Below are 139,622 nucleotides of genomic sequence, written 5' to 3'. Positions count from 1 at the left end.
AGTATTTTCCACATTTCTCACTCCTGTTAGGTACTCGATCTATTGCTTTAATCTCTAACTTTTTCTCTTCAAAGCAACACCATCTCTGCAATTTCTATTCCTGGGCAGAAAGCAACCCAGCTCAGCTCCTCTCAGACTCTCTGCTTCCAGGCCACCACACACAAAAAAACCAAATGACATCATTACATCAGAAACTACAAAGCCCCTCATAACCTAGTAATATTTTCCACATTTCTCACTCCCGTTACATACTCAGTCTATTGCTTTACATCTCTAATTTTTTCTCTTCAAAGCGACACTATCTCCGCAATTTCTATTCCTGGGCAGAAAGCGACCCACCTCAGCTCCTCTCAGACTCTCTGCTTCCAGGCCTCCACACAAAAAAAAAATCAATCATCATCATTACATCAGAAACTACAAAGCCCCTCATAACAACTTACAATCCTACCAATACACAATACAGCTAAGCCCACCTGGTTCACAAGCTGGCCCTCTTCAACACTATCTACCTATTCCAATTCCACACACCCTTCAGCTGCAAGATTGTCAATAATCTTCCCATCACCACTAGCTAGATGACATACCTCTTGGCAATACCAGACAAACATCACATTGCAGGACAGTGCTCCCCAGGAATGCCGTTACCAGGGGCCTCAAAAATCACCGTCCTTGCAAAAATCCCTGCCCAAGCCTGACCTCTGCCCAAACATTGGCGATGACCATCGCCTCGCAGAGCGGCCAGGACTCGGGAAAAAGAAACAGCCAGGGGAGAAAAAAAATCCCCCAGCTGGGGTTTTTTCATTATAGTTTCTTGAAAATGCCTGCAAAACTAATTCACAACTCCACATGCAACATGCCAACAAACAATAATAAAACCCCAGCACACAAGCATACAAGGTTAGATAAGATTCTAAACACACCACTCACCTAGAGCACCAACCGGCCCTCGCTCTCATCACATGCACTCCACCACCGGCCTGCAGTGCTGCCCAGGAACGCCATTCCTGGGGGCCTCGCAAATCGTCCTCCCTGCAAAAACCCCAGCCCGAGCCTGACCTCCGCCCAAACATTGGCGATGACCATCGCCTCGCAGAGCGGCCGGGACCGGGGAAAAAAAAAAACCCAGCCGGGGGAGAAAAAAAAAATCCCCCGGCTGGGGTTTTTTTTATTATCATTTCTTGTATTTGCCTGCAAAAAAAAAGTCACAACTCCACATGCAACCTGCAAACAAACAATAATAAAACCCCACCACACAACCACACAACGTTAGGTACATTTTAAACACACCACTCAGCTACCACACCAACTAACCCTCCCTCTCAACACATGCAACTCTACCACTGGCCTGCAGTGCTCCCCAGGAGTGCCGTTCCTGGGGGCCTCAAAAATCACCCTCCCTGCTAAAACCCCATCCCGAGCCCAACCTCCGCCCAAACATTGGAAATAACCATCACCTCAGAGAGCACGCAGGACCTCAGGGGAAAAAAAAAAAACACAGCCAGGGGACAAAAGACAAAAATCCCCCACCTGAGTTTTTTTCATTAGTAACTTCAAAAAATTACTCTCAACATTAAATGCAACCTGCAATAAACTGCTTCACACATGCAACATTATACACTTTCAGAAACTAACGCTCCTTCAACAACCGCTCACTCCACCTCTTACTCAAAATACATTTGTTTCACAACCCACCTGCCACAATGTCAGAGCACCCCAGTTCTAAAGGCCATCCCCGGAACCATCTCACCATGCACCTTCTTCACAACACGTTCCGGTCCTGCTCCTTCTTCGCCTCAATTTGTACGCTCTGGTAACACACGCTTCAGGATTTCCTCTGGGGATCCAAATTGCCCGGGGGCACATGCAAAACACAACAAAAGCGACTGCACGCCCTTGCTTGCCGATACCTACTGGCTATCCAAAAACCCAGCCTGGACAGCCTCCACCCAAACAAGCCATGCTAATTGAACCATGTAAATCAAGTCACCTGAATGCTGACAGCTTAACAAGACTAAAAGTCTGTCTTACTTTTGCATACATCTTCTCAACACAGCTAACAATAAACAAACCCCACACCCAGATATTTAGCCCTGCATATACATGAATCAAAATTCAACCCACTCAGCTACTGGGAAAACTGCCACTCCCCACAGTCCAGACTCCTACCTTGAGCTCCCACAAAACACAATGGAAGTAAACTGGGGCAGCTGACAGCAGCTACTGACCCATAAATGGACTGTACAGCCTTTGCCTGAAGACTATTGACATATCAACATGTAACCTTATCGCCTTAAAGCTATTCTACCAGGCAGGGCGGCTCTGACCCCAGCACGCAGACACATAACACACAGACACCACCACCAACGTGACCGTGATACGCAACACTAAAGAAAGCATGGTGCCCGTAGGAAATAAGACTCCAGCAGAGAAGTCCCATGGCGCTGTGATGCAACAAATGGTCTATAGCATCCCTGGAAAAGAAAGGCAACGGCCCCAGCCCATGACATAAAGCTAGTATCAAATCCAGACCACTAGATACAGGAGATGGCAGCCAAGAGCTACGACCGTTAGGGATGCAGCCAAGAGCTACGACCGTTAGGGATGCAAGGACAGAACCCCTAAAGACAACTGTGGAAAGAGAACTCTCAAGAGCAGAGCTACAGGCACCACCCGGCTTGCCACCGCAATAGATGAGCGCTCACAACCATCTATGATGGAATGCTTGCCAGACTTGTCCACACTTTAATGGCAAGGTAAGAAGCACTCAACTGGTGCTACCCTGATGAGTTGATCCATTTGAGACGCATGGAAGTGCTACGGAGGTGCCTACTGATCAAAGACCCACAGACATCAATACCCAACAAAGCTATGGTATAAGACACACAAAACAGACTTACAGAACATACACAACAGGACAGACACAGGCTGCAACCGCCCTGCCTGCCACACGCAAGCATCGTGCTGACTCATAACCTGTGCCAATTACCTGCCCAAAGGGGACTATTCCTGGACGGCCCCTTCTCCTACACTAACTTTAGAACCGCTCCCTGCAATTCCCAACCTTGTTCCCTGGCCTGGTCCCTCAGTTTATCTTACAGAAGGCCAGAGCTCTGAATCCATCCACAAACAAAAAAACCAAGCCACACTTATGCAACAGCCCCATGCTCTTCTGCAGTGTGACCCAGATCACCTGAACTGCTCATCCAATTGTAAAGGCAGCCAGCACAGCTCCCAAAATACTAAAAGGGAAATTCCTAACCAAGATGCCACATAATATTTTGCTATTACGTGGTGACCCAGTCAACAACCGCCTCACCACCTCCTACTGCTCCTTACCTGCTGGTACACCCCTCTGATGCTGTCTGCTGCACATGGAAAAAACCAAAGCGACAAGCACATGCCGAGATACTTCACAAAACCACGGCCTGCCTGCAGCAATTCCCATCTCCCACTCCTTTACCTCGTCTGGTTGCGCACCTGGCCTCTGTTGTTCACAGCAGCCGCGTCGAAGCTCAGGTACCATGTGTCAAACCGTAACAACAGGTGACGCTTAGAACTTCTGACAATACAACATCTGAAAAATAACTGCTACTTCAGCCTGCTAATCATTACTCAACCTTGTCTGGGTCAGTTCCCATGTCCATGGTACAAATACACATTTATGAATCCTGATAATTATGTGACTTTATCTAGAATGAGTAACATCACACACTGATATAGTAACAGATGAGATTTTAACTGTAGCACATGGCAATATTTGATTGGAATGTCTTAATAGCACTCAGTCATCAGTGATTAACAAAGCAATTAGACAAAATTGATCAAAACAGGGACTTAGTTACAGAGTCAAAGACGGCAAGGTTCACTCTATTACTAGATGTAAGAATTGCATAAAGGCAAATTAAGTTACACAGAGTTTTAATGATTCACAGAGGGACTGCAGGGGTAGGCAATAAGGAGGACCCTCCCATTGAGTCACGAGGTTCAGAATACACCCCCTTGCTTTCTAAACTCCTCTTCAGAGAGGAGTCTAGGTGCGGCTAAGTCCAATCTTAGTCTCAGACTTAGTCAACGGTTTACAAGAATAAGGATAATATATATACATGTATATCTAATACATGGAATAAGTGCATAAAAGACAGGTAACACCAGAGTGAGAGACATTGTGTCTGCAGGGAATAAGGAGGACCCTCCCATTGAGTCACAAGGTTCAGAATAGACCCCCTTGCTTTCTAAACTCCTCCTCAGAGAGGAGTCTAGGGGTGGCTAGGTCCAATCTTTGTCTCAGACTGGGTCAACGGTTTACAAGAATAAGGATAATATATATACATGTATATCTAATACATGGAATAAGTGCATACAAGACAATTAGGTAACACCAGAGTGAGAGACATTGTGTCTGCAGGGAATAAGGAGGACCCTCCCATTGAGTCACAAGGTTCAGAATAGACCCCCTTGCTTTCTAAACTCCTACTCAGAGAGGAGTCTAGGGGTGGCTAGGTCCAGTCTTAGTCTCAGACTTGGTCAACGGTTTATAGCAATAAGGATAAGGCAGCAGTATGGAAATCCCTTTGTAATTAAATCATACATCTACAGACAACTTAAACTGATTCACACATGCATACACATAGACATGAATACATGTATATATACACATACATATACGTATAAGCTATACCTGTTAAAAATTCCCCTCAAGTTCAGTAAAGTATTCACATCAAATGTCTTGACATTTCTCAATGGGCGAGTGTTGAGCCTCAAGGAGCAAAAGGGTTTCAATCCAGGCTCCGCCAGCGGTCTTCGACGATACACTTCCGATGGTAGCAAACTCTTAGCTTGCTGGTGCTGAGAGGCATCCCGCTCAGAGGGAATGCTGGTGAGGGACGCTACAGTCCAGGACAGCTCAAAGGAACTCACCTAGGACTGCTGTTTTACAGGAGCTTGAGATGATTGGCTTTAGTCTTTCTAAGTCTCCATCTGACCCTCCATCCAGGTCAGTCATTACTAGAATTCCAGTAATCAGGATATTGCACTGCTTTAAGTCTGTTAGGGGGAACTGATTGTTCTCACTCCCCTCATGAACCATAATACACAGTTTCTGATAAGGACAGGGCCGGTCTCTGCATCAGCCACATCGAAGTTTCTGATACAATTAAGGGACACTCAACTGAACAACTCGCTACACAAGGCCATGGTCAGGCAGTAATATATGAGGTGATAAAGCATTCAAAGAGAAAAAAATCTGAGGGGCACACACCACCACAGTCCATACCCCGCTTTGCTCATTGCTTCGCAGACTCAAAAAACACCCCACCCAAAAAAACACTCCCATGCACCAACCTTCACGTGGTCACCTATGGACAAGACTCCTCTTCCCTCCGACGCTGCAGTATGACCTACCTTAATTGTAGAATACCAGCTGGTGAAGCATGTCAAGGATCATCTGGTACTGCCTTTCTTTGCAAAACAAACTCTAGACAGGATGGCCCAGCACCCTGTCTGGCCAAATCTTAACTGTCCAGTGTTGGGAAATCCACCACTTCCCTATGGAGATGATTCCAATGGCCAATTGTACTCACTGTGAAAATTGAGGAGGCGGCCATGGAAAACGTATCAAAAACCACAGAGAAATCAAGGTACACAACAGCCGCTGCTGGCCGCAAATCAAGCGAGTGGGTTACTTGGAGAAAGCCATCAGCTTTGTGAAGAAATATTTGCAATTGGTGAATCTGTGCTACCTTTTCCATTCATGTACTTCATTTGACTCGCAATAGCCCCCAGGAGCATTCATTCCAGAGTTCCAAGTGACTAAAACACAACTGATGAGCCTGTAATTTCCTGGATCCTGCTTAAGGCCCTTCATATAGATAGCAGCAACAATAGCCATCTTCAGACCTTCTAGGATATCAGCAAATCCCAACAACTGGTCAAAACTTCTGAAGAGCAGCCTCAAAACAATATTAAGTGACTCTGCTCACCTCCACTGTCACTCACCGGTACGTGACTCATGCCTCTGCAAAAATAAAAACATCAGATGAATCACCCAGATGCAGAGCAATACCTTGACAATTCCAGAGGTCTCATTCCCATTTACAAATACAATCTACAGCCCAACCACATCCTGCCAGTATAAAAAAAGAAAAAAACACACCCCCAAAAAAAATTTAAGCACCACATGAAAACTATGCCATAACACCTTTGAGATTGAATCAGCTTCACTACCCCTGAAGTGCCCCTCCCACATAACTCAGCCCAGGCCCAAGAAACACTATTCAGAGAGCTGACCACCCAAGCTTCTGACAGCTACTCCATCCGAGATGACCATACAACTTCTGCCTCAACAGCCTAGGGATAATGGCATATTAACCCTGCACTCTTACAGCTATTCCACCTGCCCCTGATGCCACACCCCCAGGCAGGGCAGCTCCAAGCCAAAGACACACATACTGACATTCCAAAGAACACTACAAGCGATGGTCCTCAAGGGCAAGAGAAAACTCTCAGACAGAAGGATGACACCTGAACAGAAGACGCCAACACTCAAGATGACCTGACGGACCATGACATAGGGAATATATATGGCAACTTCAAAAAAAGACTACATCATCACATTCCTTAAAAAGAGGTTACTCGCACAAGTACCGAGAAGACGGACACACAAGAAGCCTGGCATCAAGACCTAAGAACGTAACAACGCAGGGAACAAATCCCACCCCACAGAAACGGGTGCCTGCGGAGCAGAACTGCTCACACAGCCAGGAACGATGCCGCAGAAGAGGACCATCTGGAAACTTCCGAGATGCAAGAGCAACCCACATTTTAACCTCGTAGCACACTAAAAGAAGCACCACATCAACACTATGGCAATGACTGCAGGGGTTCAAGACCCTAGGGGTGGCTTCGGAGGGGTGTGCCACACCCCTCGAGCGCAAACAGGATGCCAGGAGGCAAGGCAAGTCTAAGACACAGAAGACAGACCACACAAGTGACACAGACAGGCTGGAACCGCCCTGCCCAGCACACCCTAACATCATGCTGACAGGTAAGCTGCTGCTCCCTTGACCTGCCTAAAAGGGACCATCCTTGGACATCCCCCTCCCCTACACTGTCTTTGAAACCCCTCCCCTGCAATTGCCAACCTCACCACCTCCCCCCACTGACCCCTCTTCTCCAGCCCCAGTGCCTCAACTTAGCTTTCAGACGGCCGGGAGTCCGCATCCATCCTCAACAGCAACAGCCACAGTCAGCCCACTGGATTAATCCTCCCGTCGCCAGGCTCCTCTCCATCTTCTGCAAGACAAAACCAAGCCACACACACAAACGGTGCCAGTCAGCCAGCGTCGCATCGGTCAACGCGGACCTTTCCCACAACATCCCCCAACTTGGACGCACCGCAGCGTTCCGCTCCCGTGCTCCACGCCCATTCCAGAGTCGAAGGCTCCCACTGTCATCGCTTGAGGCACCTAGGATACACCAGACAGATACCATTATGCTTGTGAGAAGTCACTGGCCCTGGGCTCCTCCTCTCTACTACTCAGCTCACCTCAAATGCTCCTCCAGTCCAAAGGCAGCCCCCACAGAACCTGCAAGATGAAAAACAAAAACACTTCAACCAACTTGCCATATAATAACACCACACTATCAGAGTCCACCCCGGCCCACGACCACCTCACCTTCTCAGACCGCTCGTCAGCACGCGGTGGCACCCCTCCGAGCCTGCGTGCTGCACCTGCAAAAAAGCCAAGCAAAAAGGAACATGCTGAGACACCGCTGGCAACGTGAGCCCGCCCGCACCGATCCCCGTCTCAGCCTCCTTTCCCTCCACAGCTCGCCCAGCCTCCGTCAGGTTGGGTGGCCGCATCAAGGCTTGTGCGCCACCTGCGAGACCCAACAACAGGGGTTGCTGAGAACTTCACCAGTAACACAGCACCTGGAAAAAGAGCCGCCAATTCACACCACCAACTGCCGCTCACCTCGCCCGAGTCTGCTCCGGTGCCCTCATCGCACCTCACTTTGGACCTGCAAGTAAAAAAAATATCCATCCTGTAGTCCCATAGCCAGCAGTCACCTCCGCCCTCTCACACCATGCACTGACCCACCTTCTTACAGCACATCACTCGGCTCTCCTCCATCGCCCCTTGGTGCACACCTCATCGCTCTGCATCTGCAAAGCCAAGAATATATGAAACGAGTCACCCAGATGCAGAGCAATACCTTGACCATTCCAGAGGTCTTGTTCCCATTTCAAAATGCCATCTAGAGCCTGCCATTAAACAAACCAAAAGAAAACCCTCGTTGATGCACAACACAGAAAAATGCCTTACCACCTTTGAGGTGGCACCTACTTCACTAGCCCCAAACAGCCCCTCCCCACATGGCTCTCTAGAGAGCTGTCTGCACAAGCTGCTAATGGCTACTCGTTCCTAGATGACCGTACACCCTTTGCCTCAACAGGCTTGGCAAAGTGACATACTAATCCTCGACTCTCACAGCTATTCCACCTGCCCCCAACTCTGCACCCCCAGGCAGGGCGGCTCCAAGCCAAACACACACACACACACCCCCGACTGACACTCCACGGAACACTACAAGCAACGCGGCAAGGGCGAGAGAAAACTCTCAGCGAGAAGGATGACAACCAAACGGAAGACGCTGTCAGGCAAGGTGAACTGCGGGACCTTGATGTGAGGGGGCTCTACGGCGAGCCCCCACAGAGAGCAGAACGTCACGGCCCGTGACAATAACTTACTCCCACAAGTACTGAGAAGATGGATATGCAAGAAGCCTGGCATCAAGACCTAAGAACGTAACGACACAGGGAAGAAATCCCGCTCCACAGAAACGGGTGCCTGCGGAGCAGAACTGCTCACGCAGCCGGGAACGATGCCGCAGAAGAGGACCATCCGGAAACTTCCAAGATGCAAGACCGATCCACGCTTTAAGCTCATTGTGCAAGAAAAGAAGCACCGGATGGGTGCTATGCCAATGACTGCAGGGGTTCAAAACCCCTCTAATGCAGGGGTTCAAGACCCTAGGGGTGGCTTCGGAGGGGTGTGCCACACCCCTCGAGCGCAAACAGGATGCCAGGAGGCAAGGCAAGTCTAAGACACAGAAGACAGACCACACAAATGACACAGACAGGCTGGAACCGCCCTGCCCGGCACACCCTAACATCATGCTGACAGGTAAGCCGCTGCTCCCTTGACCTACCCAAAGGGGACCATCCTTGGACATCCCCCTCCCCTACACTGTCTTTGAAACCCCTCCCCTGCAATTGCCAACCTCGCCACCTCCCCCCACTGACCCCTCTTCTCCAGCCCCGGTGCCTCAACTTAGCTTTCAGACGGCCGGGAGTCCGCATCCATCCTCAACAGCAACAGCCACAGTCAGCCCACTGGATTAATCCTCCCGTCGCCAGGCTCCTCTCCATCTTCTGCAAGACAAAACCAAGCCACGCACACAAACGGTGCCGGTCAGCCAGCGTCGCATCGGTGAACATGGACCTTTCCCACAACATCCCCCAACTCAGACACACCTTGGATCTCCGCTCCAATTCCAGAGTTGGACACTGTCGCTGTTGTCGCTTGAGGTGCCTAGGATACCAAGAGACAAAATTAACATTGTGCTTGCAATAAGTCACCGGCCCCCTGCTCCTTGTTGCTACTACACAACTCACCTCACAGGCTCACCCGTTTCCAAAGGCAGCTCCCAAAGAACCTGCAAAACCAGAGATTAACTCTTCAACCAAAAGCCCTAATTACCTACAAAGCCCCTTATGGAATTACCGAGCCTGTCATCTAACAGAAAAATCACCATGGCATGACATGCGGGCTCAAATATCTAAGATAGACACCTTACAACTACAAAAACTGACAATAAAAACACAATAGAGGAACAAGGACCATAGAACATAACTGCCATTACTGACACTAGAGCAGACCTCATGGGGTACTTGGAGAGAAAAGAATGTCAGGGTAATAGAAAAAGCTCACATGCCCAGGACTGTAATAAGAGATGAACCCCTGGGTGGAGCCTGTTACCAGGGCACTTAAGATGCATCTTCTTAGAGAAATACCAGGTAAGACAGTGACACAAGCCTGCACAGAAAAAATATGCCTAGTCAATGCCTGTAAGTAGCAATGACCATGACACAGGGACCAACAGTGAAGGGATGGACAGGAAAATTAAATCAGAAAATGAAATAGCCAAGAGGCAGAGAAACATAGACCTCAGTTCTGGAGAATATATCTTAACATACCTTAATGCAGCTAATGCTTTCCGAGATGAGCCTCATCCAACACTCAGAGCCACGTGAAGCTACGCAGTGGCCCAGGCAGTTCACACCGTGTCTCACGTGAATGCAGTCACACCTCCCATCGGCTGTGGCAAGACTGAAATAGAACAGGCCTCACTGACACCCAAAACTAACTGTGAAACTCATCTGAGAAATGCTGATGAACCCACCTCCCTTTCCCAACTGTCCCCTGGTCCCAAAACTTTAGAAGCCCCTTCTCCTCTCCTGAACTGTCAAGGAAGGAAGGCCGCTCCTGCCTGACAACTCCCGCCCTGTATTTGCACCCCTAAACCCCCTTTATCAGCTGCTCCTTAGGACCTGTTCTTCAAATCCCTATCCTGCATGCTGTGACCACCTCCCATCTTATATCTTCCCATAGACTCTGGGCTCTGTCACAAGCCTGCAAAATAAGCAAAGTCCCAACACCTACAATATAAGTAAAATCTACTATGAACCATAAAGATTCCAACAGTCAATTAGTACTCTGTGGACAATTGGGAAAGATAGTAAGCTGTTCCCTATGCTGAAAAGTGTTATGGCTTACATCCCTGCCGCTTTCCTGAGAAACGCTTGAACTCTATATAAAGATATGTATAAGAGGCTCATCTGAACCCATAACTAAGTCATTTCACTAACAGTCCTATTAAGACATAATATCAGTAACTTACATGGTATACAGCAAAACCAACTAATTAACAAAGTTATGCCTTGAACAAAGTCAGGAAGTCCAGCAAAACACAAAGTACTTACAATTAGAAAAAAAATAGTTACTGTTAAGCCAACTAGCCACCCCTAAAAACCGATACAAAATTATCAAACTGAGAAAGAAAAAAAAGACAGATGTAAACATACTTTCTATTATATATGAAGCTGAACATCAACAGGCCCTGAATTCATTACCTCAAACACCTCTGCTTCTTTAAACCTCAAAACATACCTGCCCAAACACATAAAAAAGCCCAAAAATCCTATTAACTGAAAAAACAGGGGAACACTGATACTGCAGAAGCCCAAGAACAGAATGAGCTCCCTGAGCCGAGGCTGTGGCTTAAATACCCCAGGCCCCGCCCACCACCCCACCCACAATCACCTGGGAGAGGGGAGGGGCAAAACACCAGAAGGCATAAAGGCTGTCGGAGGAGTGACAGGGCTTGCCTTACCTGCCACAAGATAACAGCGTGCAAAGCGCTGAAGAGAGGAAGTAGCCCTTGCCAGAAATGACAATATCTGCTGTTTTACCACATCTACGGCATCAGCAATGTGACCGGGTAGGACATTAAACTTCATTTATCTAGAGTATAAATAGAAAAAGATAGATGCTATACTAAGCTATGTAGGAAAGCAGCTTCTTACACGCAATAACAATGTTGCTATTGAAAATTATGTGCTTTAGCATCCTATCAAAAAAGACCAAAATGCTATAGGGTTGGGCTTCATTTCTAGCAATACCACAGGTGCTACCTAACTGTCCTGGTTTCACTAGTATAGCAAAATCTACTACTTAAAGGCAACATTTCCCCCCTTTAGAAGTTTCAAAATCTTCTTTTGAGACTTCTACCTCTCCTACAAAACCCAACTACACATTGAATAACAACATAAATGCACACTAACAAAATCACTACAACTATTATTAATCCAATTATTTTCCTAATTAACAAAGATAAATCCAGAATCCAGGAAGTTAACCATTTCCAAACTTACCCAAACCCTAAGGACGTGTCGTCTTTCTGAATTTCATGAAAAACCCGAGTTTGTTCCCAAATCTTATTCAAATCTGTGGTTATCCTTCCCGATTGGTCAATATAGGTACAACAACTGCTGTTAATTATGGTACATGCTTCTCCTTGAGAGGCTAATATCATATCTAGTACCGTTCTATTCTGTATCATAATAGTAGCTAGGCCTAAGGTAACCCAAGTTTGTTTACAGTCTGGTTCAAGGTAAAATACCCACAAACTCCACGTTCGATTCATGAATTGTTCTTTTTAAATGTTAACCGCAGAGAGCTTTCACTTGGTTTTTCCACAGTCCACTTATCTGGCGTAAGTCCCTTCTTAATCTGGGTGTAATGAATCCACGATCCTATTCTATCAGGCTTGACTGCAGTATACGTAGTCAGGAGCACTTGAAAGGGTCCTTTCCAATGTTCTTTTAAAGGTTCATGATTCCAGGTTCTCAGATAGACACGGTCTCTTGGTTGAATCTTATGGACTGTGGTATCTAAGTTCAAAGTTGTTCTCGACTGTAGGTACCTGTAGAGAGAAGGCAAAACCTTTCCTAGAGAGATCAAATATTCCTTAAGGTACTATTTTCCCATTAATTCTATAGATCCTGGCTCATGGTTTATACTTTGGTAAGGTTTCCCATATAATATTTCAAAAGGGCTAACCTTTTCTCTAGATCTCGGTGTAATCCTTGCTCTCAACAATGCCAATGGGAGAGCATCTGGCCACTTCAATTGTGCCTCCTGACAAATTTTATTGAGTTGTCTTTTAATTGTTTGATTCATTTTTTTCTACCTGTCCGCTAGACTGCAGCCTCCACGGTGGATGTAAATCCCATTTTATTTCGAATATTTTTGCTAATGTTTGAAGTACCTTTGCTACAAAAAGTGGTCCTCGATCCGAGGACGTTCCAATTGGAATCCCAAAATGAGGTATCATTTCTTTCAATAATACCTTAACTACCTCTCTAACCTGGTTGGTGGGACAGGGAAAAGCTTCTGGCCACCTGGAAAATGTATCCACCGATACCAATAGATGCTGATACCAATAGATGCCGATACACGCTTTGCCTGGGAAGTTCTGAGAAATCTATTTGCCAATACTTGCCTGGTGTATTTCCCTTTTTAGTTTTCCCAGGCGGAGGTCTAAGTTGTGTTTGCGGATTGTTTCGCTGACAGATTTCTCACTTCTGAATGATGCTCTTGGCTACATTTCCCATCCCTATGCTTAGAACATAAAGTTTAACGTTGTCCATAACAGCTTCTATTCCCCAATGTGTTTTCTTATGCTCTTCTTCCATGAATCCTCTCATAACAGTTGGGGTTGCTACCGCTCAGTCATCGTTTGTAATCCCCAATCCGTCTCGATTCTTTTCTGCATTAAGCAATTTAGCTAACTGATTGTCCTCCTTATTATAGTTCGGTGATCCCTTCAGGTTTTCATATTTTTCAGGCCATATCCCAAGGACCTGTTCTGCTGCTGCTCTCTTAGCTGCCAAATCCGCTTGTCGATTTCCAACTACTTCAGGAGCATTCCCAAATTGATGAGCTTTACAATGCGTAACTGCCACTCGCTTGGGCAGTTTGATAACTGGCAACAGTTTTCCTATTAAGTATCCATAATTAACGGGTGTACCTTGTGATGAAAGGAGACCTCTCTCTTTCCATATGGCCCCGTGTGCATGAACAACCCCAAATGCATACTTAGAGTCTGTCCATATATTCACAATCTTTCCTTCAGCAAGTTCTAGGGCTCTTATTAGGGCTACTAGCTCCGCCTTCTGGGCTGATGTATTAGCCGGGAGAGCTTTAGCTTCTAATTCTTGTATTTCCTTTCCTCCAATCGCGACAGCATATCCTGCTCTCCGAACTCCATCAATAGCTTGACTGCTTCCATCTATGAACAGATTTAGTTCGGCCTGTTCCAGCGGGGTATCTTTCAAGTCCACCCTGCTGGAATAGACCCGTTCGACTGTTTGTAGGCAATCGTGTTCTAATTCTGTTTCTCCAGGCAGCGGTATCAGGGTGGCTGGATTCAGAGTTGCAGTCACTTTTAGTTCCACATCGTCTCGTTCTAGCAGCACGGGCTGATATTTTATCATCCGGCTAGGGGACAGCCAATGTCCCCCCCTTTTGTTCCAAAGTGGTCGTAACTGCATGCGGTACCTGTACTGTTATCTCTTGTCCCAAAGTCAGTTTCCTAGCCTCTTGAATAAGTAGCACTGTCGCAGCAACACCTCGTAGACATGAAGGCCGCCCCTTACTCGCTCGATCCAGTCACTTAGAAAAATATCCCACAGGGCGTTTCCAGGATCCAGCTTTTTGAACCAAAACACCCAACGCGACACACTGCCTCTCACCTACAAACAGCTCGAATGGCTTCTCCAAATTTGGAAGTCCCAAGGCCGGTGCTGACATCAAATCTCATTTTAGCTGACGGAAGGCTTTGCAGCACTCGGGTGTCCATTCCGGGATTTCTCCCGTTCCTTTCGCTGCTTCATAGAAAGGTTTAGCAGTCAGTCCAAAATTCATAATCCATGATCGACACCCCCCCCCTCCCCCCCGCCATTCCAAGAAAGGCCCTCACTTCTCGTTTTGATCTGGGTTCTGGTATCTGACAAATCGCTTCTTTCCTCTCAGGCCCCAAACTCTGCTGTCCTTTGGTAATGGTAAAACCCACACAGGTGACCGTGTGTTGGGCAATTGGTGCCTTCCATTTTAACACTCTGTATCCCATTGTTCCTGAGAAGTTCAAAAAGATCAATAGTGTATCGTACAGATTCCTCCCATGTTTGAGTTCCCAGGAGGATGTCATCTACGTATCGCAGTAAAGTCACTCCCTTATTGTCCTTCTGCCAGCTTTCCAATTCCTTAGCCAATTGATTCCCAAAGATTGTCAGGCTAGTCTTGAACCCTTGAGGGAGGACAGTCCAGCATAATTGAGTTTTTCGACCCATTTTAGGGTTTTCCCACTCAAAGGCAAATAATTTTTGACTCTCAAATTCCAAGGGTATACAAAAGAAGGCATCTTTTAGATCCAATACTGTGACCCACTGATCAGTCTCTTTAATGGCAGTCAGTAAGGTATATGGATTTGCTACCACCGGGTGGACGTCTTGTACTATTTGATTAATTGCCCTCAATTCCCGTACTAACCGGTACTCATCTGCGTGTGGCTTTTTCACTGGTAAAATTGGGGTATTATATTCCAACTGACATTCCCGTAATAATCCATGGGTTACAAATGTCTCTAATAGAGGTTCCAAACCTTTTCTACTTTCCAATTTTACAGGATACTGTTTTCGCCTTACCGGTCGTGCCCCTGGCTTTCATATGACGTTCACCGGTTCTGCAGCACGGGATTGTCCTTGTATCCCGGAGGCCCGTACCGAGGGGGTTAGTGCATTCAGTAGTTCTTCCGGAACAGTGTCGGGTTCCGAGTTCTCTCGTATTTCTTCCTGTAACAGAAACACTTGCGCCCCCAAGGCTTTTTCTTCAGGTATTTGTACTTGTATATTATCCCCTTGAAACACAATCTGGGCATTCAATTTACTAAGTATGTCTCTTCCCAGCAAAGGCATCAGGCAATCGGGAATATACAAGAATTTGTGAGTAAAAATTCGATTACCAATTCCACACTTAATTGCTTGAAAGAAAGGCCTTACTTCCCTTTTTCCTGTTGCCCCAATAATAGGCATACTTTGCTTACTTATTTTACCTTTACAGGTGTTTAACGGTGAGTATGCAGCCCCCGTGTCAACTAAGAAATTTATTTTATCATTCCCCAACTTCAGGGTAACCAGGGGTTCTGTTGGGAGTACTTTTGAGTCATCTCCTGGTCCCCTTCAGTCGGAATCTTGACCTAAAGTAAGCAATTCCTCTACCCGAGGAGTCTCTTTCTGGAAGGGGTTTCGATTTTGATTTAGAGGGCACTCCCTTTTCCAGTGCCCCCTCTGCCTGCAGAGAGCATGCTCATCTCTACCTAAAAATTGGCATTCCCTCAGCCCCCTGGGAAGTTTTGTATTTCCTGTTAAGGGGGGGCCTCTTGATCCCTGCCCATTATTTCTCCAATTACCATTCTGATTGCCTTTTGTTATTGCAGCAGCTAGCGATTGAGCCTTGCGACTCTCCCTTCTCACTTGATCTTTCTCCTGTCTTTTCCTTTCCTCCTCATCCCTATTATTGTATACCTTCCAGGCCACTTCCAATAACCTGTCTATAGATCTAGCAGCTGCTCCTTCTACCTTCTGCAACTTCCTTCTAATATCCGGGTTTGACTGACCCACAAAAAAAGTAACAAACGTCAAAGCATCAGTTTCCTTTTCTGGATCTAAATCGGTCCATTTTCTAGCCATCTCACATAATCACTCAAAAAAGACTGATGGAGTCTCATCTTTCCCTTGCGCTACCTGATACAGTTTTGACACATTCTTTGGTTTTGGAATAGCATTCCTCATTCCAAACAATATTAACCTTTGGTATTCGGTTAGTAGCAGTCTTTGTGCCCGATTATTAGGATCCCAATTTGGGTCGGTGGCTGGGAAGCGATCCTCCAATCTCCCTGCCTGAGCATCCCGGGCATGCACCTTTTCTGCTTGTTCCCTAGCTTTGACCAACACGGTCCTCCATTCTTCATATGTCAGTATAGTACTTAACAATACCCGAACATCTCTCCAATCTGGATTATGATTTTCCACAATAGTTTCCAATACTTTTGCCACCTTTTCCAGATCTTCTCTATAAGTTCCAGCCATCTCCTTCCAAGCCATTAGATCAGCTACTGAGAAGGGTACTTGGACACAAACGGGTTCTCCCTCCAGACCCACTGCCTGTCTTAAGGGTGCTTGCAAAGCCGCTCCCCTCCTTCTAGTTCGCCCTGCTACCGGGCTGAAATTCTCTCCTCTGTTTTCTTTCTCACTTAGATTTCTACTCAAATTCCCTTGCCCTGGTGCCATCAATAACCACAGCTCATCATCCTCCTCGCTTTCCGATTCCTTATACTTCTTATTATACCGCTTTTGGATGCTACGTGCTGAGCAGCATCATTTTGGTCCCTTATTTTTCACTTGCTCTAAAGCGAGACTATTAGAGTCCTTAACAACTAACCCACATTCCTTCCGACTTTTCCATTCATTTCTTAGGGTAAAGAACAAATCCACATATGGCACTTCATCCCATTTTCCTTCTCATCTACAAAACAGCATCAACTCTAATACAGTATTATATTTCAAAGTTCCATTCTTTGGCCACTTTTCCTGATCCTCTAACGCATAGACAGGCCACCGCTGATTACAATATTCTATCAATTTCTTTCGTGTCAGCGGATCCCCTCCAAACTTTTTCCATTTCTTTAAAATACAACCCAATGGGGAAGCCTTAGGTATTCCCCCTTCCTGGGAGGATAGCACATTTCCCATTCTTACAAACAGTATAATACAACTTTAACCAAAATTACACAAAGTTACACAAAAGAGCTCTTACTTATTTAAACAATTATATACGATAATACAACCAATACCGATGCCACTGCGCACAGTAATACAACCAATACCAGCGCCGCTCGCTCCGGTCGTCACCGTATTAACGCAAATAGCCTTATGCAGCTGCAATACCAATAAAACCAATACCAATATTCCACCAACACGTGCTCTGATCGTCACAATTTACTTGGGGAACTTTTCAATATTAAGCAATATCTCTTAATTTCAGCTACGGCGTATTACTCACCGCTCCAGGGAATCGCTCGGGGAAGTCCCTGGATAAATAGTTCCGGTGCATGCCGGAGTTCCCGCCGCAATCCCTGGTCGTGGGTGCGAGCCGCAGAAGTCGAAAACTCAGGGTCCCATCTGGGTCGCCAAAACCGTTACCTGGAAATAAAGCTCCCGAAACCAAAAATGGTTTTGCAAGGAGATATTGCTTTATTCTGCACAGGGTGCAAGGTGGAAGAATTCCACAAATCAAGCACACCAAGTTTGGATTCTATGCCCTTACTTATACATTGAATATACAATCTCCACACCTTTCTAATACATAATCATTAACCTGTCTTTGTGCACTCATCTTCATTGGTTAACAGTTTACTCACATAGTCTTTAAAGCTATAGTGTCTTTTTAATTCACTGCGCTTGCGCAGGAGGAGTGTGTGTGGGGGTACTTGCTTCAGTCCTTAATTGGGTCTGTGGTCACGATCTCTCCCCTGCCCGAATTACCTCTTAGCCAGTTTCTCCTATTTTGTGCATGCCCGTTTGTTTTACTGTCCCCTTATCTTTGAAGGTCAGCAACCAGCTGCTTAGCCATCCTCCCTTCCTCCTTCAGTGTAGCAAAATATGTATTACTTCACTGCTACTGTGGTGGTACATCCCCCCCGTCTATTCTGTTCTGTTTTTCCTCCTCACTTCGGCCGCTTTACAATCTCAGGAACTCCAGACCGCAGCTTTTGTGTAGCGAGTTGGTCAGTTAATTGTACCAGAAACTCCTACATGGCTGAAGCAGAGAGCGTCCCTGTCTCTATCAAGATCTTCATATTATGGCTAATGAGGGGAACGAGAACAGCTATCCCAGACAACCTTGAAACAGAGTGGTATCATTGCTGCTGGAATTCCAACAACAAGCTGACCTGAATTGTGGCTCGGGTGGAAATTTACTGGTGATTAAAGTCAATCATCTCACAATCCTATAAACAGCAGTCCTAAGCGAGGCCCTTTGAGGTGTCCTGGACTGCTGCGGGCTGCACCAGCATCTCCCTCCGATCGAAACGTCTCTCAGAGTCAGCGAAAACTAGCAGACTCCGAAAGTCTGCTGCAACCAGAACTCCATTGCCGAAGGTCAACAACGGAGCCTGGGTTGCTGAAATCCTTCACTCATCGAGGCTCTACTCTCGCCCATTGAGAAATGCCAAGGCATTAGACGTGAGTATTTCACTAAACTCAAGGGGAATTTTGAACAGGTATACCATTTTCATATATACATTCATATTTGTGAGTGTGCATGCGTGAATCAATTTAAGTAGTCTGTAGATGTATGATTTAATTTTAAAGGGAGTTGTATACTGCTGCATTATCTTATAGCATTACTGTCATAAACCGTTGACCAAGTCTGAGACTAAGAGTGGGCCCAACCACACCTAGACTCCTCTCTGAGAAGGAGTTTAGAAAGCAAGGGGGTCTATTCTGAACCTTGGGACTCAGCGGGAGGGTTTCTGTATCCCCTACATATGATTTCTCCCCCCCTCTCTCTCTTGTGTAACCCAATTTCCTTTATACACTTTCCCTATGTACTACATATACATATATGTATTATCCTCATTCCTATAAACCATTGACCAAGTCTGAGACTAAGATTAGACCTAGCCGCATCTAGACTCCTCTCTGAGAAGGAGAACAGAAAGCAAGGGGGTCTATTCTGAACCTTGTGACTCAACGGGAGGGTCTTCCTTATTCCCTATATACACATTCCCTTTATGAATCATTCTAACTCAGCGTGATTTAATTTTCTTTTATGCGCTTCCGTGTAGTAATAGAGTGAACCTTGCCATCTTCGAATCTGTAACTAAGTCACTGTTTTGATCAATTTTGTCTAGTCACTTTATGAATCATTGATGATTGAGTGCTATTAAAAATCTTATAATCAAATTCTGCAATTTGCTACAAGTAAATACTAACTGTTACTAAATCAAACCAGATTTTTTGGGGTGCCATAGAGACTAAACAAGTCTCTGGGATGCAATGAGCTCAAAAGGGAATTGAACAAAGCACAGATGTCCTCAGGGCACCGGGGACCAAACAGAGGTGCACTGAATGGGTGAGAGGACAGAAAGACCAACTGGGGTGACAGATGCGGACTCAGGAAGGGTTCTGAGGGGAAAAGAGGACTGCAAAGTGAGCTGAGCTCCTGAGGTAGAACAGGGCTCTGAGGCATAGGGGGTGTCTCGTGAGAGCTCGGCAAGGGGAGCGCACAAGTTCTGAGGGGGCCCGAGAGACTAAAGAAGCCTCAGGGATAACAATGAGGAACTCCAAACGGGATTTCAACAATGTACAGGTATGGTCAGGGGGCCGGGGGCTGAATGAAACTTTAAAAGTAACAGTGATTAAAGAAATAATGAAAAAAATTAAAAAGTAGTGATGGTGAACTAAAACAAATATGTAGAAAGAAAATTTTATAAGCAAAGGCATTAAGAACAGAGAGGAAAAAAGTTACAATGAGGGTCACCAAACTAAATAAATGAAGACATTGAAACAAAATTTAAAAAGGGATGAAGTAGAGGACAGGGAGGATAAAACCATGGAACTGGATAAATGGAGACACAGAGAGAAAATTTAGAAAGCAATGGGGTACTGGCCATACGGGTAAGAAGTTATCTCTCAGGAGAGGGAGACTGATAGACAGCCACAGGCAAAGGACATTGGAAGAGCAACGGGTGCAGAGCAGAGAGAGTAACCGAAAAGAGAGACAAGTCACTGGGTAGAGGGAGACCTAGAAATACAATTTTCACAAGCAACAGGGACAACGGCAGTACGGGAAGAATGAAATAACAGAGGATGGGGAGCTGGAAAGAGAGAGGCACAGAAAGGAAACGTAGGAGGTGACTGTGTACAGGGCAATGCTAGCAGAAGAGCAAAAAGCTTTGGGGAGCTGGACAGCCTGAAAGGGAAATGGAAGCAGGAGGAGATCTGAAGAAGCACGGCAGGATGGGCGCGGACACACGACTCACCGCAGCTCCTGGCACCATTGGAAGACCTTCGCTGCCCCAAGGCTTCTCTCTCTGCCTCCGTCCCTTGCTCCTCCGCAGTGCCAGCTGTCGGACCCTCGCCTGCTCAGGAGCGGGCGGCGGGTGCCTCGATGCTCATCTCCCAGCGAGGCTTCCCGGATGCATGGAGGCTCACGTGTGCGGCCAACTGAGGCATTGGGACTCCCGGTGCCATGTGCTGGTGGCGCGCTCTGTCTGGGATGGCGGGAGGGTTCCTTCCTCACTGTGGGGACCAGCCATTCCTTGCTGGAGGCAGCGGCCTGTGGAAGTTCCTTTGTTTCACACCTCAGCCAGCTCCAGCAGGCAGGCAGGCTCAGGCAGCCCCCTCCCCAGCAGGTGCAGCAGGGCAATCTTCATCCTCAACAGCTGCACCTGGGGCTGCCCAGACCTGCAGCCTTTTTAAAGCCTTGTCCCAGCCCCATCCTGACCTCATGAGTCCCACCTGGGCTGCCCCAGCCCACAGCTGCAGCCCACTGGGAACAGAGGGCCATAACCCCAGCCCCACATCAACATCACTCCCTCCCCTGGACCCAACCACAGCTGCTTCCTCAAACCCCACAGCTGGAAACACATCCAGGATCACAAAGGTGGCAACCAGGATCGCAAAGGTGGCAACGAAGGACTGTTCCTTCAAGTGCATCGGAAATCCCAGCAGCGAGTCGGCTATGAGGCTCGGCGCCCAAAGGCAGCAGGACAAAGGGAAAAGAGGGAAGAGGGAAGCAGGAGGAAGGATAGAGGGAGGCAGAGAAGAGGTGTGGGACAGGGAGCCAGAAAACGGGATACTGTGAACAAGAGAGGGACGGGGAACCGCACAAGGGTGTTGAGAGATAAATGGAGGGCAACGAGGAGGAGATGGAGTAGAGGGCCACAGGAACAGAGAGATGGACCAATAAATAAGAGCGTGGAGGCAGGGGAGAGAGATGGAAGGGACCGAGCAGGACAACGGGAACAGCAGAGAGGGACAAGGAGAATGAGACACGCAGGCAGGACACAGGAGATGGAGACACAGGGGCTTTAAAACAATCGGGAACCGGATAGAGGGAGCCAGAGAGAAAGCTACAAAAGGAGAACAAAGCAGAAAATTAAAAAAAAAGGACAGGAAGCTGGATAGAGGCAGTCATACAAAGAGAAATTAAAAAGCGACAAACACAGCAAAGAATTAAAATAGAGAACGTAAGATGGATAGAGCAAGAAATAGAAAGGGAACAGGACAGAGGCAGGCAATTTTAAAAATTGTTAAAGGGACCTATGTATATGGAGATTCAAAAGAGAAAATAAAAAGCGATGGGCTACAGGAAACACGAGAAAGAAAAAACGGGACAGGGAACTAGGTAAATGGAGACACAGAAATAAAATTTTAAAAGCAGCATGGTACATGACAGGAAACTATTAAAAATGAGGGAAAGGGAACTAGATAAATGGAGACATAAAAAGAAAATTTAAAAAGTGACAGAGTAAGGAAAACAGGAAAAAAATAAAAATAGGGAGAGCAAACTGAATAAAAGATGAGAGAAAAAATCAAAAGCAATGGGACAGGAAAGAATTAAAAAATAGGGATGGGAGCTTGACAAAAGTAGACATAGAAGGAAACTAGAAAACGCAAAGAGGCGTAGGACAGTCAGCAGAGAACTAAAAATAGGAACAGCAAACTAGATTACCGCTACATATAGAAACAAAATTTTAAAAGCCAAGGGATTAGGAGAGGAAAAAATAGAGATAGCGATCTAAATAAATGGAGGCATATGAAGAAAACGTACAAAGTGAAATGCAGGCTGCAGGACAGAAGGAATTAAAAATAAACACACTGGATAGGATAATATTAGACATAGGGGGGGAAAAAAGTCAAATCTATTAGGAAACACAAGAAAAAAAACTACAAAATAAAGAAAGGGTGACAAAGAGAGACACATACAAAGTAAATGTAAAAAGCAACAGGGTACGTGACAGACTGAAAACTATTAAAAAATAAGGATAGGGAACTTGACTAAAGTAGACATAGAAAGAAAATTTCAAAAGCAACTGGGTAGAGGACAAACAGGAAAAAAAAAAACACACACAGAGGCAGCAAACGAGGTAAAAGTAGACATAGAAACAAAATTTTTAAAGCCAAGGGACTAAGGAGAGAATTAAAGAATAACAACAGCGAACTAAACAAATGAAGACAAACAGAGATTGTAAAAATGACCACGCTAAGGAAAGATGAGCAATAATTAAAAAATAAAGATAGTGAACCAGATAAAGGTCGACAGAAAAATTTTAAAAGCAAAAGGGTTTAGGGAAATAGAGGAAAAAATTAAAAAATAGGGACAGCGGGAACAAAATTTAAAAGGCAAGGGCATTAAGGAAAGGAAAGAAATAATTAAAAATGAAGACATTGAAGGGAAAAAAGTAGACACTGAAAGAACATTTAAAAAGCAACAGGGATTAGGGAAATAAAGGGAAAAATTTTAAAAGTAGTGACAGCAAACTCAAAGAGATGGAGAAAGACAATTTAGAAAGAGGGCACTAAGGAAAGAAGAAATTATTAAAAGAAAAAACAGCAAAATAAAGACAACAAATAGGATAAAAGTAGACAAAATTTTAGAAGCAAATAGGATTAAGGAAATTTAAAAAATTACATAATAGGGACACTAAACTACAACAGAGAAGTAGAAAGAAACGGAAAACCTAAAAAGCAATGGCAAAGAAGCAAGAGAAGAAATAATTTTAAGACGACAGCAAAGGGAAAGAAAGTAGGCATAGAAAGAACTTGTTAAAAGCGAAGAGGATTCAGGAAATAAAGGGAAAAAACTAAGAAATAGGGACAGCACACTAAAACAGAGATGGAGAAAGAAAATTTTAAAAGTGACAGCACTAAGGAAAAGCAAGAAATACTTGAAAAATAAAGGTTGACAAATAAAGACTGTGAATGGGATAAAAGTAGACAAAACAGCAAAGGTGAATAAGGAAATAAGGAAAACATTAAAAAAATAGCAGTGGCAAACTAAAGAAACATAAAAAGAAAATTTTAAAAGCGATGGCACTAAAGAAAAAAGAAAAAATAATTAAAAAATAAAGGCAGCGAACGAGATTAAAGTAGAAAATATTAACAGGCAAGGGATTAAGAGAGGAAAAAATAGCAAGAGCAAAATAAAATGCCAACATAGCTAGAAAATTTTAAAAGCGATGGCACTAACAAAACGGAAGAAATCATTAAAAAGTAAAGGTACTGAAGGTACTAAAAGTAGGTGTAGAAAGAACATCTGAAAGGGGGGAATTAGGGAAATAAAGAGAAAAAAATATAGGGACAGCAAGGTAAAACAGATAAAGAAAGAAAATCTAAAAAGCAAAGGCACTAAAGAAAGGCAAGAAGCAATTTAAAGAAAAGACTATGTAACAAAGACTGGCAAAGGGATGAAAGTAGATGTCAAAAAGTGAGAGAGATTAGGGAAATAAATGGAAAAAAATTAAGAAGTGACAAAAAACTAAAAGGGAGACCTAGAAAGAAAATCTAAAATGTTATGGCACAGAAGAAAGAGAAGAAATAGCTAAAAAATAAAGACAGCGAACAGGATAACAGTAGGCATAGAAAGAAAACTTAAAAAGCGATGATCATTAGGGAACTAAAGGAAAAAAATTCTGAAATAGAGAAAGCAAACTAAACCAGAGAAGCAGAAAGACAATTTGAAAAGCGACAGCACTAAGGAAAGACAAGAAATAATTTAAAAAATAAAGACAGCAAAAGAAAGACAGCAAGTGGGGGGAAAAGGCGAGAGAAAATTTTAAAAGCAACAGTGATTAAGGAAATAAGGCAAAAAATTTTAAAAGCATCGGTGAACTAAAATGGAGATGCAGAAAGAAAATTTAAAAAGCGAGGTCACTAAGGAAAGAGAAGAAATAGTTAAAAAAAATAAAGACAGTAAAATAAACACAGGGAATAGGATAAAAGTAGAAAACTTAAATAGTCACGGGGAGTAGGGCAATAAAGACAAAAAAATTAAAAACAGGGACAGCAAACTAAAACAGAGATGTAGAAAGAAAATTGAAAAAACAAAGGTACTAATGTAGACAAGAAATAATAAAATAAAATCAGCGAACACAATAAAAGTAAACAGAAAATTTTAGGAGCAAATAGGATTAAGGAAATAAGGAAAAAATAATAAATAGCAACGGCAAACTAAAACAGAGACGTAGAAAAAAATTTTAAAAGCGAGGGCACTAAAGAAAGACAAGAAAGGATTAAAAATAAATACATCAAGGGGAAAAAGTAGACATAGAAAGAAAATTTAAAAAGCAATGGGTATTAGGGAAATAAGAGGAAAAATTAAAAAATAGGGACAGCAAACTAAAAGAGATGGAGAAAGAAAATTAGGAATTTTTTTAAATTTAAAACACATGGGAATATAAAGTGACAGGGTACACAAGACAGGAATTAAAAAATAAGGATAGGGACCTTGATAAAAGTAGACACAATGAAAACTGAAAAAGCAACGGGGTTCAGGACAGACAGGAAAAAAATTTAAAAATAAAGACAGTGAATTGGTTAAAGTAGACAGAAAATTTTAAAAGCAACTGGGTAAAGGACAAGCAGGAAAAAGATTTTTAAATGGGGACAGAAAACTAGATAAAAGTTGACATAGAAAGAATATTTAGAAAGCAAAAGCATTAAAGGAAAGACGAGAAAAACATTTAATAATAAGGGTAGGGTGATAGAGACATAGGAAGAAAATTATAAAAGCGGAGGCATTAAGGAGAGACAAGAGGAAGTTACAAAACAAGAATAGGGAGAAAAATAGAGACACATAGGAAGAAAATGTTAAAAGCAAGGAGGTACAGGACAGACGAGAAACAAAAAAGACAGACAGTGAACTGGTTAAAGTAGACATGGAAAGAAAATTTCAATAGTGACAGGCTACAAGAAACACAGGCAAGAATTAAAAAATCAGAACAGGAATGAGAATAGAAGGAAACATTAGAAGAAAATTTAAAAAGTGTGAGAGAGTATACGGAAGAAAGGGAGGAATTAAAATTTAGGAAAAGGGAGCCAGAGAAAAGGAATTATTGGAAGATAAATTAAACAGCAATGGGGCACAAGAAATATAGGGAAGAATTAAAAAAAAAAAAAAAAAATCGAGAAAGGGAGCTGGATAGACAGAGACATAGAAGGAATTTTATAAAGCAACTGAGTACAAGAATTATAGACAAAAATTAAAACATTGGACAGGGAGATGGATAGAGGACAACGTAGATAGAAAATTTAACTATGATCAGTTACAACACACACAGAGGAATATTAAAAAAACAGGGACAGGGAGATGGATAGAAGGAACCATAGAAAGAAAATATTTAAAGCAATGGGGTACAGGACAGAGGGAGGAAGTAAAAAATAGGGACAGGGCACCAGAGAAAGGGAAATGTAGAACTAGAAATTCAAATGCGATGGGGTACAGAAAACACAGAAAATCGTTAAAAAATAGGGATTGGGACCCACAAAGAGGGATACATAGGAAAAAAATGAATAGGTGAAGTGGTACAGGGCAGAGCTGGCAGAAGCGTAACAAGTTTTTGGGAGCCAGACCAGTAGGTGGGCTGGCAGAGAGGGAGACAGAGGCGGGTACGGGCAGGGAGGCGTGCAGAGATCTGGGGAAGGGGGGCACAGACAGACCGGGACGCACACGAGAGAACACGCGACTCACCGTGGCTCCTGGCACCGGCAGGAGGCTTTCATGGCCCCAAAGCTTTTCTCTCCGCCTCAGGGGCGGATGCTGCCGCCTCCACCACGAGGCTTCCCGGCGGCTCGCACGTGCGGCTGATGGAGGCGCCGAGCTCCCGGCAGCGCATGCTGGCGGTGCGCTCCAGCGGGGATGGCTCGGAGGGGCCCTTCCTTGCTGCAGGCACTGGCTGTGCCTTGCTGCAGGCACCTAGCCCGCAGGGCCCCCTTGGATTGCCTCCTTGGACGGTTCCCCTTCATCAGCTCCCTCGGGCAGGTGCGCCTGGACAGACCCTGCCCTGGCTAAGGGGAAGCATTAAAAAACAGGGACAGTGAGACGGATAGAGGGAGACAGAAAATTTAAAAAGCAACAGGGTACAGGATGGATAGGAAAATATTAAGAAATAATGACAGGGAGACGGATAGGGGGATACATAGAAACTAGAAAGCAGCGGGGTACAAGACAGACTTTTAAAATAGGGACAGGTGGAAGACAGAGGGAGAAACAGAGAATTCAAAAGGTGACAGGGTACAACTCACATAGGCAAAAATTAAAAAATAAGGCCAGGGAGCTGGCAAGAGAGAGAAATATGTATAAAGAAAATTTTAAAACCTACAGGGTAAAGGAAAGACTGAGAAAAAAATTAAAAATAGGAAGAGGGAGGCATAGAAAGAAAGTTTGAAAAGCAAATGGGGTACAGAGCAAAGTGAGGTGTTAAAGAATAGGCTTACGGAGCCAGATGGGGGAGATAGAGAAATGAAATTTTAAAAGTAATGGGGTACAAGGTAGTGCAGAAAAACTAAAACAATAGGGAGCGGGAGCCAGTTAGAGACACACGTAGAAAAAAATTAAAAGGCAATGGGGTACTGGGCAGAGTTGGCAGAAGAATAACAAGTTTTGGGGAGCCATACAGGTAAGTAGATGGGCAGCGAGGGAGACAGAGGAAGGGAGGCAGACATCTGGAGAAGAGTAGCAGAAATGGGCCAGGATGCAGAGGAGAGGACGTGTGACTCACCGCAGCTCCTGGTGCCGGCAGGAGACCTTCTTCGGTCTCCGAGACCCAGAGAGAAGTCCCGATGCTTCTCTCTCTGCCTCTGCCCTTTCCTCCTCTGCAGGGCCGCCTGCCTGACCCTCACCCATTCAATAGCACGCAGCGAACACCTCGATGCTCCTCATCCGCAAGACTTCCTCGATACGTGGCAGCTTAGATCAACGGAGGCACCGAGCTCCCAGCACTGCGTGCTGGCATCTGCTCTGTTGGGAATGGCTCAGAGGGATCCTTCCTCACCGCAGGGACTGGCTGTTCCTTGCTCGAGGCACCTGCCTGTGGGATTCCCTCCTCAGCCCCTTCCCCTTCATCAGCTTCCTCCAGCAGGTGTGCCCAGGCAGCCCCCTTTATAGCCAGAGCCCCTTCGCACAGAGGGGTGGGCCACATCCTCAGCCTCACTGGCTGCACCTGGGGCAGCCCCAGGTACGGCCCCACCTGGAGGACATTGGAAACAGGTGCTGTTGCCAAAGCCTGTGCACTCCAGCCCCTCCCCTGCATCTGTCCGCAGCTCCCTGCCCAGGGACAGAGAGAAGGTAGGAAAAGTTTATTCATTAATGCACCTCAGAAATCCCAGAAGTGAGTTGGCTGCAATGCTCAGTGCCCAAACACAGCAAGAAAGATGACCATGATCTTTACCATAGCCTGCCCCTCCTTCTCTGCTGACCTTGGTGTCTGCAGGGCTGTTTCACACATGTTTTCTGTATCACAGCTTCTGTGCAGCGCTTTTTACCCCTTCTTATATATTCATTACAGGGGCGTGAGCAGCATTGCTGAGGAACTCGGCTTAGACCAGCCACAGACCCATCTTGCAGCTGGAACTGGCTGTGCCCAACACAGGAGCAACTAGTGGTATGTTCTCACAGAACCCACCCCTGCAGACCTTACGCACACCCCCACCCCATCTAACAAAACCTTGCCATTAAACCCAATACAACAGCCATGGGCTACAGGGCAAAGAATGAGGATGGAAAAAGAGGGACAGGGAACCACAGAGAGAGGGGCATGGGGGCGGGGGAGTAGCAATGGGCTACAGGCCAGAGAAAGAGATGAAGAAAAACAAAGAATAGGCAGAGAGATGATTTTAAAAAGACAACACTGGGGTGGACAGAGAGAAACTGAGAAATCCCAAAAAACATTGATGAGTTGAAGGGGGTGACAGGGAAAGGAATTAAAGACTCAGCCTGGGTAGCCAGACAGAGAGAGAACAGTAAATGCAAAAATGGGCTAAGGGACAGAGAGGGAAGAAATTAAAACATAGGGACAGGGACCTGGAACAAGATAACCTAAGAAAGAAAAACTATATCTAGAGCACTTGGCAGAGTGTCATGGTTTAGCCCCAGCCAGCAGCTCAGCACCACGCAGCCGCTCGCTCACTCCCCCTACCCCGATGGGATGGGGGAGAGAATCGGAGGAGTAAGAGTGAGAAACACTCCTGGGGTGAGATAAGAACAGTTTAATAATTGAAATAAAGTAAAATAGTAATGATAATATCCAAAGCAAGTGATGCACAATGCTATTGCTCACCGCTCACCGACCGATACCCAGCCAGTTCCCAAGCAGCGATCGCTGCCCCCCAGCCAACCCCCCCCCCCCAGTTTCTATACTGAGCATGACGTCATATGGTATGGAATAGCCCTTTGGTCAGCTTGGATCAACTGTCCTGGCTGTGCCCCCTCCCAGTTTTCTTGTGCGCCTGGCAGAGCATGGAAAGCTGAAAAGTCCTTGACCGGCATAAGCAGTACTTAGCAACAACTAAAAACATCAGTGTGTTATCAACATTCTTCTCCTACTAAATCCAAACCACAGCACTATGCCTGCTACTAGGAAGAAAATTAACTCTATCCCAGCCGAAACCAGGACACAGAGAGAGAGGAATTTAAATATAGGAACACAGAGCCAGACAAAAAGACTGGGCATGGGGGGTAATTGTAAGAGGCTAAAGGTCAGACGGGGAGTAATTTTAAAAATTGGCAGAGGAAGACAGATAAACAGAGAAACACAAAAATAGCGATAGGCTGCAAGACAGAGGATGAAAAAAAAGGAAGACAGGGAACAGGGCAGAAGCACATAGAGAAAAAGAAAACAGAACACCAGAGAAACAGGGGGACTCAGAGAACAAGAGAAAGAGGTAGAGGGAAGGGGGGGTGGGGGGTGGGGGGTGAAACAGAAACACAGCAGCACTTAGAGAAAAACAAGGGGAAGACAGGGAAGGACCGGGATGCAGAACAGGAATGACACAGTCTCAAGGATCCAGGACTCACCACAGCTCCCGCTCTCAAAGCTGGTGGAAGAATTTGACAGTTCGGACACATGTCTATCTCTGTCTCTCTCAATCTCCCTCAATCTGCCTCTCTCCTGCCCCATGCAGCTCCTGACACTTGACTGTCATCCACTTAAGATAATAGATTGCTGCCTTATAACTCTTACAATATGAGACTTCCCAAATCCATAGTGTAACATGCACCCTTGCTAAAGGGCTGCATTGTGCTTTCCAGTTACACATACAGACCCTGTGGTGCTCACTGGACATCAGATCTGCTAGATGACTACACAGAGGGATCCTTCCTCGCCCGCAGAGGCAGGCTCTCTCTGCCCTGCAGTGGCAGGCAGCTGCTGGCTGGTTCCTCTTTATTTTATTCTTCAGCTGCTTTACCTGTCTCTGGCCACAGCACCTCCTGTCCACAGCCAGGAAGTGCTCCATCTCGCCCTTTTAGCCCCATGCCACGAGGAGACTATGCCACACTGCATGCACTCCAGGGCAATTCGGCTGCCCTGCAGCAGTGTCTGCAAAAACTACACCACCCAGCATGCACTGGTAAACGCATCATGGCCACCCGGCAGCCGAGTGCAGGAACAGTACACCTCCCGGCATCCTCCAGGGACCTAACATGGATGGCCAGAAGCCCCACACCACAGAACTACAGCTGCTGGCATGCTCTGGGAAACAAACATAGATGACTGGAAGCCCTATGCCGGAGAACTACAGCACCCAGCATGCTCCAAGGGACCAACACGGATGCCTGGAAGCTCCTTGCCACAGGACTACCACTCCCAGCATGCTCTGGGGAACGAACATGGACGACCAGAAGCCCTGTGCTGCAGGACTACCGCTCCCTGTGTGCTCCGAGGAACCAACACGGACGACCGGAAGCCCTGTGCCGCGGGACTACGGCTCCCGGCATACTACGAGAGGCAGCCTTCCCCGTTTTCTCATCTTGCAGGAACACCGTTCCCCGCAACCGCCGACACGCATGGAAGCCCTGCAGAGACCCCAGCACAGCCCCGTGCTCCCCAGGCCCCTCCGCCGCCTGGCTGCACCTCCGGTCAGCCCCCGCCGCCAGCTCTGACATGGCACAGCACCCTCCCAAACCCACCGCTCCATGCCTGCAACCTGCACCCTGCTGGCCTGGCCGCCCCCCCGCAGGCACCGCAGCCCTCCTCGGGCTTTGCCAGAGACCCAGCAGTCGATCGCCTGGCCCCGACTCACCTTCTCCCTTGGTGCACTCCGCTCCTCCCTTGGCTCACACCAGACCCTTGGGGCACGGCAGCACCAGCCCCTCCACCGGCAGCCACCCCTTTACAGGGAGGGGCCCTGGCCATAAGCCTCACTGCCTGCACCTGGGGCTCCTCCAGCCCCGGCCCACAGCTGGAGCCCAGCAGGAACAGGGGGCCATCACCTGACCCCCACAGCGTGTCACCTCCTACCCTGGGCCCTGTCACAGCCCCTTGCGTGGTGCAAAGGGAGCGCAGTCGCAGCCATGAGGGCGAAGAAGATGGCAAGTGTTTATTCAGTCACACACACGTAACAGGTCCCGGGAGCAAGTCTGCTCTGCAGCTCGGGACCCCCAACGCTCACCCTGCCCCTGGGACACCTCAACAGTTGTTCCTGGAGCCACGCTTGCTGGTTCGGCGGGGAACAGACGGACAATTGACTGGCTCCCAGAGCAATGGGCTGCTGGGCAGAGGTGTACACTGACAAAAATGAGAAGCAGGACACAGGACACTAAAAGAGAAGCAAAAAGTGGCAGCTGGGGACAGCACAAGGCAGGGAATGGGGCAGCGAGAGAACGACGGGGGGGGGGGGGGGCCATCACCTGACCCCCACAGCGTGTCACCTCCTACCTTGGGCCCCGTCACAGCCCCTTGCCCAGTGCAAAGGGAGCGCAAATGCAGCCAGCGAGTGTTTATTCAGCACTCTTCGGCGATTCCCGCCGCCCTTCGGCACTCCCTGATTCCCTTCGGCAATTCCCGGCGCCCTTCGACACTCCCCGACTCCCTTCGGCGATTCCCGGCACTCCGCGCCGCCCTTCGGCGATCCCCGCCGCCCTTCGGCACTTCCATCCTGCCTTCGGCACTCGCCGGCGCCCTTCGTTAATTCCCGGCACTCTTCGACACTCGCCGCCGCCCTTCGGCGATTCCCGGCACTCTTCGCCCATTCCCGCCGCCCTTCGGCGATTCCCGGCACTCTTCGCCCATTCCCGCCGCCCTTCGGCGATTCCCGGCACTCTTCGCCCATTCCCGGCACTCTTCGGCTCTCGCCGCCGCCCTTCGGCGATTCCCGGCACCCTTCGGCACTCGCCGCCGCCCTTCGGCGATTCCCACCGCCCTTCGGCACTCGCCGCCGCCCTTCGGCGATTCCCGCCGCCCTTCGGCACTCGCCGCCGCCCTTCGGCGACTCCCGGCACTCTTCGGCGATCGAACGGGGCTGGGGCTGCAGTACCAAATTTTGGTCACCGGGTGGCAGCATCGAGCCACGGGAACGAGCCCCAACTGCGCATGCGCAGAGCCGGAGCTCCACGACCCCATTTCGCGCACCACGTGGCAGGGCAGAGCGCGGCAAAGCGCATGCGCCGGGCTGCCGCTGGAGGACCCGGATGCGAATGAGCAACACGCTGGGGTTGCCTGGGCTCCGCTGTTCTCTTTGCATCTGTCCTCACCTCTGTGCTATCGGAACTCTGCTCTCCTCATCCCGCCTACACACGAGGAAGGCTTCCTGTGCAGGGCTTGTCCATTAGCTAAGAACACGACGTCGTGTAGTCCGGGACGGCCCTTTAGTCAGCTGGGGTCAGCTGTCCCGCCCGTGTCCCCTCCCAACCCCCCGTGCCCCCCAGCCCGCTCGGCAGCGGGGCGGTACGAGGAGCCGGAAAAGCCTCGACTCTGTGCAAATGCTGCTCGGCAGTCGCTAAAACACCAGCGTGTCATCAACGCTGTTCCCAGCACAAATCCAAAACAGCGGAGGAGGGAGATGGGGCTGGGAGTGGGGTGCAGGGAAGCGTCTGGGGGGCCGCAAGCAGCGCCCTGAGGGCCCAGAAGCAGAGGGGTTCTGGGGGGCGGTGCCCAATATGGTGGGGCAGAGGCGGGGGCACATCCCCGGGAAAAAATAACTCACCTGGGGGAAAGCCTCGTGCAGGGGGACGCTCGGGTGGAAAGCGTTCGGGAGGGCAGGGAGACACAGAGAGGGGGACGGGGAGGAGGACACGGACGGACAGAGGGGCACATGCGGGTGAAAAGGTGCACGGGGGGACACGCGTGGGGATGACCTACGCCAGGGGGTCCGCCCGGGGTAATCCACAGCAGATAACTCCCCTGGGACAACCTGCAGCAGGCGATCCGTGCCACATAAGTGACCCACACCAGATCCTTGCTGGATAACGCTCAGCGGTGCTCCTCAAACTGCCAGCGTTTCACCCCACATTTAGCCCAAATTAGGGGCTGGGGTGTCGTGGTTTAGCCCCAGCCAGCAACTAAGCACCACACAGCCGCTCGCTCACTCCCCCTACCCCGATGGGATGGGGGAGGGAATCGGAGGAGTAAGAGTGAGAAACACTCCTGGGGTGAGATAAGAACAGTTTAATAATTGAAATAAAGTAAAATAGTAATGATAATAATAACAATATCATAATAATAGTAATAATAATATCCAAAGCAAGTGATGCACAATGCAATTGCTCGCCACCCGCCAACCGATACCCAGCCAGTTCCCGAGCAGTGATCACTGCTCCCCGGCCAACCCCCCCCCCCCCCCCAGTTTATATACTGAGCATGACGTCACATGGTATGGAATAGCCCTTTGGTCAGTTTGGATCAACTGTCCTGGCTGTGCCCCCTCCCAGTTTCTTGTGCCCCTGGCAGAGCATGGGAAGCTGAAAAGTCCTTGACTGGCATAAGCAGTACTCAGCAACAACTAAAACCATCAGTGTGTTATCAACATTCTTCTACTAAATCCAAACCACAGCACTATGCCTGCTACTAGGAAGAAAATTAACTCTATCCCAGCCGGAACCAGGACATGGGATTTGTTTGCATTTTGTTGTGGTTTTTTCCTTTTTTTCTTTTTGGCATTTCCACAATAGAAAACTGGCATTTGTTTGCTTTTTCCAAACATATTCAATTCTGGGTTTTTTCAGCACTTTCCCACAACATAAAAATTGGTGATTCTTGCTTTTGGTTTCATTCTTGAGAAAGAGGGGTTCTTTTGGGTTTTTGGGGTGGGGTGTTTTTTTGGTTGGGTCCCGTCCCCGTCCCCCCCCCCCCCTTTCTTTCCAGCTGCACAAATCCAGGTGCCTTTGGCTTTCCCAAGAGCAGCAACAGCATCACAAATATTTAGACCCAGAACAAAGGAGAAAAATAAAACAGCTTCATCTCACACACAGGAAAGCAGCAGACAAAGGGTGGGCATTTAGAGCCTTTACAGAAAACAGGCATTCTCCTTCCGTTCCTAAACCCATCTCTTAGGTCGAAATATTGCAACACTACTATGGCAGTATTGATCAGAGAACAACGGCCCCGCCACCGCACAGCCTATCCTCTGATGCTAGGGGACCTATTTTTCCACACACGGCCCTGGCTTTCCCGAAAAATTTATGCTTACCAAAAATAGCCATTTGGAAAATATTGCCAAACAACATTTGGCAATAAAACTTCAATCTTTGACATGCAAATTTTTGGTAATTTGCTATTTGCTTCTTGTTTACTGCTGTTCTTCCTTCAGAAATTCTACTTGTAGCCAAGTGACTCGCTACCGGTTCAAGCATTTACCTTCCTGGTATTACCACGACATGGACACAGGCAAGTAACTTCACTGCTCTTCTAAAACTATCCAAATTAAAATTAGAGCCATGAATGAGGAGGGAAAGAGCAGAAAAGTAGAGGTCAGGCAGCAACAGAGCCCTGCAGGCTGCCACCAGTCAACACTGCACTCTTTTTAAAACAAACAAACCAACCAACCAACCAACAAAAAACCAGAAACCCCCCAAACATCAAAACCCAACACAGAAACACCAAGCAACAACAAACCAAAACCATGACGATGTATCTTTTTTTCCTTTCGGAGCTCCTCCCTGTCTCACCATGCTGTCTTGTCAGAGCATGAAGCACAGGCGATCTGTTTCCCCGATGACATTTGCATGTGACGAATACACATTCACAAGTAGCCCAGATCTCTATGACTGGTATCATGCTTATGGTTTTAATAACCATAATTCAATTTTACTGACTGACGCGTTTGTGAGGACGCTAATTAACTTTCAAACGTAGCCTCTCCTGGGGTGGGGGGGAAGGGGGAACCCAAATGTCTTAGAGAATGAAAAAAAATGACGATTCAGAGCTCCCAACCATGAGGGAGCGGTGAGGAAATTAATGAAAGTGAAGACAAACAGCAGCAACATTAAGTGAAATTTGGCTTCAATTCTGATCATGTACTCAAGAGACTCCCCAGGTCTACCCCTCATTCCTATGAATGACCAGTCCTTTGTTGGAAGGACACACTTTTTTTACTTCAAAGTCCTAGATCGAAGGTTCCATGGAACAGAATGTGGATTGAGCCACAGAACAACACCACACCAACATTCTAATGAACGCAAACAAAGAAACAAAAAAAATTATATCCAAATCAAGTTTAAGCATCGGTTTCCATCACGTGTCATTCATTATGCTTCTACTGGCATCTAGCTGCTCAAAAATCAACTATGCCGACACCACATATTACTAAAAATATAGTGATGCACAGGAAAATAAAAGGCTATTTCCAACTTGCCCATAAAACTAGTATGAACAAACAGAAGAGAAACACTTGACCCTACAAAAGTTACAGGCAGCTCTTAATTTATCCTAGATGAAAGTTTGTTCTTTTACCTGAAAGGAAAACATTTGTGACTCCCAAGGGACCGATGCAGGAACGAGGCATGCTCCGTTAAATGCAATTTTTCATCAGCTTTTCAGCACTGGCAGCAGATTTGCCTTTTCTCTGGGTTTGATCATAGAATCATTGAATGCTTTTGGTTGGAAGGGACCTTTAGAGGTCATCTAGCCCAACCCCCCTGCAGTGAGCAGGGACAGCTTTAACCAGATCAGGTTGCTCAGAGCCCCGTCCAACCTGACCTTGAATGTTGCCAGGGATGGGGCCTCTACCACCTCTCCGGGCAACCTGTTCCGGTGCTTCAACACCCTCATTGTAAAAAATTTCTTTCTTATGTCTAGTCTAACTCTATTCTTCTTTAGTTTAAATCCGTTATTCCTGGTCCTGTCACAACAGGCCTTGTTAAAAAGATTCTCCCCATCTTTCCTGTCGGCCCCCTTGAAGTACTGGAAGTTGGCAATAAGGTCTCCTCGCAGCCTTCTCTTCTCCAGGCTGAACAACCCCAACTCTCTCAGCCTGGCCTCATAGGAGAGGTGCTCCAGCCCTCGGATCATTTTGGTGGCCCTCTTCTGGACCCGCTCCAGCAGGTCCATGTCCTTCCTGTGCTGAGTACACTTGTGCGGAGTATCTGTAGTGTCCTCAAACTCACAAAGGTTTCTCAGCCCGACTCGCGCCGAGAGCAGCAGAGGCCGCTCAGCCCCAGCAAGGAGCAGCCGGGGATGGGATGGGACCGGGCTGCCTCTGCTCGCCCCAGCCGGGCAGGGGCTTGGCCCCAAAACCCCTCAACAACCCCGCTGCAGCATTTGTCCCAGGGCTGCTTCCACCCCCGCCAGCCCTGCAGAGAGAAGGAACAAGAAAACATTCAGACCGTGAGCAGGACAGAGGGAGACAGAGATGGCGGGTAGTGGAGGAGAGGAAGAAGAAAGGAGGGACAGAGACAGTGACAGAGAGAAAGAAGCATTGGGGCAGAAGGAGAGACAAAGAAAAAAAGGCAGACAAGAAGAAAGCTAGGAGATGGGGAGGGTGGGGAAGAAGGACAAGGAGCAGGACACAGCTTGTCCGAGAAAGACAGGGAGCAAGACAAGGTGATACAGAGAGAGAAAAAAGGGAGAGGAAGGCAGGACAAAGTGCAAGACAGGCAAAAATTAGAGCCAGGAAGCAGGACAGAGATGGAGGGAAAGAGGCCTAGGATGAGTAGCAGGACAGAGGGGGGGGGGGGGGGGGGGAACCAGCACCGGGCTGCAGGACAGAGATGGAAAAATTAAAAATAGAGACACAGGGAGCGCAACAGAATGACAGAGAGAGAAAAAAGGGATGGAGCGCAGGACAGCATTGGAGGGAAAAACACAACTGTGATGAGCAGTGGGACAGAGAGATATGGAGATCCAAAAGAGAGAAAGGAAAGAAGGGACAGCCAGCTGGACAGGGGGACACAGTTAGAAAGAATGGAAGAGGGAACGGGGCAGAGGGAAAGAAAGACAGAAAAGATAGTGAGAGAAAGCAGGGCAGAGGGACAGCAAGAAGAAAAAAAGAAAGGGACAGAGTGCTGGACAGAGATGGAGAAAAAAGCAGCAGGGACAGAGGACAAGGTGCAGAAAGAGTGACAGGGAGCAGGGCAGATGGGGGGGGCGGGGGGCAGGACCCAGGGCAGCAGCAGGATGGAGATGGAGGAGAAAAAAACACCTGGGATGGTCAACAGGACAGAGACGAACATGAATACGGGCAGGGAGTGGGACAAAGGAAAATAGTGAGAAACGACGGGATAGGAAGCGAGACAGAGCAGCAGACAAGAATAATGACAATGAGAGAGAGAGAAAGACAAAGACCTTGAGAAACACAGGGGGTTGGAGAAAGAAAGGGAGGTATTAGGAGCCCTGCAGAGAGACAGAGGACAACAAAAACTAGGGCAGGAAGCAGACGGTGAGCTACAGAATGAAAAACAGCAGCAACAGTGAGCAAGACAAAGGGACAGAGAGAGAGAAAGAGAAGGAAGGAAGGAGGGAGGGAGATAGCAAGGTAGGGACACGGAACAGCACGTACAGGAACAGAGAGGAAAAGAACACCAGGGAACAGGTCAGAGCAATTGTGGGGAAAAGGTCAGAGCAATTGTGGGGAAAAAGGGATAGATGCAGATCAGGACAAAGAGATGGAATAGGAATAAAAAACAATGGTTGCAGGACAGAGACAGAGGATGAAAAAAACCAGGCAGAGGGAGCAGGAGAGAAGAACAGACAGGCAAGGAGAGATAAAGGGACCGGGACACGCAAGAGGGGAGGCTGGGCCCCGAGGGCCCGGGACTCACCGCAGCTCTCGCTCTCAACACTGCCGGGAGAATTTGCCCATTTGGACGCTTCCTTCTCCTTCTCTCCTCCCTTCCTCTTCTGTAACTCTGGCGGCTCAGCTGTCCTCCAACTAAGAGGATACACAGGTCTCTTACAGCTCTCACAAAACAAGGCTGTCCAGACATGTAGCCTCGCTCGCTCGTGCGCTCTGCAACTACAAAGAGGGAACCTTCCTCACCCAGAGAGGCAGGCACTCTCTTGCCCGCAGCGGGAGGCAGCTGCCAGCTGCAACCTCTTTAGTTTATTCTTCAGCTGCTTTACCTGTCTCTGCCCTCGCCAGCTTCAGCCACAGCAGCTCACCTCCACAGCCAGCAAGCGCTCCGCCCGTCTCCTTTTGCCCCCACACCGCTAGGAGAGCGAGGCCAGGCACAGACAACCCACGCCAGCCTGAAGCTGGGGCAGTCAACAGCATCTCCAGGGGAGGAACGGGCAACCGTGTCCTCAGTGCGGCCTCTGGGAGGGGGAAAGAACAACCAGTGGCCATTATTACCAGAGCCTGCCCCCGGCCACAGCCCCTCCTTATGCAGGGGCTTCTGCAGACACCGCTCCTTCCCTGCACTGCTGCTATCGGTACTGCATTAAGGGAGAATCCAGCGTGTTCAAGGGCCAGCTTCCAGCCTTCGCGACAGGGCTTGGGGGTGATCTAGGGCTACAGGACAGGCTTCAGGGCAGGTGCTGGAGCTGGGGGCAGCTGCATGGGCTCAGTGGGCCCGGGGGGGGCTCAGGGCGAGCTCTGGCAAGTTGGGGACGCGCCTGGCGCCTGGGGCATGTCCTCCTCCTTCCCTCCTATCGCCGCTCTCTCTCGGGGAACTCCCCGGGGCTGCCCCGACCCCGCTCGCCCCCACCTGCCCGGCAGCCTGCCGCAGCGGCACCTTTGAAGCTTCCCCTCCCGCCACCCCCGGGTGCCCGGCGGGCAGCAGACACCCCTGCACCCACCAAAGGGGCTCGCTCACATCACATCACATCGCCGCTGCTCCTGGCCCTCACCCGCCACCAGCAATCGCGCCCGCCGCGCCGCCATGCCGCTCCCGCACACCGCGCACGCGCCGGACACCGACGGCGCGCCGGAGGGGCCACACCTGGCGCGCGAACGCCGGGACGCAGCACCGCGATTCGGCCGCCAGGCTGCCGCGTGACTGGGCCTGGCCGCGAAAACTACAGCTCCCGGCATGCCCCGCGCAGGCGACATGGCCGACCGCAAGCCCCCTTCCCAGCACCGCAGCTGCCGGCACGCCGCCAGAGGCAGCCGGCCCCGCTTTCTCCCTTGCGGGGACGCCGCCGTTCCCCCCGCCCGCCGGCGCCCCCGGGAGCCCTGCCGAGCCCTCGGCGCAGCCCCGCGCTCCTCAGGCAGCCCCCGCCGCCTGGCTTCAACACACGGCGCGGCACTCCTGCTGCGCTCAGGCCCCCCTCGCTGCTACCTCCGACACGACACGACACGGCAGCCCCGCACTCCCCCGCAGGCACCGTCGCCCTCCCGGTCCATCGCCCGGCCCCTGCTCACCTTCTCCCTCGGTGCAGGTGCAGCCACAGCCCGGCGACCGCTCCACTCCTCCCTTGGCTCACACCGGCCCCTCCACGGCCCCCCGGGGCAGGGCAGCACCGGCAGCACCAGCCCCTCCACCGGCAGCCACCCCTTTACAGGGAGGGGCCCTGGCCATCAGCCTCACTGCCTGCACCTGGGGCTCCTCCAGCCCCGGCCCACAGCTGGAGCCCAGCAGGAACAGGGGGCCATTGCCTGACCCCCACAGCGTGTCACCTCCTACCCTGGGCCCCATCACAGCCCCTTGCCTGGTGCAAAGGGAGCGCAAATGCAGCTGGCGAGTGTTTATTCAGTCACGCATGTAACAAGTCCCTGGAGCGAGTCTGCTCCGGAGCTCGGGGTCCCCGACGCTCCCCCTGCCCCTGGGACACCTCGGCAGTTGTTCCTGGAGCCACGCTTGTCAGTGCGGGTGGAACGGACAGAGGTGGAGGATGTCAAAAACGAGGAGCGGGGCGCTGGACAGGGGGGTGTAGAGAGAAAGCACGAGGCAGGGAATGGGACAGCAAGAGAAGGACGGGGACGAGGGAGCCCGACAGAGGTGGAGAAAGAAGCAGCAGGGAGAGAGGCCGCAGAAAGGGGGAGAGGGAGCTGGACAGACACTGACAAAGAGGGACGGGGAGCAGGATGGAAATGCGGGAGAAACCTGGGACGGGCAGCACAACAGAGAGGGAGGAGAGAAGAACAGGGGCAGGAAGCTGGACCGAGAGACATGGGGAAAGACAAAAAAGCAGTGGCAAGAGCAGGGCAGAGAGGGAGGAATGAAACAACAGGGACAGAGAGCCAGAACAGTGAACAACAGAGGGAAGGGGCCGGGAAGGTGCGTGGGATGACAACACAAACCAAACCCCACAGCTACACGCTGCAGGGCGGAGAGGGAAGAATAAAGAAACAGGGACAGGGAGCCGGAAAAAAAGAGAGCGGGAGAGCAAAAAGGGTAGCAATGTGTACAGAAAGGGGGGGGGGGGGAGGGGGGGGCAATTCTAAAATAGGGTCCTCAGGGAGCCAGAGACAGCGAGACGGACAAAGGACAAAAGCGACAGGCTACAGGGCGGAGAACGAGGAATTCACGAACAGGGGCAGAGCGATGGCGCCAGAGAGAGACAGAGAAAGGCAAGCAAATAGCGTGGAGCTATGGGACAGAAAACGTGCAATGAAAACACAAAGAGAGGGAGCCTGGCAGAGAGAGACCGAGGGAAAAATCCAGACTGCAACCCCCATTCCCCAGTTCCCCTGCGCCGCTCGGGGGGGAGGAGGTCAAGAAATCGGGAGTGAAGTTGAGCCCGGGAAGAAGGGAGGGGGTGGGGGGAAGGTGTTTTAAGATTTCGTTCTTATTTCTCATTATCCTACCCCGATTTGACTGGTAATGAATTAGATTGGTTTCCCCAAGTCGAGCCTGTGTTCTGCCTGTGACAGTAATTGCTGAGCGATCTCTCCCTGTCCTTATCTCGACCCACAAGCTTTTCATTCTATTTTTTCTCTCTGCTGTCCAGCTGAAGAGGGGAGCGACAGAGCAGCTTTGGTGGGCGCCTGGCAGCCAGCCGCGGGGGCACTGCAACGGACACAGAGAGATGGAGAAAAAGAAAAAGCGAAGGGCTACGCAGCAGAGAGGAAGGAATTAAAAAGAGCGAGATGGAGAAGGGGGTGGGGGGGAGCCAGCGACGGCAAAAATAATGACGGGCTACAGGACACAGAGGGAGGAATGCAAAAGTAGTGGCCGGGTGCTGGGCAGAGAGAGACACAGGAGGAAAAAACTAGCCATGGGCTACAGGGCAGAGAGAGGGAGGACCTAAAAGATGGGGACAGGCAGATGCTCAGAGCGAGATGCAGAAAGGAGGTACAGGGGAGAAGGGGGCAGGGGAAAAAAAAAAAAAATTAACCCTCACAAAAAATTGCAGCGCTGTGGGAAAGCGAGGGGGCCAGGGGCAGGGCAGGGAGGCAACTGGATGCATGGGAGGGGAGACAGGGCCCCGAGGGCCCAGGACTCACCGCAGCTCTTGCTCTCGGGAGAATTTGCCAGCTCGGATGCTTCCTTCTCCTTCTCCCTTCCTCTTCTGTAACTCCGGTCGCTTGGCTGTCGTCCACGTAAGAGGATACGGGGCTGTCTTACGGCTCTCACGAGACAAGGCTTCCTAGAAGCAGCCTTGCTTGCTTGCTTCCTTGCTCGCTCGCTCATGCGCTACACGACTACAAAGAGGGATCCTTCCTCACCCGGAGAGGCAGGCACTCTCTTGCCTGCAGCGGGAGGCAGCTGCCAGCTGGATCCTCTTTATTTTATTCTTCAGCTGCTTTACCTGTCTCCGGCCTCCCCAGATTCAGCCGCGGCAGCTCCCGGCCACAGCCAAGAAGCACTCCGCCTGTCCCTTTTTGCCCGTGTCACCAGGAGAACGGGGCCAAAGGCGAAAACCATGCAAGTCTGAGCCAGGGACAGTCAACAACGTCCCCGGAGAGGAACCAACAACTGAGTCCTCAGCACCGCCCCTGCGAGACAGAAAGAACAAGCCCCCATTTATCCACAGCGTTGACTGACCGACTCTAGCTGCACCTGGGGATGCGATGGGGAGCAGGACAGCAACGGAAAGAAAAAACAAGACGAGGGAGAAAGACAGAGGGGCACAGGGAAAAGGACAGCCAGATGCACGCATCACTAAAAAAAAGGCACGAGGAGCCCCGCAGGGACACAGCAGAAGAACAAACAGGGTCGGGGAGCAGGCCAGAGGGAGAGAAAGTGACGAGCGGGGAGCCCAACAGCCAGATCGAGAGAGAATCCGCATGAGAGGAATAAGGGAAGGAGGAAGAGAAAAAGATAGGGAACGAGCCAGAGGGATTGAGGGGGAAAAGAGAGGCACGGATCAGGACAAAGAGAGGGAGAAAGACAAACCAGCGCTGGGCAGACAGATGGAGAAAGAAAAAAGGAATGAAGGGAGGGAGGGAGGAAAAAAACAGTGATGGGCAGCGGGCCAGAGGGACAAGGAAAGAGAGGACGAAGGACGGAGCAATACAGAAACCAGGTGAGGGAAAGGGAGCCAGGAAGCGGGATACTGCGGAAGAAAGAGGGACAGGTAGCAGGATGCCGAGACACGGAGCAACCGAGAGAATGACAGAGAGGTGGAGCACGAGGAAAACACGGGGCACAGAGGCAAAGCCATAAATAACAGGGATGGTGAGCAGCACAAAGGCTCAGCGAGAGTAAGAGATAAACAGGAAGGGGAACACGGACAGCAAAATACAGAATGAAAAAAACCAGCAACAGCGAGCAAGACAAAGGGATCGAGAGAGAAAGAGAAGTAAGGAAGGAAGGGAGGGAGGGAGGGAAGGAGGACACGGAGCAGCACGTAGAGGCGCAGTGAGGAAGAGAACGCCAGGGAACAGGCCAGAGAAAGTCGGGGGGGGGGGGATAAAGAGACAGATACAGATCAGGACAAAGAGATGGAAAAAGGAAAAAACAGCGATGGGCTGCAGGACCAAGACGGAGAATGGGAAGAAAAAAAAAAAGAGGGAGAGGGAGCAGGACAAAAGCGCAGAGAGAAAAAGGGAGCGGTAGAACAAGCGAGATGAAGGAAGGGGGGAAGAGGGAGTGGGAGAGAAGAAGAGAAAGGAGAAGAGAGGTGCAGCGAAGGGGCGGGGGGGGGGGGGGCGGAAATCGCAGCAGCGTGGGAAAGCGAGGGGGCCAGGGGCGGGGCAGGGAGGGACCCGGACGCTCGGGAGGGGAGACAGGGCCCCGAGGGCCCGGGACTCACCACAGCTCTCGCCCTCGGGAGAATTTGCCAGCTCGGAGACTGCTTTCTCCCTCTCTCCTCCCTTCCTCTGCTGTAACTCCGCTCGCTCGGCCGGCCTCCCCCTGAGAGAGCACACGGGGCTCTCCCGGCTCTCCCGAGAGCACGGGCCCAGCGGGCAGGCGACACCCCCGCACCCCCAAAGGGGCTCGCTCGCCTCACCGGGGCTCCTGCCCGCCGCCCGCCACCGCTCATCACGCCCAGCACCCTGCCGCGCTGCAGCAGCAGCCAAGGCTGCGGCGGCGCTGCTGCCGACCCGCGCGGTGCCAGCGCTGCGGGAACCGCGCTCGCCCGGGGCCAGCACCGGCGCTGCTGTTCCGCCTCGTGCGCGCCGAGAGCACGGCCGGGGGCGGCAGCGGCGTTTCCTTACCGGCGGGCAGCGCCGAGCGCGGCGGCACCGCGTGGCTGGTACCGACGGGCGGCCCCCTGGATCCCGTGGCCGCAGCAATGCGCATGGGCGGCTGCCGGGCTGCAGTACCGGACTTTGGTCACCGGGCGGCAGCAGCGAGCCCGGGAAAGCGAACAACGGAGGGAAGGGGCCGGGGCCGGGGCCGGGGCCGGGGCGGGGGAAAACCGCGCAAACCAAACCCCACAGCTACATGCTGCAGGACAGAGGGGGAAGAATTAAAAAAATAGGGACAGGGAGCCGGAAAAAAGAGAGCGGGAGGGCACAAAAGGTAGCTGTGCGTACAGAGAGAAGGGGGGGGGCAATTCTAAACTAGGGTCCTCGGGGAGCCAGAGGCAGCGAGATGGACAAAGAACAAAAGCGACAGGCTACAGGGAGGAGAGCGAGGAATTCACGAACAGGGGCAGAGCGATGGCCAGAGAGAGACGAGGACAGAGGAGAAAGGCTGGGGCTACAGTACCCCCTTTTTGGTCACGGGGTGGCAGCAGCGAGCGCGGCAAAGCTCGCCCCCGCGCATGAGCGGGGCTGGAGCTGCAGTACCGCACTTTGCTCACCAGGTGGCAGCACTGAGCGCTGGAAAAGAGCCTCGCTGCGCATGCACGGGGCCGGAGCTGCGGTACTGAATTTCGGTTAATAGGCGGCAGCACGGAGCGCGATAAAACAGCCCCACTGCGCATACCCTTCGGCACTCGCCGCCGCCCTTCGGCAATTCCCGGCGCTCTTCGGCACTCCCCGCCAACCTTCGGCGATTCCCGGCACCCTTCGCCCATTCCCGCCGCCCTTCGGCGATTCCCGGCACTCTTCGGCACTCGCCGCCGCCCTTCGGCGCCCTTCGGCACTCTTCGGCGATTGCCGCCGCCCTTCGGCGATTGCCGCCGCCCTTCGGCGATTCCCGGCACTCTTCGGCGATTCCCGGCACTCTTCGGCGATTCCCGCCGCCCTTCGGCGATTCCCGCCGCCCTTCGGCGATTCCCGCCGCCCTTCGGCGATTCCCGCCGCCCTTCGGCACTCGCCGGCACCCTTCGGCGATTCCCGGCACCCTTCGGCACTCGCCACCGCCCTTCGGCAATTCCCGGCACTCTTCGGCACTCGCCGCCGCCCTTCGGCGATTCCCGGCTGTCTTCGGCACTCGCCGCCGCCCTTCGGCGATTCCCGGCTGTCTTCGGCACTCGCTGCCGCGCATCGGCAATTCCCGGCACTCTTCGGCACTCGCCTCCGCCCTTCGGCGATTCCCGCCGCCCTTCGGCGAGCGAGCGGGGCTGGGGCTGCAGTACCAAATTTTGGTCACCGGGTGGCAGCACCCAGCCCCGGGAAAGAGCCCCACTGCGCATGCGCGGAGCCGGAGCTCCACGACCGCATTTCGCGCACCGCGTGGCAGCACAGAGCGCGGCAAAGCGCATGCGCGGGGCTGCCGGTGCCGGTCTCGCTTTGGAGCGCCGGGCGGCCGCAGCGTCTTCAAAATTCTTTTCCGATTATTCCGCAGAATGAGAAATGACTGCTACCTCAGCCCCGTTTAGACCACCCAAAGGCGGCAGCTACTGACTGCGGGGGGCCCAAGAGCAGGGCTTGTATTGCTCTGCCCGCTTCCCACTCGCGGCCCATGCGGCACGGCGTGCGCGGCTTCCGTTGCCAGAAGCATCCCAGGGCTCGACTGTGGCAGCCCCGAGCATCATCCGGCTGCTCCGAAAGCCTGGGCGCTCTTTCTGCCCGTGCCCCCTGCCCCATTACCTTGGAAGTAGAAGCAGCACAAGGAACCGCTAACAGGTTTTCTTTTTTCCCTTTGCAGTAAGCGCCCAGCATCGCTGTATTGCTCTGCACGTACAATCCGGGTCACGCCAGATGCTACGGAAAGATTAAAACAAACCAAACAAACAAACAAAAAGCAGCAACAAACATGGCATCCTCAAGGCAGGCGAGAAGAGACGAAAGCTGCTTTGTGTCAGAGGGGCAGATACGTTCATTGGGAAACAGCATGCCCAAGCAGACTGGATGCAAGTGAGCAACACGCTGGGGAGGCCTGGGCTTCACTGTTCTCTTTGCACCTGTCCTCACCTCTGCACTATTGGAACTCTGCTCTCCTCATCCCGCCTACACATGAGGAAGGCTTCCTGGGCAGGGCTTGTTGATTAGCTAAGAACACGACATCGTGTAGTCCGGAACGGCCCTTTAGTCAGCTGGGGTCAGCTGTCCCGCCCGTGTCCCCTCCCAACCCCTCGTGCCCCCCAGCCCGCTCGGCGGCAGGGCAGTATGAGGAGCCAAAAAAGCCTCGACTCTGTGCAAACGCTGCTCAGCGGTCGCTAAAACACCAGCGTGTCATCAACGCTGTTCCCAGCACAAATCCAAAACAGCGGAGGAGACGGGGCTGGGAGCGGGGTGCAGGGAAGCGTCTGGGGGGCTGCAAGCAGCGCCCTGAGGACGCAGAAGCAGAGGGGTTACGGGGGGCAGTGCCCAATATGGTGGGGCAGAGGCAGGGGCATGTCCCCACAAAAAATAACTCACCTGGGGGAAAACCTCATGCAGGGGGACACTCAGGTGGAAAGCATTCAGGAGGGCAGGGAGGAAGACACAGACGGACAGTGGGGTACGTGTGGGTGAAAAGGTGCATGGGGGGACAGGCGTGGGGATGACCTACACCAGGGGGTCCACCCAGGGTAATCCACAGCAGGTAACTCACCTGGGACAACCCGCAGCAGGCGATCTGCTCCGCATAACTGACCCACACCAGATCCTTGCTGGATAACGCTCAGTGGTGCTCCCCAAACTGCCAGCGTTTCACCCCACATTTAGCCCAAATTAGGGGCTGGGGTTTGTTTGGGTTTTGTTGTGGTTTTTTTCCTTTTTGTCTTTTTGGCTTTTCCACAATGGAAAACTGGCATTTGTTTGCTTTTTCCAAACATATTCAATTCTGGGGTTTTTCAGTGCTTTTCCACAACATAAAAATTGGTGATTCTTGCTTTTGATTTCATTCTTGAAAACAGAGGGGTTCTTTTGGGGGTTGGAGGTTTTTTTGGTTGGTTGAGGGTTTTTTTGCTTTCCAGCTGCACAAATCCAGGTGCATTTGGCTTTCCTGGGAGCCCCAAATTGCTGGGTGTCATCCCCCCACACTCCAGGTTGTTCTCCCCCCCCCACCCCCCCATTGCAGACCCAGAATCAGGGTTTGGGGTATTTTTGTGTTGTGGCAGCAGCTCCTGCTCTGTGCGTGTGGCCCCACGGGGGAAAGTCGCGGCTTGGGAGAATCACTTTACACTTACGTATCTACACACATTCATATATTCAGGGAATACATATGGTTTTAATATATATTTTCTATTTACACTTATGTAAGTCTGAACAAATATGTATTACATTTACACTTTTATATATTTACACGTACATCTATTGTCTTGTTGCTGATGAAAATTACAGCCACAAAAGACAAGGGAAAGAGAAGAGAAGGAGAGGTCAGGCAGCAACAGAGCTCTGCAGGTTAACACTGCACTCTTTTTTAAAGAAAAAAAAGAAAACACACACACAAACAAATGAACAAAAAAAACCTCCAAACCCCAAAACACCCCAAACATCAAAACCCAACACACCAAAACCAAGCAACAACAACCCAAAACCACGATGACATATTTTTTTTCTTTCGGAGCTCCTCCCTGTCTCACCATGCTGTCTTGTCAGAGCATGAAGCGCAGGTGATCTGTTCCCCGATGACATTTGCATGTGACGAATACACATTCACAAGTAGCCCAGATCTCTACGACTGGTATCATACTTATGGTTTTAAAAACCATAATTCAGTTTTATTGACTGATGCGTTTGTGAGGACACTAATTAACTTTCAAACGTAGCCTCTGCTTGGGGGGGGGGGAACCCAAATGTGTTAGAGACTGAAAAAAAATGACAGTTCAGAGCTCCCAACCATGAGGGAGCAGTGAGGACATTCATGAAAGTGAAGCCAAACAGCAGCAACGTTAAGTGAAATTTGGCTTCAATTCTGATCATGTACTTAAGAGACTCTCCAGGTCTACACCTCATTCCTATGAATGACCAGCCCTTTTTTGGAAGGGCAAACTTTTTTTACTTCAAAGTCCTAGATCGAAGGTTCCAGGGAACAGAATGCGGATTGAACCACAGGACAACACACCACCACAGAGAGAGAAAAAAGGGAGAGGAAGGCAGGACAAAGTGCAAGACAGGCAAAAATTAGAGCCAGGAAGCAGGACAGAGATGGAGGGAAAAAGGGCTAGGATGGGTAGCAAGACAGAGAGAGGGCCGGGGCGGGGGGAAACCAGCACCGGGCTGCAGGAGAGATCTGGAAAGATTAAAAATAGAGACAAGGGAGCGTGACAGAATGACAGAGAGAGAAAAAGGGGACGGTGAGCAGGACAACATTGGAGGGGAAAACACAACTGTGATGAGCAGTGGGACAGAGAGATACGGAGATCCAAAAAGAGAGAAAGGAAAGAAGGGACAGCCAGCTGGACAGGGGGACACAGTTAGAAAGAATGGAAGAGGGAATGGGGCAGAGGGAAAGAAAGACAGAAAAGATAGTGAGAGAAAGCAGGGCAGAGGGACAGCAAGAGGAAAAAAAGAAAGGGACAAAGAGCTGGACAGAGGTGGAGAAAAAAGCAGCAAGGACAGAGGACAAGGCACAGAAAGAGTGACAGGGAGCAGGGCAGACGGGGGTGGGGGCAAAAAACAAAACACGGCAGCAGCAGGATCGAGATGGAGGAGAAAAGAACACCTGGGACAGTCAACAGGACAGAGACGAACGTGAATACGGGCAGGGACAGGGACAATGGAAGACAGCGAGAAACGACGGGATAGGAAGCGAGACAGAGCAGCAGACAAGTATAATGAGAGAGTGTCGTGGTTTAGCCCCAGCCAGCAACTAAGCACCACGCAGCCGCTCGCTCACTCCCCCTACCCCGATGGGATGGGGGAGAGAATCGGAGGAGTAAGAGTGAGAAACACTCCTGGGTTGAGATAAGAACAGTTTAATAATTGAAAATAAAGTAAAATAGTAATGCTAATAGTAACAGTATAATAATGATAATAATAATAATGATACACGAAGCAAGTGATGCACAATGCAATTGCTCACCACCCACCGACCGATACCCAGACAGTTCCCGAGCAGCGATCGCTGCTCCCCGGCCACCCCCCTCCAGTTTATATACTGAGCATGACGTCATATGGTATGGAATAGCCCTTTGGTCAGTTTGGATCAACTATTCTGGCTGTGCCCCCTCCCAGTTTCTTGTGCGCCTGGCAGAGTATGGGAAGCTGAAAAAGTCCTTGACTAGCATAAGCAGTACTCAGCAACAACTAAAAACATCAGCATGTTATCAACATTCTTCTCCTACTAAATCCAAAACACAGCACTATGCCTGCTGCTAGGAAGAAAATTAACTCTATCCCAGCCGAAACCAGGACAGAGAGAGAAAGACAAAGACCTTGAGAAGCACAGGGGGTTGGAGAAAGAAAGGGAGGTATTAGGAGCCCTGCAGAGAGACAGAGGACAACAAAAACTAGGGCAGGAAGCAGATGGTGAGCTACAGAATGAAAAAAAGCAGCAACAGTGAGCAAGACAAAGGGATAGAGAGAGAAAGAGAAGGAAGGAAGGAGGGAGATAGGAAGGCAGGGACACGGAGCGGCATGTACAGGCGCAGAGAGGAAGAGGACACCAGGGAACAGCTCAGAGCAGTTGTGGGGAAAAAGGGATAGATGCAGATCAAGACAAAGAGATGGAAAAGGAAAAAACCACAGTGGTTGCAGGACAGAGAAAGAGGATGAAAAAAAACAGGGAGAGGGAGTAGGAGAGAAGAACAGAGAGGCGAGGAGAGGTAAAGGGACCGGGATGCACAAGAGGGGAGACAGGGCCCAGGACCCACCGCAGCTCTCGCTCTCAGCGCTGCCGGGAGAATTTGCCAGTCCGGACGCTTCCTTCTCCTTGTCTCCTCCCTTCCTCTTCTGTAACTCCGGTCACTCGGCTGTCCTCCACCTAAGAGGATACACGGGTCTCTTACAGCTCTCACGAGACATGACTGCCCAGACACGTCGCCTCGTTCGCTCACGCGCTACATGACTATAAGGAGGGATCCTTCGTCACCCAGAGAGGCAGGCGCTCTCTTGCCCGCAGCGGGAGGCAGCTGCTGGCTGGACCCTCTTTATTTTATTCTTCAGCTGCTTCACCTGTCTCCGGCCTCCCCAGATTCAGCCGCGGCAGCTCCCGGCCACAGCCAAGAAGCGCTCCGCCTGTCCCTTTTTGCCCATGCCGCCAGGACAACGGGGCCAAAGGCAACCCACGCAAACCTGAGCCGGATGCAGTCAACAACATCCCCGGAGAGGAACCAAAAACGGAGTCTTCAGCACTGCCTCTGGGAGAGGGAAAGAACAAGCCACCGTTATCCACACCGATGACCGACCGTAGCTCTCCTCAGGCCGGAACCCCTCCTTCAGCACGAGCTCCTTCCCCAAACCAATGCTAACGGCACCAGCATTTATGGAGAATACAGCGTGTTCAAGGGCCAGCCTGCGGCCATGAGGACAGCATTTGGGGGCCGTCTGCGGCTACGGGACACGCTTCAGGGGAGCTGCCGGAGCTGGGGGCAGCTGCACGGGGCAAGCAGGGCTGGAGGAGTTCTGTGGAGTTGGGGAGGCACCCAGCGCCTTTTCCAGGGGGTGGGAAGGTCTCCAGGTACCCAGAGGGGTGGGGGCAGCCATCTCCTGCCCCTCTCCACCAGCTCTCACAAAAGCCCTGGGACCTGCCCTGACGGGGCCCGACGCCAACCGACCGTCAGCCGGTCCCACCGCTGGGTTGCAAACGTCCTTGCGACTCGTCGGCGCTCTTGGGCAGGCGTGCCCCAGCAGCACCATCCCCCGAGGCTGCAGCCCTTTTGCACTGAGGGGCCATCACCATCAGCCCCCACCCTCGGGGCTCCTCCAGCCCCAGCCCACACCTGCAGCCATGGCCCCTGACACCCGCCACGTAACCTGCTCCCCTGGACTCTCTGGCAGCCGCTCACCAAGCACAAAGCACTGCAAACACAGCCCCACGAGCGCAAAGGAGACAGCAAGTGTTTATTCATTAATGCCTACAAGTCCTGGGAGCAAGTCTGCTCCGGGGCTCGGTGCCCGTACGCTCCCGCCTTCCCCTGGCACAATCCGGCAGTCGTTACCGGAGCAGCCGATACAGAAAACGAAGAGAACGCAATGGGGAGCAGGGCAGAGGAACGGAAAGAAAAAAAAAGCAGGAGTGTACAGGACAGACGTGATAATATTAACAAATAAAGACAGTGACTAGGTTAAAGTACACATAGTACATAAATTTAAAAAGCAACAGGATACATGACAGACAGGAAAGAATTAAAAAATTCCATGGACAGCCACTTGGATAAAAAAGATATAGAAATTTTAAATGATGGGCTACAGGAAACACATGAAAAAGTAAAAACTTGTTACAGAAAACTGGATAAAAATACATATACAAAGAAAAATTAAATAGCAACAGGGTACAAAACAGACAGGAGAGAATTAAAAATAGGGACAGCGAACTGGATAAAAGTAGACTTAAAGAGAATTTAAAAAGTGACGGGGTACAGGACACACAGGAAAGAACTAAAATTAGGGACAGCAAACTCAATAAATGGAGACATAGAAAATTTTAAAAGAAATGGGGTACAGGAATGACAGAAAAAAATAGAAAATATTGATAGGGTGAAAAAGAGAAACACAGAAAGTAAATTTAAAAAGAGACATGGTACACAAAAGAGGAAAATTAAAAACCAGTGATATGCAGTTTCATAAAAGTAGATGTAGAAGGAAGACTTTAAAAGGGATAGGGTACAGGACAGACAGGAGAAAATTAAAAAATAGGGACAGAGAACTGGATAAAAGTAGACTTAAAAGAACATTTTTAAAAGTGACAAGAAGAAGGAAATAATGAAAAAAATTAAAAACCAGGGACAGCAAACTAAATAAACAAAGACACAGAAACAAAATTTTAAAAGCAATTGGGTACAGGACAGACATTAAAGAATTAAAAAATAGTGACAGAACTAAATAAATGGAGACATGGAAAGGAAATTTAAAAGTGATGGGGTGCAGGACAGAGAGGAAAAATTAAAAAACAAAGACTGAAATGGATAAAAGTGACACAGAAAATTTTTAAAGCAACAGGTTACAGGACAGACAGGAAAACATTAAAAAATAGCAAAAGAAATAATAGCAGTTGACATGGAAAGAAAATTTTAAGAGCGACGGCATTAAAGGCAAGGAAAAAATAAAAAATAAGGATAGGATGAAAAATAGACACAAAGAAAGTAAATTTAAAAAGCAACGGGGTATATACAGATGAAAAAATTTTTAAAAGGGGACAGTGAAATAAACAGAGACATAGAAAGAAAATTTAAAAAGCAATGGCATTCAGGAAAGACAAGAAACAATTTTAAAAAGGATAGAGTGAAAAGTAGACACAGAAGGGTAAGTAAAATAAATTTAAAATGCAGCAGGATACATGACAGACAGGAAAAAAATGTAAAAAGAGAGATTTTGGCAAAAGTAGACAGAACGAAATTTTAAAAGTGACAGTGTACATAGGGAAAAATATAATAGGGATATGGAGCTTCATAATGGTACACACACAAAGCAAATGTAAAAAGTGACAGCGTACAGGACAGACAGGAAAAAAAAATAGGGACAGCAAACTGGATAAAAGTTGACATAGAAAGTATTTTTAAAATGGGATGGCATTAAGGAAAGACAAGAATAAAATAAAAAATAAAGATAGGGTAAAAAGTAGACATAGTAAAAAACTAAAAACAAGGACAGGGAACTAGGTAAACATAAACTTAGAAAGAAAATTTAAAAAGTGACGGGGTTCAGGACAGACAGGAAAGAATTAAAAAATAAAGACAGTGAACCACATAAAAGTAGACATAGAAAGAAAATTTTAAAAGCAACAGGTTACAGGACAGACGTGAATAACTTTAAAAACAGAGACAGCTAAATTAATTAGATTGAATAATTAGATAAATAAACTAAGACATGGAAAGAAAATTTAAAAGCAACATGGTAAATAGAGAAGAAAGAATTAAGAAACAGGGCAGCAAGCTAAAGAAATGGAGACATAGAAAGAAATTTTTAAACACAATGGTGTACATGACAGACAGGAAAGGATTAAAAAATAGGGAGAGAGAACTGGATAAAAGTAGACATAGAAAGAATATGTAAAAATCAACAGGGTACAGCAAAGACAGGAAAGTATTAAAAAATAGGGAAAGGGAACTAAATAAGCAGAGAAAGAAAATTTTAAAATCGATGGGGTACATGACAGGTAAAAATTAAAAAATAGCGACTGAATAAATGTAGACATAGAAACAAAATTTAAAAAGTGATGGGGTACAGGACAAACAGGAAAGAATTAAAAATTAGTGAGAGGCATCTTCATAAAAGTAGACATAAAAGGAAAATTGAAAAAGTGATGGAGTACAGGACATACAGGAAAAAAATTTAAAAAATAAAGATAATGAACTGTATAAAAGTAGACACAGATAATTTAAAAGGCGACGGCACTGTATTGGGTTTGCATGGCAAGGTTTCAGCAGGGGGTGGGCTGCAGGGGTGGCTTCTGTGAGAAGCTGCCAGAAGCTTCCCCTGTGTCTGACAGAGCCGATGCCAGCCGGCTCCAAGACGGACCTGCCGCTGGCCAAGGCCGAGCCCATCAGCAACGGTGGTAGCGCCTCTGGGATAACATATTTAAGAAGGCAGGGGGGAAGCCTGCACAACTGCAGCTGGAGAGAAGAGTGAGAAAATGTGAGAGGCATGACTGTGCAGACACCAAAGTCCGTGAAGAAGGATGGGGAGGAGGTGCTCCAGGTGCTGGAGCAAAGATTCCGCTGCAGCCTGTGGTGAAGACCATGGTGAGGCAGGCTGTGCCCCTGCAGCCCATGGAGGTCCACAGTGGAGCAGATACCTGCCTGTAGCCATGGAGGACCCCACTCTGTAGCAGGGGGATGTGCCCGGAGGAGGCTGTGACCCCGTGGGAAGCCCACACTGGAGCAGGCTCCTGGCAGGGCCTGTGGCCCCGTGGGGAGAGGAGCCCAGGCTGGAGCAGGTTTGCTGGCAGGGCTTGGGACCCCGCAGGGGACCCACGCTGGAGCAGTCTGCTCCTGAATGATTGCACTCCATGGAAGGGGTCCATGCTGGGGCAGTTTGTGAAGAACTCCAGCCTGTGGGAAGAACTCATGTTGGAGAAGTTCATGGAGGACTGTCTGCCGTGGGAGGGACCCCACGCTGGAGCAGGGGAAGAGTGTGAGGAGTCCTCCCCTGAGGAGGAAGGAGCGGCAGAGACGGTGTGTGATGAACTGACTGCAGCCCCCATTCCCCGTCCCCCTGCGCTGCTCGGGGGAGGAGGTAGAGAAAATCGGGGGTTAAGCTGAGCCTGTGAAGAAGGGAGGGGTGGGGGAAGGTGTTCTAAGATTTAGTTTTTATTTCTCTTTATCCTACTCTGATTTGACTGGTAATAAATTAAACTGATTTTCCCCAAGTTGAGTCTGTTTTGCTTGTGACAGTAATTGCTGAGTGATCTCTCCCTGTCCTTATCTCGACCCACAAGCTTTTCGCTGTATTTTCTCTCCCCTGTCCAGCTGAGAAGGGGAGTGATAGAGCAGCTTTGGTGGGCACCTGGCATCCAGCCAGGGTCAACCCACCACAGGCGTACACAACAGGAAAGAATTAAAAAATAGGGACAGCAAACTCAAATACAGATATTGAAACAAAATTATAAAAGCATAGAGATTAAGAAAAGAGAGAGGAAAATTTTTTAAAAAGGACAGCAAACTAAAACTGAGACAGAAAACGTTTAAAAAGCGACGGGGTACATAACAGACAGGAAAGAATGAAAAAATAGGGCTGCAAACTGAATAAATATACACATAGAAAAATTAAAAAGTGACAGGATTAAGGAAATAAAGGAAAAAATTAAAAATAGGGACAGTAAACTAAATAAAGGAAGACAGAAACAAAACTTAAAAACTGACAGGGTTCAGAACAGACAGGAAAGAAAATTTACAAAGTGACAGCGCTAAGGAAACACAAGAAAAAAAACCCTAAGATTAGGGAGAAAAACAGAAACAAAGAAAACTTTTAGAGTGACAGGGTACAGGACATAGAAGAAAAAATTTAAAAATAGCAGCAGCAACCTGGATAAAAGTAGCCATAGAAACAAAAATTAAAAATCAGTAATACAAGAGGAAAAAATTAAAAAATAGTAGGTGAACTAAATAAACAGAGACATGGAGGTTACTTCTGGTCTGGCACGGCTGACTTCAAGTCGCTGGTTTTTTTTCTTCTGGGAGTCTCCTCCAGTTACTACTGTACCCCTTATGTTCGAGTTCAGTCGACTTCTTGTGGAGAAGCCATTTCTACAGTGGTAGCTTTATTTTTTTAATTTTTAGTTACTTTTGCTGTTAATTTTGGACCATTTTCTGTAGTTTTGGAGGAGCGCTGTTAGGCAGAGTAGCACTTCATAAGGACTGACGGATGCTACCCCGGTATGGGAGGATTGCCGGCCCATAGAGTGCGACTGCCGGAGGACTGACGGGCACTTCCGGGATCGTGGAGGACTGCCGGAGCGTAGAGAGCGACTTCCGGAGGACTGACGGGCACTTCCGGGATCGTGGAGGACTGCCGGAGCGTAGAGAGCGACTTCCGGAGGACTGGCGGGCACTTCCGGGATCGTGGAGGACTGCCGGAGCGTAGAGAGCGACTTCCGGAGGACTGGCGGGCACTTCTGGGCCTTACGGAGGCATTGGAGTGCGTAGAGCGCCTGTTCTGGAGTGCTAATGAGCGTTCTCGGTGCTGTGCGCCGGCCGACCTCTTCCAGCAGCTGGCGCGTGCGGGTCGGCCGTCGCTCCGGGATGGTCGGAGTGTCCGTTCGTCGCCGAGAAGCCGCTCCGTGTGACGGGGAGCCCGCCGGAACCCCGGAGGTGCCCGTTAGTCCTCCGGACGCCGGTCTCTAGGACCCAGCGCCGAGCCGGCGTCCGTTTTCCTGCACGAGGGCGTTTCTCCGCCCCTCGGGACCTCTCGCGCGGGTTGCAGCGGTAACGGCCGCTGCTGTCACGGGCTGTGTCTGTTTCGCCGCGTTTCCGGATGCTGGCGGAGCGCGAGCGCCGTGGCGGTGCAGCCGCCGTCTCGGTTCTGCGTCCGGATCGTTTCCCGTCGGGCCCAGGTGGGCGCCGGCGCGGGGCTCAGGATCGGGGCTGCGGTCGGTGATCGGGGGCGGGGGGGACGGGGGACACACGTCCTACTTTGCATAATTGCGTTCCTTGCATATTTAAGCAATAATTGTTTTTTAAGCAAAATTGCTAGTTCCAGCTTACAATAATCTATTCTCGTGACTATTCTGAGCAGTACTCTGAGTTAGAATAACTAGTATATAAATGCATGACAGTCTAGTAAGGAAAAAAGGTGTAAAAATATTAGTGCTGGTGCAGCAGTATTAAATGGAGTATTCGCTGGCTGCAATTAATTAATTTATTGTATTTTATCTCATTTAATTGGATAATATTATATTATTTAAACGGTCTAATTAAATAGTTTAATATTATAAAATACAGTGAATGAATGGCTTGCTTCCAGAGAGTGTTCCATTTATTACTGCTGCAGGAAAAATGGAAAAGGAGACAAAGCGCAAAAACCAAGGGGCTGACACAAAGGGAAAGTTTAATTACTATTTTAAATCAGGTTTTCAGATTATGAATTAGAAGCCTAATTAGGAGTGCTTTAATTACCATAATTACAATAAGAGATTATTGTAATAATTTTTATTTGATGACATTTTTATTTAATATATATTTAATAAATATAATAAACTTAATAAATATTTAATAAAATTAAATAAAAGGCTATTACTATAATAAACTGCTCCCAATTAGTATTCTATTTTTACTTCATAATTGGAAATTTTTATGATGATAATACTGCTTATGCATTGTTTATGCATGCATTTAACGTTGCTATTGATAATACTGCTTAGGCATTGTTAATGGATATATTTAATATTGCTATTATTAAATAAATAGCAGGCATTAATGATGCCCAGTTAGTGTTCTATATGTTTTTAAAATTCAACTTAACTTTTTATTAATCAAATTTAATTTGCACTATTTTTATTTTAGCTCCACTGCGGAGTAATTAGTGCCTGTGGTTTCCCATCCTGGCCCCCCCCCAAAAGAAAGGCTACATTTAAATTTAGGCAGTCATGACTCACTATTAGTTTACTTTTATTTTAAATCTAAATCTTTTAATGTTATGTTAGTTCTGGATGGGAATCATTACCACCTGTGATTTCTTTTAATAACTACATTTAAATTTAACCATTATTTAATGATTCATTTTTATTTCTCTTTATTTAAAAATCTAAAGCTTTGATTAATATTTTGGTTCTAAATGGGAGTCATTATTGCCTCTGAACTTACTTACGGGTATGTTATAATTTAAGCATGTTGTGATTTAACTAAGCACCACACAGCTGCTTGCTCACCCTCCCCCAGTGAGAAGGGGGAGAAAATGAAAAAAAAAAAAACAAACCGTGAAACCTGTGGGTTGACATAAAGGCAGTTTAATAGGACAGCAGAGGAAGTGATGCACAATGCAGTTGCTGACCAACCGACGCCCAGCCAGTCCCCAAGCAGCGATCGCTGCCCATCGCTGCCCGCGGCCAACTCCCCCCAGTTTCTATACTGCCCATGACGCCGTATGGTATGGAATGGCCCTTGGGGCAGTTGGGGTCAGCTCTCCTGGCTGTGCCCCCTCCCAGCTTCTTGTGCCCCTGGCAGAGTGCTGAAACCAGGATAAAGCATTAAACACCACTGGTCGGTCTCCAATTCTGTTTGGTTTAAAATCTAAAACTCTCTTTTGTTGTTTCTGATTGAGTCATTCATGTCTGCAATTTATTTAATACTGGCTATGTTGAAATTTAGCTATTAATGACTCCCAATCAGTTTTCTATCTTTAGCACTTAGGATTTCTAAATTATTAATTTTTCTCATTACAGTAAAGATTGGGCATAATTACTGCCTGGTTCATTAAGTAATACTAACTAGATTTGTTTCTCTACAGGTACTACTCCCGATTGGTGCTCTATTATTTATATTCTGCTATTTGTAATTTTATTATATAAAATGGGAGTAATTACTGTCTGTAAAGTTTTAAATAATAGCTATGAGTAGATTATGGGCATTTTTTACTCCCAAAGACTGTTCTAGTTACTATTATTTAAGGTTTTATTCTAAATACTTTAAAGTAAATAAGCAGTAAAAATTAAAATAATAGAAACGAAGGAGTTTGGAATTCCCAGGAAGAACAACTGGAGCACCTCAGTGTGACCAGAAATAGGACAAGTGCTACGGTCCAGCTCAGACACTCAACGATTTTGCATTTCAGCTCCAAATTTTGAAGTTCTGCAGAGAGTGACCCCTCCAGCAAGTGACTTGGCCTTTAGCCAACACGTGGTCTCCTCCAGTTCTGCCATCCATGTTTTTCTATGCAACCCAAATTCCTGGGGGAATGAACACGTGTACCAGTGTCCTGGTTTCGGCTGGGATAGAGTTAATTTTTTTCCTAGTAGCTGGCATAGTGCTGTGTTTTGGATTTAGTATGAGGATAATGCTGATAACACACTGATGGTTGAGTTGTTGCTAAGTACTGCTTATGCCAGTCAAGGATTTTTCAGCTTCCCATGCTCTGCCAGGGGCACAAGAAGCTGGGAGGGGGCACAGCCAGGACAGTTGATCCAAACTGCCCCAAGGGCTATTCCATACCATATGACGTCATGCCCTGTATAGAAACTGGGGGGGGCTGGCTGGGGGGCAGCGATCGCTGCTCGCTGGGAATTGTCTGGGTATCGGTCGGCAGGTGGTGAGCAATTGCTTTGTGCATCACTTTGTATATTATTATTATTATTATTACTATTTTACTTTATTTCAATTATTAAACTGTTCTTATCTCAATGCAGGAGTGTTTCTCACTCTTACTCCTCTGATTCTCTCCCCATCCCATCGGGGCAGGGGGAGTGGGCAAGTGGCTGCATGGTGCTTAGTTGCTGGCTGGGGCTAAACCACGACAACCAGATACACCACAACATCAAACTGCCGTCCATGTGGCTGTGCCACCACCATCTGCTGCACCCAGCCATTGCTGCTATGCCACCAGGAGCCTCCAACCGATGCAGTGCCACCTGCCCAAGCGCCCGCAACCCCACTGACTGCTGGCTCTGCCAGTGGCATGGCATGTCCAATGAAACCCGTGATGCTGCCAAGACTGCAGCAATGCAACAGAAATGAATGCAAGCTGGGGCAAGGACGGACACATCACAGCAGGTATGATACTGACATTGAAACACTGTGCAAGCTCACCTTTATTTCAAAGGCACACACGTGCACCCACACAGAGAGCACAAAGAATTTTATTCTACATGAGACACGCAGCTCTCCTTAGCACACTCATAACTCTCTCTTCAAGGCAACAACAACTCTGTCATTTGGATTCCTGGGCAGAAAATGAGCAAGCTCTGCATGTTGTGGTGGGCCCTCACCTTCCAAACCTAGTATTTAATGGCTAGGAATGTATGTTTAAAAGATACAATAACTGATTATATCTGAAGCCATGGTCAGTGCAAATGGCAAATAATTATCCATTTCTCTTCATATCATAACTGTGGCTGGATGGTGTATATCACTGAAGTAAAAAGAAGCTTGCATCAAAGCCCTAACCCTAGCAACTGGAACCCAAACCTGAGCTTGAACCTAAACCCCTAACCCTAATGGGTGCCCTAACCCCTAACTTTAATGACCCTAACCCTAAGAACCTGGGGCTATCTGGACAGCAGCAGAGCCCCACCTGGCCTCCAGAAAAGCTTAGTAAAGGGCTTGGGGCACTTGGAGGGGCAGCAGGATACCACCTGGCTGTTGGCAAAGGCCCCAGGGCACTGGGGAGAAGTAGGGCCCTGCCAGGGCACCAGCAAAGCTCAGCCAAAGCCCTGGGGCTCTCTGGAGGGCAGCAGGGCCTGCGCAGGCCCCAGCAAAGCTTGCTGAATGCCATGGGGAACTTTGGAGGGCAGCAAAGCCCCTTACCAGCCCTGGCAAAGCCCACCGAAGGCCCCTGGGCACTCTGGAGAGAAGCAGGGCCCACCCAGGCCCTGGCAAAGCACAGCAAAGTCCCTGGGGGTCTCTGGAGGGCAGCAGGGCCCCTTACCAGCCCCAGCAAAGCCCACTGAAGGCCCTGGGGCACTCGGAAGGACAGCAGGGCCATGCCTGTTCTCTGACAACACCCAGCAAGGGCCCAGGGACTTGCTGGAGGGCAGCAGGACCCCTTAACAGGCCCTGGCAAAACTCGGTGAAAGCCCCGGCAATGCTCTGGAGAGTACCAGGGCCCCTTATGGGCCCCAGTAAAGCCTGGCAAAAGCCCCAGAGAACTCTGGAGGGCAGCAGGGACCCTTACAGGCCCCAGCAAAGCCAAGCGAAAGCCACAGGGTGTTCTGGAGGACAGCAGGGACCCTTAGCAGCCCTGGCAAAGCCTGCTGAAGGCCTCAGGGCACTCTGGAGAGAAGCAGGGCCATGACAGGGCACCGACAAAGCTTGGCCAAGGCCCTGGGGCTCCCTAGAGGGCAGCTGGGCCCTTCCCAGGACCCAGCAAAAGCCCCAGGGAACTTGAGGAAACCAGGGCTCCACCCAGCCCCAGCAAAGCCCAGTGTAGGGCCTGGGGCACTTAGAAGGGCAGCAGAGCCATGCCTGTTCTCTGGCAATGCCCAGCAAGGGCCCCAGGGCTCTCTGGAAGGAAGCGGGGATCCACCTGGGCATTGGCAAAGCCCAGCAAACACCAAGCGGCTCTGTGGAATGTAGCGGGGCCCTGCCCAGGCCCCAGCCCTAACAAAGCCTGGCAAAGGCCCCTGGGAACTCTGGAGGAAACCAGGGCAATGCCTGGGCCCCAGCAAATCCAAGTGAAAGCCCCAGAGCTCTCTGCAGGGCAGCAGGGCCCTGACCAGACCATGGCAAAGTCCAGGCACTGGGACTCTCTAAAAGGCAGAAGGGCTCTAGCCAGCCTCTAGCAAAGCCTGGCAAAAGACCCAAAGAAATCTGGAGGGCAGCAGGGCCACCTCTGGGCCCCAGCAAAGCCCAGGAAAGGCCCTGGAGCAATCTGGAGGGCAGCATGGTCCCACACAGGTGTCTGCAAACCAGACAAATGCACCAGGGCACTCTGAAGAGCAGCAGGGCCCTTTGCACACCTTGGCAAAGCCAGCTAAGACCATGGGGCTTTCTTCAGCAATGTGAATGCAGGGGCAGCAGTGGGTTCGAGGTGCCCTTTACACATCCTTTCCTGGCACGTGACCAATCCCCAACACCAGCCTGGGGCTGCCAGACTAGGCTTCAGCACCTGCAAAGCGAGGCCAGAAGAGTTACTCAGAGGCCATGACAATGCACAGCTCTACCAGCAGCTCTTGCTCTCTGCATTACTTGGACAGGGCAACCCAAGGGGCAGGTGTGGAGGTGCTTGGGAGCCTTGGGGCAGTCTTTGGGGATGTTTGGGGACCAGAGGGACCTTTGGAACAGCATCAGGGTGTGATGGGGGTCCTTGGGACAGGGCTTGGAGGGGTATGCAGGATGGCAAACCTGCCATTATTATCACATAAGGCAGTTAGACCAAGCAAAGCAAGAGAAAGACAAGTTAGGACACACATAAGGCATCTAGCCATGAAAAAATCTTATCGTAGGTGTTACTGGTTGTTCCAGGTAAAAAGACCAAAATAAAATTCATAAAAGGCAGGTGAGACTTCATGCAGACGTTGGGGTCCTGCTAGCAATGGCAACACCGCATTGACTCATTTACTGGTCACTGTTCTTATCCTGTGCTAGTCCATGAATCATAGGTTATTACTCACAAGTCCAGTAAGGACGCTATAAACCCTCCTATGATTCCAGGCTCCTAACCGGGATCAAGCCAGGAACCTTCATGGAGGTGTCTGTGTTCTCCTTGCCACTGTGCTAACTTGTAAAGGTCTGAAGGTGGCAGTCTGTAGTTCTTCACATGGTTATTCCCTGATGTTTTAAATGCCTAGGATTAACGCAATTTATAAACACACAGATAGTACTACTGTAGGGTGCAAAGCCAAGCTAAGATTTCTGCAACTGCAGAAAACCTCTCTGAGTCTAACGGAGTGAACCATATATACCAGTGGCTACAGCTAAAGGCTATCAGCTGCTACTGAGTGATGTTCTTCTGGCAGCCTGCACATCTCAAGTCCTTGCTTTAGAGTCTCCCTTGTGGCATTATAACTTTGTCAGACAACACTGGTCAGTGGAGTCACAGTGAAATCCTTTGCCCTAAAAAAATACAAAGCAAAGCATCCTGAGTTGTACAAGCAGATGTAAAACATATTTGGTCCAAAGCACACATACCCAGCAACTGACTGCTATCCATTTGCACTGAAGCAGCCACCTGTTCATGTCTTTGGCTGGCAGATTCCACTAGGAGAAAAATGGTCCATTAATCCACCTTCATTTCTCATGTCTTTGTTTGACTACATGCAGACTAGAATCAAAACATTTAAAAAGACACTGACAGACTGAGATGATACAGAAGAAACATAAAATTTATTCATGAGCTGGAGAAAATGCTTTAAAATGAGGGACAGGCAACTCCATCTTCTTTCAGAAAAGGACTGGGACATGCAAACAACATACATAAAAATCTTCACAGGGAGAAAAGACTTAAGAGTAAAAGGTTGTGGTGGGTTGACCTTGGCTGGCTGTCAGGTGCTCACCAAGCTGCTCATCATTCCCCTCTTCAACAGGACAGTGGGAGAAAATACGATGAAAGGTTTGTGGGTTGAGATAAGGACAGAGAGATCGCTCAGCAATTACTGTTACAGGCAAACCAGACTCGACTTGGGGAAATTAACTGAGTTTACTGCCAGTCAAAATCAGATTAGGATAATGAGAAATAAGAATCAAATCTAAAAACACCTTCTTCCCACCCCTCCCTTCCCAGGCTCAACTTCACTCCTGACTTCTCTACCTCCTCCCCCTGAGTGGTGCAGAGGGACAGGGAATGGGGGTTGCGGTCAGTTCGTAACACTTTGTCTCTGTTGCTCCTTCCTCCTCACACTCTTTGCCTGCTCTAGTGTGCTGGGGTCCCACCCATAGAAGACAGTCCTTCATGAGGGAGGGGGTCAGGGAGGCCAAGGCACAGCTGGAGCTGAATTTGGCAAGGGATGTAAAGAATAACAAGAAGGGCTTCTACAGGTATGCCAACCAGAAAAGGAAGGTTAAAGAAAGCGTACCCCCCCCCAATGAACAAGAATTGTGACCTAGTATCAACAGAAGAGGAAAAGGCTGAGGTACTCAGCAACTTCTTTGCCTCAGTCTTCACCAGCAACCTCTCTCCTCACCCCTCCCGAGTTGATGGGCCACAAAATGGGGACCAGGGGGGTAAAGCCCCTCCCACTGTAAGGGAAGATCAGGTTTGAGACCACCTGAGGAACCTGAATGTACACAAGTCTATGGGACCTGATGAGATGCATCCCAGAGTCCTGAGGGAATTGGCTGATGTAGTTGCCAAGCCACTCTCCACGATATTTGAAAAGTCATGGCACTCAGGTGAAGTCCCTGGTGACTGGAAGAAGGGGAATGTTGTGCCCATTTTTAAAAAGGGAAGAAAGGAGGACCCTGGGAACTACCGACCTGTCAGCCTCACCTCTGTGCCTGGGAAGATCATGGAGCAGATCCTCCTAGAAGCTTTGCTCAAGCACATGGAAGACAGGGAGGTGATTCGAGACAGCCAGCATGGCTTCACCAAGGGCAAGTCCTGCCTGACCAACCTAGTGGCTTTCTCTGATGGAATGACTGCATCAGTGGACAAGGGAAAAGCAATGGATGTCATCTATTTGGACTTCTTTACAGCGTTCGACACAGTCCCCCACAACATCCTTCTCTCTAAATTGGGGAGATACGGGTTTGATGGGTGGACTGTTTGGTGGATAAGGAATTGGCTGGATGATCGCATCCAGAGGATAGTGGTCAATGGCTCAATGTCCAAATGGAGACCGGTGACAAGTGGAGTCCCTCAGGGGTCTGTACTGGGACCAGTGCTGTTTAATATCTTCATTGATGACATAGACAGTGGGATCAAGTGCACCCTCAGCAAGTCTGCAGATGACACCAAGCTGAGTGGTGCGGTTGACATGCCAGAAGGACGAGATGTCATCCAAAGGGACCTGGACAAGCTGGAGAGGTGGGCCTCTGTGAACTTCATGAAGTTCAACAAGGCCAAGTGCAAGGTTCTGCACATGGGATGGGGCAACCCCCGATATCAATCCAGGCTGGGGGATGAAGAGATTGAGAACAGCCCTGCAGAGGGACTTGGGGGTATGGTAGATGAAAAGCTGGGCATGAGCCAACAATGTGCGCTTGCAGCCCAGAAAGCCAACTGTATCCTGGGCTGCATCAAAAGAAGCGTGGCCAGCAGGTTGAGGGAGGTGATTCTCACCCTCTGCTCCGCTCTGGTGAGACCCCACCTGGAGCCCTGCGCCCAGCTCTGGGGCCCTCAGCACAAGGATATGGAGCTGTTGGAGCAGGTCCAGAGGAGGCCACAAAAATGATCCGAGGGCTGGAGCCCCTCTACTATGAGGACAGGCTGAGAGAGTTGGGGTTGTTCAGCCTGGAGAAGAGAAGGCTGCAGGGAGACCTTATTGCGGCCTTCCAGTACTTAAAGGAGGCCTATAGGAAGGATGGGGAGAATCTTTTTAGCAAGTCCTATTGTGGCAGGACAAGGAATAACATATTTAAACTACAGAAGAATAGATTTAGACTGGATATAAGGAAGACATTTTTTACAGTGAGGATGGTGAAGCACTGGCACTGGTTGCCCAGAGAGGCGGTGGATGCCCCATCCCTGGAAACATCCCAGGCCAGGTTGGACGGGGCTCTGAGCACTCTGCTCTGGTTAAAGCTGTCCCTGCTCACTGCAGGGGTTGGGCTGGGTGGGCTCTAAGGGTCCCTTCCAACCCAAAGCATTCTATGATTCTATGAACTTGCTCCAATGTGGGTCCTTTCCATGGGGTGCAGTCTTTCAGGAATGGGCTGTTCCAGCGTGGGTCCCCCACAAGGCCACAGGTCCTGCCAGACAACCTGCTCCTGCGTGGGCTCCTCTCTCCACAGAGCCACAGCTCATGCCAGGAGCCTGCTCCAGCGTGGACTCTCCTTGGGGTCACAGCTTCCTTCAGACACATCCACCTGCTCTGGTGTGGGGTCCTCCACAGGCTGCAGGGGGACAACCTGCTTCACCATGGTCTTCACAGGAATCTCTGCTCCGGCACCTGGAGCATGTCTTCGCCTGCCTTCTTCACTGATGTCTGCAGAGTTGTTTCTCTCACATAGTCTCACTTCCCTCTCACCCACTGTTGTGCAGTATTTTTTACCTCTTCTTAAATATGTTATCACAGAAGCACTACCACCATTGCTGATTGGCTCAGCTTTGGCCAGCAGTGCATCCTTAGAACTGTCTGGAACTGCTCCGTCTGACATGGGGCCAGCATCTGGTGTCTTCTCACAGAAGCCAACCCTGCAGCCCCCCAGCTACCAAAACTTTGCCACTAAAACCCAATACAAGAGTGCTCTAATTTGTCAGGAAACCACCTACAAATCAGTAAAATCTGAAACTGTGAAACTGAAATTAGAAAAGAAAAAATTCACTTTCACACATTTTTATGTGAAACAATCAACCACTGAAAAAAACCAACCAAAGGAAGTAGTGTATTCTCCATTATTATTGTATTCAAGTTTAGATGCCTTTCTAGAAAGTTGTACTTTAGTCACAAATAGCCAGGTTACATGAATAAGTAAAATTCCATGCCCTATGCCACAGAGATGCCTAGTTTATGTTATATTATTTTTTATATATATATATTGTTATGTTATACACCTAGAGAAACAAAATTTCTCATGTACGGGGATCAGCTTGTTTTCCCTACAAAATGCAGGAAGTGCCTCCCAAACAACTTCCTTTCCAAAGTAAGAAACCCCTCCATAAATAAGGACTGCATTTGCAAAAATCCTTCCTAGCATCTGCCTTTCAAATGTCACAAACATTCCCATATACACACAACCCCTTCCTAACTTTGTGGGACCTGGAAATGCTTGCCAACCTGTTGGAAAGAAAACCCAAATATATGGACCAGAAATGCTTGATTAGATACTGGCACCTAATTCCAGGGAGGACCATGTCTTAAGTCATACCTTTTCCTTCAGCATATCCTAACAGCTACTGAGGCTGTTTCCCTATTAACATAGTGGGCACTGTAAATCACATTCTTGTAAGCCAAACTGCCTTTGTGTTTCTGCTTAACTGATGCCAACAGGTTACAAAGCATGAAACAGTCAGGCCTCACAACCAAGCCGGGAACTGCAATGCCCCTAAGAATCTCGCTGCAGAGCTTCTCTTGTGACTTCACATGTTTCATCACCATGGACACGCACAGTTTCCAAACACCAGCATTCTTCAGAGATCAGAGTTTCACTATCAGCAAATGCTGTGCAGTAAACCAGGAACAGCAAGCCAGAAGAAGCTATTTGGAAAATCTGTGAAGACCACAGGAGCAGGAAAGGTCAGTGCTTTTTAAAAAACCCACATTTTGTGTAATACCAACTTTAGCAAGAACTGTTTTTTCCATGCAGATTTAGTAATTTCTCTAACATTCATATAGCTCTACAACTGCCTTCCCCCCAAAACGACACAATTAGTATTAACTCAGTTCTACTACTTGTCCATTGTGACACCCTTCTAGCTCTTCAAGTCTGTTTCCCAAAACACAACTGCACTGATTTCTATACAGATTCTTCTATCTCCCTATACCCACTCTACTTCTGATGCAGCTGCCACATTCACAGCTTGGAACCTGTTCTGCTATTACTATGACAGGTGGGTTTAGTATATTTATTCTATTTTATTCGCATATCTACTTGAATTTTGCATATTTTCTTTAAAAAGGGCCACCAGTTGTATTAGGATACAGTAACTTTTAGTTACAAATGTTCATGAAAACCATTAGCCTTATCAGACTTCTCTCCAGTTCTAAATCCTTGATTGCATTGTTTCTCTTTTGAATAAGTAGTTTAGAAATTCAGCACACAAAGTACTATTCACTCCTTTATTTCCCAATTATGTCTGCAAGAATCATTAATACTGATGCATTTTCCTTCCTTTAGTATCTGTTGTGCACTTAACTGTGCCTCTTATATTGCAGGCATCTCAGCAGTTTTAAAAAAATACTGTTGCATGTTAAAAAAACCCAAATCCCCTCCTGAAATGAATGCCTAAAAAAAAAAAAATTAGCAAATTCTTAATGTAGGATTGTAGGCATAGTGCTCATAGTCTGAGTATATATTCAAATAATTATATTACCACTTACTGTTATTTCAACAATTCCCTGCTTCATTCAAATCACAAAAATTAAGCCTAATTACTAGACATCCCTTTCCTATGATGTATTATCTTTTAATAACTTGATATATACAGAAGATGGATATTTAAAAGCACTATATAGGGCACTGACCATTATTCCATCACCTTCACTTGGTATCTCACAAATGTTACAAAACATGTCTTCTAACTTATTTCTCAAATTCAGGAAGTGTTTAGCTATACTTACCAGTGTGAACCTGTGCCACGCAGACAAGACCAACAAAAACAGTATCCTGAACCTAAAGGAAAAGGCATGGATTTCAGACATGTACAGCTTCTATCTTGTTGCTGCGCTTCATCATTCGTTATTCAGTAACGTTTGACCCTTCTGGAAAACAATCCTGCGCTCCAAAGGTGCATCTTACTGTGGCCAATTTTACTAGCAACTTGGTAAGTCTTTCCATTATTTTCACTACACGTATGTTTCTTCACCCTAGGCTCTTACCTGGGATGTTGTTCTTTTGCCACGGAAACCTGGGCGTACATCTAAGAATAAGCCCAGAGGTCCTATCCTCATGTATATGGTACCCATTCCAGAGCTGGCTCTTCCCACTACTTGCAGCCCCAACCTGTCTGATAGGTCAAAGTTATCTCCCTGAGTCTTTTGCACTCCATTACATGTTACTCTCATCATTTCCTGCAGAACAGATACCTCTGGCACACTACAAACTAGCTTCTATCTTTTGGCTGCTATATTGCACATACATGAGACAAGGATCAGGGGCACAATTATCATCCTTTCACAGAATCCCAGAATCACAGATGGTGGAGGTTAGAAGGGACCTCTGGAGGTCATCTGGTCCAAACACCCTGCTCAAGCAGGGCCTCCTAGAGCAGGTTGTCCATGATCATGTCCAGACAGCTTTTGAATACCTCCAGGATACTTCAATATCTTTATTCTTGCTCTCTGGGGCTACTGAAGTTTCCCAGGATCCAGGAGTGGTATCCCTTCCATAAATGTTCAGTTTTCAGACATAAGTTGAGGTTTGTATGTGATACTGTGGGGGTGAGGGAGTTCCTTTGTTACTGAGTTCACTTCCCTCCTTCCTCTCCCAGTTTACAGCCGTTTATCAGATCAGGCAACTCCTAAGGGGATGCATAATGCTGGTGGACTCCTAAGGGGGAAAGACAGGATAACTGGAAAAGGGTAGCCTCCTGTGCGCACTAATGCTAGCACCCATTCAGCACTAGTGAGGCCACGCCTGTAGGGTGTCAAGTTCTGGGCTCCCCAGTACAAGAGACATGTAGCTAGTGCAGAGAGTCCAACAAAGGGCCACGAAGATGATTAAGGGACTGGAGCATCTCTCATCTAAGGAAAGGCTGAGGGAGCTAGGACTATTTAGCCTGGAAAAGAGAAGGCAAGGGGGGGGATCTTATTAATATATATCGATACCTGAAGGGAGGGTGCAAAGAGGACAGAGCCAGGCTCTTTTCATAGAATCACAGAATTGTTTAGGTTGGAAAAGACCTTTAAGATCATCGAGTCCAACTGTTAACGTAGCACTGCCAAGTCCACCGCTAAACTGTGTCCCTAAGCACCACATCTACACATCTTTTAAATACCCCCGAGGATGGTGACTTAACCACTTCCCTGGACAGCCCGTTCCAGTGCTCGATAACCCTTTTGGTGAAGAAATTTTCCCTAATATCCAATCTAAACCTCCCTTGGCGCAACTTCTGGCCGTTTCGTCTCGTCCTATCACTTGCTACTTGGGAAAAGAGGCAGACCCCCACCTCACTACAGCCTCCTGTCAGGCAGCTGTAGAGAGCGATAAGGTCTCCCCTCAGCCTCCTCTTCTCCAGGCTGAACACCCCCAGCTCCCTCAGCCGCTCCCCACCAGCCCTGTGCTCCAGACCCTGCCCCAGCTCCGCTGCCCTTCTCTGAACACGCTCCAGCACCTCAATGTCTTTCTTGTATTGAGGGACCCAAAACTGGACACAGTATTCCAGGTGCGGCCTCACCAGCACCGAGCACAGGGGCACAATCACCTCCCTGCTCCTGCTGGCCACACTATCCCTGACACAAGCCAGGATGCTGTTAGCCGCCTTGGCCACCTGGGCACACTGCTGGCTCATGTTCACCCAGCTGTCAACCAACACCCCCAGGTCCTTTTCCGCCAGGCAGCTTTCCAGCCACTCTTCCCCAAGCCTGCAGCGTTGCATGGGGTTGTTGTGACCCAAGTGCAGGACCTGGCACATGGCCTTGTTAAACCTCATACAGTTGGCCTCGGCCCATCGGTCCAGTCTGTCCAGGTCCCTCTGCAGGGCCATCCTACCCTCCAGCAGATCGACACTCCCACCCAGTTTGGTGTCGTCTGCAAACTTACTGGGGGTGCACTCAATCCCCTCATCCAAATCATCAATAAAGATATTAAACAAGGCTGGCCCCAAAACAGAGCCCTGAGGAACACTGCTCGTGACCGGCTGCCAACTGGACTTAACTCCATTTACCACAACCCTCTGGGCTCGGCCACCCAACCGGTTTTTTACCCAGCGAAGACTATGCCCGTCCATTATCTATAATACTGTGTTTTGCAATCATTTGACCAGTATAAATAGGAAATGACACAGGCAGAAAGAGAAGCCTCTCATTCTGCCTTAATTAAACTGCCTTTATTAAAGGACTGTTATCTTCTCAGCAAGAGAGGACCCAGACAGACCAACTCCTAACAGCCCAGAAAACCAAGGCATCAGCCTGGATACTGATGTACTCTGATAGAGCTGTAACATCTTTCTCATAATAAAATAAAGCATTTTGCCTTAATTTGAACAAAACATCAAAGCAAATTTCAGGTTACTCACCTAAAACAAAACCAAAATAGAACACAGATAAAGCAGCCCAGATGAATAATCTCCAAATGAATACTCCAGCATGGTCTTAACAGATGCTGAATTGATGTTCAGCTCATAATGTTCTGTACCTATCTCCCACCCACCATCTGAGGGAAGAATGCAGTCCTAGGCAACTGGGAAGATCACATCCGCATGGCACATTCAACATTCCATGAAAATACATTGCATACATTCCATGGCCGGATCTAGGAGGATGTTTCTTTAGCTATTATCCCCTTTATGGTCATTCTTTCACACTCTCTGTATTCGTAAATATTTAGTTAATCTGTGTCATATCTCAAATAGCATTATAGTTAAGATGATGTCCAAGAAGATACAAGTTCATGTTACCTCAGGCAGTGGAAGGAAAGAATGTGGTCACTCTCCAAAGTGAGTAAATACCTTGATTGATCATTGAAGCCCTTGGTTAAAACTGGTTGCCAACAGTTCCTTCTCTGCTCTCATTTTTTAAGACAATACTGACTTAACTTTCTAAATCCAGGAAAAGGATGCAGCTTTCTCTTCAAAAATAAATACAGGAATCTAGCTTTGATGGAGGAACAGGGTTTAATCTGTACTACTGGCCATAACACTTTCTACAGGAAGCTTCCAGTTGGTGACTTAGCATGATGACTTAGCAGTTATATTTTAGAATTTGCTTTATGAATTTGTAAGTTTCAGGCGTGCCTCTATTAGCACTTCAGTACTTACTTGCTGCTGAAGTTTTATGGACAAGGTCTACTGCCTACAGAAAGACAATACACAATGCACAGCCATAATAATTCACTAGTGGAATTTGACTTTGTACTCCAAACTACAGAAATAGCACAACATTATACAACAAAAAAGAAATCTCAAAAAGATGTGTATTTTTAGATTAGCAGAACTACTTCTCAGTTAACTAGAAATGTAAAAATGCAAATGCACATATGTGCACATGCGCTTCAACTCAAGACATAGGCCAGACATGAAAAATTTTAGGTCAAACATTTTAGCTGCCAGAATAATCAGTTGAAAACATAAGAACATAAGAGGGCACGACTGGGGAAAAAAGCAACAGTCCCACATGTGGCATAAATGCGCACTTAGAATTTGTAATTTTTCATTCTGTTACAGTTTGCCAGAGTTTGATACACCCAGTGTGGAATATGACATCCAAGACAAAGCAGATGAAACAAGACACCATGCGTGCTGAGACGAATAAGCAAGGACCAAGAACCACGAATGGAGATATATCCAAAGGAATAAGTGACATGGAAGTACTTGTCAAAGACAGGAAATCGTACTTGCAGAAGGAGTACAAGATTCTCACTGAACATATGAACACATACATGGGAAAAGTGGAGCACTTCTTGCAGGAAAATAAATTCCTAGAAAAGGAAGCCCAACGGAATCAGGAAGAGTGCAACGCTTACCTCTCTTACATAACAAAACACAGCCAGAAGTGCCAGAATCTGATAATAACATTAAATGACCAGAATCACACTGATCTGTCTCAAGTCCAGATGCAGAAAGAGAAGCTAATCTCACAGTATACAGAAAAAGAGAAGGAAGTAAGGAGTGCTCTGATGAATATGGAGACAAAGTACTCTCTTATGAACAAGGAGGTTGAAGACCTGCAGCCTTTCAACGGTCCATCTGTTCAGCTGGAACAGATGAAAAAGATTAAAGAGCTGGAGAAGGAATTGTTGGTCACAAAGATACAGCATGCAGATGAAATGCACAAAATCAAGAGCAGATTTCTGCAGGCCAAGGCTGACTGTGAGATGGACTTTCATCAGAAGATCCAGGTTCTCACCAAGAGAGCAGAAGAAGCAGCGATACAATCTCTAATTCTGCATATCAAACAAGTAAAAGCAGAGAATTGGCATCTGCGCCAGGAATTGCTCAGACTCATCCAATATTCAAAAATCCTTAAAGAAACCAAAGTTCAACTGAGAGAGCAGCAGCAGCAGCTTCTTCGGGAGAACCAATACACTCAGGACATGGCACACATGCGCCACTGGTTACACCAGCATGAGGCACACAATGCAACTGGCAAAACCTACAGCGCTCACAGCCGTTCAGATGTGTCCATTAACCTAAAAAAACACTCCTCCACTCCTCACTCATGCCAATATATCAGTAGACATAGCTGGACATAGCTGTTGCCGCTATTAGTTAGGTAACAGAGTACACAGAAGTGAATGTTCTGTGGGTGAATGAAAGAATTGATTTACATAGCTTATGCTCAGCATGCAATCCAGACAACAGATCTTAAAAGTAACCTCAGCTTTAACTTTCATGACATCTATATTAAGATATTTGAAACTGCAATCCCTTCATGCCCCAAAATAAACAATGACATCTTCTTTATGAAATCAGACTTTGATGTTTCATTAATTAATAATTTTCCATAGGCAAATTATATTCTTAGACATGGTGAGCCAATCTCTGTGTTACTTTTCACTGCAAACTACATCTACTGATACCACAGTATGAACCAATGTAGGCCAGCTCTTACTTTCAGCAACATTCATCTTCCCCAATCTTCTACACAGCAAAGACTTTATTCTACCTTGTGCTAGCCTCCAAAGGAGCGAAAATAAATATGCAAGCAACCAAATTCTTTAAAGAATATAAACAGTTGAGGTATTTGTCCTTTGATCATAACTATCAATAAAATATATTCACTGAATATACTCATACCAATTTTTACTTTCTTCTCATTCTTTTCTTGCTTTAGTGATTCACTTGAGAAGCAAGAGGTAAAGAGTTCTGTTTCCAATAGAGTGCAGCTACATTCACTTTCCAAGTTGAACACTTCTGGATTTCGATCACCTCACCAACAATGACACCAGATGTCACCGTTACTCTAATTTTTAACATCCATACAGGGATATTTTATACAGAAGCAGACCTTAGCTGAGATTAGAAGAGACCTCAAAAGAGGGTCAACCCGTTCAGGACCACTTTCAGTGGCTTTTGAGTATCTCCAAGGATGGAGACTCCACAGCCTCTCTGTGCAGCCTATTCCAGTATTTGACCACACTCACAGTAAAAAAAAAAAGCTTTTTCTTACAGTTAAATGGAATTTCAATTCCATCACAAATTTCTATTTCGGAACAGTCTGGCTCTGTCTTCCCCCCGCTCACTCCGCCTGATATTTAAACACATTAGTAAGATCCCTGAGCCTTCTCCAGGCTAAACAATCCCAGCTCTCAGGCTCTTCCTGTATCACAGATGCTCCAAGCCTTAATCATCTTTGTGGCTCTTTGCTGGACACAATCCTGTATGTCTGTGTCTTTCTTATACTGGGGAGCCCAGAACCGTACGAGACTCTAGGTGTGGTCTCTCAGCGCTGAGTAAAAGGGAAGGATTGCCTCCCTCAAACAGCTGGCAAGGCCCTTCCTAGTGCTGCCCAGGATGATGTTCACCACCTTTGCTGCAAGAGCACATTTGCTGGCTCATAGTCAACCTGGTGTATGCCAGGACGTCCGGGTCCTTTCCTGTCAAGCTGTCTTCTAGCCTGATAGCTGCCAGCTTGTACTGCTGCACGGGATTATACCTCCCCAGGGGCAGGACTTGGCATTTTCCAGTGATGAAGTTCACAGGATTCCTGTTGGCCCATTTCTTCAGCCTGACAAGGTCCCTCTGAATTACTAATCAGTAATTTTCAGTAATAGCGCAATATATTAGCGCAATATATAGCGCAACCATCGGCTCTATCAACCAGTCCTCCCTGTTTTCTATCATCTGCAAACTTGCTGAGGCTGCACTCCAGCACACCATCCAGCTGATTAATGAAGAAGCTGAACAGTCCTGGCCCCTGTATTGACCCCTTGGGTACACCACTGGTGACTGACCTCCAGCGGGACTTCATGTCACTGATGACAAACCTTTGGTTCCGGCAGTTCAGCAAGTTTTCAGTGTGTCTAACCATGCACTTAACTACTCTGTACTTACTCAGTTTGTCAACAAGGATGGTACAGGACTCTGTGTCTGCCCGAGCATGCTGCTAGCAAGGAAAGATTTGCATTGTAGGCATTAGCAGTAACAGTTGCTAGATTAAAAAAAAAGGCAGGAATTTTTTTTACAGCACACTCGAATGATACCAGGTGCTGAGAGCAATGCCTGACATCCCCTGCTGACACTAGCGCACTTCTGTAAAGCTTATCAGATGAAGGCACAGGATGCACTACGCGAGCAAAGTTTTACACTTTACCCGCGCCGCGCTCCTGGAAGCGGAGAGCGACACCGCGGTCGCAGCCCGCCGCCGCCCGAGGGAAGTCCACTCCACAGCAGCCGCCCACTCGGCCAGCAAGCACGGCCGAGCCCACGGCAGCACCTCCGGCCGCACAGCGGAGCGCCCGGAGGGAAGGAAAGAAGAAAGGCGGCGGAAGCGGCCGCACCGCGCCTCCGGCTCCGCACACGGCACCACAGCGCCAGCGGCCGCCACGTGCGGTACGCCGAGCGTCACGCTGCGCGCATGCGCGGCCTCGGGCCGCTCGGCGCATGCGTTGTGCGGCTGGGCTGTTTCCATAGCAGCAGAGCCCAACAAGGAGAGCGCCGCGCGCGGCCTAGCGCGCCCGCCGCCCCGGCCTGCCCACCATGAGCGTGCCGGAGGTGGAGGCGCTCGTCTCCCAGAAGTACGAGATCAAGAGGCGCCTGGGAAAGGGGGTGAGTGCCCTGCGGGTCCTTAGGAGCTCGGTGAGCCGGGCGGCGGGGCCCAGCGCTGCCCTGCGGCTGTCCCGGCGGCGTCTTTGTCTGCCCTGGTCCCTGCCGCAGGCCGCTGACCTGAGCCGCGTCTAGCGCTGGAGGTCAGACAGCTTATATAGTTGAAGAAGAACTGGAGTTTGAAGTTATTTGTTATGCCTAATAGAGAAAAAAAATCATAAACCGTGGCCTGATAACTTTCCGTGGCTTCTTATAGTTGTTTCAGAACTAAATTTCAGAGGAAGGTAAGCGTTATGTTGTAGCATGTGAAACTGAAAATACCTTTAAATTCCCCATCAGGTTTTTTTTTCCTCTCTAATTTACTGGAGAACTGCCACACAATGCACCGACTTTGCATGTACACCTGGTTTATAGTAAAATGAATCTGACTCTCAAAGTATGTTCTGTTTGTGCCTGCCAAGTTCTTTCACATTTACTGTAACCCCATTACTTCAAGTATTATGCCACATCAAGTAATTTTTTCCCCATAAAATTATGTATTTTTATATGTGAGCCAATGTTAATTTCTAAGACCTTTCTCCTCAAGCAGTCTCTAAACCCTTCCTGATTATCTGCTTTTCTATTCTGGCAGCTCTTTGCCATTGTTTGGTTGTGTTGATACTAGTAGTTAAGTATTTCATGTGCAATTACAAGGGGGCACTTGACACAGGCTCATTTTCTTCATTATCCTCTAAGACAATGCTTTGTTGTTCTCCTTTTGGATCCACATTGATCTTTCTTATGGCTACATGTCATTCTAAGTTTGCCTCTGACTTGAGATTTGCTGCCATCTTGTTACTAGTTATCAGCATTCTCCTTTTGACTGAATGTAATACATTACATCTTTTAACATGCTAGGTTCTTTGAACAGAATGACGTTATTCTTTCATCTGAAAATATCAAATTGTTTGAGAGTTCTATTTGGGGAGTGTCTCACAAACATAACTGCATACATTCAGGTCTTTGAAAGACTTCAGTGGCTTCAGGTCCACTATCTAGGCATCACTGACATTTTCAAAACTACTAGTCAAGCTCTTAACTCAAGTGGTTCCAGTCTCCTAAATGCCTGTGTTTTCTGCCTCTTGTATGCAGAAAGTTCTGCATGTATTGTGTATGTACACAGATGAGGTACTTACCGGAGCGCTTCAAAGGCTGTTGGAGTCCCTGAAACAGGTGAGGACTGTCCGAAAAATAGAGCAGTGAAGTGCAGCAGCAAGGGAAATAAGCTGGTGCTATACAGTGAGGGAATTAAAAATTTTTTTTTTTTTTTAATTAAAAGCTGTGTTGTCTACTAAGGGAACGGGAACTTCTATCCAAGTCTTCCTTATTCTGGATGACTGTGTGATACTTGCAAATGGTGATTATTCGGTCTCCTTTGTGGTACAGATCCAGTTTTCTTATTTTTAGGTCATAAATTTGAATCTTAACTTTCTACTTTCTAGGAGATGCCTTACATCTGCACAATGGGGTCATTTCTCACTCGGAAATGCCCAGTTAATGTTTAAATACTCGTACAAAGTAAAAGAGCTACAATATGTGATATTGAGTGATTTTCCTACTTAAATACTCGGATAGTGACATTGAGGCAGACTTCCCAAGAATATGTGTGGTCCTGGAGTATGGGTTGAGGTCCTTTGCTGTGCATCAGTGTTGTGGTTTAACCCCAGTCGACAACTAAGCACCACGCAGCCACTCACTCACCCTCCCTGCCCGCAGTGGGGTGGGGGAGACAATTGGAAAAAAAAAGTAAAACCTGGGGGTTGAGATAAAGACAGTTTAATAGGACAGCAGAGGAAGAGAAAGTAATAATAATGATAAAAGAATATATAAAACAAATGATGCAAAATGCAATTGCTCACCACCTGCTGACCAATGCCCAGCCAGTCCCCAAGCAGTAATTGCTGCCCCCTGGTCCACTCCCCCCAGTTTCTATACTGAGCATGACATCATATGGTATAGAATATCCCTTTGGCTGGTTTGGGCCAGCTGTCCTGGCCATGCTCCCTCCCAGCTTCTTGTGCACCTGGCAGAGCATGGGAAGCTAAAAAGGCCTTGACTAGTATAAACACTACTTAGCAACACCTAAACATCAGTGTGTTATCAACATTATTCTCATACTAAATCCAAACCACAGCACTATGCCAGCTACTAGGAGGAAAATTAACTCTGTCCCAGCTGAAACCAGGACAGTATCCACCCCTTATTCTATACCGTCTATGTCATGCCCACGTTCTACCCTTTCCAATACATTCCAATTACTCACCAGGTTCTACCCTTTCCAATACATTCCAATTAATCACCACCACTTTTCCTATCTTTTGATATCTTCTCTTTATAGCTGTACAAACGGAGGATAAGGATCTCAGATAAGTGCTATAATACTACAGTGTTGGTAATTGGGGATGTCTCTTTTCTTTTTTCCCAAGTAACAAGTGATAGGATGAAAGGAAATTACCTCAAGTTGCACCAGGGGAGGTTTAGATTGGATATTAGGAAAAATTTCTTCACTGAAAGGGTTGAAGGGGTTGTCAAGCACTGGAACAGGCTGTCCAGGGAAGTGGTTGAGTCACCATCCCTGGGGGTATTTAAAAGATGTGTAGATGTGGTGCTTAGGGACATGGTTTAGTGGTGGACTTGGCAGTGCTACATTAACGGTTGGACTCGATGATCTTAAAGGTCTTTTCCAGCCTAAATGATTCTGTGATACTGTCACTACAGGCCTTGGTAAAAAGTCTCTCTCCATCTTTCTTATAAGCCCCCTTTAAGTATTGAAAAGCCATGATAAGATCTCCCTAGAGCTTTCTCTTCTCCAGGCTGAACAACCACAGCTCTCAGCCTGTCTTTGTAGAAGTATTCCAGCCCTCAGACCATTTTCATGGCCCTGCTCTGGACCCGCTCGAAGTGGTCCATGTCTTTCTTTTACTGGGGACCACAGAGCTGGACACAGCACTCCAGGTGGGGTCTCACCAGAGCCAAGTAGGGGGGCTCCCCAAGAAGGGGAGAATCACCTCCCTCGACCTGCTGGCCACGCTTCTTTTGATGCAGCCCAGGGTATGCATGGCTTTCTGGGCTGCAAGTGCACGTTGCTGGCTTGTATCCAATTTTTTCATCCACCAGTACCCCCAAGTCCTTCTCCACAGGGCTGCTCTCAATCCATTCCTCCCCCAGTCTGTACTGATACTGGGGATTGCCTGGACCCAGGTGCAGGACCTTGCACTTGACCTTACTGAAGCGCATGAGCATGTGCATCTGCTGTTGGCTGCTTTGGGGGCCAGGATGCTTGACCTTGTGGACCTTTGGTCAGACTCAGTGTAGATGTTCTTAGTCCTTGACTCAACCAAGTATTGCTCATTGGCCTAATTTCTCTTTCTTCTTGGTAGCTGGTGATTACGTCTTCTTTCAGTCCCTCTGTTGAGTATGTTCTACTTCCACACTGAAGGTCTGAACTGTGCTTAAGCTGTCATAGTACACTATTCATCTGTCCTTTTTTCTCCCTAGGCTTATGGCATTGTATGGAAAGCAATCGATCGCAGGACAGGAGAAATAGTTGCTGTTAAAAAGATTTTTGATGCTTTCAGGAACAGAACAGATGCGCAGGTGAGAAATCATTGTTGTAATGTGTCCTGAAAGATGTGGTGGAAGTTCATAGATATTTTCAGGATTTATGTCTCTGAAAGATGTTAGTTATTTGACAATTATGCATGTAATAATACAGTCTACAGCTATATTAGGATAAAAAGGAGCAATAAATGTCAAGCTTTGTATATCATGGCATCTACAAAATACTGTTTGATGTCCCTGAGGAAAAAGTGTCTTCACAGGCACACACAATTTGTTGTTGTTATGGTATAGTGTCTAAGCACAGCCAGCACACTTGTGACTCTCTAGTGAGCAAATGGGTTTTTCCTAGTCTGTCTACCATATAAGGGTTTTGTCTGCTTTAGAGATTAGAATGGATTTAACCCTTTCATTCGAAGTCCATGCTCTGTTCTGTCATTCTGTTGAGGTGATAATAAACTTTTTTTGTTTATTTCCAGAGAACATTTCGAGAGATTATGTTCCTGCAGGTAACATCCATTTTCCACCCTCCTCTCTGATTTTTAATTATCTCTGATGTTGTTCATGTATTTTCTTCCCATTCTTTTTCAAAATGCAATGATTGATGTTGTCAACTCTATTCATTTCTTTTCTGCACCATCTTGGCAAACACTCTTTCCATGACTGGGCAAAAGCACCTGAATGAAATGGAGAGTTGGTCATATTTTTTCTTTGAGACATGCCCTGTTCTTTCACCATTTTTAGCAGTATGTCTACTCTAGGATCACATATTGACTTGCACTTTCTGTCACTTGTTACTTCTTTGTGGGCAGAAAGTGGTTTTTGTTAAATTTTAAATGCCATGATTCAGAGTGGGAGCTGGGGTGTGGAAGAGATTTACATGCCGAATTTTTTTTCCTCCATCATGTGGGAAGCAACTTGACCACTTGAAATAATCAAAGCAAAACTAAAAAGAAAGTTCTGTATGGAATTACTTAAGGCTGCTCTTGTTTTGATATAACTGACCACACACTATGCCTAATTACCTTATCAGTGGCAGTGGTATTGAAATTATCTGTCCATTCCTCCACAGACTTACCATGTAGAAGCATCAATATTTTTGAATAGTGATAATGTTGTTATAACTATGATTTTCTAAGGACACAAGCAAAGCAGGGCTCATAGGAAGAAGTATTTCCTAAGACTGTCAAGTTTAAGTAGGAAAGAGGTGAGGTTTTTTTACTTTTTAATCATTCTTTAAGCCTGAAATAGAAGCCACAAACTTAAGAGCTAAAAACATATGAGAACAATTCCTTAGAAGTTAGTTACCTGTAAGTTAGATCATCTCTGAAAGTATAGCGCTTCTGGAGTAGATGGGTGGAGGAGGAGTTGGGAGAAGAAAAAGAAGGATATTTCTCCTGAAGGAAAGAACGAGTCATTTTGGGGAAGGCACGTTAATGTGCCATTAAGCCCTTACTTTCATGACTTTTGGTGCTCAATAGACTTTTAAGAATTTTAGTTTCTCCCTCTTATTTTTTAAGGTATTTTATAGCTCTTTCTTGAGGTTTCAGACTAAGAGATCAGAAAGGGAAGGATGTAATATTCTTGCATTGGTAACTGGATGTTTGTCTTAATTTGCTTGTCTGTGCAAATCCCTCCTATGCATAATGATTGCTTAATTTAATCTGTATGTTTATTGTAACGGCATTTGATGGACTGGATGAAGATGATTGTAATTGAGAAGTACTGATGTAGAAGCATTTTGATGATTCTCTTCTGGGTCATATGTAGTATGCTGGTCATTATGCTGCTTGCAGGTTTTATGTTTATTGTTCAGTATAGTTGTAGATCTATTTGATGCATTTTGGGCCACATTTTAGAATGTCATTTTTGGTAATTACTTTAGTGAGAGCATTGTTCTTTAAGCAAAGATAAGTAGGACTAGCTCTGACAAGATTTTTTGCAAGGTAGGATTTTTTTTTTTTTTTAGTATAGATTGAAACTTTTTCATAACTTCCTGTTATCAGTTCCAGGGCAAGACAGTGTGAGGCAATGGGGTTTTCCTTCAGTGTGAAGTAAGTTCTTAAACAGTACTCAGGTAACACAGTCAAGACTGATCTGCATCTCTAGAAAAATATCCTTTTTGGGTAAAAACTTTCTTTAGGTTATTTGGATGGGTATTCTGAATCTTGTCCTCAAAATGAATGCAAGGGTATTTGATGGCCTGGCTCTATATTACTGCTTTGAAGCGTATTTTCATGGGTTGCTGCAGGTGAGTGTGTTGGTTTGTGGATTTTTCTAGATGTTGTACATTATAACCAATTTTTATCTTGGCCTCAGAATCTAGGAAGATGATGCTGTTGTAAGACTGTGCTGGAGATAGCTTAATATTATGATTTTTGATACTGTTTATAAATGGATTTGTGATGGAAATAGATAAAGAGTCTATGCTACTGGTTCAAATAAAAAATCATTTATGTATTTTAGATACAAGCATAGGTTTTATGGTGCAGCTGTTTATAATTCTACACTCAGGGTAGTTCATGAAGATGTTGGCATATTGTGAAGTGTTCACAGTGTCTCTAGCTGTGCAGAAGTGTTAGCTATAGGAAATAAAAATTGTTAAGACTGAGGATGAAGTAAATGATCTCGACAGTATTGTCAGTCTGCAAATGTGAGGATAGAATTCACCTCCAGTTTAAGATATCTGTATTTAGGTATCTCTTTGTATGCTGACGGTCTGATCTCCCATTACAGTCAGTTCAATCAATGCAGTCTGTAGAGTGTTTCAGCCTACCCTCAAATAGACACTTTCTGGTTGGTTGGGTTTTTTAATTGTGAATGTTGATAGCAACTTTGTTCTGTTTTCACTGCCACAATAATTCTCTGCCTTCAGTAGGAAATACGAGGTGCATAAAGTTGGCTGGATTTTATTCACAAATGGTATAGAGGGATTTTTAGAACTAATGTCTCAGACAACAGAGTTTTGGGTTCTTTTTTCTTTTTTTTTTTAGATTAACTGGCTGGTTTCATACTGTGGAGCAAGCTTAAATCCTTTTTTTTTTTAATTTATTTCAGTAGAAACATAATGAAGGAAAGAGCATGTTAATGTTTGTTCTAGACAATAATACAAAATGAAATAGGTTATTGTCCTTTTTTATGATTCACAAGCAAGACACTTAATTTTGACAGTTGGGTCTCTTCCCGCTGCAGGAATTTGGAGAACATCCGAATATCATCAAGCTGCTTGATGTTATCCGAGCTCAGAATGACAAGGACATCTACCTCATCTTTGAGTCCATGGGTGAGACTTAGCATTGCATCAGCCTTTTAAATACAGCCTCCCTTATGAGTTATCTTTGTTCCCTACTTTGATAGTAGTATGTTGATGATTAACATGAATATTCATGTAAGTAGACATATAAGTAGGAGCAGTACAGGGTTTTTTTATATATTATCAGTTGTGATTAGATGGGAATAGCAGTGAAACTTTAAAGGGAGTAATAATTACATGAGACCTGGCTGGTTGAGATGAAGAAAAAAAATTAGCAATGAATTAGAAGGCTTGTAGAGACAGAAGAGTTGCATATGGAAGAGATTATATGCAATTTTATTGTAACAAGTATGCAATAATAGAACAGTCACTGTAGCATGAGCTGCAAGTCAAACTGCTAATACAGAGAGATTGCAGTACTATTAGTAATTAACAGTGTTAACTTCTGTTGAGGATGCACTTGAAAGATTATGGTTTGGACAATGGTCTATTCTGGCCTTGCTTTGAGGAACTTATGTTCACGACTTGGTAATCCTTTACTGATGTAAATATATTACTGATGTAATATATTACAGAGACAGATTTACATGCTGTGATTAAGAAGGGGAATTTGCTGAAAGATATCCACAAGTGTTACATTCTCTACCAACTCCTGAAGGCAACTAAATTCATCCACTCAGGAAATGTTATTCACAGAGATCAGAAGGTATATTTCAGTCATAGTCTTTATCCTTCACTCCAGTTTTCTGTTAAACACTAAATGGATAAGTATGAAAAGAATGAGACCAGTAAAAGAACCTTGATAATAATCTTGCGCCATTCAGAGAGTAAAAAGCTTATTAATTTTCCTTTTTTCAATTCAGCCTTCAAATATCTTGCTGGATGCAGACTGCTTTGTTAAACTTTGTGATTTTGGGCTGGCCCGTTCTTTATGTCAGATGAATGAGGACCAAGGCAACCCTGCTTTGACAGAATATGTGGCAACACGCTGGTACCGAGCCCCTGAGATCTTACTTTCCTCTCGGAGGTAACTGCTTAATATGAGTGAAGGGATGAGATCCTGTAATTTCTTCACCACTGGGAAAATGTATTGTCTAAAAGACTTAAATATTTTCATTTTAGATGTCACCAGATGCAATGTCATGTCAGCAATCCATTTTGTCAGTATGCATTTAAACTTCAGTTCTGCAACGTAAAAATCTCTCGTTACATGTACATTTCCTTCCTGGCTTCTTAGATTGTCCATTTACATACATTATTAGCTCATCTGTTTTGTCGTCCTTTCTCCCACTAGACTTATTCTTTCTCCCCTTAAATCTGCATCTTAACAAAATTTGCTTGAGTATCTTAGTCCTCTTTTCCAAATTTAAAGAGAGTTTTCGATAGACCTTCAGAAAATATTCTGTAATCACATGTTAAATCAGCTGCCTGTTAGTCAGGCTTAGTCCTTTTTTTGACTTAAATATACAAAATCTTATCGATCAGAAAAGAAAATAAATATAGGTTGCATTAGTATCCCAAATTTGAAATGTGGATGTTTTGCAAAGTGTCATTTACCCATTGTTTGGCATTTACTTTGCTGAAGTAACTACTTTCTAGATACGTTATGCCCTGAAAAGTCAGTTGTTTCCAAACAGCACCTCGTATCTTCACTGTTGGTCATATGAAAAGTACATATTGCCTTGTCCTGGCATTTACCTTTAATGTATTTCCTTTTATGGTTTCCTAGAATAGACTTTTAGTAGCATAAATCTCCTTTCTGTTTTATGCTTGTCAGTTTCACAGTTCCTGAATCTCATTCACTTTATAGTTAAAACCTGTGAGTATTCATATTCAATGAGTCATCAAGCTTGTTTTTGTAGAAAAATAAGCTAATGTTGGTGATGTGAATACCAGGTACAGAAAAATACTTGCTTGATTTAGTCCTAACTCTGTTCTATGCTTATTTGTAGTTACACTAAAGGTGTAGACATGTGGAGCATTGGCTGTATTCTGGGAGAGCTGCTACTTGGGAAACCTCTTTTTCCTGGAACATCAACAGTGAATCAAATAGAGCAGATCTTGAGGGTCATTCCTGCTCCATCCCCAGAAGGTAGGACTCCTATACAGGGAAAGGTATCTAGAGAAGAGATTAAAAGAGTGAAAGAAAGCAGCCCAGCTGGATCAGGGAAGAAGGTATCTCTTGTGAGTCATTCTAACATCTTTCCAAGGAAATTAAAGACTTAATTGTGAAATGTTAGTGTCAGAGGAAAATAAGTCTGTACTTGATTAGATGAGAAACAAGAACCAGGCCTTCAAAACATTTTTGAGATTTCTAAGAGGATAACAGTTTAAAACAGAGTATCATACTTCAGTGGGACTTGCATAGTGAAGGTAAATTGGACTTGTTGGTCCGGAAATCTAAACACAGAAGTGAAAGCTGGAGTAAATGTTAAATCCAAAAGGGATTATTATTATTATGATTGTCTTCTATGAGTTCCAGTCTAACAGCACATACACGTTATAAACTTTTACAACACGTTGAATGTTCTAACTGACCTAGCAAATAGTTTTTAGAAAAACAACTGCCTTCATTTTAAGGACATCACAGTTTTGGAGAATTCCCTTCAAGCTTAAAGTTATTTATAGTTTTTATTAGAGATTTGGTTGCTGTGAATGAAATATGAATGGAAAGGTGTGTGTGAAAACACCAAAACAGGAGTTAGAAGAATAGTCAGCACTAATAACAAAAAATGCTATTCCATTCTGAGCAATACAATTGAGGAATGTGTTGATAATGTCATAACCAGGTCTGCACTCTAAGCCAAGACCACAGGACAAATGACTTATTAGCAGAAGGTCCTGTATCCTTACCACAGGACAATGGCCGCAAGGTTGCAGAGGCACAATTTCTTTTTCTTTTAACTGAACAAGTGAAAACAGACACTTGTTCAAAACATTATTGCAAACAAGGAAAACCAACTTATGAGCAGCAACTTTGCCTAGGATTTATGGGGACCAAAGAAGCAAGGCTGTGAAGTGAGAAAACATGCCATAGCAACTGTTGACTCTTTGAGAATATGACAGATACATTCAGAAAACAGTTCATTGTCACCAATCAAAAAGATGTGATGAGGAAATCAACAGTTGGTATCCTTTGTTCTCTGTGTCCCACACTAGTGATCCTGGCCAGATCATTTGGCCTCGGATATCTTGATGCTTCTGCGTATGTGGGTATAAGAGTGCAAGTTTATGAAATCTATAATAGAGTGAATAGAAATTGAGAAAATCAGCTTAGAAAATTTGTAAGGAAATATTCCATCCTCCTTCCATAAGATCTCCCTATGTTAGTATCAAATATTTACTTTCCTTCATAAACTGTATAGCTCTGGTAATCCTAATCTTGGCATTAACAGTATCTTTTCATTATTGCAGATATTTCGGCTATGCAATCAGATTACAGGGCCTCAGTTATTAACCGCATGAGTTCCTGGTAAGCCTTGTATGTTTGATATGTCTCAGAAGTCAACAATCTATTGTATGATGTTGACAAAAAGTTCCCTGAGGTTCACCTTCCCGTGTTCACCAGTGGAAATTATTTCTGCTCGATGCAGATTCACCTACCTCTAGGGAAGGGATGTAAGGTTTTTTTTTTAAAAAAAAAAAAAGAAAACACAAAAAATGAGAAGACCAATGACATAATCTGGGAATAACAAAACAAAATGAGTCTGGGCCTACATTCAAGCTATTGTCATGTGTACTTTCTCAAAATGGGAATATTTTCCTATCCTGAGTCATTTGGGTATCTGGTGTCATTGGTTCACACATGGAAAGCCTGAATATATTCAGGCGGACAGCCTCATTCCAGCTGCTTATCGACCCTCACTGATCTTTCTTTTTTTTTTTAAATTTTTTTTTCCTTACATCTGTCATGGTTCTTTTGGATCCTCCAGTTATATACACAGACTACCACATAATTCTGCATTTATTACATACCTAATTAGTAAACGTTTGTATACTTAATGCTCTTAGACTATCTTATGGCCATAGCAAATTACTCACCAGTCTCTAAGTATTCTCTACTCATATCTGTCATGATACTGGTGGGCATTCCTTCTCACTGGGGAGTCTGCAATACGCATAGCCCAGCTATGTGTGGTATGAGTTCTCTGAATGTTTTTATAGGTTTAGGTTAGGGTGGCTCAAACCATAAACTCTAGCAGGTCCCTTGCTGTTCACATGAACAGCATATGCGTTTTCATGCTGACTTCTTCAGTTGGCATCCTGAAGCATTATTCCCTTTCATTCAGGGATGCCAGGATTCCTCTATCAGTCTATGCCAGGTAGTTGAGGAACTGAGACCCTTTTGTCCCTGCTGATTCAGCTGTCAGCACAGCATGTGTGTTTGACCTTGTCAGGGGGAAGTGGGTGGCCACAGTATCCCTTGATGGGAATTTCCCTTGATGTAACTTGTGAATGCTGCTTCTCGTCCTTTTGCTGTGCACCTGTAATGGTTTTGGTTGGAATGGAGTTCATTTCCTTCATAGCAGCTTGTACGCTGCTGTGTTTTATGTTTGTGACCAAAACAGGGTTGATAACGCAGCAGTGTTTCAGCTGTTGCTTAACAATGCTTGCACAGCAGCCATCAATGCCGTCTCTGTTTCTCACTTTGCCCCCACAGTGAGTAGGCTAAGGGTTGGCCAGAGACTGTGAGGGGACACAGCTGGGACAGCTGACCCTTCTGGCCAAAGAGGTATTCCATACAATATAGTGTCATGCTCAGCAATAAAACAGGTGGGGAGGAATTTCTCCAAAGAAGCTGTTGCTTGGACACTGGCTGAGTATTGGTCTGCTGGTGGTGATTGCTTTTGCACAACTTGTTTTGGTGGTTTTGTTTGGTTTTGGGTTTTTTTTTCCATTTTTCCCTTCCCTCCCACCTCCACTCACTGAACTGTCTTTATCTTGACCCATGAGGTTTTCTTGCTTTTGCCCTTTCGATTCTTTCCCCTATCCCACTGAGGGGGGAGAGAGAGTGAGTGACTGGATGGGGTATTAGCTGTCAGCCGGGGTCAACCCACCAGAGTCCTTTTTGGCACCCAACAAGGGGCCAGAGGGGTTCAACATCACAATAGATTTGACTGGAGTGTACTAGACAGGAATTTATAGTAGTTACACCTGTTTGGCTGTTCCTGGTCATAATACTGATGTATTTGTTCTCGACACTGGTTTATTTGTTCTTTTACCTGCTCCATGTCATGCTCCCTCTCTTGCTGTATATCAGATCTGAGGGCTTGTTTTCAGCTTTTGCAGTTTGTTGTGCTGGTTAGCACTTTTTTGTGTTTTGCCTGGGAGAGTTATGATAAAAGCACTGGCCTTGAGCCTAATCTGGTATTTAGGTCCTGCATTGGTTCTGTCCCAGTACTTTGAGAACCATCTCATGGAGACAATTAACAATTTCTCCTCCTGTCATCCAAAAGCCAATCTGTAGAGGAAATGAAGAATGGCACCTCCTCTTCCCTTTCTCCTGGGGTAGATTTTTTTTCTGCCTTGTTACAACAGCTCTTCAGTTTCTTGAACATGCTTGCGTAACTAGAATGCTCATATTGGTGTATATCAAGAATCCGATTCTGGCTTTTCTGAAGGATAACTGACTATTTGTGAATGCCACACAGGGATGTGCCCTGAGGTAGTCAGGTCATGGGTCACAAGTTGCACAGGAGAATTTGGGTGGGTGCCTAGAGCAATTTTCACATCCAATGGTGTGGGACTTCACACCTGAACAAGCACGGCGTCCTGTTGAAGTGACAAAACACTTGAAGAAAGGATGCCTTGTCTATGCTGAAGAAACACGACTTCTCACACTGCACTGGGATCTGCTCTACACCTACCTCAGGCAGGGTGAAAGGGTCTCTGGATCTGAGGACAAAGGGACACTGTGGCTAAGTCAGAGACCCAACCCTTGATGATAACAGTTGCTCCTTAACAATGGAAGAGGAAGTCAACTTGGTTAGTAAGGGAGGAAGAAGCTTCTAAGAGGGAGTGGGAGGAAGAATCAGAAGAGGCAGCCTGTTCTGCAGCAGAGCAGCCACAAGGACGAGATGGGGAAGAGACAGAAATAATGAATGAGTGCAGAAACCACCCAGTCCCTATCCCTGAACGAGCTGCAAGATAGGCACAAAGATTACAGCTGTCATCTAGGTGAGCAAATTATCACCTGGTTGCTCTGATGCTAGGATACTGGGGCCAGTGCTGAGTCAGGAATTAGAGGGTAAGAAAGCCCAGCAACTGGGATCTCGCTAAGGACCGGGGAACCGATGAAGGGATCGGAAGAGGGGCAACAATCCACAGCATCTGGAGGTGACTTCTGTCGAGTGTGCAATTACAGGAGTCAGGCTCTGACCAGGAATAGAGGGGCCATGCCTCCAGCCCAGTAGAGGAAAGGCATAACCAAGTTTATTGGACTGTATGGATTCAATAGTCTGGCACGTTGGACCCACAGGAGTATAAGGCTCTGCTGGACACCAGTGCACAGTCACCCCAATGCCATCAGGATACAAGGGAACAGAACCCACCTGGATTTCTGGAGCGACAGGATAATCCCAACAGTTATCTATGTTGGAGGCTGAAGTGACTCTAACAAGCAATAAGTGGCAAACGCATCCTATTGTGACTGACTTGGAGGCTCTCTGCATCCTTGGCCTGGACTACATCAGGAGAGGCTACTTCAGAGACCCAAAAGGGTAGCAGTGGGCTTTTGGCGTAGCTGCCATGGCTGCAGAGAGGATGATTAAACAGCTGTCTAGCTTGCCCAGCCTCTTAGTGAATCCTTCTGTTGTAGGATTGCTCTGTGTCAAAGAACAGCAGCAGGGGGAGGGAGGGAGCGAGCGAGTGGGTGGGGGCTTAGCTGCCAGCCAGGGTCAACCCACCACAGCACCTATGAGTAGAGCTCTCATTTCTATAACCCTTCTCTGAGTAGTGAAAGACAGCAATGGGAACTCTCCGTTCATTTCTGGCTAAAATACACTTTTATTTGACAGCCCTACTCTTTGGATGTTATCTTCTTTTGGTTTTCCCCCAAAAGTGTGAAAGTTGAGTGGCTCCAGCTAGGTGAAAGAGCAAGTGAAATCTTAGTCTTCAAAATTAACAAATGCTATGTTCAGTGATGGATCATTTTTCTAAACTAAAAGAATTTTGTCATGGAGTAACAACATTATTTAAAATATGAGTAAGAATCGTGTTTTAAAACTGATTTTCCAACTGTATTAGATATTCTCTTGTCCATTATGTTAATAATTATTTTTAGGATTTCAAAATGCAAAACTAGATTTTTAATCTTCATTTTCTCATTGTAAATTATACAGAAATATATTTCTGTGGTCTAAGGGCTGGAATCATGGGAGCTTTAACAGTTCAACTGAAACATCCAAGTTAGGAGTTTGGGCTTCCTGCATTGTCAAAAGAACAAAAGAAGGACTCATCATTCCCCTGTGTCTGATACTGTCTGATATCTCTCGCTCTTTCCACTGAAACAAGAGAAAGACTAGACTTGCAAGTTAGGCACTTCATGTAGGTTCCTAGCGCTAGGAGGGAGGCATTCAAACCTCATCAAAGGGGTAAAAGACTTTACCACACTCACAGGCCTATATTTTGGAGTGTTCCGGGATTATGACATGCTATTTGTGAGTGAACTCTGGAGTCAGGTGTCACCCTGATGTGATTCCCAGAATTGTAATTCATGCCTTCACTGTGAATTAGACACTGGGAGCTTATATGGTCGTTTTCTGACTTCTAGGCAGCGAGTGACATTTGAGGAGATTTTACCATCCTCTACTCCATTGCCTGCCTTGGATCTTCTGAAGAAACTTTTAGTATTTAACCCTGATAAACGACTGACAGCAGAGGAGGCTCTGCAGCATCCTTATGTGAAAAGGTGAGAGCAATACCAATGTGCAGTTTCCCCTGATGTCTTCTGAGATGTTATAGACCTGCTCTTGGCACAAGTTTTCTTTATATGCATGATAGAAAAAAAAAAGACAAAGCTAATTCTTAATTTTCTCTAACTGTATTTACACCAGAGGTCACACTAGATGATCTAACAATCCTTTTTAACATCACATTAATCTGTGGTGCTGTTTTCAGTCTTAGTGAAGTACATTATTTGTTATCATCTTCTTAGGTTTCACTGTCCTGCCAGGGAGCCCTCTCTGGATTATGATGTGATTCTTCCTTTAGGTGATGATATCCAGCTGTCTGTGGCAGAATATCGAAATAAATTATATGAGGTACTTTCTCTTATCCTCTTTCTGAAGTCCTAATCCTCCAGGTAGCCTGCCGTTCTTGCACACACTTAATGAAATCTGTCATTTTCTTCTATTTGTGTTCCTCTAGGCTTTCCATACATGCTTACAGTTACATCTTGGTGTTTCTTATCAGTCAGTTCCATACTGTCATCATTTTTGAGAGGTCTTTAAATCTAGATTCCCACTGGGAAAAGAAAAGTTTTTAACGCATGATGTCTGAGAAAGACTGTGGTAGAGGAAAATATATTATGCTGGATCCAGCAGTCCAAGAGAGGTGAGGCTGCTGCCACTCCATGTCCCCAGGTCCAGCCAGCAGCAAGGCTGAAGATGTATTCTCAGTAAGCACACACACAGAGAAAACACATATGGACTATGTATATACATATATACACGGCTGGCCACGTGGATCACAAACAGGCACTCAGAGCACTCACACAAACACAGCACCAACAGGCTCATCCTGCTCCCTTCTCTGGCTGAGCAAGATGGAAGTCCACTCGTGAGAATATATATACATACATACAAGGTGGATCCCTGCAGCAGCTGGTCTCAGTCACTCGGTCTGCACAGTAGCTGGCCCCTGGAGCCCAGTCTCCTTAGTTGCTGGCACTTGGATATACAGACTCCCAGGGCTGCAGCCCTACTCCAGTTGCTGGTACAGACCATGCAGACAAACAGCTGGCCAGGACTTTCCAGGTCCCTTAGCCAACCTCCGACCCCCAGTGTTCTCGCCCCTAGAGATACACAGGTTCTCTCACACCCAGAGCTGGCCCTTAGAGACCCATTCTCTGGGAGCCCTTGCTCCCAGGCTGCTTGATCTATTCACCAACTGGTCTGACTTGATCTTTGCTGGTGATCACATGCTCATTTGCACACCTGCACTCTCTTCAGTTGCTGGCACCATGAATGCATGGGCCCTCTGTTCTGTGATCTGACTCCAGTTGCTGGCACTCACACCTGCATACACACACACGCAGATAGAATAGACAGCCTCTTCCAGGAAAGAGAAAGGAGTTTAATAAGAAGATAGAGCAAACTGCATTGATCAGATGCAGGGCATGGCCAGACAAGCTTGCTGACCAGCCAGCTATTTACACGTGACTTGCCATTTTTATACCTCTCACCCCCTATTTCCCACACTTGTTCCTCCCCAAGCCACCTAAACCCCTCCCCTCCTGCTTTTGGTTCCAACCCTAAACATCCCATAATAAGTTCTGTTGATCCAAAATGGCTTTCTCCTGCATCCCACAATGTGTCCAACCCCTAGGCAGCAACCTCCACCCTCCAGCCCCCCCATACCCTACCACCCTTAGTCCAAAAGGTGACCCAGAGAAATCCTGATAACTCATTGTGATGAGTTTCATGCCTGGACAATGGGGGTGATGGCTTTGCTGGGACAGCCCTGGCAGGGGCACAGACAAGGTGTTGAGAAGCCCTTGATTTGTGTTCCTACCTGCCACAGTGCATCCCTGTGCTCCTCTCAGCCTGTGTAGATGGGCCTTTGATGGGCTGATGGCTTCTGTGAATGGGCCAGGGAGTAGCTTGGCAGAATATGTTTTGGGGTCCCCATCCTGCCATTGTCTTTCTGAGCTCCATTGTGGGTGTGCAGACAAGCTGTTATCACATAACCTAATAGCCTGAGTTTTTTTGCTGGAGTGTAGTCAAGTGCCATTGCATGCTACACCACATACACTGAATTATCAGATTTCAGAACAATTAATTAACAGAGGAGGAAGAGTAAGTGAAGGATCAGTGTAGCTGATGTGCTAATAATAAAGGACAGTGATGTTTTAGGAGCCATATTTTGAATGCATTAACGTGGGGAAATAGTAGTACTTGAAAAATCAGGAAATGGTGCAATAAGCATATAAAAAAAAAAGCTGATGCAAAATCTTTAGTTGTACGGGGAAAAGGAAAGATAGTACTTTTGATGCCATTTGGTATATGCAATAAGATGAAGGGGAAAATAAAAAGCTGCACTTTCCTTGTAGACAGTGGGATCAAGTGCACCCTCAGCAAATTTGCAGATGACACCAAGCTGAGTGGTGTGGTTGACATGCCTGAGGGACAGGATGCCATTCAGAGGGACCTGGGCAAGCTCGAGAATTGAGCCCATATGAACCTTAGGAGGTTCAACAAGGCCAAGTGCAAGGTCCTGCAGCTGGGTCTGGGCAACCCCCAGTATCAAACATAGCCAGGAGGTCAAGGAAGGTGATTCTCCCCCTCTGCTCGGCTGTGGTGAGACCCCACCTGGAGTACTGTGTCCAGCTCTGGGGTCCCCAGTACAAGACAGACATGGACCTGTTAGGGCAGGTCCAGAGGAGGGCCATGAAAATGGTCCGAGGGCTGGAACATATCTCTTATGGAGGATGGCCGAGTGAGTTGGGGTGGTTCAGCCTGGAGAAGAGAAGGCTCCGAGGATGCCTTTTTGTGGCCTTAAAGGTCGCTTATAAGAAGGACAGAGAGAGACTTTTTACCAAGGCCTGTAGTGGCAGAACAAGGGGCAATGGTTTTAAACTGAAAGAGGGCAGGTTTAGATTGGACATAAGGAAGAAATTTTTTTACAATGAGGGTGGTGATACATTGGACCAGGTTGCCCAGAGAAGTTGTGGATGCCCCATCATTGGAAGTGTTCAAGGTCAGGTTGGACAGGGCTTTGAGCAACCTCATCTAGTGAAAGATGCCCCTGCCTTTTGGCAGGAGGGTTGGACTAGATGATCTTTAAAGGTCCCTTCCAACACAAATCATTCTCTGATTCTGTGAACATTTGAGTAATGTCTGAAGAAGTGAAAGAAGAACAAAGATAAACACAAATCAGAACAAACCATAAGAGACACTGAACTGATCTGGATGGTGGTGTTGATGTTGAGGCAGTAGGGGGAGGATAGCCGGAGTGAATGCTCTAAGAATGAAATGTGTGGAGCAGCGAAAGTGGAAGTAAATTAAGCCTTCAGGAGGAGAAATTGGTTTAAGCTTAGTTTGGGGGTTTTGTCCCATTTTTACAGTGAAAGAAATTATGTAAATGCCACGTTATGAGGCAAAGGAACTGGACGATGGTGACAAGAGCAGGATTTGGAATGTAAATGCAGTAAAACAGGCATTGGAAAGCATGCTAGTGGGAAAAGAAGATTGAAAAGGAAGCTTAGAGATCAGAAAATCCAAGACTGAGAAAGACTGATAAGGGTGTCCACCTTCCCAGAGAGAGAGGAAAAGTGTTATTGATTCTATTAACATCAATTAAAATTGAAGAAAGAAAAAATAAAATTGCATTTAAAAAGTTGAACCTACTTAAAATTTCTTTTAAGGTCTTTGATAGAAGGAAACTAATAAACTCTACTGTGATGGAATGTTAGGAGTCATGAGCAGATGAATTAGTAAAGTGAATACTGAGCACAGGTAGAAAAGATATTCTAAATGTCAATAGACTGGTCACAGATAATCTAGGTACAAGGCTAAGAAACAAATGAATAGTTTTGAATAATCTTACTGATAGGGCGTCAAATTTGGGACAACTATGACTACAGGAAATTGAGAGCAAATTGTCTGCACCAAGACCCAAAACCTTGGCAAGGATTCTGTTCCTAGATAATAGCGTGTAAGGGTAGGTGAGAAATAATTATGAACTAACCAGAATGAATGTTGCTTTGACCACTACAAAATCAGCTTTGCAAAGTTCTAGAAGGGGATGATAAAAAACAACACAGTGTCAACCTTTTGGGCATATAGATTCTGTCTTTTCCAAGGCTAATGCCCATTTTAGTTAGTGGTGTTCTCCCTCAGGATATATTGGAATTGCCTGTTCACCCAATCCTTTTTCTTAATGCTTCAGCCTATTCTTTCTTTCCTCTGAGAATATTATTTCTATCTTCTTTCCAACCCTAAATTAATTTTAAAATTATACTTGTTACCTATCCCGTCAAATAAATTCCAGTTATTTGTAACTGTTCTCTTTATGTTTTGTTCCTCTGCTCTGCTGTGTAGCTCTGTTAAGTCTAACCAACTCTCCTTTCTGTAGATGATCCTTGAAAAGAAATTAAACAGCCATCCAAAGGAGCAAGTGCGGGGAGAAAACATTCAACTAAGTCAGTCTGAATCGAGGCCACTTCTTCCAAATTCCAGTTCTGTGACTTTACCTACCAGGAAAGGCCAGAGAGAGCCAACACTGCCTCTTCTAAAAACTTCGCATGTGCATGCTGGAACTACAACTAGTGTCCAGCCAGAAGTATCCAGCCGGAGTGAAGATTTAGCAAGAACTTTATGTCAGAGATCAAAGATAAATGTGATATACAATCCCATAACACACACTGCTGTTCAAAGTAGGTACTACCCTCCTATAGTGGGATGTAATCCACTGTTGAGGCATTATTATGGGGAAGAAAGAAGAAAAGAGATTGAGTGGGGAAAAAGAAATAAAGGGAAATTACAGGGCAAAATGAGAGGGTGAAAGTGTGGGAGGAAAATGACATAAGAACAAAACACTGTTGAAAGAGTTCTGAGTATGTGACATTCTCTTTGGTCCTTTCCTGGCTCAGTCTTGACTCTTATGTGCCTTTCTGTTTTCTTTTTGCTTCTCTACTGCTTTTATCTTTTCCATGCGCTTTTGAGCTGGTTTTGTTTGCTACTACATTCTAATTTTATTTTGAATATTTTTGTTCTGTTTGTGAGATGAAGTGAGGTGGCAGGGGCTAACTCAGTTTTTATGTTCTTTCCCTGCCTCAGTCAGTGTGTTCTGTGTCCTCATGATTTTCCTACTTTCTCTCATGTTTTTTCTTCTGCAGGTAATGCAAATTCTGGTGCTGTGATCAGGAACTGTTCTGCACCACCTTCTCAACAGGCCAGAATCTCCAACAATAGGAAAGTGGGGAGACAAATCACATGGGCAAACGCGAATGCTCAGCTACCTCCTACAAGTGTCCAGAACCTTTATAATGTGAGTAGCAGTCCTACAAAAAAAACCCCACCCTTAACTTTTCATGGACCAAAATGATACAGACATAAAATACCTTAATTTGCAACTTTGTAAACATACTTAAATGAGAGGCAAGACATATTGCTCTGTGAGTGACTGAATTAATAAATTTTTATCAGTTAAAATAACTTATGACAAAGATATACACTGCAATTTTGTTACTTGTATGTAGTGTCAGTCAAATGGTACCAGTAACCTAGTTTGATAAGGCTTGTATAGAGTATGTTCCCTTTACTGGAGAGCTGAAGAGTGTGCTAACTGAAGAGTTTCTGCTAGAAGGGGGAAATAACTAGACGTAACTTGCCTCTAATATGGAGTAGATTCATACAGGAACTTCATATTGCAGTCTTCAGTGTTGTAATACTTCCATTTCTAGTGTTTTGTCTACTAATGAAGTTTACAACCCTGAGTTAAGTTCTGTGTATGAGGCAGAGTGTTGAGAGGAAGACCATCTGTAGTAATCACCAGGAAATGCCAAGGGCACAGATGTGGCTTAAACCTTACATCTCCAGCATATGTAATGCTGATCTTCAGCTGGTCTGGGTTTATGAACACTAACTTTCTCTTGGAGTTTTAAGTTTAACCCCAGTCTTTCAAAAAACCCTATCACCTGTAACTTGAGCAGCAAGAGTATTTTGGTGCCTATAGGTTTATGCAGGAGTTCTGTGAATGACTGTTGAACTTAAGTACAGGAATTAGGTACTTCAGAGAACATGAAGTAACACAGCCCTTTTATAAATCTAGGTCTCTGCCTCATTAGCAGTATTTTTTTTCACAAAGATCATATGTAATGGATCATATATGTCAGCTAACTGTAATCAAAAAGAAAAGTAAAAATATGTCTGCAGATTCTCTGCCTCTACTTCTTTTTCCCATCTTGAGTTTCAATGCAATGTCTTTTGAGATGTGCTGAGATATATGACTTTTTTTCCACTGCCCTTTTTCTAGAGGGCAGGCTAATTTTGGACTCCATTCTGCTTTCAATTTTATCACTTCAGATAAGTGAGGATTTGAACACCATTTCATATTATTGCATTGTTCAGATTGTCAGCAGCACCAAAAACTCCCTTTGACTTTGAGAATCACAGATCCATTGCTTTTATATTATCTTCAATGACGGCTTGTCCTGTCCAAAGTGTGTAGGTAGCAAATTCTTTTTTAACCAAAATGAGACTGTTGGATATTCCAAACTTAGCTGGAGAATTCGCACTACCCCTGGAATCAACCTAATGGATTGCTGTTGCTGAACAGTGAAGGTTTCAGTCCTGTCCTGTCCTCTCTGCTCCTCCCTCTTCCCTGTTCTTGGCCACACTTCCTTGTAAAAGTTCTTATCCTCATTGGATTCTTAAATGACCTCCTTGCCCCTGCTTTTTCTTTTTCCTGAGCTAGTTACCTGCTGACTAGCTCAAGGAGAGTCTAGCCAACACAAGGTGATCAGAGGACACTTACAGCAGAGGAAGAATATGGATTACCTTTTTTGTGACACTAAACATTGACTTGTTTGTCATGGGTCTTTCTCACATCACCACAAAAGAATACTTGAGTGTCTATGTGCTGGAGCTTCAAACCAATCAAAATGTACGCTGAGCACAGTTGTGTGAAGGGACTTCTGACAGACACCACTATCAAAGATGAACTCATGGGTGGGATCACCTGCTTTGTGTCAGCATGCAATACCACATTTACCTTAAAGCAAATTTTTTTTTTTCAGCACAGCTCTGAGTGATCTGAACCATTTCAAGCTAGAAACAATCTGCAGGCACTGTTAAGAGTCAAGCTTGTTCCTACTGGATCCCTTCTTAATGTTGTGATTGATACGAAAATAAATATGAATAACTGCTAAAAGGAGACATGATTGCCAGTAACTTCCAAGTATGTTCACATGCACACTGGCAACCCATCTTTCAGCCCCTGTGCTTTGGAATCCCATTCAAAATAATTTGAGAGTGAGAGGAACCATTTATTCCACAATATGAGATTGTAGAGATTGCTGCATGTGCAGATATACATACGAACAATGCGTTTTGAAGAATCTTTAGGTAATTGTGACCAACTTTCTGTTACTGGAAGAGCATAACAGGGAGAAGATCACCCTGCACATGCCCTGTGCTTTGTATTTGTTCCCTGAGAGGCTAATACTGACTAGTGTCAGAGACAGGACATTGTGGTAGAAGGTCATCAGCATTGTGGCTGACCTTATGTTAAGTGAATGTTGACTTTTCCATCTTTCTCATTCAGTCTCAGCAGCAGCTGAAAAGTTCTGACGTTCCAGTTTGCTCTGCAAACTTCTCCCCGCAGGGGCTGATAAACACAGTATCCATATACAGCTTCCAACTCAGAAGGTCACCAAGCCATTTGATTGGCAGAAGCCAGGAGGATATACTGGGGAATGATGATGATGGTCTGTCTTTTGTACATATATTTAAAGCATTCACTACTGTTGAAAACACGATACTAGCTAAACAGGCCTTTGGACTTTTGCTCCAGTTTGTTGTATCTTGTTCCAGTGCCACTAGCTCATTCTTGACACACCCATTCTTAAGCCCTTCTCCCTCACATCATTCTCACCATCCTGTTCTTGATCTTACAAAACAGTCTGGTTTATTATTTATAGAACATTCATGATCTGTCCTACTCCTCAGCTGAAGCAAAATCTGTGTTCCTTATTTGTATTTTAGAAAGCTGATTACAGGTTACTACCTATCTTGGCTTTTCTTTCTTGCACAGAATCCAAGAAATACTCAGTTTCACAGCAAAGATGTTCGTCCCCTTCTGAAGTCCAGTAAAAAGATGTTCCAGATTACTGCAAATGTGGGAGCTGCTGGTGATCCAAAAGCATCAATGGGCAGTTACTCCCAGGCGTATGGAACCATATGTAAATCCGCACTGCAGAGTCTTCCAATATCAAAGTCCTCCCAACAACTTAAGCAGTAAATACGGAAGGTTCTAACCAGGTGAAGTACAGCTCATCTCATCAGTCCCCTAACTGAGCCAGTAACGGCAAGTGAGAGCAAAATATAACAGGCGTTTGACAGTTACCCCAGCTGAAGGGAAACGCTTTATTCATTGCATGGAACAATGTACTACTTTCCTCTGGACAAACCAACAGGAAAGAGAATCTAATCCCTTTGCCTTCCAGTCTTACCAGACAGCACTGTTTGCTCCCACACCATGAGAACAATGAATATTGTCAGTTCATATTCCTCATCTGAATTATTGCAAAAAATTACAGAAAACTGCAATATTCTGATACTGGAATGTATTTAGATATATTCAGACATATTCAAGGCCCATGTGAACCTCATGAAGTTCAACAAGGCCAAATGGAAGGTCCTGCACCTGGATCCGGGCAACCCCCAGTATCAGTACAGACTGGGGATTGAAGGGATTGAGAGCAGCCCTGCAGAGAAGGACTTGGGGGGTACTGGTGGATGAGCAATTGGATACGAGCCAGCAATGTGTGCTTGCAGCTCAGAAAGCCAAGCGTATCCTGGGCTGCATCGAAAGAAGCATAGCCAGCAGGTCGAGGGAGGTGATTCTCCCCCTCTGCTCGGCTGTGGTGAGACCCCACCTGGAGTACTGTGTCCAGCTCTGGGGTCCCCAGTACAAGGCAGACATGGACCTGTTAGGGCAGGTCCAGAGGAGGGCCATGAAAATGGTCCAAGGGCTGGAACATATCTCTTATGAAGGAAGGCTGAGTGAGTTGGGGTGGTTCAGCCTGGAGAAGAGAAGGCTCCGAGGATGCCTTATTGTGGCCTTAATCATAGAATAGAATCATAGAATCATCTAGGTTGGAAAAGACCTTTAAGATCATCCAGTCCAACCATTAACCTACACTACCAAGCCCACCTAAACCAATCAAGGGTAGAGTAGACTAAACCATATCCCGAAGTGCCACATCTACCTGTTTTTTGAACACTTTCAGGGATGGTGACTCCACCACCTCTCTGGGCAGCCTGTTCCAATGCTTGACCACCCTTTCCGTAAAGAAATTTTTCCTAATTTCCAGCCTAAACCTCCCCTGGCCTTAAAGGTCGCTTATAAGAAGGACAGAGAGAGACTTTTTACCAAGGCCTGTAGTGGCAGAACAAGGGGCAATGGTTTTAAACTGAAAGAGGGCAGGTTTAGATTGGACATAAGGAAGAAATTTTTTTACAATGAGGGTGGTGATACATTGGACCAGGTTGCCCAGAGAAGTTGTGGATGCCCCATCATTGGAAGTGTTCAAGGTCAGGTTGGACAGGGCTTTGAGCAACCTCATCTAGTGAAAGATGCCCCTGCCTTTTGGCAGGAGGGTTGGACTAGATGATCTTTAAAGGTCCCTTTCAACCTGTTCTGTAAGTCTATGATTCCTTAGCAGTTTCAGGTGCACTGCCTAAATGCAGATTTTTTTTTTTTTTTTGAGCAGAAAGATAACTGTTCTCTGAAGACCAAGACGACTGAACTCTTCACAAATAATCTTAAACCCCTTCATTTTGTTTTCCACTAGTTTTTATGACTCTTTTGGGGTGGTTTATTTTCATTAAAATCAAGTAGAAAAGCATTTTAAATATAGGTGGGTTCTGCTACATTATTTAATATCTTACCTACCATGTAATATTGTAAATATTGTAATAATAAATACTTTATATTGCACTACAGACAATCTTTTCCTTTCAATCAATGTTTGCTGCATGTGAAAGGGAAAAATACAGGGGTATCTTGTTCAATGAATAATATGGTAATTTTTTTTTTGCTTTCAGAAAGCAATTTTCCAAGAGGTATCGTTGCTGAAACATCGTGAAGTTATCAGGCAACAGTGGGACTATAGTAAACTTTAAAACTATATTCCTGTTTTAATGCTGATTTTTGATACATTCGCCTAATGAATTTGAAGTTGTTATAAGCTTGTAAGTCTCTGTTCCTGAAATTTTAGTTCCCCTATGATAAATGATTGTTATTCCAGAATGTTGGGACTATAGTTACAGAGGGGGGTCAGGCACTAAATTCTAATATGTGAGTACCACTGCCATTGATAGAATATCCATTTTATCTTTTAGTACCTAAACATCAAAGGCTAGTTAAGTAAAAAAAAATAGTCCATTCACTTCTGGTACCAGGTGTGGTCCCTTAAGTCTGGTAATACTAGGGAGCTGGGAATGCAGCTCACAGGGAATTCCTGGCTTATTCTGGTATATTCATAAAATAGACATTTCCTGTCTATCTCAGGTACGTAGATATAGGAAATGGCAATGACAGGGTGAACATGCTGTGTAGCCAGTGCTCTGTGCAGCGTGTTGGCTCTTGTGAGTCTAAGATGCCAGTTCTCATGCACGGAAAAGGGAGCCCACTGCTTAATTCAGGGTTGCAACTTCCACTGAAAGCCTAGCATCTACCAATTTGACGATACAATGCAACATGTGAGATCCTCTCTGAACCTAGTGTCAGACTCGGAGGTGACGGGCTGTAACACTAACTTTTTATGCTTAAAACGGCTTTTGTTATTACCAAGTGAATTAGTTATTCTGCAATATTTGTATACACCTACAACATCTGGTAATCAATGTATCACTAAAAGAGATTAGTCATTCTAATTCTGGTCAGGAATGTACTTTTACACTGAATGCACCATGCTGAGCAAGATAAAATTCTAAAAATTTAAACAAATAGAGCAAAACTCTAAAATGTTAATGTAAACTGTGACTATAGAAATATTTCTAACTTGTCTGTTACAGAATGATGCTGGAGCAGGTAGACTTGGGAAAGGCTGGAGAGGTACGGAATGATGTGCATAAGAATTACACAAAATAGGGCTAGCATATGTATAATAGGATATATCTATATAGCCTATCTTCCTCTCTAGGGTAAAATAATCTCTTATCTGTATCATCTGGCAGAGAACAACTGTATTGATCGTTACAGTTCATTTTAGGACCCACCAATAACTGGATCTGATTCATTACTAAGAGCAAACAAAGTAAGTACACATACAGCATTCATTTATGAATTTGTACAGATTATGGGTTGTATCTGAAATGGTATACATTTATACAACATAGAGTAAGTGTAAGAAATCCATTTCTTTTTTTTTTTTTTAGTTTTGGCTGTTTCTTCCCTCCTTTTTTTTTCCTTTTTTCCTCTCTTATTTCTAGGTTTACCTCCTCATGTTAAAATGATAATTCCTCTTGATTCTTGCAGATTTTTACCACCATCTGTATTAATACGGAAATCAGCTTTTTTTTTTTTTTTGTCCCCTTAGATCAGACAATCTATAATTTCCCAAGGTTTTCAACAAACAGTATAATAATAATTAATTGTTACAGATATGTAAATCATATAAAGACTGCTACCATGGGAGCTGGCATCCTAAAAAAAAAAGCTGAAGTTTTAAAGACCCTACTAAAGTTACCTTCAGGAACCAATGCAGCCTCTCGCTTCCATCTGTCAGCCACGTACCTGCACTGGTTTGCTGAGCTTGCAGCTGGTGTCACAAGTGGGTAATCATGAAACCCAAGCTAATGGGAACAAGAAATTCAGAAGCCTAGTTCCATGTGAGAGCATTCTTCCCTGTCATCTCTTCAGACTACAGCACAAACATCAGGGGGGAAAAAAACCCCAAACCATCCCAATTTAGCAATCCTGCCGGATGCCAAGCAGAGGCAGTCTAAGCTGAGGAAAAAAAATCCCAAACAACTAAGTAACTAAACATTACATGCAGCATTTTCTTGATAGCCACTGTCTCTACCTTCTGTCCTGCAAGACACTATAATACAACAGCATGAACTTACAGGCTAATCTGGACTGTTCTAATGCTGCGTGGTTAAGCTTGGTACTAAACTATTACAAGAAAGTTACATGAGATAAAATGCTTCTGAGCTTGAAAACTCCAGCAGCCTCATTCCTTCCACTGTTATGAGTCCCTTCTTTCCTTGTCTTCACCTGGAAAGATGTGCTAGCAAATGAACATCCCCTCCTCACCACAATCACTTAATAAATTAGAGTTACATTGTCAAGGAAGTTACTACTTGGCCAAGACAGCATTTTAGATGGTCTTCCTCCATTAACAGCATGTCCATTTCCTTTTCTATGGCCTTTCAGCTGCTTCTTTCAGCTCGCCCCCTAAAGCAATACTTCCCTTATGTATAAGGAAACAAACCAGTAACAAAACAGAACCGACAGGCTTAGAAAATGGCAAATATGAAAGCTGAGCATATACTGCTAGATGAGACCATAACCATAGATAAAAGCAAAAAGTTGTTTACAACATTTTTTTTCTCCTGAAAACCTTCAAAAAGGTGCCTCCTGTATTTGATTATTAGATACAAAGAAAAGAGAACTGTACCTGAGAAACAATTGGCTTTTAAACACTTTTCCCAGTTATTATGCATGTGCATCTGTGTATGTGTGTATTTTTCTTTCCTGGACTGATACTGAATTTTCTATTATTTATTCTTTCCCTCTGAAAGTGGAATTGTTTTGTCTGCTGAAAATATTCCCTGAGTATAACATAAAGAGACTCTTACTTTATTTCTTTGTTTTAAGTATCTTGGCAATTTAATAATTTTATTTGAAACATACTGTGATAAGGTTGCCTGATACCACATGACTTTGACAAATTGTGCCATAGGAGTCTAATGCTGAACACCTTTCCACTCACTAACCCCGAAGAGTATTGCCTATGGTGCTTATAGCCATCATAAACAAGTTACTTCCTCGCTCCCCTTTGACAGTCAGTGATTATATGGAATTAAATAGTATTTCTATGATCATTTTTTGGTCTTGAAGGTCCCCAGGATTTTGGGCATGAATTTTCCCATCTTCTTGTCTTTGGCATCTGTGTCATATTCCTCTTCACTTTGACTTGTATGTTCATCCTTTTTGCAGAAGACCTCAAATCTACTGTAGACTCGCTTCTCCTTCCGCATACTCTCCATTTTTTTCAGAAGGGTATCTCTATCCTCTGATGGTTGCCGCTGAATATTTCGTTTCTGGCTCCCAAAACTCTCTGACCTGTGGATGTTACAGCTTTTCTCCTTCTCACCTTTCCTTTCCAGGCTTGTAGTTGACTTAGAAAGATCAGGATTACTAGTGGATGGTAGTTGCTTGGCCAGTTCGGCTCTGTTCTTCTGACTGTTTGCAGAGATTTGTTCTAAAATCACCTTGGTATCATCACGGAGGTTGCTGCTGTACAGGATGTTAGCTGTGGATGAAGGAAATCGCCCCTGTGTTGGCTGGCTGCTTTTGGCAGGAAGTGGTGTTGCAAATTTATGGGTTTTTTCTTCCTCCATCATTTCCTGACAGTCCCCTATGGAAGATCGTTTGAGAACCACAGCCTGCTTGTCAGATTTTCCACTCTCAGAAGTGGGTTCCTCCTCCGATTTCTTTTCACCTTTCGGGTTCAAAAGCTGCTTCAGCCGTAGTGACCCTTTTCTTAAAAATTCCATTGGATTTTGTTCTTGTTTTGAACAGTCTTCCTCAGATTTATTGAGAGAGCTGTCAGATCCTTGACTTCTAGATAAGTTTTCAAGAACTGATGTGGAACTTGTCCTAATCTGTGGTTTCTTCAGTTCTGTATTGACTAATTTTTGAGTGTCGTCTTTGAATGTCACTCTTTCCTTCTTGTCTGGAAGAGCCAATTTCTGAGTGTCTCCTACAAATATAAGACTCTCCTTCTCTGGAAGAGCAGGTTTATTCTCTATGGGGTAAAAGCGAGATGATAATTTGTCCACCTTAGTGCTAAAATGTGCTAGGGGATCTTTACTCAATGTCTCAACAAGCTGGGGGGTTGATGAGGCCATTCCAAATGGTCTGTCAGCCTCTCCATGCATTTTGTAAATACTGCAGGAGTCTTTGGAGTCTAGCACCCTACTCTCCAGAATCTTATATTGCACGGATTTGGTACATTTCTTCTCTGTGTTCTGTGATTCTTCCTGTAGATAACTGGAAACAGCTTTGGTATGAGTGACTGTAGCTCGCTCTGTGTCTTTGCCCACAGCTTTGTACTTCTCTAAAAGTTCAGCCACTTTAGATGAGGTGGCTGTCTTTATAGTTTCATTGTCTTTTGTCAACTCACTGGACATTTGTTCTTTTTGGATCATCTGAACCTTTTCTATTGTGGTGTTAGGTTGATCTAACTTGGCAGCACTGAAAATCAGAGAGGACCTGAGTCTTGAGCTTCTCTGGATCAAAGGATTTATTCTGGCCCTAAAAGCATCTTGTTTCATTGTAGGGGTTTCTTCACCAACTCTATCAGGATCTGAAAATTCTTTGGCACTTTCAAGTCCCAGTGACTTGCTATTAAAAGACATGGGGGATTTGAATGCTGGGATGAGGTCAGTAGGGTGCTTTGTGAGGGTATCTCCAAGAACATCATTATATGCCTCTGATTCCATAGGCATTGGAAGACCTTCTTCTGGTTCGGACTGGTATGCACTAAGGTATGAAGAAATCCTCCAGTTACGTAAACCTGTTCTGTTTTCCTGTGTGTTCTTGTCTTCATCTTGGTCCTCATCTTTGTCTTGTAAGAACAGGCGTTGTTCCAGGCTTTGTTTCTGTGTAGGAGAAGTCTGGCAAATAAATTTCTGTCCTATATTCTGCCTTCTTAACATCATTCCCATTGGGCCATTGCCTGCAGGATTCAGCTGATCAGAGCCATGTCTCACTTCCCTGGAAGAATTTGAAGGTACGTAATCCAGCCTTAAGGGGAAACCCTCCTGTGCAAAATTGGATTCAAGTTCAGGGTATCTGGGTCCCTCTCCATAGTCTTCCAGTTCATTGAATCCTGGCCTACCACCTCGGATTCTCTCAAAGAGTCCCTGAGGTCTGCCAGCAAGATGGGGATGTTCAAACTGGTACTGGTAGAACTGATCCTTCTGAAAATGACTAGACTGAATTTTAAATTCATCCATATTGTTCATGAACATCTGCCTGGCATACTGTTTAGAAGAAGCAAAATTTTCAAATGTTCCTTCTGCAAAACTGTGTCTCTTAAAAGCATCCAACTCCAACTGCTTGGAACGGAGAAAACCCCTGACAGGGTCCATCTGAGCATTCTCCATTTCTACCTTTTTATACATTCGCATGGCTGACCCCTCCACAGTATGGCGCAACATGTCATCCCGCCTGAAATTTGACAGGAAGTACCTGTCTGGATCAACTCTGTCCATAAAGGAGGGAAAAAGATTGTCATCCCTCTGGAACATCAGGGGTGCTTTTTTTGGAAAGAAAGGCATGTTATTGCCAAAGGGAGTCATGGCAAATGTGTTCTCTGCCTTTGCCAAGACATTGGCTGGAGGAACAAGAGGTTCTGACTGTGCAAACAAAATTCGGAATTCTTCGTCAAAGCTGGCCACCAGCTCCCCCTGGAAGATGTGTGCAATGCTTCTGTGAATCTTCTCAAAAGACCACATAAAACTACAAGGAGAAATAGAAGTAATGATAGTGTATTAGCATCAAGTAACTCGATTGCACCACTTTATATGAAACTGTTTGCTTGCCTGAAGAAAATTCTCCTGATATTATTTACTGCTCAGGCAGCCATTCATTACACACTGTTGTTTGCAAGCCTCATAGTTATGAATTGATTTGGCATCACATCTTTGCAGAGGATTTTACAAGGCAATAAATGATTTCTGTTCTAAAAAAGCCAGTCAGCAGTAACAACAGCAAGAGCGCGAGCTGATGATAATCCTTATATGAAGTAGATGTTCCTGCAATTACTTTGGGTTGCAATTGGTTTTTATAACAAAAATGTTGTGCCCATCTTTAAAAAGAGCAAAAGGATCAACTAGGGAACTACAGCAAGTCAGCCTTACATCAGTCTGAGGGAAAACTGTGGAGCAAATCTTCCTGGAAGCCATTTCCAGGCACACAAATAACAGAAAGACAACTGGAATCAGACAACAGGGATTTCCCAAGGGCAAACCATGCCTGACACAATCTGATTGCCTTCTACAAAAAGAAGGCTGGCTGTGTGTACAAGGGGACAGCAGAAGATGAGTTTTTTCTTGACTTAGCAAGCGTTTCCACATGGCCTTTACATAAGTATCTGCATTGGGTTTGTGTGGCAAGGTTTTGGTAGCAGGGGGGCTACAGGGGTGGCTTCTGTGAGAAGCTGCCAGAAGCTTCCCCTATGTCCGATAGAGCCAATGCCAGCCGGCTCCAAGACGGACCCGCCGCTGGCCAGGGCCAAGCCAATCAGCGACAGTGGTAGCACCTCTGTGATAACATATTTAAGAAGGGGGGAAAAACAAAAAAAACAGCGTCGGGGGGGACCCCACGCTGGAGCAGGGGAAGAGTGTGAGGAGTCCTCCCCTGAGGAGGAAGGAGCGGCAGAGATGACATGTGATGAGCTGACTGCAGCCCCCATTCCCCGTCCCCCTGCACCGCTTGAGGGGAGGAGGTAGAGAAAAATCAGGAGTGAAGTTGAGCTCAGGAATAAGGGAGGGGTGGGGGGAAGGTGTTTTAAGGTTTGGTTTTGTTTTTCATTACCCTGCTCAGTTTTGATTGGCAATAAATTAAACTAATTTTCCCCAAGTTGGGTCTGTTTTACCAGTGATGGTAACTGTTGAGTGATGTCCCTGTCCTTATCTTGACCTATGAGCTTTTTCGTTATAGTTTCTCTCCCCTGTCCAGTTGAGAAGGGGAGTGAGAGAGCGGCTTTGGTGGGCGCTTGGCATCCAGCCAGGGTCAACCCACCACAGCATCTTTGTAGCCAAATTGGAACACTGTGGACCGAGTGTGCCACACAGTAAATGGGAAATTGGTTGGACTGTTAGGCTTAACAAGTGGTGGTCAGTGATTTGAAGTCTTTCTGGTGGACAGTCATAAGTGGTGTTCCTCAGGGGTCAGGGCTTGGGGAAATAGTCTTTAACATTGTCATTAATGACCTGGACAACAGGAGAGTGTGCACCCTCAGCAAGCTTGGAGATGACACAAGAATGGGGGGGATGGTGCAGTTGAGGTGCCAGTCAGGGGGACCTCAACAGGCTGGGGAAATGTGCTGACAGGAACCTCATGAAATTCAGCGAAGGCAAATGCAGAATCTTGCACCTGGGATGGAACAACCCCATCTACCAATACAGGCTGAGGATGACTACCTAGAAAGCAGGTTGGCTGAAAATGACTTGGGGGTTCTGGCAGGCAACAAGATGAAAAAAGGCAGCAGTACCTTTGCAGCGATGGTGGCTCAAACACATACAGGGATGCAGTAGTGAAAGTGCAGCCAACAGGTCGATGGAATCGATTATTCCCCCCCTAGTCAGCACTTGTGACGCTGTATCTGGAGTACTGAGTCCAGTTTTCACAGAATGGTTGAGGATGGAAGGGACCTCTGGCAGTCATCTGGTCCAATGCCCCCTGCTCAAGCAAGGCGACCTAGAGCCAGTTGCCCAGGACAGAGACTCCACAAGGTCCCTGGGCAACCTATTCCAGCGTTCAGTTAACCTCACAGTAAAAAAGTGTTTCCTTATGTTCATGGAACTTCCTGTGTTTCAGTTTGTGCCCATTGCCGCTGGTCCTGTGTCCTGGTTTTGGCTGGGATAGAGTTAATTTTTTTCCTAGTAGCTGGCATAGTGCTGTGTTTTGGATTTAGTATAAGAATGTTGATAACACGCTGATGGTTTAGTTGTTGCTAGGTAGTGCTTACACTAATCAAGGACTTTTTCAGCCTCCCATGCTCTGCCAGGGGCACAAGAAGCTGGGACGGGGCACAGCCAAGATAGTTTACCCAAACTGCCCCAAGGGCCATCCCATACCATACGGCATCATGCTCAGTATAGAAACTGGGGGGGGGGGGGTTTGGCCAGGGGGCAGCAATTGCTGCTCGGGGACTGTCTGGGTATCGGTCAGTGGATGGTGAGTGGTTGCATCACTCGTTTTTTTCCTGGGTTTTCTTTCTCTCTCTCTCATTGTTCTCCTTTACTACTACCACTACCACTACTACTATTATTATTATAATAATATTTCAAATATTAAACTGTTCTTACCTCAACCCACGAGTTTTCTTACTTTTGCTCTTCCAAGCCTCTCCCCGTCCCACTGTGGGGGGGAGTGTGAGCAAGCAGCTGTGTGGTGCTTGGTTGCCAACAGGGGCTAAACCACAATAGTCCTTTTTGGAGCCCAGCGTGGGGCTTGAACCCATGATCCTGGGATTAAGAGTCTGAGATAATAACCAATTAACCAGAGCTTATTGAGGAATTTGAATCTGTTAATAGTTGTGGGTCACGATATTGATTCATCTGTTCTCGATCTTATTTTATCTGATCTGTACCACATTCCTTTTTTTCCTGTACATGTTAAAGAATGGTGTTGATTTTTGCAGTTTGCTGTGCTCTGCAGTGATTAGTGATGTTTTGCCTGGGAGATTTGTTATTAAAACACTGACCTTGAGTTTTTATCTGCTGTTTAAGTTTTGTACTGAAATCATTAATGTAGTTTGGGTACCACCTTGTGGAGACAATTAGCAATTATACTGCTTCTGAGATGTTCTTCATGGAGGAAATACAGAATGGCACCTTTGCTACCTTCTATGATGTTTCCTCCTTCATTACAATAGCTTTTCAGTATTTTGAACATACTTGGACAGTTAGGCTACTTCTGTTGGTATTTTATTTATATAGATTTATTATTGGTATCTAGTGGTATTACAATACTAAACCATCAGCGTGTTATCAGCATTCTTCTCATACTAAATCCAAAACACAGCACTATGCCAGCTACTAGGAAGAAAATTCACTCTGTCCCAGCCAAAACCAGGACATCCTGCACTGGGCACCACTGAAAAGAGCCTGGATCCATCCATCCTCTTTGCACCCTCCCTTCAGGTATCGATATATATTAATAAAATCCCTCCAAGCCATCTCTTCTCTAGGCTAAACAGTCCCAGCTCTCTCAACCTTTCCTCATGTATGAGGTGCTCCGGTCCCTCCACCATCCTTGTGGCCCTTCACTGGACTCTCTCCAGTACGTCCATGTCTTTCTTGTACTGGACACAGTACTCCAGGTGTGGCCTTACCACTGCTGAATAAAGGGGAAGGATCACCTCCCTCAACCTGCTGGTGATGCTTTGCCTAATGCAGCCCAGGATAAAATTTGCCGCCTTTGCGGGAAGGGCACATTGCTGGCTTGTGTTCAGCTTGGTGTCCACCAGGACCCTCAGATCCTTTTCTGCCAAGCTGCTTTCCAACTCGGTGGCCCCTGGCATATACTGGTTCATGGTTTCACCATTTTAGGCTTCCCAGTACAAGAAAGCTGTTGACAAAGTGGAGGAAGTTTAGCAGAGGGTTACTAAGAGGGCTAGCAGGATAGAGTATATTAGGTGCAAGGCAAGGCTGCAAGAGCTGGGCTTGTTCAGCCTGAAGAAAAGTATGCTAAGGGTGGTGGGAGTGGGGGCAATAAGCTGATTGCGGTCCTCAACTATGTAAAGGGTGATTCTAAGGAAAACGGAGCCAGCCTTTTCCCAGAGGTACGCTGCAGGATACAAGGCAACAGATACAATTGTAGCAAGAGAAGTATCAGTGAGCTATAAAGAAAAAAAATTCTTCACAATGAGGCTAATCAAACATTGGAGCAGCTGCCCAGGGAAGCTGAGGAGTGTGTATCCCTGGAGATATTCAAAGTCCAACTGGACATGGCCCTAAGCAACCTTACGTAACTTTGAAGATGGCTTTGAGCAGGGATGTTGGACAGCTACCAGTAAACTGTACATGAGTACTTTCAGACTGAGCTCCAAAAAGTTTCCAGTATCAGCATAAGAAAGGTTTATGTTTGCCTTCCTATATGATGTTATTTGAGGGAGTTTTTGAGGCTGCAGTGGGAGAGGCGATATTGACAGACTGGAGTAGATTTTGGTTATGAGCAAGGATGTAAGATATGCTTCGGTCTACCAATAGAAAATGGGATACAATAACATACACCCCTTGATTGAGATACTCAGGCTTAACATGGGTATAGTATAGGTAGTAACAATAAAGGCATGGGTAATTCCATACAAGTAACTTGCTCTTGAAACGTAAAGGCCTACTCCTTGGTCTCTTTTAACTATTCTGCTTTGAAGGGAGTTGTTGGATTAGGGTTGGGCAGTGGTGCCCAGTGACAGGACCAGAGGCAATGGGCACAAACTGAAATGCAGGAGGTTTTGTTTCCACCTAAGGAAACACTTTTTACTGTGCAGATGACTGAGCACTGGACTAGGCTGCCCTGGGACCGTGTGGAGTCTCCCTCAGAGAGATTAAAAAACTGTCTGGACACAATCCTGGGCAACTGGCTCTAGACGGCCCTGCTTGAGTGGGGGGGTGGACCAGATGACTGCCAGAGGTCCCTTTCAACCTCAACCATTCTACGATTCTGTGCAGGAAGGAGGAAGGCGTTCAGCGTTCTGGCATTTGTCTTCCCAAGTCAAACTCTGCTTTACTGGAAATGGCTAGATATCTGCCGGCCGATGGGAAGTAGTGAATGGATTCTTTATTTTGCTTTGCTCGCATGAGCAGCTTTCCTTTAAATTATTAAACTGTTGTTATCTCAACCACAAGTTTTCTCACGTTTGCCCTTCCGATTGTCTCCTACACCCTGCTGGGAGTAGTGAGCAAACATCTGTGTGGGGCTCAGCTGCCTACTGGGGTTAACCCACAACACCTTATAATTACTGTATCTTTTTTACAGATCGTTTACACTCCTGATGTGAAGGAAGCTTGGCTTCAGGTGTTTGGGCTTGAGGGCTTGTTTATTTGGTGTATCTACTTCAGTTGCAAAATGGTGTATTTTTCCTGAAAATTGCTGCTCAGCATCCTTCAGTGAGAAAAACTTTTGTCACTGATGTTCATTTGGAAGTGCCAAAGCACTGCTTTACCAGTTAACCAGCCTCTTTCTCACTGAAACTGGGACATGTAACATTGCAGGGCTTCTCACCTGTAGTTGCCACTCAGCACCACCATGCAGTCCACCAAGAGGAATTTCTCTTTCACGTGGCCTTTGAAGGACATCCCTGTGCGGCAGTAGTAGGTTGGGCCAGAAACTGTCCTCACCCTTAGGAACTGCAAACCAGACAAGGCACTGACTCAGTTGGAAGCTGTTACTTCCCTCCCCCTGCCCCTTCTTCTTCCCCTTGCTCTTTTAACTTCCATCCTGCCACCATGTTTATACTTCAGCTCTAGTGATTCTGTTTGCATACACAATGGATAGATAAACATGTTTATTAGTGTGTCCTCAGCCTTGAGCCCTGTATTGTTGTGCCAGCTCTCCTAGCTTTTTTCATACTCATCTTTCACTAGGCTCTGGCCCGTTTTCCCCTTTCTCAGGTTTTTACTGTCATAACAGCCCTCTGTGTCCCAGGACATATTCCCCCCCGGATGGGAATTAGGGGCAGGGCAGGTCTTTGGTTTGCTCACCTCCACATAGTTGAGATTGACTCTGCATTTAGCAGCTGTATCAAGGAAAAGTTGAGAGTTCATTTCATCCAGCAAAATGTACACAGGCACTCTGCGAGCAGCAGCATCCAACACCTCAAACAGCAGATCCACATCAGTGAAAATGTCCATCACTATGGCTACCACCTAGGAAAAGAATGCAAGACAGACATCAGCAATCTGTGCCTGCTTATGCCCTGACTGATCACGTTCCCCAGCACCTCACATTCCAAAGCTGCACTGCTGCACTGTCTCCATTTCAACTTCCTTTTTAAACAGGAACCTTCCTATTTAAAGGTTCCTTTAAACACTCTGGGCCCTAGAACTGGAACAGGTTGCAAGAAAGGTTGTGGAGTCTCCGTCCTTGGAGATACTCAAGGACATGTCCTAAATAACCCTCTCTAATCGACCCTGCTTTGAGCACAAGGGCTAGACTATACTGTCTCCAGAGGTCCTGTTCAACCTCAACTATTCTGTGATTCTGTCAACTCTTTGTATATTTTAGCATGGCCTTACACACTTTTCCATGAGAGCAGAGAGCAGAGGCTAGCTTAGATGCAGTAAATGGTAGTTTTAGAATCATCCTTCCCCTCTGCCAGGTCCTGGGAGCAAAGTTAAGGGAGTTGGCAGAATACATTCTGATTCATCTTTTGTACACATACAATTTTATCTCTTCACTGTCTCACCTGTTGAGCTGCTCGAATCATTCTGCGAGCCTCCTCCTTAATGCTAGGATTGTCCGGGGGTGGTGGTTGCACAAGAGTTGTCACCTCTGTTCCCCTGAACCCAAAGACCATTGGCCAGCCCAGGTCAAGCTCAGGAACAGCAAGGTCTGAGTTCATGGGCCAGTAAGTCCCAGAGGATCCATCCATGTCATTGTCACCTGCAGTGTCTGTGCTACCTTCCTGATTGGCGTACTGGGGTTTCTGGAGATTCTGTATGATGTGATCCACTTCTGAGTTGCAAAGAAAATCAGGGGCTGCTTCCTCTGCCAGGAAGCGTTGATAACTTTCTTTGCCCTCTTCAGTAAGCACATCCAGAGCTAAGCGGTAATACTCCTTGTAATGGGGGGGAAGATAGTTAGGGTCAAGGGGATTGTCCCCCTGTGAGGAGCTTTGAGATCGACGAGCCATGAGGGGAGGGAGAGCTGTAAGAAAAGAATAACCAACAATGAGAGCAGTTTCACTCCAGTGACACATCCATCCTCATAAACGGTGAGAGTTAGGGGTTCATGATGGCAAAATCAAAACGAAAGAGATTCAAAGCGCACAGAGAAATGTTGGAGAAAGTTCATTCCAAATGGATGGGTAACCTTAAATTAGGCAAAGGCGGTAATCATTTAAGCATTACTTTAACACAGTTAAATGTTTTGGGGCAAAATAAAGGCAAAATCAAATTGGGCAGCACTGTGATGAACAAGGATGATGCATCTAACAGACTGACCAACTTTCTTTTTTAGGCTGCTGATTGCTAAGCTTAAATTTGTCTTTTGTTTTAAAGCTACCCCCCCCCCCCCAAGAACAATGCTGCTGGTTATTATCTGGACTCCATTAAAACTCATTTCCAAATGCTACAAAAATTATTTACTGTAATATGGCACTAAACCAAAAAGCACATGCATGTATACAAATGCACCCTCTGAGTCCTTATAAATTGAGTTTTATAATCAACTCAGCATATGAATAGAAACAGGGTATGAGTGGAATACAGGCAAGTATAAGGGTATCCTGCTGTTGTACCATGGTCAGAAGTCAGACAAGTCTTCATGAGATCCATGAAGAAATAAAAAACAAGGGACATGACTGCTGCTTCAATCTCTTGATGTTGGGAAAAATCTGAGCTGAAGGGGCTCATATTCAATATTTGAGAATTGTCTGTAGGGAACCTATTATTTGAGACTAAGGACAAATTTGATTTTAACCAATTTTTGGAAGAAAAGCTTGTCGTGCCACAAATACAACTCAATAAATAATATCCTACTGATCTGCAAAGAACTCCAGAGCACTTTGGCTTCTGACTCTGTCAGTGCTCAGACATACTTTTCCTGGGGCCCCAGCACTGACATGCCAACAGAGGCTTCCTCATAATCAAAAAAAGAGTGTGGCTGTCCTTGACCACTCATACAAAGTTACATTAATAGGAAGTGTGAGTAGAGAGGGTGAAAGTGGCTGCTATTGTCATTGCCATCCAACATTTCTGCTCCCAAAATGGAAGGGATTGCCTTGGATGTGCGAGGAAGAAGAAAAGACTTCAGGCCCATACTATCACTCTCGTTAATAGCTGTAAGTATAAAGCTAGAATAGTTTCAAGATAAAGCCTGAGTGGACTTTCTTATCTGACTACCTGCATAGCACAGATCAGTGCTATGTTACTCCTGCCACAAACTCCCATAAGTTACTCCTGCTTCAAACTATAACTCCTAGTAGAGCTGCATGATACAACAGGAAAAAATGTGGTCTTAATATAAAGACAGCAACTGAATCTAACAGGTCTCTATGTGAAGTATTGCAATAGATAATCATCTTTATAGTCTACACAAGTAATCCTATTTGTAGTCTGAATTGTCTAGATTTATCTTCCCACTCTAATTCTCATTCTATCTTTTTTCTCTTAAAATAAAAGCAGTCCATTATATACCTCCGTTTTGGTGTGCTCAAGTCACCTATGTACCTCTTACCTATTTTAGTAGTCTCTTTAGCCTTTTGTTTTAAGGAAATGCTCCCAGAGTTCCATTCATTCTTGGATATGAGACCAACATATTCAGATATAACTCATAAAGGTGATGAATGGTCATGCAGACAGCAAACTGCTCATAATGCTAGCTTGCTCAGAACAGTAATGATGAGAGCCAACTACAAAAACAAAAAATGAAGAAGCAAAAGAACCTTATCGTACTGACTGGACAGTCAAAATGGCAGAATGAATATAATGTTGTTAAATATAAAGTGGTGAAACAACCTTAATTTTATATTTTATTGATTAATGTAATTATGTCAATACTGTTATAAATCAGGAAGGAGAAGATGGACCTTTAAAAGAAAAGTGTCAGCTAATGCTAAGCATTATTAGGTAAGGAATAGAGAAAATAGCACCACTACACAGATTCAGAGGGAACTCACAACCTGAATGTGTTGTGAATAGTGAAGTCCCATTCGTCACATCTTGAAAAAGCCTATTACAAATCTGAACTATGACTCTTCAGTCTAGAGAAGACATCTACAAAATACGACCAGGGACAGCTGTCCATTTTCTCTTCCAGTACAAGAACTAAAAGGGCATAAAATTGAACTACCAGGTAGTAGGTTCAAACTGAACACCAGGAAACACTTTTTCTCAGTTGTACTTACTCTGCAGAACTCCTTCCCACGGGATGTTTTAGGATGGTTAGAGAAAGTATGTACAAACAGGACACGCACGCAATACTTTGTCAGAACATCTTCCACCATCCCGCAATTTGTGGCTGGAAAGGTAGGTCAGGAATCATAGGGGGAAGGCTAAGTGGGGTAGTTTTTACAATAAGAGGAGTCACTTTAGTTCCCTAAGTATTTGTGGTAGTCAATATATTCATGAATAAGCAGGAAAAATAGTACCAGTGAAGAAATAAATTTGATGCAAAAGCAAAATGATCCTCGTGGTTTTCTTTAAGCCACTGGCCACAGGGAGAAAACAAATATGGAGCTGGAGGGACTCCTGGTATGACTGAATATAGTGATCACAGGTGAGGTGGGACAGACGGTCCCAGGAGATTAACTGGTCTGTGCGGGATGTGCAGAAGGGTACCCGTGCTTCTCCTGTAACAGAGGGGCGTCTGCGCTGAACTGCGCTGCCAGAGTGAAAATTCCCTCTCGGGAGGGCGTTGCCTCCTCCCGTGTGTTGGAGGGTGTCATTTCGCTGTGTGTGCACCAAGGAGTGTCGGCCTCAGCTGTGAAGCACTGGGTGACTGCTCTGGGCTCTGCGCGGGCTGGGCCAGGGCGCGGCGTGGCCAGAGGGCAGGCAGGGAGCAGGTTCATCAGCACCCAGCCTGGGACATTTTGGGCCATCAAGCCTTCACGCCGCTCAGCCCAGACTATCTCCCACCTACAGCCGTGCTGAGGCGTCCCCGGCCTCCGAAGAATCAGCAAAGAGATCCCAGGGAACCAGAGGGAAGCAGGGCCGGGTGCGCTCAGCCACCCTGCGAGCACCTGGATCGGCCAGGCCCGGGCGGGGCGGCCTGGTCTCCAGACGTCACCTGTACCTGCGAAAACAGGTCCCGAGGGCCGCAGCCAACACCTGAACTGGATTCCACCAAACACTGGAGCACCAACAGACCTCTGGCTGACTAATAAGGCTGGAAAATCTGCACCGTCACCCTCTTTGGCTCACAAGGAGAGAACTAAGGAGGGAGATGCTGTGTCTTATTTCAGCCAGCTCCTTCTTAGAAGTAAATGCTGAGAAAGCACCACCAAATCCCGCTTGGAAAGAACCTGCAACCTGCTGAGTGTGCCATTCCTGTGTTTGCCCAGGCAAGGTTCTAGTCATTAAGCCTCCCCACTTCCTTCAGGTGCTTTTAATTTCTTCCAAAATAGATGCACAAATCTGAGAACTGTGAAATAAAACCCAGAAATTATGTTTCTGCCACCATAAGCCTAAGTAACACATGACCTGCAAGGATATAAGGACACGTCCCTAACAAGTGGGCACAATAAATTTAGCTACAGTAAGTGTGCTTGACCACCACACTATTCCCAAGGAAAGGCAGGAAAACTTTAAAAAAAGTATACTTTTCCCCCCAAGAAGACCCTAGATTACCCGGAGCCTAAGTGTGAGGAAATTCTAGAGTTTGCTCACTTTTAAAGTATAGCTGTCATGTACTTTAATACCCCTGAATAGATCCTCATTTTTATTTTAGAAATGAAGTTCAGGAAGATTCTGAAGATTTCATACTTCTGTCTGGATTATGTGACAACTTGTTCGTAGCAGCAGTTGTAACTCTGAGTGGGCAGCCTGCTATGCCTGCATAGATGAACTCTACAGTGTGTTCACAAATGTTCAGTGCCCCCAGGTAGTGCCAGGGTAGTAGCACCAGTGCTACACAGAAAGTCTGTGTGCATGCAATGAGGCGGATACACTCAGCACGCTTACCATAGCTGCATGGATAGCATAGGCAAGCAAGAGCAGCAGTTTCAACGACCTACACACACTGCACTCACTGTGTATGCACTCGAGTATGATCTCTTTGTAGAATCCTTGATAGAAGTAGATCAATTCTGGTTTGCAACAGCTTAAGTGATAACTAAGCAGGACTTTAATTTTAAAAATATCTTAAATACTCTGCAACTTCTTCCAGAGAGTGAAAGCATTTGACAGTTCTTGGGAATTATCTGGAATGCATTCAAACAGACATGGTCCTGTTTGCACTTGTGATGCATCTGCTGGTATGTCAGAAGTGGAAAAAGCATCTGCACCTTATGTTTGTGCAAGATGGGAAGCTGATGGTCTAGTGATACAGACTTAGAGTCTGGGGAATAAAAACAATTTCAAGAGTGACTGGTTGTGTCTACATCTGCAAGGAAAGATTACCACAGCCTCTGGATCCAAATGAGAGTTGAAGAGGTTGAAGTTTCTGCATATAAGGAGAAAAAGCTTGAGCAAATCAAGGTCTCTTTTGTTACCTGGTACCTGTTACCTGAAATAAGTATCTGTTACTTCAAACACATGGGCAGCAGAGGACACTATATGGGCAGGGGTTTGTTTATGGAAGCAGAGAGGTGTGCTACAATGTTCAGTTTTATTCCATATGGCAGTTTTCCTTAAAGCTTTCTAGTTAGTAGCTATTAGCATTTATGCAGCTAGAAAAAAAAAATTAAATAATAGGTAAGGTGATGTGATGTGTTTTGTGTATTTTCTTCATGCTGCAGAATTTAGTATCTTCATCAATGACGTGGAGAGTGGCATTGAGTGCACCAGCAGCAAGTTTGCAGATGTTGAACCTCATGAAGTTCAATAAGGCCAAGTGCAAGGTCCTGCACCTGGGTGGGGGCAACCCCCAGTATCAGTACAGACTGAGGGAGGAATGGATTGAGAGCAGCTCTGTGGAGAGGGACTTGGGCTACTCGTGGATGAGAAGCTGGACATGAGTCAGTAACGTGTGCTTGCAGCCCAGAAGGCCAACCATATCCTGGGCTGCATCGAAAGAAGCGTGGCCAGCAGGTCGAGGGAGGTGATTCTCCCCCTTTACTCTGCTCTCATGTGACCCCACCTGGAGTACTGCATCCAGCTCTGGGGTCCCCAGTACAAGAAAGACATGGACCTGTTAGGGCGGGTCCAGAGGAATGACATGAAAATGGTCCAAGGGCTGGAATACGTCTGCTATGAATAACGGCTGAGAGAGTTGGGGTTGTTCAGCCTGGAGAAGAGAAGGCTTGGGAAGGCCTTTCAATACTTAACTAATACTTTGGCTAATTTGATATCCTTCTATGATAAGGTGACTCACCTAGTGGATGAGGGGAAGGCAGTGGATGTAGTTTTTCTGGATTTTAGTATGGCTTTTGATACTGTCCCTCACAGCATCCTTCTGGACAAGTTCTCCAGCTGTGGGATAAGCAAGTACATGGTACACTGGGTGAAGAACTGGCTGGACGGCAGGTCTCAAAGGGTCTCAGTGAATGTGGCTACATCTGGCTGGCGACCAGTCACCAGCAGTGTTCCTCAGGGTTCAATTCTAGGGCCAGTTCTGTTCAGTATTTTTATCAACGGTCTAGATGCAGGAGTTGAATGCACCATTAGCAAGTTTGCTGAGGATACCAAACTGGGAGGTTCTGTTGACTCTCTCAAGGGACGTGAGGCCTTGCAGAGCAATCTAGATAGACTGGAACATTGGGCAATCATCAATGACGACATTTTACAAGAGCAAATGCAGATTCTGCACCCAGAACAGAGTAACTCTGGACACAAATATAAACTGGGAGAGGAGTGGCTGGAGAGCAGCCCTGCAGAAAGGGATCTGGAGATGCTGGTCAACAGCAGGCTCAACAGGAGCCAGCAGTGTGCCCTGGCACCCAAGAGGGCAAACCACATCCCGGGGTGCATCAAATACAGTATAACCAGCTGGTCAAAAGAGGTGATTATCCCGCTGTATTTCCATTGGTGCGGCCTCACCTTGAGTACCGTGTACAGTGCTGGGCCCCATCATTTAAGAAGGATGTTAAAGTACTTGATTGGGTCCAGAGGAGGGCAACAAAGCTGGTGACGGGGCTGGAAGACATGTCCTGTGAGGAGCTGCTAAGGACTCTGGGTTTGTCTGTTTTGGAGAAAAGGAGGCTGAAGGGTGACCCCATTGCTCTCTGCAGCTTCCTGAGGAGGGGACGTGGAGAGGGAGGTGCTGATCTCTTCTCCCTGGGATCCAGGAACAGGACGCCTGGGAATGGTTCAAAGCTTCATCAGGGGAGGTTCAGACCTGATATTAGGAAGCACTTCTTTACCAAGAGGGTGGTCAAACAGTAGAACAGGCTTCCTAGAGAAGTGGTTGATGCCCCACGCGTGTCAGTGTTTAAGAGGCATTTGGACAATGCCCTTAATAATACACTTTAACTTCTGGTCAGTCCTGAAGCAGTCAGGCAGTTGGACTAGGTGATTGTTGTAGGCCCCTTCCAACTGAGCTATGCTATGCTATGCTATTCTCTTCTATTCTCTTCTATTCTACTTAAAGGGGTGTGGGAAAATAACGGAAGATTGGCGAGGAGGATAAACACACTCAAATGACTTGCAGCTGGGGTGTTGAAAAACACATATATCATACTAATCGTTGTTCAGCCTTGTGCGTTGGACAAGTAGAACTTCTGTGTTAAGATAACATAGGCTTGTGATAGACTTAGAGGCACCCTATCGAACATGGTTGAGATTCCTGCCCTGCTGTGGGAAAGATCAAAGCAGTGGTAAACCATGCCTGCGCAAATCCCTGACAAACAGGCGAAAACAGGAGGTTTGGTGATCCTCTAGCATGGACCAAGCTCCATGGTGCCTACCTCCCCTCTTGTGTGCCTCTGCCCAGGTGCTGCTTCAGGGATCCCTCGTCTGGTGAGGTAATGAAAATAAATTTACTCTGCATTTCATTCATGGTTTTGTGGTTGTTCCTGCGTCCTGCCTGTGCTGGCTCACACAAGGGGGCTTATAAGAAAGACAGGGAGAGACTTTTTACCAAGGCCTGTAGTGACAGGACAAGGGGCAACAGTTTTAAACTGAAAGAAGGTGGGTTTAGATTGGACATAAGGAAGAAATTCTTCATGATAAAGGTAATGATACACTGGAACAGATTTCCCAGAGAAGTTGTGGATGCCCTGTCATTGGAAGTGTTCAAGGTCAGGCTGGGCGGGGCTTTGAGCAACCTCATCTAGTGAAAGATGCCCCTGCCTTTTGGCAGGAGGGTTGGACTAGATGACCTTTGAAGGTCCCTTCCAACACAAACCATTCTATAATTCTATTAATTGGCTGACATGCTTTAATTCCCTGATCTGCAATAAGAACTATACTAGGTTGATGAATTCTCAGCTTGTATGAAGAATGCTGGGGGTTTTTTATATATATATATATATATATTAAAAAAATATATATACAATTGATATGGTGTATTTGCATTACACCATTTGTAAGCCCTAAAAAGTATGGGTAATTTCTGTGAAGAAATATCTCAGGAACACTTAGCATTGGCATCATTGCAATAATCTCCCTCTAGCTTCTCATGTGCTGCTATCTACAATGAATATATTCTATGCTTTGCATGACAAGAGATACACAAAATGATTGATACTCTTCCAGTAGTCTTCCAAACTACTTCCCTGCTGATTTATGCAGAAGGGGAGAAGTTAATTGGAACCTCAAAGGTTATTATCTTTCAACACTATGGTAAGCATGACCTGGTCTTCAGTCAATGAATAAATAAAACACTACAAAAGTGATCTAGGTAGCTCCTGGGCAGAAACTCTGCTAGGAATGCTAATTCACTATGAGGAAGCAGAGTCACCTTAGCTTTTGGATTCCATGCAGTTACAGTCTTTGCAAGTACACTCCTGCTACTGTCCATCTTGTGGAATTCACCTAGATTCTGCATTTACTTAATGGTTTGGTTGTTGGTGGGTTTTTTTTGTTTTTTGGTTTTTTTTTCTAAGTTACAACTTCTGGGAATAGCAATCTGCAACTGGCAGAACTCTGAGATACTGGTTCAAATTTGATGTTGTTAAGCTGCCAACTGCAAGGCTGTGTCTCTACTTCTAGGTCAAATAATCCACTATTTGAGAAGTAATTCCCCTACAAATTAGCTGAAAATTGTAACATACCATTTATGGCTACTATTTGTTTGCCATAGTGAGGTTTCTAACACAAAATTGTTTTTTTAAACTACTGTCTCTTTACATCTATGTTAACTAGTTTTGATCCATTCAAAATATGTCAGTTACCATCACAGTGCAATGCTGGATTTTGTGGAGTACCAATTCACATGCCTTAGAGAAGATGAGATATATTACTGAGTATGCAGTGTTGCCTTGTTATTGTTTGACTCTAGAACTGTGTATTCTGTTTATTTTTTAGGGCATTCAGGATGTATAATGACAGGAAGGGCAGCTGAGCAGAAGTACTTTCTCATTCTCTCTTAAACCTTTGGCAGTTGTCATGTAGATGTGGCACTTCAGGACATGGTTTAGTAGGCATGGTGGTGTTTGGTTGACAGTTGGACTGATGATCTTAGACATCTTTTCCAACCTTAATGATTCTATTCTAGTTTTACTTTCATTAAAAAATAATCCAGCCAGCAAGCCAGGAAACATGAAATTACACCACCCTTAATTGGTTTAGTGGTGGACTTGGTAGTGTAGGTTAATGGTTGGACTTGATGATCTTAAAGGTCTTTTCCAACCTAAACGATTCTATGATTCTGTGTAGGAGGCCTGGAAGAGCAAAATGAAGGAAGTATTTGGCAGAAGCAGCAAAATTTGGGTGAGAGCTCTGTGAAATGCATAGCCCATGTGCGCTCTTACTTCCTTAGAACTGACTGTCAAAGGCTCTCATTGAAGTAACACAGCAATTCTTTGCTTTTATGCCTTGCTTCCTTTAACAGGAATTCACTGAACACCGTCAGATTTCCTCAATCCAGAGTAACAGAAGATTAGGGCACACATCATTTATTAGTATTCTTGTATGATGGCTGCATTTTCCAAGATTATGGTGGCATCTAAAACAAAAGAGGAACTCCAAGAAGGGGTTGCCTCCTTGCTTGAACTTCACCTGCAAATCTATTTTCTGCAGTGTCATTCACCCCAGAAAAAGACAGACGTCATATTTTTGGAAATCTGAACCACTATAACTGTCAAAGAAACTAAGTCACAAACTGAAAATATACCAAATATATATGGAATTCTGTAACTACTGGTTAATAGATAATTTTACTTATTTATATGCTTATTTTATTTAATTAGGAATTTCATTTTACTTTAATTGCTCGTCACAGTTTACCAATTTTTATGATACAAGCTATGGGGCATCTAGTGAAAAATGAAGATGCTAGAAAGAATGATGTGTGGCACCTCCGTATTGCCCTTGAGAGTCTTTATAAAGGGTAAAGATATTCTGTAGTCCAGTTATAGTTCAGGAACTGAACTGTATATGGTTACAGGAGGAGATCACATAAATCCAGTATCTACAACTGTGAACAGCTGTGTGACATATGATCAGTCCAAAAGGAACCACTGAACATCCCTCCTTCCATTTACATGACAAGTACTGAAAGGAGTAAGACCCTAAAGACCCTTTGTACAAAAGCCCCAGAGCCCTAAACCCTACAGTGTACTACCAGAAGGGAACAGGGAAGCTCAAGCACACCACCAATGTCCTTCACACCTTCAGCAGCTGCAACTTTTTCAGGAAAAGCACCCCAGGAAGGGTACTGCCCCTACATTGTACAAGAAAGGAAAGGACTCCTATTATATCCTGTCAATATGACCTGGGAAAAAATTCCAGCAATTGTTTTAAACTTGATTTTATGAGCAGAATACACAAATATGGGACCTGAGAAGTTCTTTAAGACCACTAAGCATACTGGCATGTGCCACTACTTATCCTGCTGTCCAGTCCCTGTTGTTTTAAAGGAAAAAAATTCCAGAAGCCAAATTAGGTACCAAGGGGAAAAATTCTAACTTCTTCCCAGCACCTAGCCCTTAAGCCTTGGGTAAATTAAATATAAATAAAGTGCAAACAAACTGTAACCAGGGGAGCAATTCAGGTGTCTACACACAGGTGTTTAATGTCACTTGGGATGCCCTAAGGTATCTTGCCTGGCCTCCAGCTGCTGGTTGAGAAGGGTGTGAGTCTCTTGTAGGGCTTGTACCACATCTGCTGTGTTTTAGATACCCTAAGGCACCTAAAATGACACCAAACACCTAAGTTTAGGAACCAGGATTGCTCCTCAAGGGTCAGATTCATTAACTACATGCAGGTGTATAATATGCCTACATGCAAGCTAATTGCCCTGTGTTCCCCTTTATAGTTGATGGAGAATAGGTGAGTAAAATCAAAGGGGTATGGGATGAGATTAATCTTCTAATATAGGTGCTTACATTTGGCCAAGTCTTCTCTTAATCTTTCACCCAGAGGCATTAACAAATCAATCTTCCAAAGCTTCAGTGCTTGGTCTTCAATTTTTTTAACTCCAAGATTACCTTTATCCTGTCATACAACCCATTCTACCAAGATCCAGCTTGAAACTTTCAATACGTTATACCAAAACCTGCCTAGGAGATGGGTGGTTCCAGAATTTCAGTCTTTAAATGGCTAATAGAGTAAGGAAATTGGAGCAGGTTTGTTTTTTTTTTTACTTTTTCAGTTGTACTTTCAAACATAACTTCTACAGTAGGACAGATCAGTCTCACCCAACTTCAGGCATCTTCATTGCAGAACATCTCCATGAATGTCTGATGTCCGTATTACTATTATCAACCACCAAAATCAAGTCAACACAGTGAAGTGAGTGTCTCACACTAAAGTAGACACCCATATCAGGGCTGATGAATCCCACCATTACTGTACAACATTTTGTGAGCCATCAAATTGTACTAACAGTTCCTTTGTGTTCTGATCCAGGTCCATTTTAAAATACAGCCAGCACAGCTGAACACAATATTCTGATGGTTCTCTTACCAATGCTGTATTTGAGACAAAACTGCCTCCCTAATCCTGCTTGTACATCCGTGGCATTGCACTTCATCTCGTTGGCTACTCTGATACCTACTAGTTTTTGCAATGGTTGTTGGGATACAGTCTCCTTTTTATATGTATGAAATGGATTCTTAGTTAGTACGTGTAATAACTAATTGTGATGCATCAGTTTATCAAGTGATCCAAGGTGCTCTGTATACCTGCTCTATCTTCTATTTTTATTGACTTTCCCAATAAACAAGTACCTAAAAGCTTTATCACAATTGTTTTTACTTCATTGATCAAAATATTAGAGATACTTTATATTTATATATTTTATATATATATTATATATATAAAAACACTGAGCTTTGTGCAAATCTGTTAAAAACAAACCTATCCAATGATGACTATTTTTGAAACAAAACTTCTTAATAAAGTGCCTATTTTAATTTTGAACTCTCTGTTGTCCAGTGTATATCACAACTGCTTTTTAAAAGATTAAGAGTACATGAAGGGGGACTATTAAATCATCTGCTGTAATATTGCAAACCATTAGCTTAGCACTATATATTGCAAGTCAGTGAATATCTGGCTTGCATATTGCAACTCAGCATTTCACTATCCCATTCTACCTGTACCTGTGGTCAGCTGGGTCCAAGGAAGATGAAAAGCCCTAAATACATTTATCCAGTTGTGCAATGAGGAAAACTACTTCCTGACTCCTTCAGAGAAGTCCTACAATATGAGACTTGATTATCATTGCTATTTTAATGTATAGATGGAAGAGCAGTAGCCATGATTAGCATGCAGCGCACAGTCCTACTCTACAAAAGTCCTGACTGATAGAGCAGAGAAAAGCAGAGTGGAGTAGAGTAGAAAAGTGCAGATACAAAGGGCAAAAAAGAGCCAAGCAATCTTTCAGCCTGAACACGCTAGTCACTTGTACACACAGGCGATAACATTCCTCCCAGTAACTATATTTAAATATATATATTAGAATGCTTTTTTTAAAAAAATACCAGATAGCTGTGAGTCAACTATTTTCTTAGCAGGCTACTTCAGTGTTCATTTACTTTTATTGCAGTGCAAATGCATCTTATTTCATGAAGTAATCTTTAACTTCAGATTTTAACTGCATTATAATGCCTCTATTTGCACAATTGAAAAATTACCTAATACCAGATATTTTGTCTGTTCAAGTGCAGTGTAAATCACTTCTCAGCTTTCTCCATGATAAATTGAACAGACTTTCTGTTGGTAGGGCTTGTCTCCTGTCCCTGTACAATGTTTGTGACTTTTCCTTAAGAATTCTCTGAATTTTCTCTGGTAATTTAATTCATCTTCACATCACTCAATCTTCAATTCTATAACTGCAACCTTCATTCTGGATTTCAGTATATCGTTTTATATCTGACTATATTAAAATACATTTCATCAGATTGTAGAGTTGTGGTTTTTACTGTTATTTACTGTTATTTAGTAAATAGGATATTTATAAATATGATATTTACCATTTCCTCAAACTTTATGTTATCCTTGAACTCTACTAGACTGTTTACTGATTACATAAATATTTTACTGAACTCCTGAGCAGCACTGGAGAAAGACTCAATTGCTGGTAAGTCTGACAAAAATTAGCATTATTAATACCGTCTCTTTAATGACTGGTACTAATAAATTACTATTTCATTAACTACCTAATGCAAGATCTGTTAATTTAGCATAATGTAGGATTTTAATCACATTTCAGAAAGCATTTATTTAGATGATTTGGAGAAGTTGAGGCTTACTATAATAAGTATACTTACACGTTCACCAACCAAAACTGTCTATTTACTTGAATCCCAGAGGGCATACAATTAGATCACGTTTTTTTCCTTTGTATGAATTACCTTGCACTGGCAGCACATGGTTTCATTTGCATTATCCTGGCCTTTCAGCTCACTTGGTTAGGTATTTTCCAAAGTTCCTGGCAATTATCTCTGGATTTAATACTTTCAGTGTTTATTACCACGTACTTTCAGTAAACTTTATGAGAGATCTTATTAATGGTCCTTTGAAAGTAATGAACATTTATTCCCTGAAATGATTTTAGCATATTTATCCAGCTAACAACTGGCCATTAGGGTATGGATTTGTGACCAAATTACTGCAAAGTAAACTAAGTTTGCACAAACATAATGATCCACAGTACCCGCTATACACATTCCTTGTCATGAATGAAAGGCAATTACTTCTTCAACAAAAGTGAACTGTAATACCTTGCCTTTACCACAGGGTATTACAGTAGAGGTACATGCATACAGACAGCTGCTATGAAATTGTTACTCTGTGATGACACACCTGAGTGTACAGCGTTTTTGTGTGCACCCACATCCTTAATCTGAAACTGTATTCAAAATAACATATTTCAAACAATTTTCTCTGTGTAAATTACCGAGATGGCTTTTCCTCACATAAATCCTGATGATTTAGATTATAACCCTAATCCAGAAAGATTATAGTTTTTCCCAATCCCATTCCATGCAGTATACTATACTTTGTATTCCTGTGTACTATCTTCTTTAATATTAAATGTCTGTAATGTAAAAGCCCCTCTGAACATCATCGCATTTCACCTGCCATTTACTCATATCAATTTCTGTATCTTCTTTCTGGTTTCTCTAAATAAAGAGTGAACAAATTCTCAGTCTCTCCAGGCTTCATTCTTGCTATGTCTGAACCCTCTCTTTACTGTATGTTTCTGGGAGAACAGAACATAGAATCAGCTGTCCTGGATCGGATCAAAGGTCCATCAGGCCTAGAAACCCATCCATCTCCCTGTCCTGGTTTCGGCTGGGATAGAGTTAATTTTCTTCCTAACAGCAGGCATAGTGCTGTGTTTTGGATTTAGTAGGAGAAGAATGTTGATAACAGGCTGATGTTTGTAGTTGTTGCTGAGTACTGCTTATGCTAGTCAAGGACTTTTTCAGCTTCCCATGCTCTGCCAGGCGCACAAGAAACTGGGAGGGGGCACAGCCAGAATAGTTGATCCAAACTGACCAAAGGGCTATTCCATACCATATGACGTCATGCTCAGTATATAAACTGGGGGGGGTTGGCCGGGGAGCAGCGATCGCTGCTCGGGAACTGTCTGGGTATCGGTCGGCGGGTGGTGAGCAATTGCATTGTGCATCACTTGCTTCGTGTATCATTATTATTATTATCATTATTATACTGTTACTATTAGCATTACTATTTTACTTTATTTCAATTATTAAACTGTTCTTATCTCAGCCCAGGAGTGTTTCTCACTCTTACTCCTCCAATTCTCTCCCCCATCCCATCGGGGTAGGGGGAGTGAGTGAGCGGCTGCGTGGTGCTTAGTTGCTGGCTGGGGCTAAACCACGACAGTCCTTTTTGGCGCCCAACGTGGGGCAATACAGCAGAAGAAGTTTTTGAGAAGGGAAAGAAAATAGTCCAAATCCTTCTGAAGGCTGGTTTTGCCATAAAACAGAGTAAGGTCAAGGGGCCTGCACAGGAGATCCAGTTTTTAGGAATAAAATGGCAAGATGGACGTCGTCAGATCCCAATGGATGTGATCAACAAAATAACAGCTATGTCCCCACCAACTAGCAAAAAGGAAACACAAGCTTTCTTAGGCGTTGTGGGGTTTTGGAGAATGCATATTCCAAATTACAGCCAGATCGTAAGCCCTCTCTATCAAGTGACCCGGAAGAAGAACGAATTCAAATGGGGCCCTGAGCAACAACAAGCCTTTGAACAAATTAAACGTGAGATAGTTCATGCAGTAGCCCTTGGGCCAGTCCGGGCAGGGCAGGATATTAAAAATGTGCTCTACACCGCAGCCGGGGAGAATGGCCCTACCTGGAGCCTCTGGCAGAAAGCACCAGGGGAGACTCGAGGTCGACCCCTAGGGTTTTGGAGTCGGGGATACAGAGGATCCGAAGCCCGCTACACTCCAACTGAGAAAGAGATACTGGCAGCATATGAAGGGGTTCGAGCTGCTTCAGAAGTGGTTGGTACTGAAGCACAGCTCCTGCTGGCACCCCGACTGCCGGTGTTGGGCTGGATGTTCAAAGGGAGGGTCCCCTCTACACATCATGCAACTGATGCTACATGGAGTAAGTGGGTTGCATTGATCACACAACGGGCTCGAATAGGAAACCCCAGTCGCCCAGGAATCCTGGAAGTGATCATGGACTGGCCAGAAGGAAAAAACATTAGAATATCACCAGAGGAGGAGGTGACACGTGCTGAAGAGGCCCCACTGTATAATAAATTGCCAGAAAATGAAAAGCAATATGCCCTGTTCACTGATGGGTCCTGTCGTCTCGTGGGAAAGCATCGGAGGTGGAAAGCTGCTGTATGGAGTCCTATACGACAAGTCGCAGAAACTGCTGAAGGAGAAGGGGAGTCGAGTCAGTTTGCAGAGGTGAAAGCCATCCAGCTGGCTTTAGATATTGCTGAAAGAGAAAAGTGGCCAGTCCTTTATCTCTATACTGACTCATGGATGGTGGCAAATGCCCTGTGGGGGTGGCTGCAGCAATGGAAGCAGAGCAACTGGCAGCGCAGAGGCAAACCAATCTGGGCTGCCGCATTGTGGCAAGATATTGCTGCCCGGGTAGAGAACCTGGTTGTAAAAGTTCGTCATGTAGATGCTCATGTACCTAAGAGTCGGGCCACTGAAGAACATCAAAACAACCAGCAAGTAGATCAGGCTGCTAAGATTGAAGTGGCTCAGGTGGATTTGGACTGGCAACATAAGGGTGAATTATTTATAGCTCGGTGGGCCCATGATGCCTCAGGCCATCAAGGAAGGGATGCAACGCATAAATGGGCTCGTGATCGAGGGGTGGACTTAACTATGGACAGTATTGCACAGGTTATTCATGAGTGTGAAACATGCGCTGCAATCAAGCAAGCCAAGCAGTTCAAGCCCCTTGGGTATAGTGAACGATGGCTGAAATATAAATATGGGGAGGCCTGGCAGATTGATTACATCACGCTCCCACAGACCCGCCAGGGCAAGCGCTATGTGCTCACCATGGTGGAAGCAACCACTGGATGGCTGGAAACATATCCCGTGCCCCATGCCACCGCCCGGAACACCATCCTGGGCCTTGAAAAGCAAGTCCTGTGGCGACATGGCACCCCAGAAAGAATTGAGTCAGACAACGGGACTCATTTCCGAAACAACCTCATAGACACCTGGGCCAAAGAGCACGGCATTGAGTGGGTGTATCACATCCCTTACCATGCACCAGCCTCCGGGAAAATTGAGCGATACAATGGATTGTTAAAGACTACCCTGAGAGCAATGGGTGGTGGGACGTTTAAACATTGGGATACGCATTTAGCAAAAGCCACCTGGTTAGTCAACACCAGGGGATCTGCCAATCGAGCTGGCCCTGCCCAATCAAAACTTTTACGTACTGTAGAAGGAGATAAAGTTCCTGTAGTGCACATGAAAAATATGCTGGGGAAGACAGTCTGGGTTACTTCCCCCTCTGGCAAAGGCAAACCCATTCGTGGGATTGCTTTTGCTCAAGGACCTGGGTGCACTTGGTGGGTGATGCGAAAGGATGGGGAAGCCCAATGTGTACCTCAAGGGAATTTGATTTTGGGTGAAAATAGCCAATGAACTGAATTGTATAATATTAATTGCTTTATAATACTGTATGTTATCTCTTAACTATATGTTATCTCTTAACTGCATGTTAATATAATAATATAGTAGGTTAATATTAAGTATATAATACTATATATTATGATTGCTATATGCCGCATCAATGGTATTGCAGTAAGAATTGCCCAGCCTAAGGAAAATGAACTTTGATGAAACCATGTTGGAATGAGAACTGACTTCAGCATGCAACAGTCCAACACTGCACACCACCTGTCCTGCTCTGAAAGACTGTGATGACAGATGGAACCCAAAGTCATGGGCTAAATGAACTCAATGGACATTTTAGAGGGATGGGCCATAGACGAAGGGAATGATATCTGTGTGTATATCAAGATAGGGAAAGGGGTGGTGATTAATTGGAACACATTGGAAAGGGGAGGGCCTGTGCATGACGTAGATGGTATAGAATAAGGGGTGGATACTGTCCTGGTTTCGGCTGGGATAGAGTTAATTTTCTTCCTAACAGCAGGCATAGTGCTGTGTTTTGGATTTAGTAGGAGAAGAATGTTGATAACAGGCTGATGTTTGTAGTTGTTGCTGAGTACTGCTTATGCTAGTCAAGGACTTTTTCAGCTTCCCATGCTCTGCCAGGCGCACAAGAAACTGGGAGGGGGCACAGCCAGAATAGTTGATCCAAACTGACCAAAGGGCTATTCCATACCATATGACGTCATGCTCAGTATATAAACTGGGGGGGGTTGGCCGGGGAGCAGCGATCGCTGCTCGGGAACTGTCTGGGTATCGGTCGGCGGGTGGTGAGCAATTGCATTGTGCATCACTTGCTTCGTGTATCATTATTATTATTATCATTATTATACTGTTACTATTAGCATTACTATTTTACTTTATTTCAATTATTAAACTGTTCTTATCTCAGCCCAGGAGTGTTTCTCACTCTTACTCCTCCAATTCTCTCCCCCATCCCATCGGGGTAGGGGGAGTGAGTGAGCGGCTGCGTGGTGCTTAGTTGCTGGCTGGGGCTAAACCACGACACTCCCATAGGGACTAAGAGCAGAAAACACATAGGGACAGGCCAAGGATTTATGATGCTTCACCAGCTTCTCTAAGCCAATTCTAGCTACTTGAGGCTCAAGAACCTCCTGACCCAGATACACTTTAACAACTGTAGATAGCTTCAAAGGATTTTGCTATCATAAACTCCCACAGAGTTTCCCTAAACCCATATAAAATTTCAGCATCTACAACAGCCAGAGGCAAGGAGTTCTACAGCTCAGCAATACAGTCAAGAATAGTCTCCTTCTCTTTTGAATCTGCTGCTTGGACTTTGTTATTTTTGCTTTGCGTAGGAAAGTCAACATCTGTTGACCCTTGTTGTGCCACTCTGATTTTATACATCTGTCTACTCTCCCATCACTCATCACCTTTCTAAATGGAGAACCCTAACTTATTCAGCTCTTGCTTTTATGGAAACCGTACTGTGCCTCTGATGATCCTCTAGTCTATTCTCTTCTCTCAATTTGTTTCACTCAACTGTATTCTTTTTTGAGATGGTGGGACTGGGGCTGCAAGACGGAAGTGAAATACAGCTTTATATACAGTGTTTACATTCTGTTCCTTTCCTAATATGCCATTTGCTTTTTGATCACTAAGGAGCAGTGAGCATCCTGCTGATTCATAGGACAGGATTACTATGCTTTGTGTTTTTTTTCTTTTAGTCCTGCTGTTGCTGAACTGCCCTAGTGACAACCAATTGATTTTCCTGAATCCCAAGAGGCTACAGGCAAACAGCCTTGCTGGCTTGGTTGAATATACAGTTACAGTAAAAGACTTTGATGAAGGGTCTGAATTCCATTGTACCAGATGAAGTACCAGCAATTATTAAATTGGTTCTTGCTTAAGACAGACTCATAATTTAGGCCCCATTAGGCATGATAAACAGATGAAAGAGAAAAATGAGCCGAGCGGTCCAAAGGAACGACTGGGAGATGCGCAAATTTAGCATTGTACATATAATCAGTTGTGGAATCAAGTGGTCTGTAGGCACTGTACTACAGATAGCTTCTATAGGGACATTTGAAAAACAAATTTTTGAAGGAGTTTCTTAACATAAGAAGAAGCATGGGAGAACCCATCACAATGCCTAAAAGACAGGCAAAGTAACTGGCATCAGACAGACAAAGAAAAAATCTGTTAAGGAACTATGTGCTTGATCCATGCACTCCACCATGAAGAGCACGTGGACCAAGATGGAACGTTTGTGAATTTATTTTTACAGGGATTCCAGACTAGCTTTCATTTACAATCTGACAAGTCACCACACTGACTCCCGTCTTCTCCATACAAGCCCTGCAGTACTTTGCATTTACTGTTCCTCTGATTTTGCAGTCACTGAGAATTGGTATTTCATGAAGTCAGGAAAAAGGCATTGATCCACAGTGTCTTCCCTCCACGTGTTCTAGAAGGCTGTTATCATTATTTGGCATTTCATGCAGTTCTCTGCTATCCTAAGCAATCATTTCATAGAATCATGTTCATCAATTTAGAAGTACCAAGAACACCAGTCATGATCAGAACCTTACCATATTAGATAATGAGTGAACCAAAACTGCAAACTTTAGTTCCTTCCCAAGAAATCCTTTCTCTAAGTATAGTAGATGGGATAACGATGAACACAGACAGGTACAGAGAAGGCTATAGAAAGAAACAAGCATTCAGTACACCAGCTCTTTAGAACTTACTTTTTAGCATGCTAATATGGGATAGTTGGTTTTTTTCAGGAGAAAGCTGAAGGAGGAAAAGAAGGTAGGCTTTGTAGCTGTTCATGAGTAACTCCTCCCATGCTTAGGGGCAGTGGATAAAGGAGAGCACGAAGGAGCTTGTTGAAAACTTAACAAGTGGGAGATGAAGGCTGATATAATGGGCTGATGAGAAGCAGGATGCAATCTCTCAGCAGCAAAGGTGTCCTCCGCCCATCTGCCTGGGCTTTCCCGAAGACAGTGGGTTGGCTGCTACTGTGCCAATGCACCTCTGCACAGGGAGCACCAACGCAATCTCTCCCCTCCTCAGCCAAAAAAACATTAGCAGAGGAGAAACAGGAGGAGAGAAAGGAACATGCAGCTATCTGTGTGCAATTATCAAGAGCTTTTTTTGAGGAGGGAGTCTCCAATGGAAATTACCCTTTGGCTTGGCCTGAGGCCTGCTTCTGTTCACATTGGTGTAATTGGGAGTGACTTTACTAGCTTTGATACTTATCAAAAGCATTAGGTTTTTGTGATCTGCAAAAGCTATCAGACCCTCTTAATATTGGAAAGAGTAAGTAGTAATGTGATCACAGTCTACAACTATCTCTGCACAGAAAAACATTCAACCATAAGGGAATGTTTAATGTAGACAGAGCAGGGAAAAGCAACTGACAGGTGAAGCTAGATGTAAAAATTCTTTCTTCACCTCTGGATTAACACTAAGAGCAGAAACTGGGAAAAGTATAGACCTGTTGGACTGTACATCATTTGCTGCCTGTCCATATTATGTTCCATTTCAATGGACTTTAACTTTTTTTTTTCTAAAAGAGTATCATGAAATTCTAGTTTCAGCTGTGCTGAGTGGATGATCACCACGAACCCCTACAGATTAAAAAATAATCAAAAGGACTGCATTTTTCTTGATTCTTTGTGCCAGGTGTGAATCAAGAGCAATGGACTGTATTTACCCAGTCTAAGCAAAAGGAAACTGGCTCAATATTTCCTTTCTCTCTCATCTGCTGCTCCCTGATGTCAGCCCCTGCTGATGTCTCAGCACCTCAGGCTGGCTCTATCTTCCTTCCCAATGCTGACTCCAGTGCTTGTTGTTACGTGTTTTGCCTGCACAGCAAGTTCCCAGACTGCCTCGCTCAGATGATCACTTCCCTGGCTGGACCTGCTTCTCTGCTTCAAGACACTCCCAAAAGCTGAGGCCTTAGTAGGGCTGCACGCCAGCAGCGGGAACTGCCAGAGAGGAAGCGAGGTTGTATCACTCCGGCTGGAAAGGGCTAGTAAGATACGATCTCTGCCTGAGACCCCATGCTTATGTGCAAGTAGAGGCACAATTTGCTGGGCTTAAACACCTTGTCTTTTCATTGCTCTGGATACCAGCAAGAAGAGAAAGGCAACACAGACAGAAGAATTTACTTCAGCCTGCTGGACTCCACAGACAGCCACAACCCCCCCCCCCCGTGCTATTAACATTTGAAGGACTTCCAAGCCCTGATCAAGAAATGACTCAAAGTGATTTTGAGAGTCAAAGCAGCAGCAAGTGGTACATCCAAGAGAAAATTATAAAGCAGTGATTTCCAAACAGTGGTCCAGCGGGCAGGAGCGCGTGGGCCCCAGCTGGCCCAATGCACCATGTTCAATGACATCGGTTACATCTCTGATGGTGGGCTGTGAAAAATTTTCAGGTTTCCAAAATGTCTAAAGCCCCTGAAGTTTAGAAATCAATTATTTTTAAAAAATTATTTGGCCTGATAAAATAGAAAAGATTATATGAAAAGAGGTTGATAATATTCTGGAAGGGTCAGTTTTAGGAGAGGACAGTAATGCCTAAGGTAAAACTACTTGAGCAGACATTGTGACAATAAGACATGGAAAATGTTGGTTTGCTCTCAAGAAAATGTTGTACTAGGTAAATGATTTGGGGAGGGACCTGTCTCCTGGGATATGGTTTAAGGTGTGGGGTTTTTTTAATTCTGCATTGTGTGATGGAGGGACAGCTGGTACCTTCTAATCCTGCTGCAGCAGACTGAATAACCTATATTAAGTGACAGATACACTCACCCTTCCCAGAAGCTACTGCTACATGTGCTAGCTTTCTGTACTAAGGATTGGACTTCTACTGAGAAAGGATCTCTCAGTTGAAGGCCTCTCACTTGCCAATCTCACAGTGATGTGCCTGTAGCACTTTCAGTTTTCAAGTGTACCCCAGAATTTCCTGGTTTAGCCATAGCACATTGCCATGGAAATTTTACAACAGCTATGGCAAAGGATGTGGATACCTTTCTATTAACTACTCTTCTCACCAAGCAAGGCTTAGATATGTTCCCCAGAACAGCATGGTGAAATGTAGGTAATAGTATGAATTAGACCCTTTCTCAGCCACAACTGTGCCTGCTAAGGCTTCACAACAATTATTTTTCCTCTTTCGATTTTCCTTTCTGTATTTTCTGCTGAAGTGTCTCTGTGTTCTCATTCTCAATGTTCTCTCAGTTTTGGGCTGTAGGCTCAAAGCCTGGGTTACTGTTAAAATTTCTGTTTGGAAGATGAAAATATGGAATTTGTTATTCCTGTTACAATGTCATGTATATCACCCCCAGGCCTCTTCTTTCAGTCATCTGATCAGCCTCTATTCATCACCCTATGGTAAAGCATCTGAGTGAATGTGATCCCACTCTTTACTCCAGATGGTCTTATATGGATCTCAGTCCTATCATTTTTAAAAAATAGTATGTCTGCCTGCTGTAGTCTAGGAGTTTCACTCCATCTGAAATCATGGTCATCAGATAAGAAATTGCTTCAATTAATTTAATCAATTCATTCACTGAGCTTCCAGAGATTACAACTTTATCTTCTGTATTACTATCTTTGTCAGCTGACCCTATGAACTGGCATAATAAACTCTTTCTGTGTCTGTGGTGAGTAGTAGATGTACTGAATGCATGTGGCAGAGTAGAACTGGGAGCCTGGTCAGCACCTCAGAACAACTACTGGACTCCCACTCACCCTTGCTTATTAATCAGTGCAAGGGATGCCACAAAATATGTTTTGCTGGAGAATCATGAAATTAGCCAGGTGTTCAGAATGTCCAGGGGATCTTCCTAGAGGCCAGAGGAAGGGAAAAGTAGCAGAAAAATTACATGTTGTAATTTTCCTTGTGAAGCGGTTATTGAGACAGCATGTCAGCATGTCAACCTTAACTGTCCGATGCAATAAAGGGTATGGAGTGGCATGTGTGAATCCAACCTGCAGAGAGTCACTAGGGCAAAACCTGATGTTTACAGCTACTGAAAAATGAAATGTGATGCTGTGTGCAAAAGGGGCCTCTTACAGAGAGTAGGTTACCTGAAGAGATAGAATCATAGAATCATTTAGGTTGGAAAAGACTGTTAAGATCATTGAGTCCAATGGTTAACCTAACACTGCCAAGTCCACCACTAAAACATGTCCCTAAGTGCCATCTTAGGGACATCTACGATAGCAACGCTCACGCCAAGCTTACTCTCTTTCCATCAATCCCTTTCCTTGGATTTTTACTTACTCCGTAGCAGGTATAAGGAATTCTAAAACAGAGAACTTCAAGAAAAGGTCCAACAGTGTAAGGTATAATTTGGAGAAGGAGAACTGCATGGTGCCCTTGACTTTTACTTTCCCCCACATCCTGATTTTAGAAATGCACTCATGAAACTCCTTTTCCTCACTAGGGCTACAAAAATCCAGCCAAATGGGGCCTGATAAGCAGTCCAAAAGTGTTCCATTTAACCATAAAATACAAAGAAGTCCAAGGTTTGGAGGTGAATTTCAGTTGCTTGGGAAGTTGTGATTGCCTGAAAAATGATGTATAGAACACAGGTGTCTCTGTCCTCAGCCATGACACTGCTCTGGCACAATCATACCAGACTGTGGTATGTGGCATTTTCACTTTTCCCTTTGACATGCAATTTTCCCTACAACCACAAAAAAAGCATAACTTTTTTTCCCTCATAATACTATTATTTCCACTGCCAGGTGTCAGCAGATACAACTCTTAGTCCCTCAAATACAACTCTAAAGTCCCTCAGATAAATGGGAGTTAGGCCAAAATGAAAAAAAAAAAAAAATTCTTACCCCAAACTGCAGCCCTTCTGTGGCCTTGTAATAGGGTGAAGGCATGCTATGTTTTTTCTGTCATCTTGCCTCTTCATCCAAGGAAAACACATGCTATTGTGGGCTGTGCAAGGGGATCCTGGGCCACCAGTGTTGCACTGCCGTAATTGTCACTGCTCTGTTTTGGGGCTAGAGTTGTTACTCGTATGTTTGGCCTCTATCACAGCTGAGCTTATTGCAACTTTCATGAATTAGATGTTTTCAGCAGAAGGATCCTATTGGCACTTCTGTCCCTTTACAAGTGCCTCCTCCCCTTCTAACTGTTTTAGAAGATAGAGAACCTCGGTCCTCAGGCCAGACAAAAGCCATAATTGACCTCTGTTGACCTTAGTCCATTTAGAGTGATGGGAACACAAGACCTTCCTCTCTGCTCACGCACAAAACCTGAGGTCTGTCAGACAGGCTCACATCTGTGGAAAAAAATTAATGAGTATATGCCCGTGTGCCTGTACACACGTGTCCACACTCATCTGTCTGTGCTTTTGCATGTACGTGCATGAATGTCTGTGTCGCTGCTTGCAGGCCATGTCGGCAGACAGCTACACACCCATGCGTGCGGAGTGAGGTCAAAGCAAGTAAAGGCGCAGTGGGCCTCAGGAGCTGTTTCTTGGCTCTTAGCCTACTGCAGACCTTGGCCTTTCCAGCGCTACCACCAGTGAAGTCCTCTTTGTCCCAGTCTCTTGAACACACATCCCTACAGTGTTTCCTATCCAAGGCGAAGGCCAGCTCAGGCTCTATCATGGGAAGCTGAGTCAGGCTGCAAGAGCTCTTCCCGAAGACAGGGATAAGTTCGGAAATATCCACTCCTTGGGGCTTTCTCAAAGGAGATGGGACACAAGTTCGGTGAAGCGTTCCCTAAGCAGTTTCGATCAGGCTACCTGAGGACTGACAGGTCTCTTCCCTCACCAGCCACAATGCCTGCTGCCCGTGCTGGGACATTCTCCCTCCCCCTTTCCCTGTACCGTCTCCTCCTGGGACTCTCCTTCCTCCCATGAGCGCAGTCATGGGGTGGCTGGGCGCTCCTGCTACTGGAGCCTTTCTGCGTTGAAGCAGCCATCGCCTGCCAACAAACTGCCTGCAGAATTCCCTGCCCCAGATCCCAGGCGCCCAGCCCCGCGCAGAGCAGCAGGACAGGACCTCCCCAGCCCTTGCCCACCACCTCACACGGCCATTCCAGTACCCCAGGAGGCGCCGGCACTTCTCCTACCTTCCCAGGTGAGCCAGGGCAGGTGGTGGGTCGTGCTCTCCGGCTCTCTGGTCCCCTGGACGTGCCTGCAGCCTGATTCACGGGCACCTCCGAGCCAGCGAGAATCAAGCTCCACCCAGGGCAGAGGGTGAGTAAGAGCGAGAGAAAGGCAAACTCCGGAGAGTTATTCCCTCCCCAGGATTGCAGGGGAGCCAGAGATAAGGGCTGCACATTCCTGAGCCGCAGGCAGCCTCTCCCTTCCCGTCTGCCCTGAGCCTGTCAGACCAGCTCGGGCCTGGCTGCAGAGCAGGCCTGGGAGCGGGCTCAGTGCTGGCAGCCAGGCGTGGACCCTGGCCGCCAGCCCCAGGCTCGCCCCGGCAACCTCAGCTGGGAAGGAGGGTTTGGGCTCATCGGGGACTTCTCATTCTCTGGGGTCCATTTTGGGGAGAGAGCGGTGCGCTGCAGCAGTAGCTCCCGGGCAATGGCACCATTGCAGCAGGAGTGCTCAGGGTGCAGCCACCCCATGCCTTCCTCTTCCACAGCAGTGTACTGGCGAGCTTGTGAAAGGTACCTGTGCCCCCCCCTCCGTGGGGGTGCCATGCCAAGGGTACCTGAGGCCATACCTGTGCCCCCCCCTCCGTGGGGGTGCCGTGCCAAGGGTACCTGAGGCCATACCTGTGCCCCCCCCTCCCTGGAGGTGCCGTGCCAAGGGTACCTGAGGCCGTACCTGTGCCCCCCGTTTCCCTGGAGGTGCCGTGCCAAGGGTACCTGAGGCCATACCTGTCCCCCCTCCCTGGAGGTGCCGTGCCAAGGGTACCTGAGGCCGTACCCGTGTCCCCCTCCCTGGAGGTGCCGTGCCGAGGCCATACCCGTGTCCCCCCTCCCTGGAGGTGCCGTGCCAAGGGTACCTGAGGCCGTACCCGTGTCCCCCTCCCTGAAGGTGCCGTGCCAAGGGTACCTGAGGCCGTACCCGTGTCCCCCTCCCTGGAGGTGCCGTGCCAAGGGTAGCTGAGGCCGTACCCGTGTCCCCCTCCCTGGAGGTGCCGTGCCAAGGGTAGCTGAGGCCGTACCCGTGTCCCCCTCCCTGCTGCCCTCCATAAACCGTCATTCGCACCCTGCCCTCGCGGAGGGGCAGCCTGGCTGGCGGGGCAGCCGGGCCACTGCGGGCGCAGGCGGAGAAGGGTTAAGCGAGATTCCCCGCAGCCCCGGGCGTGGCAGCTCCTGTTATTTCGCCTTTCATGTTCTATCTTATTCAGCCTGGCAACCGCCGCGGCTTCTGTGTGCCGGGCGGTGCCCGGGCGGCGGGGAGGGCGCGGCGGAGGCTGCTCCGCGGGAGGCGGCGGTGACTCAGGGCTGGTAGCCCAGTTCTGGCGGGCCCGGGCACCGCGGCGGGCGGGGGCCGCGGCCGGGGGCGGGGGCCGCGGCCGCCATGTTACGGCGGCGGGGAGGGGAGCGGTGCCGCTCGGCCGGCCGCGGGCGGCCCGGCTGCCTCGGCGCTCGCAGAGCCCATCCGCCGGGGGCCTGTGGCGGGAGGGCGCGGGGCAGGAGTGCGGGCACGCGCGGCCTGAGGGATGAGCGCTGCGGCGAGGCCGGACACGCGCGGGAGCGGCCGTGTGTGCGCGCACATGCGGTACCGTGCGCGCCCGGGTCTGTGTGCCTGCCTTCCCTAAGGCCCCGTGCTCGTACGGTAATTCAGTGTATGCTGCGTTATAAAAGGTAATCTAATACTAAGGTGCCAAGATGAGAGGGGGCGTCCGCAGAATTTGGAAATAAGCAGCGTGATACAGACTTCAGTTACATATTCCTGGGCTGTTTTATCTACGGGAACTTGCATCCCTCCGTGTGAAGGATGGAGAGTACCAACTGAGGAGGGAACCGGTCAATATTGCTTTTAATCATCCTTCACTGTGTTGCCCTGGGCATTGTTCACCACATGCCACTTAAACACCACACTGAGTGGAGTTATTAACTTCCACACAGGCGTCGCCATGCTCTTCATCAGTATCCTACTGGAATGCTTCGCAAACATCAATTAACTTCTCAGTACTCAATTGGGCTGTGATGGTGTGATTATCCCTATTTCGGAGAATAGGAACTGGAGCAGGAATATTACATTTAAAATGTGCCACTCACTGTGAGTAATTAGTTCAAGGTTTCAAGAATCACACCTTCTAGGGTCTGTAGCAGTTAGGGATGTAAGGAATGGAGGTTGGATGGCCATCTATACACATAAGACAACCTTAATTCTGTAATTTCTTAATTTTTCAGTGATTTCAGCCTCAAGTACCTGCTTTCCAGTAGCACGTTATTGTGTGACTAATGTATCTTCTCTGCCTTGTTCTTTTCTCTTCCTCTCCTCTCAGGTATAATTGTGTATGTCCTGGAATATTTTTCTTTGATAGAGCTTTTATGTTCTGTTCTGGTTTTTAATGTGCAGGTTGCTATCTGTGTTAGAAAAGGCAAGATCAAAGAAGTGCGTTTTGAAATACAAGTAAGCATAACCAGATTTGCACTCTGATAGATAAAGTTCTGTTGTGCCATTGGGATGATGAGGAC

General features: G+C 45.9%; 3 protein-coding genes across 3 annotated transcripts; 2 read left to right on the top strand and 1 right to left on the bottom strand.

The window, feature by feature from the left end:
- The first annotated feature begins 67,382 nt into the window (after positions 1 to 67,382).
- CCDC166 (coiled-coil domain containing 166) lies at positions 67,383 to 72,448 on the top strand. Its single transcript, XM_075705996.1, has 2 exons — positions 67,383 to 67,594; positions 71,153 to 72,448. Exon 2 carries the CDS (start codon positions 71,185 to 71,187, stop codon positions 72,178 to 72,180), a length of 996 nt encoding a protein of 331 aa, XP_075562111.1. The 5' UTR covers positions 67,383 to 67,594; positions 71,153 to 71,184; the 3' UTR covers positions 72,181 to 72,448.
- Positions 72,449 to 74,626: 2,178 nt separating this feature from the next.
- Positions 74,627 to 97,724, top strand: MAPK15 (mitogen-activated protein kinase 15). Its single transcript, XM_075705723.1, has 14 exons — positions 74,627 to 74,695; positions 78,230 to 78,328; positions 78,769 to 78,798; positions 81,482 to 81,572; positions 82,118 to 82,248; positions 82,406 to 82,569; positions 83,495 to 83,634; positions 84,957 to 85,014; positions 89,314 to 89,451; positions 89,698 to 89,803; positions 93,837 to 94,137; positions 94,427 to 94,429; positions 94,600 to 94,751; positions 97,518 to 97,724. The coding sequence occupies exons 1-14, from the start codon at positions 74,627 to 74,629 to the stop codon at positions 97,722 to 97,724; spliced, it is 1,689 nt and encodes a 562-aa protein (XP_075561838.1).
- Positions 97,725 to 102,535: 4,811 nt separating this feature from the next.
- FAM83H (family with sequence similarity 83 member H) lies at positions 102,536 to 137,299 on the bottom strand. Its single transcript, XM_075706301.1, has 5 exons — positions 137,088 to 137,299; positions 111,859 to 112,319; positions 111,155 to 111,319; positions 110,676 to 110,800; positions 102,536 to 105,182 (listed from the first exon to the last, which is right to left on the bottom strand). Exons 2-5 carry the CDS (start codon positions 112,303 to 112,305, stop codon positions 102,536 to 102,538), a joined length of 3,384 nt encoding a protein of 1,127 aa, XP_075562416.1. The 5' UTR covers positions 112,306 to 112,319; positions 137,088 to 137,299.
- Positions 137,300 to 139,622: the final 2,323 nt, after the last annotated feature.

This window comes from Pelecanus crispus, chromosome 2 (assembly GCF_030463565.1).
Source record: "Pelecanus crispus isolate bPelCri1 chromosome 2, bPelCri1.pri, whole genome shotgun sequence".
NCBI classification, from domain to species: Eukaryota; Metazoa; Chordata; class Aves; order Pelecaniformes; family Pelecanidae; genus Pelecanus; species Pelecanus crispus.
Note: the sequence above shows the minus strand (reverse complement) of the source record. Positions and strands in the feature narration are given on the sequence as shown.

Bases quoted from the DNA above. Each gene is read 5' to 3' on its own strand.
- CCDC166 (XM_075705996.1), top strand. From the start codon at position 71,185: ATGACATCCAAGACAAAGCAGATGAAACAAGACACCATGCGTGCTGAG.
- FAM83H (XM_075706301.1), bottom strand. From the start codon at position 112,305: ATGGCTCGTCGATCTCAAAGCTCCTCACAGGGGGACAATCCCCTTGAC. The intron at 110,801-111,154 runs GTGAGCAAACCA...TCTGGTTTGCAG, and splicing joins TCAATCTCAACTATGTGGAG to TTCCTAAGGGTGAGGACAGT. The intron at 105,183-110,675 runs GTGAGAAGCCCT...TTCTCCTTGTAG, and splicing joins GTGCTGAGTGGCAACTACAG to TTTTATGTGGTCTTTTGAGA.
- MAPK15 (XM_075705723.1), top strand. From the start codon at position 74,627: ATGAGCGTGCCGGAGGTGGAGGCGCTCGTCTCCCAGAAGTACGAGATC. The intron at 78,799-81,481 runs GTAACATCCATT...TTCCCGCTGCAG, and splicing joins GAGAGATTATGTTCCTGCAG to GAATTTGGAGAACATCCGAA. The intron at 89,804-93,836 runs GTACTTTCTCTT...TCCTTTCTGTAG, and splicing joins ATCGAAATAAATTATATGAG to ATGATCCTTGAAAAGAAATT.